The sequence below is a fragment of the Xenopus tropicalis genome, chromosome 5 (genome assembly GCF_000004195.4).
Source record: "Xenopus tropicalis strain Nigerian chromosome 5, UCB_Xtro_10.0, whole genome shotgun sequence".
Taxonomy (NCBI): domain Eukaryota; kingdom Metazoa; phylum Chordata; class Amphibia; order Anura; family Pipidae; genus Xenopus; species Xenopus tropicalis.
Window position 1 is genome coordinate 70,167,577 of NC_030681.2, and position 109,412 is coordinate 70,276,988.

The 109,412-nt window shown below is 38.4% G+C and overlaps 1 protein-coding gene across 1 annotated transcript; it reads right to left on the bottom strand.

The window, feature by feature from the left end:
* Window positions 1-63,442: 63,442 nt before the first annotated feature.
* moxd1 (monooxygenase, DBH-like 1) lies at window positions 63,443-103,726 on the bottom strand. Its single transcript, XM_002936315.4, has 12 exons — window positions 103,336-103,726; window positions 85,359-85,505; window positions 84,340-84,507; window positions 81,871-81,954; window positions 73,432-73,611; window positions 71,395-71,497; window positions 70,987-71,153; window positions 69,550-69,741; window positions 69,152-69,211; window positions 68,472-68,614; window positions 64,364-64,532; window positions 63,443-63,710 (listed from the first exon to the last, which is right to left on the bottom strand). Exons 1-12 carry the CDS (start codon window positions 103,588-103,590, stop codon window positions 63,546-63,548), a joined length of 1,833 nt encoding a protein of 610 aa, XP_002936361.2. The 5' UTR covers window positions 103,591-103,726; the 3' UTR covers window positions 63,443-63,545.
* Window positions 103,727-109,412: the final 5,686 nt, after the last annotated feature.

Below are 109,412 nucleotides of genomic sequence, written 5' to 3' on the forward strand. Positions count from 1 at the left end.
GGAGACTTTCCTTGGGCCAGGTTGGAGCTGCAGAGTGCCATTGAGTCCTATGGGAGACTTTCCTTGGGCCAGGTTGGAGCTGCAGAGTGCCATTGAGCCCTATGGGAGACTTTCCTTGGGCCAGGTTGGAGCTGCAGAGTGCCATTGAGCCCTATGGGAGACTTTCCTTGGGCCAGGTTGGAGCTGCAGAGTGCCATTGAGCCCTATGGGAGACTTTCCTTGGGCCAGGTTGGAGCTGCAGAGTGCCATTGAGTCCTATGGGAGACTTTCCTTGGGCCGGGTTGGAGCTGCAGAGTGCCATTGAGCCCTATGGGAGACTTTCCTTGGGCCGGGTTAGAGCTGCAGAGTGCCATTGAGTCCTATGGGAGACTTTCCTTGGGCCAGGTTGGAGCTGCAGAGTGCCATTGAGCCCTATGGGAGACTTTCCTTGGGCCAGGTTGGAGCTGCAGAGTGCCATTGAGTCCTATGGGAGACTTTCCTTGGGCCGGGTTGGAGCTGCAGAGTGCCATTGAGCCCTATGGGAGACTTTCCTTGGGCCGGGTTGGAGCTGCAGAGTGCCATTGAGCCCTATGGGAGACTTTCCTTGGGCCAGGTTGGAGCTGCAGAGTGCCATTGATTCATATGGGAGGCTTTTAAAATCATGCACAGAAGGTTCAAAGTCAGAAAAGTTTTCGCACCATTTACGTTCATTCAGATACGAAATCGGATCGTATCGGATCGCCATTCGCAAAGGATTGTTTCAATACGAAAATTTCGGAACTTTTGGATTGCAAATACAAAATTTTCGTATTCAAACGAAAACAATTTTCGTGACATTTGCGATCATCAGAAATGATCGGATTTCATGATTTGGATTCGTACCTTAGTGAATCGGCCCCATAGTCTACAGAGCCCATTTACTAAGGTTTTCTGAGAAAGTTTTAATCTTTTTTATGTTTAGTTTCTTTTCGAGATTTACAAATGTGTTTTGTGGCAGTACAGGTATAGGACCCGTTATCCAGAATGCTCAGGACCAAGGGTATTCCGGATAAGGGGTCTTTTCATAATTTGGATCTTCATACGTTAAGTCTACTAAAAATCAATAAAACATTAATTAAACCCAATAGGATTGTTTTTCATCCAGTAAGGATTATTTATATCTTGGTTGGGATCAATTACAAGGTACTGTTTTATTACTACAAAGAAAAAGGAAATCAGTTTAAAATTCTGAATTATTTGATTAAAATGGAGTCTATGGGAGACGGGCATTCCGTAATTCGGAGCTTTCTGGATAACGGGTTTCCGGATAAGGGATCCCATACCTGTATATGATTGTTTTGTTTTTTTCTTAAAATATGAGATAATTCTGAGTATTTTCTCAAAAAAATCGAGAAACGTAAGAGATTTAGAAAACTCTATCTAACTTGGTTTATTTAGATGAAGCAGGGTTTTGCATATGAGCTGGTTTATGCAATATATTTTGTTAGAGACCTACATTGTTTGGTTTTCTTGTTGTAAATTGTAAGCCCAAAATTTTTTCCATAATGCCACTCTTTGTGGATAATACTACTCTGGAGATATTCTTCCCTCCACTACTTTTTGTACATCCTTTTCAGACAGTCTTCAGATTCTTGCACTGTTGGTTAAATACATGATTTAATACAGTTTGATGTATCCCCCTGTCCAATTGTCAACCACCTGGAGAAGTCTAAAACATTCCTAAATGGCCTAATGTCTCATCTCATCACTGTTAATTTCTTTAAATTTACCAGAAAAAGGGAACATAATGGCTAAAAATGCTGAAATTCCAAGATGCATTCAAATTTGTCTAATGTATATATTACTCACAAATACCAAACACCAGACGCTGTCTCAATGTTAATGTTAAATGCCAGTTGGCAGAGTTAATCATGTTTCAGCATTTTTTTCATTCCTTAAACAAAGCATACAGCTAGTGAAATCCATAAGTTCAGCAGCATACAACTCACATGTTTCCTAGTTGGGTACTCAAGATAATAGTAGGTGTTATACACAAAGTATAATTGTGGATTCTCGGCCATTCAGTTCCATCCGCCCAATCTTTAGTGGTATCTGCATTCTAGTATACAGTATATGCCTTATACAAAAGACCAAATGTATGTAAAGGTATGAGATTAGTTATCAGGAAACCTGTTACCCAGAAAGCTCTCAATTAGGGGAATGCCATCTCCCATTTTAAGCAATTCAACCTAATTTATAAAAATCATTACCTTTATCTCTGTATTAATAAAACAATTAATTACAATTGTACTTGATCCTAAAATATAATTCACATTTATTGGAGGCAAAACAAATCCTATTGGGTTTATAATGTTATTATTTAATGTTAAAACAAGCTTACCTCTGTGATTCCCAAACCTCTTCACTTAATTATTCAGGATTCATTTAAATCTGGCATGGTGCTAAGAGACTGGTGAATTGCTAATGCGGTGCTATTTAAAAAGGGATCCTATAAGATACTTAATTACCTGTACATTACAAATCATAATACTATGATTTTGTGCCATCATGGTTTTATGCATAACCGTCTTTTATGAGGAGGTGAGCAGGAACCTCAACTCTGGGATGGTAGTGGATGTCATCTACATAAACTTTGCTAAAGCATTTGATACAGTAACACACAGACAGTTAATGACAAAATTAAGGAACATTGGCCTGGAACATAAAATTGGTACTTGGATAGAGAATTGGCTGAAGGATAGATTACAAAAAGTGGTGGTAAATGGAACATTTTCTAATTCGACAAGTGTTGTTAGTGGAGCACCTCCAGCTTTCGGCGGGTGGCCCTTGGGTGCCTAAATATATAATATTTCTTTTTTTAAAAACACAGCAACACCGGACAAGCTCCGGTGTGTGACATCACTGCTACAGCCTTGGGTCCATTGTTTTTTAACTTGTTTAGTAATGACCTGGAGGAGGTCATACAAAGTACTGTTTCTATTTTTGTTGATTATACTAAATTGTGCAAAATTATAAGTTCCATGCAGGATGCTGCCAGCTCGTCAAACAGTTTGACTAAATTGGAAAACTGGGCAGCAAAATATTGTAAGTAAAAAAGTACAAAATTATGCACTTTGGTAGAAATAATATAAATGCAAGTTATTTACTAATGGGAAAATATTAATATACTATATGCAATTTATTGGTTTCATTTCAGAAGTCTTTTTTTTTTCAACATTTGTGAATACTGGCTTCCACCCACTGTATGTGGCACACTACACTTAAGCTAAATTCAGCTGAAAATAAGTATGAAAATAATAAAATTTTTAACTTTTAGCAGTTTGGAGCATTTTCTATTAATACCTTAGAGATCCTAGTAAAAATATTTACAAATTCTTCTTACTTTTTATCCCTGGTTTCCAGAATATCCTAAGGGACAAAAATATAGATTTTCTGTACTGCAATCAGAATTTTAAGTTCATTTATACACTTTGGTCTGAACAGCCTCATTCTTCATGAAACTATATCATGTAACATCTAAATTACATATAAATATACACATCAAATGGATGATTTGGATTCCAAATAACTTAAATTTGGTGTACTCTGGTATATATATTTCACATGTGAAGTTCATGCACTTTGCCTCTAAAAATAGTTAAATACTGGAAAAAAGATAATTGCTCCCTCTGTTTACTGTACTTTTTTTATTTTAACACTGGTACAGGACATGACTTTTCAAAAGTAATTCCTTGCTATTAGAACATTCTCCTGCACAGCATCTCTTTTATATAATGAAGCAGTCTCTCAAACTGTAAAGTCATATTCACAGTACCCTTTCAGTACATCTGTTCTGATACTGCAGTTAGCTAAGTTTCGGAATGTAATTTTTGTTTTCTCCTGACAGGAGTTCCAAGTTTGGAGGCAAGTCTTCCTTTCTTAGTTCAAGAATGTAGGAACATAATGTAATTAAATAGGGGTATTGAATCTGTTATCCAGAATGCTCAGAATGCATTTTTTGGGGGGGGGAAAGGGGTCTTTCTGTGATTTGGATCTCCATATCTTAAGGCTACTAAAAAACATTTAAACATTAAGTAAACCCAATAGGTTTTTTTTTGCCTCCAATAAGAATTAATTATATTTTATTTAGGATCAAGTACAAGGTACAAGGTATGGGATCCGTTATCTGAACGCCTGTTACCTAGAAAACTCTGAATTACAGAAAGCCCGTCTCCCATAGACTCTGTACTGTTTTAATATTACAGAGAAAGGGAAATCATTTCTTAAAATTTGAATTATTAGGTTAAAATAGAGTCTAGGGGAGATGGTCCTCTTGTAATTCAGAGCTTTCTGCATAAAAGGTTTCCTTATAACAGATCTGGCACCTGTACATATATTCCCACAATAGTGTTCACTATAAGTTCTATTTTTGGTGTTTGTTATCTATAACTTTTCCTCTGAAAGTGAATTGTGACAAGGAAACCATGACACCCAGTTCATCAGGATTTCCACGGAATTCTCTGACTTCTTTGCCAACAAGATTGGAAGAATAGCAAAAGTCAAGAGGAATAAAAAAATATTTGGAATAGATAAGACCTGGATGTAATGGAAAGTCACGTATTATGTAAACCTTGTAAAATATTTAGTATGAGTAGTTGCCTTTGGTATGTGTAGTCAAAAGTAAAAGGCTCAGGATATTAATGAATACAGTATAAAGTGGTACAACATTTATAAAAGTTTAAGCCGTTTTAATATAAAATTGCCTAAAAGGTGAATTTGTGGAACACATTGCACATCACTTTCTGCTGACTGGTGATGACATTATTTGATTAATGCATACATTGTATCTAAACTGGTCTTTGCCATACCATTAGGTGGAGGTTTCTAAAGTGGGAATGGTTTTTACAAAATGGTTGAATTTAATTAGGGAATTTGGTCCAAGAAGTCTAAAAAAACCCACTTTTGTAGGGGTTGTACTGAATACTGTATATGCATATAATTTTTTTAGAGACTGCTTTTAATGTAGCAAGTAGCAACTTGTGACATTACAATAATAAGCACCTTTTGTATTTGTAAAGGAAGTATCTGAAAAGGCTATATAGACACATGGGCCAATGGGAATGTCAAAGACTGGTCATAGTGGCTTCCTGTGATTCCTTTTACAATGAATAGCTGGCTGATCATATTTTTAATTTGTTTAATGTAAAATATTTACCTCCCTTTGTAAATCCACTCCAAATACATTTGGACAAGGCAAGGCTTTGCTGAACTGAAAAATGATTTCGTTCCTAAACTGCAACAAAATGCAAATGGCACTCAGAGCTGCAAAAAAGGGAACAAGCCCTTTAAAAACCTTTATTGCAGAGGTGCAAAGTTTCGGGGCAAAGTGACCCCTTTATCAAGCATGGGGGGTCACTTTGCCCCCAAACGTTGCATTTCCACAATAAAGGTTTATAAAGGGCTTGTTCCCTTTTTTGCAGCTCTGAGTGCCATTTGCATTTTGTTGCTACTTTGGTTTTGGGAGGGTGCCCATCCCTCCAGCAGTGTGCACCGGGCGCTTAATTATTTTGGAGAGCCAAAGGGTGTGCGGTATAGGTCTCTGTTTTGCATTCGTTCCTAAACTGACCATATCAAGAGGGATTTGCTTAGGGGTTAACCCAAGTCCAAACTAGTCATTCAATCTTCACAAATAGCCACTGTCTCATTTTGACGTTACTTTACTTTGACATTACCTTTTATTTAGTAACATACTGTATGTGTAGTAAAGCTCCTTGCGATATGCATATCGTTTAACAAATGGGAAAGTAAAGTGATGTTACATCAACAAATTTCTCTGTAAGTGTAAGCAAAGTAAAAAAGTAGTCACAACAGATCAAATGACAAAAGGTATTAAAAAACTCAGACTGTTTGAATAACAATTAGTAACAGTTAGTATCTTTAAGCTAGTTTGTATTTTTGAAGGTAATGCTCCAAAATGTCTTTTGTACCTTATAAATAATTTATAATTGTGAGTGAAGTGTATTACTTGCTACTCCAATTGAAGTCTGGTTCCCAAGCCACACAGTGTTAACTTCATTCACTGAAGCCCTTAGATTTCTCCTATTTTGGACTGTTGAACAGACACTGTAAGCATTTTGTTTTTCATTAAGCCATTGATTCTAATTGACTGTGACTCCCCTTTCAGCTGACCTAGTTTCCCAACTCTCTTTCAGTTAAAAAAAAACAAAAAAACCTTGACAACAATGTTTTTTTCCTTTCAGAAATTATAATTTTTTTTTTTCTTTAACGGATATGAGCATTTCCCGGCAAATGATGTGTTCAAGTGTTATTCTTGAAAGTCAACCATTTTTCAGTGCCATAAATTACATTCAAATCGACAAATTCAAACACTTAGTGGAACCTCTCTTTTAGCAAATAAACCTGGAATGCTTTTATTTGAACCTTAACAAATCATTGTATTTGAACAATCCAGAATAAGTTAATTCATGCTGGAGCGTGAAAGTACAAAAGGGGCCTTAAAATAAAATAGTCGTCTCACTGCCTGCCACTTCACAAATACAAATGTCAGCTCTCTTGTTTTGTTAACTTAACAATACTTGAAGAGAAGCCTGTAAAGATGTAAAATAACTCAAATGTTGGTTATTTTGGTAAAATGTATTACTGCACTTTCTAATTCACGCCAGAATATACAAACAAAGCTTGGAGACAGCTTGTTCTCTGACCCTAAATTCATTCTATGTTGCTATAGCATTACCCCTGAGAAAAAGGGACTGTTTCTCTTTTCAAGCTTATACCAACTCAATAGGCCATTGTCAGCTGTTGAATTATAGCATTATAATTTAAATACTGGGGGTTTAATAGTGGATTATTATGACACCTCTCTACATTTCTCCAGTTTCCATTGGCAACAAACTTGAGAAATACTTTTTTAAAATTATTAAGGCACTCTTTTATTTAAAGCCACAGTTTCAGAATAGAACTGGAGGCACTTAAATCCGTTATTAATAAAGATTTTTTTTTTTTATTTTTGGTGATATTAGCAGACATACTTGAAGACAGAATAAAGTTATCATTATTTAAAATTTTCATGTTTTTGGGTTGTTGCTACATTTCCTATTATGGAATATGGACCCTTAGAGCTCTTTTAGCACTTATTCTTTTAATTTATTGAAGCAATGAAATCTACTGCACATTTCATAAATCACTGAAAATCGTAAGTTTTAGAAAGCCTTTTGTGACAGGTATTTCAAAACTTCTTCAATGGAAATATATCTAAGGTTTCTACTAAAACATGACTGCACATGATTTAGTAAAGATTTTCTTGTGGTACAGTAAATTACAAACACTTGGATGTTGCAATCTAGGCAACGAGCAACTTAAATCCTAGGCTTTAATGATCAGCCTGGCCCAGGTATTGCTAACACTGCATATTTCAAATGTCCCATTACTTTGTGTAATAAATAGAGTTAGGAATTTACTGTTGGTAGGCTTAACAGTCAGGGTTTTTTAGTTGAAAAAGAGAGACAAAGACCACCCAAAATGTTTACACAGCAAATCTCTTCCATTAATATATATATATAAAGGGGGTTTGCAAATTCATGTATCTATCAGCACTTTTTCCCATCCCTAAGTAAGCTCAAAGCTAAACCCAACTTTTTAAATTAAACAAAATACAATATAAAATCACTACAGATAATTTTAATGCAAATTGTGCCAGTTTTGTGCTGAATGGTGCAGGTACTACAGGAATTGCATGTCAGAATAGAAATGGAGCAAAAGGCATTGGGCTAGGGGTCAGGTAATCTGGCTCTGATGCTTATTTTTAAGCTAAAGACAATGTTCAATTCCCTGTGGCAAATTCTTGTTACCTGGATTAGTCACTAAATTTCCTGCTTTCTAGAATACTCAGTGTGCCTAGGGCTGTCTTGATTGTTGATAACCTTAGTTTCCTTTTGAGAAAAGTACCAGCTAAATAATTCCTTTTGCCCCTAAGAGAAGCTTAGAAGCTTAAGTATTATTCCAATATATACACAGTTAGTGGCGTCATGTGCTTACTGCACAGATGTGAAGGTAAGAGCACACCCAAGCCATATTGAATCGGTTACGAAGATCAAAACACAAATACGTCATAGATGCATTGTGCTTATTGCTGAAATGGGGAATTGTCCATGCAACAGATTACTGGTTGAAGAAATCTAAAAACACTGATGGAGGATAACTACTTTTAATTCAGAGGTGGTATGAGGCTAATGACTGTAATTGCTAACAACTGAAGAATTGCAGCAGTCTGGCTTTAATAAGTGCTTATTTAATGTAAAGACTTTGACATGGAATTAGTTCCGATAATCTTACCAAAAAATACTGGATAAATATTAAGTCTAGACCTTAGAATGATGGTATGTTTCGAAATATATATAAAATCACAAATCCTCTTATTTTGCCATACAGGTTTGTTCAAGGTCATTTGATTTTCTTTAAAAAGTGAAAAAACGGTCCTAAAAAACTCCTAGCTTTGTCCCCTATCCTGATGAGAAAAGGTTGATGTGAGTTAAGAGCCCCACTATCACACTATTAAGCTTTAACAGTAATTTAATAATTAATTTCATCATTAACAGTGGGGATGTGAATGTGCAAATCCTGTTTTATTTTAAAAGCAGGGATTTATGCCATCACTGGACAACTGGACCAGTGTTGTTAGTTTTGTACCGCAGGTGTCAGTCCTTGCTCCTTTTTAACTTGTTTATTAATGACCTGGGCATAGAGAGTACTGTTTATATTTATGCTGACGACACGAAATTGTGCAAAACTATAAGTTCCATGCAGGATGCTGCCACTTTGCAGAGCGATTTGGCTAAATTGGAAAACTGGGCAGCAAACTGGAAAATGAGGTTCAATGTGGACAAGTGCAAAGTTATGCACTTTGGTAGAAATAATATAAATGCGAACTATCTACTGAATGGTAGTTGGGGGGGATCCTTAATGGAGAAAGATCTAGGGGTTTTTGTAGATAACAAGTTGTCTAATTCCAGGCAGTGTCATTTTGTGTCTACTAAAGCAAATTAAGTGCTGTCTTGTATAAAAAAGGGCATTGACTCAAGGGATGAAAACATATTTTTGCCTCTTTATAGGTCCCTGGTAAGGCCTCACCTTGAGTATGCAGTGCAGTTTTGGGCTCCAGTCCTTAATAAGGATATTAATGAGCTGGAGAGAGTGCAGAGACGTGCAACTAAATATTGGTAAAGCAGATGGAAGCTTTAAGCTATGTGGTTGGACTGTCGAGGTTGGGGTTGTTTTCTCTGGAAAAGAGGCGCTTGCGAGGGGACATGATTACTCAGTACAAGTACATTAGAGGGGAATATGGGCAGATGTTTTGTTTTCCCATAAAAGCGATCAATGCACCAGGGGCCACCTCTTTAGATTAGAGGAACAGAGCTTCCATTTGATGCAGCGTAGGTTGTTTTTCACGGTGAGGGCAGTGAGGTTGTGAAATTCCCTTTATATTGATGTTGTAATGGCAGATTCTGTTAATGCCTTTAAGAGGGGCCTGAATGAGTTCTTGAACAAGCATAGTATCCAAGGCTATTGTGATACTAATATCTACAGTTAGTATTAGTGGTTGTACAGTATATATAGTTTATGTATGTGATAGTATAGATTGGTAAGTATAGGTTGTGTGTGCTGGGTTTACTTGGAAGGGTTGAACTTGATGGACTTTTTTCAACCCTATGTAACTATGTATGTAACTATGTAATGTATCAAAATTGTCTACAGTTTTAGTTGCACTTTAATTAGCGTATATCAATACGCTAATTAAAGTGCAACTAAAACTGTAGACAATTTTGTTTTATGAATTAATAAAGCATATGGCTGCTGTAACAATTCCTAAGCACAGTATCCCTGCGTTTCTATTAATTCCCACCTTCCTACCAGCTACTTACTTACTGGGAGTCTGCTCATTTTGATATCACACATATTTCTATACTGGCATACCAGTTGTGCATATGATTTAAGGGCTATTATCTCACAGCTTTTGTTGCACTTTAACAAAGTTATTCAATAATTTCAACATTAGCAGGTCCATAAGAACACGTGGATGACTGGCCATGACATTTTAAGAGTAATCGTAGGAATGTGTCACCTGAAATATACCTAATGCAGGTAATATGCTGTGTACTGCCCATATAGGATAAGATAATTCTAAGGCATATTTGCATAGGTGCAAGGGCTTTGGTTAGATAAAAAGGAACTTTGGTTTTTCAGTAAGGATTGAACACAACAGCCTTGACCCTCAGCTTGATGCAAGGTTTGGTAGATCAAAAACAAAAATGCAAATTTCGTTGTGGATATCATTTGTTTTAACTGGTAATGATGATATATTTTTACAAAGCACACTGAAGAGTAAACATTATTTCATAATTTATGTGTAAAATCCTGTTGTTACAATATGCAATTATGTGGGTAGGGAGTTGAGTACATTTCATATATCAGATCCTAGTTGGTATGTACATGTTTCTTGCAACTGTCCTTGTCTATACTGTAGATTTAACTAGTTATAAAGACCAGTTAGTCCATAATAGTGTGCATCTCAACTATAGAAAATAAAACATACAAAACAAGCTAGAGCACGGAATTTTTCTTGAATAACTATTTAATTCACATAATACAGATGAATTTCCTTTGAGAAGAAAATACGTACCCTTGTGATAGGTCACTGGAATTCTTCTGAGCTTATTTTATTCTAAACAAAAGGCTCTATTCAGATGTTTTCCAATGCACCTGTTTTCCAGTAACTCATTATTGCTTTTGACATGGTATATAGAAAACAATGCACAAAACAGGTGCATGAGATTTCAATGAAGTGAATCCAAACGTTGTTTATTATGTGAACTGTATTTTATCCAACGTACTTGGAACAACTGCTTGTAAAATAGCCGCAGGTTATGATTTTGTGAAAGATTACAACTATAAGCAGCTTAAAGGCGCAACAAGATGGAACTGTGTGTGTGTGGGGGGGGGGGGAGGGGATAAACAACTTGGGCTGTGTAAAATAAATAAATGACAAAAGTTCATCAGGTTAACATCACTGCAAAATCAATATGGGAAATGTCAAATGTTACAGGTAAGCAAGTAATTATTGTATTCCAAAGTGTCTTGTCTTACACTGGTATCCCTAAGCAATTGTTTATTTGTTATTATTTTTTTTATATCTGTTCAGTGTATACACCCATTTATTGGGTGCCGAATATATTGGTACTTAATAAATCCATGTTGATAATAAGGGATATGGTATTATTAATAATTGTTCCTAGAAAGAAGAAAGAGACACAAGATTTCCATTAAATGTGTTGTTACCATGTGTCTATGTTCCATGTATCTTAAGCACAGACAATAAGGGGCATAACAACAGAGGAAGCAGACCTTGAGATTGCAGGGGGGCCGAGAAGAGTAAGGGGGCCTAATTAATAACAACTAGCCAATGTTTTGGGGCCCTAAAATGAGTTTGCTGTGGGGCCCAGGAACATCTAATTATGCCATTGCAGAATACACAATACTATGCCTGCAAGTGCTCCCTGTAAAGGTCTTAAGTGGTGATATTTAGTACCACTCAGTGCTTCAACACTTGTGACCTAGCCTTGGTAAAAATGTTGACACTTAAAGGGGATGTTCACCTTTTAAACCATTTAAACAATATTTACAAGCTGGTTTCATTAAAACAAATATTTTCAAAATATCTACCTGCAATGGTAACACTTTGGATCTCTTTGCTCTGCTAGCCAGGGGGGGCTCCAACATAATCACAACATGGAGGTGCAGGCAACGCTTGCTACTGCACATGTCCCTTTTTTTGTAGTCTGATACTATTGACTAAATGACATTAGATCATGGGAATGTAGATGAATGGAGCAAGCACATTAGCGATCAATACCTGCGATTCCTCTGCTCTGCTTGTTACGCCATTCTCACATTGATAAGACCTTTAACACCCAGGTTGACTTCAATCCCCTGACTTGGGCAGACAAAAGAGACTTAAAGATTTTTGCAGTTCTACCTTTTTCTAGGTAGATGTTCATTTCATTACAAAATGTGCATAACTGATTCTGTAAAAGAGTTTATGTTTGTGTAAGGCCCCTTTTGTTACATGAAGGCATGTTATTATTTTACTGTGTGTCTTTCTGTCTGGGTAAGGCCTCCAATTGTTATGTTTAATGGTTTATCAGTAGGGGAAGCACACATGGCAACTATAACTTGTAGAGATGTAGCGAACCTCACAAAAAAAGTTCGCGAATCCATTCGCGAACTTCCGCCAAAAAGTGCGAACTTTTGCGAACTTTGCGAACCCCATAGACTTCAATGGGAAGGCGAACTTTAAAACCTAGAAAAGCCATTTCTGGCCAGAAAACTGATTTTAAAGTTGTTTAAAGGGTGCCACGACCTGGACAGTGACATGCAGGAGGGGGATCAAGGGCAAAAACTTCTCTGAAAAATACGTTGTTGACACAGCGTTGTGTTTTGTGCTGTAAAGGGCAGAAATCATACTACATTCCTAAACTTGTGTAATAAACTGCTTTAAAACGTCCAGCGTCTACATGCCAATCAAGTCGTGTAAAGGTTACGGCCGGTTCACACACAAAGACAAAACGCCGCAGTAGTGGATACGAAATATATTATTGTTGGTGGAAAAACATTGCTCAGGTGATTTTATTGCAATGCAATGTCACTACTATGTGTAACGTGTTTGGTGCACTACTATGAATAACAGCAAACAGCACTGGACACGTTAAAGAACAGTAACTTAAATTAAAAAAAAAAAAAAATTAATAATAAAAAAAAGTGATCTCTGGTTGGTGCTGGGGGTGAACTACTAGGAGCAGCACACCAGTCCCCCACAGCTAGACTAATAGCACTCGGCTCTATAAATTACAGTAGCTGTCCACAGCAGCTACATACAGAGCAGTAGAAAGTAGATTACTAGTCAGCAAAGCTACCTAAACTGTCCCTCAAACCCCTGCACAGCTCTCTCCCTATGCTAACTCATCAAGCACACACAGGCAGAATGTAAAATGGCTGCTGGGCTTCGGTTTATATATGGAAGGGAGTGGGCCGGGGGTGGTCCAGGAGGGATAGCTGCCTGATTGGCTGCCATGTTTCTGCTGGCTCTGGGGTGAGAGGTCAAAATTTGGCTCCAGCTAAGGCGAACCCAAAATTGCGAACTTCGCTAAAAGTTTGCGAACTTGCGAACACCCGATTTTCGTGCAAATTAGTTCTCCGGCGAACAGTTCGCTACATCTCTAATAACTTGTGCCATGGCATCAACATGCCTAAGCCAATGTCTGCTACACTGAGGGGCACATTTACTAATCCACGAACGCTCCGAATGCAATTTTTTCACAATGATCGGTATTTTTTGCCACTTTTTTTTGTCGCCGTCGCAACTTTTTCGTATCTTGCACGTATCTCGCGAAAAAATCGTATTGTTGCGCCAAGTACGCAAGTTTTGGATTCATTCAAGCTTCGGTATCGTGACTTTCCTTGGGCCAGGTTGAAGCTGCAGAGTGCCATTTATTCCTATGGGAGGCTTCCAAAATCATGCAAAGTCGGAAAGGTTTTCCCGCCATTTACAATCGTTCAATATGATAAAGTAGCGACGGCCACGAAAAAGTCAGGAAAAATACGAAGCGTTGCAATGGCAACGAAAAAGTCGCGATATTTCGGTTTTGGTAAATCTGCCCCTAAATATATCAAGACCACATCAGTTCTGCCCCTTCAGTCTTGAATGCTGTATATGCATTTTTCAACCCTTTACCAGACATGTCTGTAAAAGAGATTAAATGGTGTGATGTCACATAGCTACTTTGCTAAGTCTGCATTCTGTGGCTATTCTGGTAAGGAAATAGGCCTATATATACAGTATGTGGCCTGAGGAACCCTAAGGCAAATCACATTTTTATTTGTAAGGCACTGGCTATGATCATATTTAGTTTATTGCTTTAAGTTTGAGCAGCTGCCATTATAAATGACTGATCTTTTAGTCTATCACCCCGTATAGCAACAATAACCCTGACTTTACTCTAAAAAATATAAAGAGATACAAGGATTCCTATAAATTTTAAGTTTAATCAACATTTATTATTACTATAGGTATGGGACCTATTATCCAGAATGATCCGGACCTGTAGTTTTCCAGATAAGGGATCTTTTCATAATTTCATACCATAGGTTTACTAAAAAAATAGTTTTAGTAAAACCCAATAGTTTTTAGTAATTGCTTTGCTTTCAATAAGGATTAATTATATCTTAGTTGGGATCAAGTACAAGGTACTGTTTTTTTATTACAGAGGAAAAGGAATACATTTTTAGAAATGTGAATTATTTGCTTATTATGGAGTCTATGGGAGATGGCCTTCCCGTTATTGAGAGCTTTCTGGATAACATGTTTCCGGATAGTTGATCCCATACCTGTATATTGTTTTCCAAGTTGCTTTTAATGATACCCTAAAAACATTGAATGTTCCCATTTTATCCTGTTATTAATTTTATTATTAATTTTATTAATTATTATTGTAATTCGTTTTCTCTTTTGTTTTGTATGTGTGTTTTAACAAAGGCAATTCTCAGTATTTTCTATGGCAGGGTATTTTCTGGCCTTTAGTAGCCGTGACAAATAGCTAACGCGATAATAATTTAGCAAATCGCAAATTTTTTTCACGTCAATTTTAGCGCAAAAAATCATGCAATATCCGTTATTGCACTTTAGTGAATCAACCCTAAAGTGTCTAGAATATCTAAGCCAGCAAATAAGTGTTCATTTCACATTCCACACTAAGTGGCATTCAAGTTTTTCTTTCAGGCTTATCAACAATACCTAACAAATAGGTATTCTCTCTACATCTTACCCTAACTGGCTCTCAAGTTGTGCCCTCCCAGCCACTGTTCTGTGCAAGCATAAGGAGGTATGTACCAAAGTATGAGAAATACTGTCCTAGACTAATATTTTCTACCTAATCTACTTTACCTTGCATTTGGACCTAATTTAAAGACATCACTTCAAAAATCAGCAAGCTAAACAACTCTAGTACTTCTACAGCTAATGCCAGATGCACGGTAACAATCACTCTTCTCTCAGGCTTATGTAGCAAAAATATTATGCAGCTGGCCTTGTCAATCACTTTTATAAAAGATGTAAAAGACTGCATCTTGAAATATAATCTAAGCCATGAATAATAAATGAACAATCATATAGGTCAACCAGACACCACTTAAAACCTATCCACTTCAGAATCCAAATATACAGAGATTAATAAATACAATATTGTGGGTGTGGTGTACCCATTTCTAGTTTTAAGAATATTGATGCAGCTTCAAAGCAATCTTAGCAAGAAATCTGTATTCAAAACATCTGGGTTTATTTTCCTTTATTTAACAATCATGAAAATTTGATCATATGAGAGATTCTTAAAACAGGCCAAAGACATACTCACTTTATTACATTTAAGTCATGAATCTAAATATCATTTTGGAACAATGCCTACATTTATTCACCAGCTTACAATATATTCTTTATCGCTTAATTTATTTAATGGGTTTAATTTACTTGGCAATTGCATTAATCCTGATAAGGGATACAACATATTGAAAATGACAAATAAAGCAATTGTGATCTAGTTATCTAGCATGCCCAACCTTCTGGTTGGTAAAATAAATGGTGTACCATATGTGATATGTGAGCAACATTCATAAATCATGGAAATGCTACCTTTATGTAATTTTGAGAATGATCATGTAAGATGAAAAGCTCCAGAATCTAATGTTTTACCTGCACTATTATTTTAATCTAATTTTCAAACTTTTTTGTGTTTGGTATGATGTTAATAGAAAAAAAATTAATTTAAATTATATTGCTGTGCGTCAATGTGTATTCCAGAGAAGAAATGTAGTGATGTGTTGCGACAGAAATAATGTTTTTTATCATTATTAAGCAGTACTTCTAACTAGAAAGGGAAGTTTGAGAACAAACTTCATGTTGGGTTGAAAAACGTGAAGTCACTGAATTTTGCTGGAGGGGGGGTTGGACCGTACCATTTTGTTGGGGGGGGTTGGACCGTACCATTTTGTTTGAGGGTGGGTTGGACCATACCACTTTAGGGGGACGAGGGGGGGGGTGATAATGATACAGTTTCATCACCTCCTGTAACTAAAGATTGGACCATACCATTCACTTTACTTTTCCCTCCAGACTCACCCTGGCATCAAACCAATAAAATTCTATAGGTTAAATATGATTGGCTGTTGGTAGCTCTGCTCCCTTCTCAAAATTAAAACTGCAGTCCCCTATTGACCAACTGTGAAAAGTTTGGGGACCTGGTATTAATACTGTGAGAATGGCAGCAGGTTGAATTTTCCCATTGAAAGTCAATAGGTGAAATCTGATTGGCTGTTGGTGGCTCCACCCACTTTTTCTAACCTTGAACCACAGGTACCTGGTGCCTAACTCTGCAAAGTTTGGGGACCCTGGTGTTATTACTGTGAGAATGGCAGGAGGCTAAATTTCCACCAAGTCAATAGGTAAAATCTGATTGGCTGTTCACAGCTCCGCCCATTTTTGGGCATCCAACAATCATCATATTTTCATTCAAGCTGACCCCATGACCATGTGATTCAAGTTTGGTGAGTGTAGCCTCAAAGCTGTAAGATTGGCAGCAGTTTCAATTTCCCCATAAAAGTCAAGGGGTGAAATTTGATTGGCTGTTGTTGGCTGTTGTTGGGAGGCACTTTGGGGTCATCCAACAAATGTCTCTGTTGCATTTGGGGAGACCCCTTTATTATGTTATTCAAGTTTGGGGGATGTAGCTTCAAAGCTGTAAGTGTGGCAGCAGTTTAAAACGCTTCCCTGTCAAAGTCAATGGAACAATTGGGGTGTTTGGAGCGGCGCCACAAAAAGACAGGGGACGGGATCACTTAGAAAAGAACAAGCAACCTGCTCCGCTATAGGGTGAAGAAGTGTGGAGAGCTTGGGTATTGTACCCCTAAAACTGTAGGAGGAGTAGCGTTTAGAAAATGGGGGGAGCTAAGAATAAGAAGCGGAAGAAGAAGAAGATTAAGCTGAAGTCGAAGAACAGTATATTGGGTTTTTCAAACAAATACATAATGCTGCAGTAATGTGATCTACTTTGACTTTTTGCTAAATTGTATGTACTCTAGACTAGTAGATTTGTCCATGGCCACAATAATCATGTTTTAGGTCATTGAGTAATTTATGTTTTAACAGTGAACTTTGAGATCCTCTGCAGTATATTAACTAGGAAAGACATTTCCTAGGGCTAAACACAGAAGGAAATTGATTTGATATTTAAAACTTTGTTTGCATTCCTCTTGTAAGCATGTAAAGACTTAGCACATAAACTCATTTTGGTTTGATAGCTAGGTTAGCATTGAGGGTGGTAAGAAAAACATGCATTTAAAGGCATAGTTTGCTCCCTTTTTTAAGAAAATGAAACTAGTTTCACTTTATCACTTTCTGCATAGCAGATGAGAAAGTAAAAGGATAATCCTTCTGATAAGGGTAGATATGGCGCTCTATGGCAGATAAAGATCTCTAAACAAATTGCCCTGTTTATAAAGGTAGGGGGAAAGTAAGCTGTGTGAAAAAAACAACACATTTGTCATTTAGAATGGCAAAAAATTGGGAAAATAAAGATTTTTAACTACAACCTAAAAGAATATGCAGAATGCATTTTCAACATGTCATTTTTGTGCTGATTTTTAGCAAGGTGTTTTTAGGAGTATACTGTGCCTGTACGGCATTTGAGTTAGCTGGGATAGCTTAAACTTTTATTAGGTACAAGGTGCTTGATAAAACATGCAGACAAGCTAAAATAGTGAATGAAAGGGCATTGCAGCAAGGTGTAAAATAAATTCACAACTATTTTTTAAATATGTAAATAGTAAAAAAAATGCAGCAGCCCTTAGCATTAGAGGGTGGTAAATTGGCAGATTGTGAACAATAATTTGTCTGAGAAACCACTGAATGAAGGTTTCTTTTTAATTAGACCAAATTCTAATAATGTAACTATTGATGGCTCAGAGGGAATTTTAAGGCTATAGACTAGAAAATATGAAATGAAATCATTTGACATTTTAGAGTTAAGAAAGACCTAATAAATTTTATAATTCTAGTAAAAATACACAAACATATCTTGTACTAAACTCTAGAAACATTAACTACTGTATACCGTATGCTTGTAATTTTACCAGCATTAAAGGAGAAGGAAAAGCTAAGTCACTTGGGGGTGCCAAAATGTTAGGCACCCCCAAGTGTCTTGAATCGCTTACCTCGTACCCCGGGCTGGTGCCCCTGTACAGAGAGAACAGCACCAGCCCGGGGTACCTGCATCGCTTCCTCCTTCCTGCTTTGCACGCCTGCGCAGTAGAGTGAAAAGCCAAACTTTTAGCCTGACTCACAGTCAAGGCTTAACGAAGAAGGAAGGAGGAAGCGCTCACTACAGGTACCCGGGCTGGTGCGGTTTTCTCCTAACAGGGGCACCAGCCCGGGGTACAAGGTAAGCGATTAAAGTCACTTGGGGGTGCTTAACATTTTTACACCCCCAAGTGACTTAGCCTTTCCTTCCCCTTTAATATCAACACATTTTTGTGCAAGTTCATAACAGTGGAATTAAAGTGGAATTTTCCCCACTATACACATTTTATTGTCAGCTTTTGGAATACTTTTTGTTTGCTTGGGAGACAAACTTTGCAAAATAATTTAAAATAGCCTGTTTACTGTATCAGGTGTGTGTGGACTTTTTTCATAGTTACTGTATTTGTTCAATAACCACAATTCTAGCCAATAAAGCCACATATACCTAAGAATACCATTTTTCTGTAGTTCAGACTTTGCCTACAAAATAAATTACAGTACCAGTAAGAACGTTCTGTTATTTTTACAGGAAGACTAGGAAAACCGCTAACTAATTTTGTCAGGACTGAGTGAATGAGTTTATGGAATGTACAATACTGAGGTAAACAATTCATTCAATTTGTTTTAATACATTTTATTTTGCAAAACAAATAGTAACAGTTCATTGGGGGCATTTAGTGAGCAACATTTTACTGACCGTTAACTGAATAAACTGAAAAACAAAGAACTAAATACAAAAGGCATCAACTCAGTGAAGGATCTGAATGTTGTGAGCCCAGACAAATGTAACTCATTATGGTATACTTAGGGTTTAGGTGCTCAGGCCTTTAGCTAAGGTAGCAGAATTTAGTCAGAAGCAATTCCTCTGCCACAAATCAACATAGTGAACTGAAGATTCAGTCTCTAAATGATTTTGTTAAATATGCTAATTTAATTAAAATCAAAATAAATGATCAAAATATGAACAGTAGATATTTTATGGCAATAACCTGCTTAAAATTGTTATGTATAAAAAAAAGTGGGTGAATTTTTCTGTGGTGAACTAATTTCACGCTTTAAAAAAAAATCAAATTTTCTACTGATATTCGAACTGTATATTTGGTTTAGGTTTTAGAGGAACATTTTTATACACAGTTTAGACTGCACTGTTTTAAAATGTAGGTTACTTAAGGCCTTAATACATCAGGATACCTAATGGTTTCTTCCGCTCTGTGATTTGCCTTGTTTTGTCAAATACAACAGAAGATTGCAGTTTTTCTGTCCTGGCTACTTTGGCCATGTAAAAAGATTCAATCTCATCCATACACCTCTACACAATTTATTCTTGCACTATGTCTACTATGGCACCCCTTAGTGGGCTTTTACATGTTCTGTTGGTTACTGCACTTAAAGATTCCACAGGCAGATAACCCTTACAAAATTTGTCATTTAATGCATTCATGTATTTTCTGTGGCTAAAGTAAGACTACTCACCAGTGTTGCTGCATTAGAGCAATTTGAAGTTAATTTAGAGCAATTTAAGTTAAAAAACCTAAATCATATCTTTAAAGGAACAGTAACACCAAAAAACAAAAGTGTATAAAAGTAGTTATAATATAATAATCTATAATATATGATGTACTGTTCCCCTACACTGGTAAAAGTTGTGAGTTTGCCTCAGAAAGACTACTATAGTTTATATAAATAAGTTGCAGTGTAGCCATGGGAGAAAGGCTCAGGAGAAAGGGCACAGGTTACATAGGAGATAACAGATAAAACACCATTTTATTCTACAGAGTTTATCTGTTATCTGCTATGTAACTATGAAAGGCTGTCCCCATGGCTACACAGCAGCTTATTATTATAAACTATATAAACTATAGCAGTCTTTCTATAGCAAACACACAACCCTTACCAGTGCAGGGCAACAGTACATTATATTTTAATTACTTTAAATCTCTTTTATTTTTTGGTGTTTCTTTTCCTTTAAACAACAGTGTCTCTACTACCTATATTGCGTCAGCCAGGGAATTACCACAATGCCACTCTTCTGCAGCTCTCCAGCAGTTTTTTAGTCTACTTTGTGTTATATGTACAGTGGTGTGAAAAACTATTTGCCCCCTTCCTGATTTCTTATTCTTTTGCATGTTTGTCACACTTAAATGTTTCTGCTCATCAAAAACCGTTAACTATTAGTCAAAGATAACATAATTGAACACAAAATGCAGTTTTTAAATGAAGGTTTACGTTATTAAGGGAGAAAAAAAACTCCAAATCTACATGGCCCTGTGTGAAAAAGTGATTGCCCCCCTTGTTAAAAAATAACTTAACTGTGGTTTATCAATTTCAATTTTCAATTTCAATATCAATTTCTGTAGTCACCCCCAGGCCTGATTACTGCCACACCTGTTTAAATCAAGAAATCACTTAAATAGGAGCTACCTGACACAGAGAAGTAGACCAGAAGCACCTCAAAAGCTAGACATCATGCCAAGATCCAAAGAAATTCAGGAACAAATGAGAACAAAAGTAATTGAGATCTATCAGTCTGGTAAAGGTTATAAAGCCATTTCTAAAGCTTTGGGACTCCAGCGAACCACAGTGAGAGCCATTATCCACAAATGGCAAAAACATGGAACAGTGGTGAACCTTCCCAGGAGTGGCCGGCCGACCAAAAATTACCCCAAGAGCGCAGAGGCAACTCATCCGAGAGGCCACAAAAGACTCCAGAACAACATCTAAAGAACTGCAGGCCTCACTTGCCTCAATTAAGGTCAGTGTTCACGGCTCCACCATAAGAAAGAGACTGGGCAAAAACGGCCTGCAAGGCGCAAACCACTTTTAAGCAAAAAGAACATTATGGCTCGTCTCAATTTTGCTAAAAAACATCTCAATGATTGCCAAGACTTTTGGGAAAATACCTTGTGGACCGACGAGACAAAAGTTGAACTTTTTGGAAGGTGCGTGTCCCGTTACATCTGGCGTAAAAGTAACACAGCATTTCAGAAAAAGAACATCATACCAACAGTAAAATATGGTGGTGGTAGTGTGATGGTCTGGGGTTGTTTTGCTGCTTCAGGACCTGGAAGGCTTGCTGTGATAGATGGAACCATGAATTCTACTGTCTACCAAAAAATCCTGAAGGAGAATGTCCGGCCATCTGTTCGTCAACTCAAGCTGAAGCGATCTTGGGTGCTGCAGCAGGACAATGACCCAAAACACACCAGCAAATCCACCTCTGAATGGCTGAAGAAAAACAAAATGAAGACTTTGGAGTGGCCTAGTCAAAGTCCTGACCTGAATCCTATTGAGATGTTGTGGCATGAACTTAAAAAGGCGGTTCAAGCTAGAAAACCCTCAAATAAAGCTGAATTACAACAATTCTGCAAAGATGAGTGGGCCAAAATTCCTCCAGAGCGCTGTAAAAGACTCGTTGCAAGTTATTGCAAACGCTTGATTGCAGTTATTGCTGCTAAGGGTGGCCCAACCAGTTATTAGGTTCAGGGGGCAATTACTTTTTCACACAGGGCCATGTAGGTTTGGATTTTTTTCTCCCTAAATAATAAAAACCCTCATTTAAAAACTGCATTTTGTGTTTACTTGTGTTATCTTTGACTAATAGTTAAATGTGTTTGATGATCAGAAACATTTTGTGTGACAAACATGCAAAAGAATAAGAAATCAGGAAGGGGGCAAATAGTTTTTCACACCACTGTATATATATACATCATATATTTATATATATATATATATATATATATATATATATATATATATATATATATCACCAAAAGTACTGCGCACTCCATTAATGTCCACTTGCATTATAAAAATACATCACATTGACGGTTTGTTCCTGGTCTGGGACCTTAATCAAGATGTTACACACAATAAAATACACATATAAGGAACTCCACCCTTTATAGGTAACAAAAGCCCCTCCCACACAGGTGAGCACCAGTGAACATGCCCCATCAGGCTAAACCAAAAAATACACCCACTATAGACCTGTGGCCAAAGTACTAACAAGTACTAACATTAAAGACACATGCTCTGAGTTGACGCTCCTGAAACAGCGAGTAGTGGACTTAGATTTACATGGCTTGTTTCTATTGTACTATTATAGATCTAAAAAGATTCCACGTGGGTTCCACATACGTAATATTCCCACGATAGGGCACCTGAATTTTGTAAGAAAAGGACAGGTGTCCTTAATCGATGTTCGTTAGATCTAATGGTGCTGGTGATTGAGGAGGTTGCAGCTGAGCTCAGTAAAGCCCAGAAGAATCTTCTAGCATTTGAGCAGGAACATCCGGTGGCTGAGTGGCGAGAAGTCATATTTCAACAATGCACCTAGACGGCGATTACGCTATCGGCGTACCTTTTACAAAACCCTTAATATGGTCGATACGAGCTCTGCCGATTCCGATCCAGATGAAGGGTCTGTGGCACCGACGGCTGAGGTTGTGGTGGGAGGTAATATGGAGATGGATGCGACGGGACAGACTGGTTTTTAAATTGAAATGTTCAAAAATTTGATTGAGAGAAATGCCAATGATATGGGTACCCGTGAGAATAATCTGAGAAATGATCTAACACTAGCTAAGAGGCTAGCGATAGACACATTGCGTAATGACACATCGCTGGTTATCCGCCCAGCTGACAAGGACGGAGGTATAGTTTTATTAAATTATACAGATTACAAGCGGGAGATCCTGGGTCAACTTATGGATAGTAAGGTATACAAAGCTTTAGATGGGGATCCAGTATGGATGCTTGAAGCTAAGATTGATGAGTTGTTAAAATTGGCATTTAACAATAGTTGGATTTCTTTGACCCTTTTTGAATATTTGCAACAGGAACATCCGCACTGCCCAGTACTGTATACATTACCAAAAGTGCATAAAAGCTTGATTGCACCACCAGGTAGACCAATAGTGTCGGCACGGGATGGATTGTTGCATCCCTTGGGTGTTTATTTGGATCAAATTCTACAACCTGTGGTGCAATCTACCTTTTCATATTTGCGTGATACCCCACATTTTTTAAATGTGTGACCTTACTCTCCCTACTGATTCTAGCGACGATTGATGTGGTAAGCTTATACACCAGTATTCCTCATTTGGAGGGAATAGCAGCTGTGCAAAAATCTTTGGAGGCTTTTGAGGGGTACAGTGGACCCCCAATCCAGTTTGTTCTGGAGTTGTTAGAGCTATGCCTTAAACTCAACTATTTTCGGTTTGAAAAAAACTAATTTTTACCAACAGCTGACAGGAACGGCTATGGGGGCACCGATGGCGCCCGCATATGCTAACCTCTTCATGCACCAGTATGAAAGCAGATACATTTTACCTAAATATGGACATAAGATGTTATTGTACAAGAGATTTAACGATGATATCTGCGTCATATGGATGGTTGAAAAGGTTGAGTTGCTGACGATGGTGGATGAACTGAACCTGTGCACTGATGAGATTAAATTAACAGCGACTTGTTACAGCGAGGTACAGTTTCTTGATTTGCAGCTAAAAATTATGGATTCGAAGGTAGCGTATTCACTATATAGAAAATCTACAGATCGCAATTCATTGCTTCATGCTACTAGCGCACATGCACTGGCTCTTAAGAGGTCACTCCCTGTGTCACAATTTTGTAGAGTTTTCAGAAACAATTCTGATTTGTATATACATGAGTTATCTGATACAGTATGAAACGGAGGTTTTTGCAGCGCGGATACAGTGAGAAGGAGCTAGGATTAGCTCCAGAAAGAGCCAAGAAAATTAATGATAGTGAAAAGAAAAATAATGATAATAAGAGTTTGGTCTTTTCTACAGAGTATAATAGAGTATCCCAAGTTTAGAGTCATTCTATACGGTCCAATTGGGCCATCATTAAAGCTGATGATACGTTGGGGAGATTATGCCCTAACCCCCCAGTTATGGGATATCGCAGAGGCAGGAGTCTAAGAGATCTGTTAGTAGTGAGTGATCTGGTTAAATGTTATATATCTGCATCTGTGGTTAAAACATGGCTACCGTCTAATAAACCGGGATGTTTTAGATGCCCAACCTGTACATTGTGTCTATACATGATACCGGGTACCAGTTTCACCCATCCGAGGACTGGACAGATATATAAGATTGGGCATCATATAATGTACTGCTACACATGTGATATACTTGATTACCTGCTTGTGCAGATTGTCATACGTAGGCAAGACTAACTTGATCTTGAGGTTACGAATGGATGCGCACAGATCAGCCATCAATACTGCTTTCCGGGACAATAAGTCCTCTAAACCGGTGGCTAAGCACTTTTGGAAGTGGGAAGTATTTTTATAATGCAATAAATTGAAGTGGACATTAATGGAGTGTGCAGTACTTTTGGTGAGAGATATCTAATCCAACTATATGCAGCACCCAACCATGTGAGTGAGAGTTTTGATGTTTAAAGGCAGTGCGGACAATTTGATATACTTATATATGTGTGTGTGAAACCACACTAAAGGTCAGAGATAGGTTTTCACAACACAGATCTACCATTAATACTGGCAATAAAATTCTCCCGGTCTCTAGACATTGTTTGGAGATGGGACATACTTCTGATGACTTGAAATTTTGCGTCATACAACATATTGCTCCATTAAAAAGAGGAGGTGATCGTGTCCTATGCCTGAAGTTGAATGGATTCATTGTCTCAAAGCTTTGACCCCAAATGGGCTTAATAGGGATTTTGATTTACATCTGTTTTTATAATATATGGACATATATCAAGGTATTTTGTAGTTTTACATTTAGCACAGTGTTTCAATAATGTGAGCGATATGTGCCTTTAACTATTACTCTGAGTTACCTTGCTATATTGGATCTTTTCTTGCTATATGGAAATGATGTTTGTATATTTATGTGACTATGGTCCAATGCAAAACATTATCGTTATAACATAATGCGGATTTGGTGTGTTCGCTTCCGTGTAGGTGAAACGCACTGGCTGTGCGTTTCATCTCCAGGGGACTGATGACGTCATCTCCGCATACGTATTTTATGCATGGAATCTGTAACGGAAATGCACTATACAATGTGAAGTGATCATGGTAATACGCTTGAGAAAGGGATATGGTATTCCCGAAACGTCGCGTTCTGACTGCTATTCTGATGGACAAGCATTTACATTGAAGTTGACTGTACATTGATGGTTTTACTGCAAGCTTCAATAAAAGCTACGTTTTATCAACGAGGAGTGCGGCTCGGTTGGAATACATATATATATATATATATATATATACATTCACTCTAATTCTGCTATGGCTAGTCTAGTTTGCTAGGGATTCTCCTAGCTTCTGTTTTTCTCCCTATCATTGCCAAACACGGGAAGGCAAAGACACTAATATGTTCTAATCCTTAAATTTTCATATATTATTGGGAGCAATTCTATACTTAATATATATTGGAAGTAAGTATATTCTCGGCTAGTTTACTAGACCTGGATCTAACCTTGAGTCTGCTATGAAATTATTTTTCCTTAAGTATCCAAGCAAAAGTAGAAATGGGATTTTTTTGGCTTCAGTTTGTTAACAATCTAAAATGTCTGGTATCATGGGGAGTCCTGAATTACAGCATTGCTGTATGAGTTTCATAGCCTAGCATTCAATAAATAATTCTTGTTTTTTGTATAATGGTTTTGGTTGTTAAAGCAAATATGTAATTGATTCTGTTTATATTGAGGGGAAACATTTGGGATATTATTAAAATGATATTTTAGTACCTCTGCTGGGCGTATGCTCTGTTTCATAGCTTCATTTTTCCATTGTGACTCTATAAAATTCCATAGAAAAATTGTTTGGTATGCTAAACTGCTGAACAAGTGGAACATCATTGCACATAACCCCAATATATAGTAAATGAGTGTTCGGTTCAATCGTTTGTGCTTATACTACAGAGCCAAATTTAACGCCCTTGGATTTAGTCCTTTAAAAAGCAAAAATGTTTCACTTCCAGGAATCATAACCTACTTTTTCATCTGGAAAGTGTAGTGGTTGCAGTCTTAGGAGCCTAGAAATTCAGGAAAAAACTGGGATAATGGTGAAAAACTTTAAACTTAAAGCATTCCGCAACCTAGTTTCTATGTACATCTTGTACCAAAATACTTTAATCCTCTTTTATTACTTCTTCCCTTGGTCACCTCTATGACATCTCCATAAGCGTCCCAGCTGTAGCATACCCTCCCTAGCACCCATGGATGCAGATTTACTGAATCTCAAATTTCTCTGACTTGTGGGGGAAAAAGTCACGGAAAAGTCAAAGTAACTGCAACTTTTCCAACTTGTCGCATGATAACTGTGACTTTTTGTATTGTTATAGAAAAGCCAGCATCAAAAATCCAAAAACCGCTAAAGATTGGAAACAAAGAAAGATCTTCCCAGGAAGGTACATCTGCTATTGACTTCTACATGATCTCGACAGGTTTTAGATGGAGTATTTTTGGATTTAGAATTGTAACAGTTTTGTCACACAATCCTGGAAAAGCCCTGACTTTTTTCCGGTAAAATTTTTGAGTTCAAAAATCCAAATCACGAAAAAAAAAATCTAAACTCTGCTAAGACTCTGCTCCTTTTTATTTGTCTTCACACCTTCATCTAAAAAACAATAGAAAGCACAATGGCTAAGTGAGTAGTCTCAATCACATTTCACTTATGATGTGCAAATGCCCAATATTAGATATACTGTATGATTAGATGAATGACTCAGTATACAGAAATGTGACATTTGCTTTTTGGCATGGAAAGGAACAGCATAATAACTGAGGCTTGTAATTTTGGTATCAAATATTTTAATAAATATAATGATGAAATGTAATCTGAATTTTGATGAAACCAATTTACAGACTTTACAGCTAGTATCATCACCCCAATCTTTTCTTTCTATTGTGGAAATGAATTATGTTGTAACTCATATCTATGGCATGCATACACGAGCCGCTAAACCACAAAGGCTATGACATGGTTTTTATGTAACCATTTGGCACTAGCCAAATAGGATATAGAGAAACTCTTTATGGTCGGTTCTATCCGTTCTGACTTTATTTTAATATTGTGGTAACAGCTGGGCTTATGATAGTATATTTTCTTAAATATAGAAGATTTATAATTATTTTACCACAACGTAAACTAATAATTAGGTTTAATGATGGGAATGTGTAATGACACAAATACTGTAATTTGGTCATTTTTAAGGTTTTGCTAATGGAACAAACTTGTAACATTATACAGCTAAATATCATGAATATGTGTTTCCAGCACAGATGCTGTTGTAACGTAAATAAATGAAAGGCATCACTGAACAGCACTGTGCATACTTATGACTGGCAAACTAATGTCGATTGGATAACATTATCTATTTATATTATTAATGTAAAGTCAATAAATTAACAGAGATTTTATGTAATGCAGTATTTAAAATAATGTGACCTAAATATTAAGTCAAATGAAGAATAGGGTGGGAGTGTAGCAAGTTTTTTTCTCACTGTTACAGGCACTTTGCTACAGCGAGACAGTATTTTCTTACAAATTTGCTAGAAATGTACATAGAATTTCAAATTTATAGTGCTGCTTTAGTGTGGATGCCTGTGTATTAAAATGAAAAATAGGACAAAATGAAATATTTTTCTGTATGGTGGTAGACAGTTTGTTATAAGGCCTGGGGAATATCTTATTATATACAGTTAACATGGGAAGGAATTTAGAACCATGGGGGAACCACAGTGGTTTTTAAAATTGCATATCCCCAAAAGGAACACTCACCTCTGCGTTCCAGATACCTCTAGAAGCAATATCACCACAAGCGGTGCATAGACATTTTATGGTGAGCAGCCATGCACAAGCCTATTGTAACCATGCACAAGGCCAAGCAAGACTAGCGTAAAAGTTGCTGTCTTTGGAGCTGTGAAAGTGTATTTTTTGCAGAGATAATTCACTCTTCAAAATCTGGCATTCTGACAAATGAGTTTGGGCTTGATGGATGCCAGGAAATGCTGAATGACTGAATGCTTAATGTCATCTGTAAACTTTGAAGATGGAGGAAAAATGGGCTGGGGATTTTTTCATAGTTAGCTAGAGCCCCTGGTTTCAGTGAAAGCAATGCCTTAAAGGAGAATGCAAGTCAAAATTTAAAAAGCATACTGCCCAATAGTCCTCCTATTGTTTAGTAAAAACGCCACACATTTGGCTCACCTAATCAAACATTTACTCAGTCACACTTACTTCACATTTTCTACAACAGGCAGCCATCTCTAAAAAGGTATTCTCCTTTCCTTTCCCTCCTTGCTTCATACTGCACATGTGTTTCATCCCCCCCCCCTCCTCTCTGCCAGATCCACTTCTGATTGGCTGGTGGGCATGTGTAGCTCAGAACAGCAGGCAGGATCAAGTTATACACATGCTCAGAGAATAGGAAGGCTGCCGCTGGCACCTACAGAAGGACAGAGAGATTTCAGTGATGTCACTGTAGTCTTCACACTGCTGTAGGCTGCCAGCACCATATCTCAGAGAAGCAAGCAGGGATCTGGGAATTTAGATATGCAGTAAGTACTCAAAAATAATGCCTTTAGACTTACTTTTAATTTATATTAACCTTCCATTGTCCTTTAAAGCTATAATGACATCCTTGAAAATTACATGCTTGCTACATTGTAGTAACAGTTTGGAAAAGGCTAAAAAAAAACTCTGACTGCGAGCCAGGCCTGATCCATAACATCAGTGCCCATCCTAACTAATGCTCTTCAGGTTAAATGTACTGTATCCAAATCCCTCCAACAGTGTTTTTGTAACATGTAGTGGATTTCATAGAGGAGTGGAAAGAGCAGCAAAGTTAGCACTAGACATGAGCGAATCTGGTCCGTTTTGCTTTTTTTTTTTGAAGAGTGACTATTTTTTTCTCCAATACTCCAAAGAAAATAATTCTAATTTTTAAAAACGATTTCCTTTTTCCCTGTAATAATAAAACAGTACCATGTACTTGATCCCAACTAAGATATAATGAATCCTTATTGGAGGCAAAACACGCCTATTGGGTTTATTCAATATTTAAATGATTTTTAGCAGACTTACGTTATGGAGATCCAAATTACGGAAAGATCCCTTATCCGGAAAACCCCAGGTCCCGAGCATTCTGGATAACAGGTCCTATACCTGTATTCTAATTCTTAATAAATGCATGATAATTTGCATGAGACAATGTTTATCTACTGAGTAAATGAGCATCTGGCTGAAGTTTTCCTTTAAAAAGCCCAAAACATATGCACCCAGGCCCTCAGCTGTTGCCATGCCCAGGGAAGGTTAAAATTGTACTATTCTTTATATTTTATATATAGTAGAACTTAAAAGTTCTACTTAAGTAACCTAGAAGAATGAGTTAGATGACTTTCAAACAGTACAGTAAATGCTAATTTACTAATTTGTCCGAAATATGTAATTACACACCAATAAATTAATTGCAGCAAAGATCTGCAGTGTAAGGTGTCCTTCAAATATAGTGCGTAAGAAATAGAAAGTGTAGGGGATTTAAAGCCATAGGGACAATTAACCCCTTGGTTCCCTACACTAGAATTAGACGTTAAAGTTAGCTTTAATGAGTATGACTTTCTTGCACAATATATTTTGCTAACTGGGGTTTTTCAAAAGTCATTTTTTTTCATGGGCATTGTTTTCTGGACATCAAGTGTGCTCTCTTTCTTATTTCAATCCTGGCACAGATTTGCTGTCATTTACAAATGCTGTAATAATAAAGGGGATGGCTTGACCATTGCACTCAGTTAAGGTTACCAGACAACTTAAAATCTTAGAGACATTTTAATAAATGCAAGCTTATAGGCTTAAGTGTTTGCAAACTGATTGTATGTACATTAAATGCAATCAGTGTAGCATCTCTAGATGAACTTCCTTCAAGTGGCCCCAGTTCTTCACATGGTGCTGCAACTTTACACCCAGTTGCTTCATCACTGTTGAACGAACATAGTGCAACCATCCAAGATTAGGTTAAGGTTATTTGGTTTTCTAGCTGTACAAGTAAATAGTAAACTCAGTGAGCACAGGAAGTAATCAGTTGTACATTTGTAAACATAGGTTATCATCTCCCTCTAGTGTTCAATTAAGTGTATATATGTTATATGTTTTTTTCATACATTTAGCATACTATCCAAGTCATTAATAAAGGTTCCAGCCTAACATATAGCTAAACCATTAATATAAATAACACTAATGCTGGTAAATTGTTATTGAACAAACCCTCCAATTTCTTTTCAAAATATTGGTAACTTACTCTGAAACTGCCTCAATCCACATGCTTATGGCCCAATCTGAAAAAAGAGAACACTGAAAGAATATAGAATATGCCAAAGATCTCTTCTTCTTAAGTACTAAGTAAATAACATGAATACTGGCATGTTGTTATATGCATAGTTGCTATACACACATCATATTCATGTATTATTTAACTAGCGTGGCAGTGCTATATTTATGAGGGGTGTAAGGTTAGCACATAGGGGTGTCAGTATAGTGCACAGGCATCTCCTTTCCCACTCACTAACTTACACATCATACAGTTGTGTATGTTAGAGAGCGGCAGCAGATTGCCTTACTCCTGACAACACTGCACTCTGGACATCATGAAAATTCCCACTTTTGTCTGGAGTTTATGAAGTTTATGCTGCCTACTTAATTCACAGCCAATTAGGTGAGCAGCGTTGAAGGAGAATGTAAATAAAGAACTTCACAACATTTATTATTTGTTGCAAAAAAACAAAGGCAGAAAGAAATGTGCTTTGCATAAATCAGTTTCTTGCTCGAGATTAGAATGTATCCTTGCAATCACATTATATACATATTACTGTTACAGACATAAATAATCCCTTGGCATCAGTGCACTACTTTATTCATATTCTCTTTTGCAACAGCTATGTTACAGTCTGTTTACTTGATGGTGAAACAGTTCATGCTGTAGCTCATTTTCATTTATTGAGAACAAAAGGAAAAGTGTGTTTGACCTGTAATACTTGTGAACTGTACCCCCTATATATTCACAACTACTGTATGTGGAATTCCAAGTTGTAATATTTGTAATATGCTGCAAATTTATTTTCAAATACAAATGAACTGTCTGGTAGGGGATAGAACAGCAAGGGGGAACAAAAATATCTTACAAATTCCCTTTTTAAAGCCTAACTTGCAGCTGTGCGCAAAGTGCAAAAATCAGTCGGTCAGTAGTTTATAAAATCAGTCAGTCAGTAGTTTATTTTATTGAGAATTTCTTACAAAAGAGATAAATTAATTTCCCTTTTTTTTCTTTTTACCCGTTCTTGAAGTTTTCTTAGATATCCATAGATTCCAACGGCTCAGGCGCTAAGGCCGGACATTTGCCATGCTGCTATCACCGTGCCTAGCTCAGAGGGCCCAGCTCAGAAGGTAAGGTCAACCTACCACTTTGTGATGCTACTATCACCATAGCTGTTAAGGAAACACGATTCATCAGTTCATATCTTGCATGGAAACCACCACACTGTGACCATCCACCTCAGGGTTAGAACACCATACAGCAGCTTCCCTCCCTGAGGTTAATAAATGTACCTGCTACCATCACTGGTGTTAAGCATTGATATTATGGGCACTATAGTGACAACTTGCCCCAAAACAAAATGAGTGTATCATAACTGGGCTGAGGGCTGTTTCTCGATTGCGTGTACTCTTACTCCTCATTTGCCCCCACCCCAAATGTAACCCAAGCTTTCCAAGTAAACTATTAACTAAAAATCTAGGGATTGAATAGCCAGACTAGCAGTAATTGAAAGCATCCATGTTAGATGATAACCATAACAGGTTATCAACTATGCATTAGCTTTACCTTAGATGTAGTCTCTGAATCTGTTAGCTGCCATACTAAATTGCTTAATTCTATTATGGGTAACATAATTTATGAAGGATCCATAATATGTAGGTTCCACAAAACATACAGATAACAGACCCATTCCTTTGCATAACATGCCAATATACTGTCATAAAATACTGAAATACATATATTCCTACCAATAGCATAAAAGGTAATAAGTGGCAAGTGACAAGCAGTACCTGGCGAAAAGACTAGCTTAAATGATTTAAGCAATTCTAATCTAAATAAATAAATAAATTAGCAGACCAAAAATATAACACTGAGAAGGTACAGAAGGTGTAATCTAATCTTATGAGTTGCTAAACTCTGCACTTGTGACTCTATATAATTACAGGTATCAGACCCCTTATCCGGAAACCCATTATCCAGAAAGTTCAGAATTACGGAAAGGCCATCTCCAATAGACTCCATTTTAATCAAATAATTCACATTTGTAAAAATGGTTTCCTTTTTCTCTGAAATAATAAAACAGTACCTTGTAGTCCATCCCAATGAAGATATAATTAATCATTATTAGAGCCAAACCCATCATATTGGGTTTAATTACTGTTTAAATATTTTTTTAGTAGACTTATGGTAGGAGATCCAAATTACAGAAAAACCCCTTATCCGGAAAACCCCAGGTCCCGAGCATTCTGGACAATGGGTCCCATACCTGTATATATAATTATATATTACATCACCAAAATTGTTTTATATAGAGTAGCAAGTGCAGAGTCTACAGTGGGTCATCACGCGCATGCACAAAATAGCAGCGGAAGCCAAAGACTTCTACCCACGCATGTGCAAATGCATTCAATGACATCACCAAACACTTACTACTTATTTGTACATTAAAACTTTCCCCGGGTGCGACCTAGTACTTGCGGTTGCGGACTAGACCTACTCCCACTGAGGGACTTTCCGCTATTTCCATCAGGTCAGCGTGTTATAAATCCAAAATGGCTGATGCTGCTGAACTACCCCAAGCTGCACCGGAGGTTCTGGACAGCACCATCTCTACACCTAGCCCTACACCTCCACAACGCTGTGTGACTAGGAACATTTGGCCTAAAGTGTGAGGAAGGAAGGGAAGACTGTGTAGTGCCCTACTGTGGATGCTGTGGCCAAGAAGTAGGCCAGGCACTACAAAATGTGCAGGCCAGATGCCCTGGTTGCACAAATACATGCTGGACTGGGCCTATAGTGCAGGTGGAGACCCCTACAAGCTAAAGGGATGGAATCTACCAATGCCAGTCCACAGAGACCTGCTACACCAGCTCCCTCCACAGACCCGGTTAGGTCTGAATCCCCACCGCTGGCAGAGTCTTCAGGTGATATTCCTCTGTTACCATCCAACAGCTCTGAGTACTTACATGCTGCTCCATTAAAGGCTGTGTCAGAGGCTATATGGCCCTATAACAGGGACACAGAAGGGGCTGTTGGGGGCACTGTTGAGAGTGAAGTAGCTAAGACCCAGAGAAAATTACAGCTTCTGGGACTGTCTACCTGCAAAGGAAGGGCCCGATCAGCTACGCCAGAAGGGGCCAGTGTAACATCTTCCCCAGGACCTGCCATTCCGTCAGAGTATCCTGGACATCGTCGACACCCAAGGCCAAATTGGGATGCCATGGAGTTTGGCCGGCCTATTGAGGATGCTCCCCCGAGAGAGGATGTGATTGCACCACTGCGGGCACCTCTGAGCCTGCCTGAACTTCCCATTGTGTTGCCGAATACTCCACCTTCATCTTACACCTTTAGCAAAGATGAGACTTGCTGGGTGGCTCCAGGTCACGCTGACCCTGAAAAGTACAGATTGGTTTCAAGGGTCCAGAGGCTGATTAACAACCGAGTATACAAACTGTGGCAATTCTATATGCCATATGCCCCAGAGTGGGTATTCAATGAGGTGGAGAAACACCTTGATGAGTGGCTGTATGGTGAATTAATCCGCAGGGAGAAACTTGGTTTCGGAGGCCTGCTTACTTCTAACTCCCAGAGACGCCGCCAGGATGTGGACTATCTAGCCAACGTTGCCCGGGAGTGGTGGTTCAGCCGGACCGTCCTTAAACACCGGGTGAGGTCCTGTGGAAAATTTCATGAAGACCGGGACTTTGCTTTGTTATCCGACCTTCCAAGTGGAGGCAAAATTGACAAACCACACCCGGCATAATATGTTCTTACGAGGTCACCAAGGCCAGGTTTGACCACAACATGCACTAGAGAAAAACCCCATGCCGAAAATAATGCATAAATATATTGCATGCTTTAAAATAATGCTTAAAAATATGTCATTGCCAGATAAATAACGACAATAACATCGCTCGCTTCTTAATTCTGGCAAGTGTCCTTTTAGTGAATCGATCGTTAATTCTCAAAATATAAGAAGTGATAATATTTTTAATGCATGCTATAAATATCACTAGTTTTTTCGGCCTTCAGTGAATCGGCCCCATGGAGTGGATTTTGGTGCCAAAATCTGCTACATGTGTAGCTACAAGGTCAAGCCATGAAAAGTTGAAAAAGGAGTTTTCATCTGTAACCAAACTCTGTGCTCCCTGTATCTGAAACTTCCCATTATGGAGCACATTTATTAAAAACTGGATAGTAGTTTTAATCTAATTCCACATGATCACAATAATCTCAATTGCGACTCTTGCAATTGCAACCACAAATTTCCGCAAATCTAAAGTTACAAAAATTCACAAGAGGTTAAAACCGGATTGCATAAAATAATCACAACCATTTTTTGTGAATTGCTGCTGTCTGTGCAATTTTAATTCGTGTGATGAATCAGTAGATGTCACTGACCATTCTGTGTCATATTATAAATCTCAAAAATCATGGTCTCTGGAATCACTAAAGCTTGAATTGAGATTGGCTTGCAGTTGCCTGTGTAATATCCGATCTAAAAAAAGTGCAACTGATTTGTATTTGTATAATAAGCCATGATATACAATTGCTCTTTATTCCCCTAATCATTCTCTTTGCTTCTTTACTTCTTATATGTGAAAGCTAATTGATTTATATTATAACAACACAAATCCATGTAATAATTACCTATGAAATATATGCCCAATATCACAGTGCATTGTGTAAAATAGAGCTTGCTTTATCTCATGTTTTGGTTAAACCTAAGATCTTTTACAGTTAACCTTAGTCTGCTCACAATATACGTAGAGCCATCAGATTTTCATCACAAAGGGCTGAGGTAGTTTGCGTGCAATGTTTATATATATGTGGAGCTTATTTTTGTTCGGGGAGGTTTGCCTTAAACTCTTCTCATCGCATAGCAGCTATGATGTGTGCCAGAAATTTGAGATCACAAACATGCTTTATGGATTAAGAGCTCTAGTTTTTCTGTAAAATAAAAATGGTTTGCAATGGAGTTATGATTTCCACCCATTTTAGTTGTTTTAGCCTTTAATGCACATGCCAAACTACATACGTGTAATGCTCATTAGCTTTTGTAATTCATTATGCTATGTTACAACTTGTTGAGACTTTCTCAGGCTACTTTACCCTAGCTGGAATTAATGTGTGGGGGTAAATTTTATGAAGTGTGGACACAAAACTCTCTCAACTTGCAGCCCTTTTATAATAGCTCATTAAAACAATATTGTGATTTCAGATCTCTCCATATATTTTATCAGCTACTTCTGCCTTACTTTACCTCTCTGCCTTATGTTTTCCCCTTCTGATGTCATATTTATTATGTAAATGCTTCTCCTATCATCACTTATATATACCCTTCTGCAGTAATTTTCTATATTTATATACTAAACTCACAAGCTCTTATGTCTTCCTCTTTTGATGTCATATGCCACACCACACATCTGAGGTTAGAATTCCATAACAATTTTGGGGTCGTACTAAACTTTACGGAGCTCCTAAACATACTAAGCACAAAAAATGTCTTGGAGAACTGCACCTAGGTATATTTGCCTCAATTTCCATTACTATACCTGCCTGACAGCTTTTGTCATAGACAGTAAATTTCCCATTTTGGGTAATAGGAAACTGTTGCCAGTAGGGATATAGATTTTGATTTCTAGCAGTTTGCCTGGGAAGAATGGTAGTGTAACCCCTGGTTGTAAAATAGACAAAATCCAGGCTAGTATCGTTTAGAGTAGTGATGAGCGAATCTGTCCCGTTTCACTAGGCCATAAAATTTGCGAAATGGCAAAAATTTGTGAAACGCATTTGTTGTACGATTTTTTGTTGCCGCCTGCGTCTTTCTTGTCGCCCCCGTCTATTTTTGTCCCCCGCGTCTATTTGAGCAACAAATTTTTCCACGGCAAATTTTTACAGAAGTTTCGCAAAACAATCCGCCAATGGTAAAATGCGGAAATTTGCTGCGAATCCATGCCTGGTGAAAAATTTCGCTCGTCACTAGTTTAGAGCATAGGGTACATGCAACTCAACTCAACTTAGACAGGATGGGCCTTCGCTAAATGGAAGAGACCATGCGGAGCAAGGGAGTAGTGGAACTACAACTCACTGTAGCTGTGTGCAGTGCAATTTAGCAAAGATGGATGCCAGAAGGTTCTTGCAGTTGAACTATAGACAGATTTATTGTCAAAGACAAATGGAAATGCAGGGTTATACTCACACAGATGGTACAGATGTTAAATGATAATACACTCTGAGGGCAGCAAAGAGAGGATGCACACAGGTTTATCCCACCTCTTTTGGGAGTCTGGGCAGGGTAAATGCACCTGGTCAGCTTGGCACCCCTTTGGAAGCAATCAGGATAGATACCTCAGTCCTCAGGTTGATAACCCCTAGCTTGAGAGTCCTACAGCTGACTGTGGAACAGGGTTGAGATACTTCCTGTCTCCTATGTCTTAAAACGTGGCCCTATGCTGAGGCAAAATTGCCTGTATGGAAGGATACTGCCTCTTGCTTCCTACCCTCTCTATCTCACTCTCCTAGAGAGTGCTCTTACAAGAGTAACTATCTAACTGGTCCTCGTTGTCAGACTTCTCTAGAGTATAGGATAGGTACTCTAGGGCAATAAGGCTTTACTGGGGCCTTTTCTGATCCCAGGCTCAGTAGACCTTCACCTGAGACACAGAGGCAGCCAAAGAGGAAGCCACACCCTCCTGCTAAACACTATATTGGATTGCAAGGGGTGTGATCAACCAGATAAACCAATAAGGTATAAGTAAAGAAATGAACTAGATACATGGGTCTTTGCCCAGTAACAGTGGAAATGAGAAAGTAGTAGGGTTTAAAGCCATAGGGGCACATTAGCCCTATGGGTCCCTACAGTAGCAAGTAAAATAAAAACACCCATGTGCCATACAACCCATATATAACTTCTGTCAAACAATTTATGGAGACCATGTCCTCTATGGTAAAGAAGCATTTTAGTTTCATTATATGGATCGTATTATTTTTGCAACAAGGTACTTGAGATTGTAACAGAGAATTATTAGGTTTGGGAGTTGTAGAAAATGAGTTGTAGAAAATGAATAAAGTATCCCAATGTAGAAAAGGGGAGGAGTATTTTGGTGTAAAGAGAAAGGAAATCCTACTCCATTATTTAATTTTATTCTGAGATTTACAATTCTTTAGATATGTTAGTAAATTTACTTTTTTTATTGTATATAAATAACAATAAAAATGAGCACTGTTTCCACTGCATAGTCTTCCTACTATACTTAACTGAAATAAATTTTACAATTTTAATTAGGGTTGAACTAGCCTATCGGGAAAGAAACAAGCAGAGGAACATAAATGGCCATTATTTTGCACTTTGCACACTGTGCCGAGACCTTTAATACAGCTATGTATTGGTAAAGAGCGGGAGAGGGTGGAATGTCGACTTCTCCCCACCGAACTCCTAAATTGCGTGTCATTCAGACATGTTAAGGAGTGGCTAAGAGTGCAAGCTACAACCTAATAGGGTGTCAGGTTTTAAAACAATTAAACAGTCAGAACTGTTAACCCCCCCCAATTTCTTCAGAAGTTACCTGTTTTTGAAGGCTCTCCCCCGTTCACCCATCCACCAGCAGTATTCTCCTGAAGTCTCACAAAGTCCTGTGGTGAATTTGGGGTGCGCATGTGCAGTAAGCATTTGATGATGTCATTTAATGCATTTGTGTTTGCGCAGGTAGAATATTACGATTTCAGCAGTGATTTTGTGCATGCGCATGACGTCACTTCCGGAAGCATGTGTGATGTCTGTGACGTCACTTCAGGGTTTCAGTGGAAAATTTTGGTGGCACGCTGGCATACGCCAGGCACCATAGCTGTCAAGTTGACAGCTATGAACAGTGCATAACAGAAAGAAATTAAATCACATAACTAGCCTGTACTCCTTAAATCCATGAGTAAAAAAGCATTACTAATCAAGTGATTTGTGGTGACAGAATTGACCTGCTGCAGGAATGTAATATATACTGTACACATTAGACACAAGTTCCCTGAACCTTATTTTGTGCATGAATTGTATACAAAACTTTTGCTTACAATCAACATCATAAATCAGAATACTATAGGCCCTCTGCCTCTCTGATTATCACCAGACTGATATGGTTCATTCTGAAGCTAGACAAATCAAGGGTGCAACTCTCATACCCCGGAGTGTTTTACTGTAGTGTATAGTATATTGCAGGGGCCAAAAAAGATCTGTAAAGTGACCGTAGCAGGGCGTAGGGAGGCAGGGGCATGACAGCGACGGGGGGCTGCAAGCCACTCCCAGCTAGTTTGGGGATTGGTGGATTTGAATGGCTGTGGGTAAGGGTTATAAAAGGGGGGTCTGTGCTTTCCCACTCTCAGTTCCACTTTAGGCAGTACAGGAGAACGCCCACCCTCCCTCCCCAAAACAGGTGAGTTGGTTCTATAGTTGGCTGGCGGGGTAGTTGAGTCCGGGAACCAATGGTGGCATGGTTATGGGTGGTTGGCACGCCTGGCACCTCAGGGGTAAGGTGGTCCCGGGCTAGGATGGCAGCTGGCAGCGCTAGTGGCGTTGTGCAGTTATTGTTTTGTTGCGGTTGTTTGTTATACAAATGTTTAAGTTATCATATGTTCATGATATGTTTATTATATCTTCATATTATGTTTGATATGTTTATATATGTTTATGTTATGCTATTTGTTTATCGTATGTTTTAAATTAAACTTCAGTTGTTAATAAATGTTCTGCGGCCCTTTTCATCCAAAATCTGGTGTCAGTGTATTTCTTCTGGGATTGGAGGGAGAGAAGGGATGGTGTTAGATTGGCAAGGGGTGGAGCAAGTCCCAACGATGCGTCTGTCAAATAAATTCCGCTTTTGTGTCTAATTCTTTACTATTGCAACATCTATAAAAAAAGATAAAGAAAGTAACTTTCTTTTATAATATATTTTATATCCTTTTCATAACAAAGCAGAAAAAGATACATTAATCTCCCACGGCAGCACAGCGGAACCTAGGGTTAATACCATCTTCCTTCTAGGAGGCAGGATGGGCAAAGTTTGCTGCAGATGTAGGTACTAATGCTGTTCTTTCACTTCTGTCTAATTGCACCCAGCCCCACATTGTGTGCCCTGTCTTATCTCCTGAATTGCACACAGTGCACCTATTGATGCAGGGGAACCCTGAAGCTACTGCTACTTTGAAGGTGTTAGATTCCCACAGCTGCCTGCATTAACTGAGGCAGTGAACTTGCACCTCAAAAATCTGGCGCAGATGTTATTTTGACGATAACCTCCAGAAACAACATATTTTCAGTGCAATTGCAATTTGTAACAAAGTAGAAGTGCAAATGCATGCATCTTGATGGGCAGGCTGCAATTGCATCAGGCACATCACCACCTTGTGGCTGCAACTGCAATGGAATTGTAGAAGAAAAATAAAGAACACAACCATTCCTGTGTTATAACCTTATCACAAAAAAGAGGGTTTGTTTTATTCACTGTTAAATCCCTTTTTCATAATCCCGTCACTGCAGCATAGGTTACCCACTGCAGCATAGGTTACCATCTTCTGTCTAGGAGGCAGGGTGAACTTGAAGTGTAAGTAGTGTAAGTGTAACCCCTCCCCTGACAGTTCTCACTAGCACAGCATTTCAGAGAGGCACGTAGATGATATAGAACAAGAGGGTGAGAACTCCCTGTGCTGTGGTTATTGGACTACGAGAAAGGGATTTAATGGTGAGTAAACCAAATCCTCTTTTTTCATTACGTCCCTAGGCAGCACAGGGTATCCTAGGGTTAGTCCCATAGCTGGTAAAGGGGGAGGGGGTGGGAGTGAAGAGAGAGGATAATGATTGAAAGAAGTAGTGTAACTTAGTAGGGTCTACTAGCGCTAACATGGCAAAGAGACCCTTAACTACTGAACAACCGCTTGGAGAACTTTTCGTCCAAAGGCTGCATCAGCTAATGCGAAAACACTGAACTGGTAGAATTTTGTAAAGGTGTGTAATGAGGACAAAGTGGCTGCTTTGCATATCTGTTCTGCTGAGGTATGGTTATGACATGCCCATGAAGAGCTGAGCGTCCTTGTGGAGTGTGTGGACACCCTGGAGGGTACCTCTAGGTTATTGTGTTGGTAGGCAAACACAATCAAGTCTTTTAACCATCTGGCAATAGGGGCCTTCGTGGCCTGTTTGCCTTTTCCTGGGTTTCCGTAAAGGACAAAGAGAGGGTCTGACCTTCGGGTGTCTGCAGTTCTGTGAATGTAGAATTTAATGGCTCTGACCTCATCCAGGTTGTGTAAGAGCCATTCTTTTGTGTTGAATGGTCTGGGACATAGAGAATGGAGAGTAATGTCTTAGTCAAGATGGAATTTGGAAGACACCTTGGGATTAGTTTCCTATTTTTCCTTGTACAATTGGTTGAAGGGGTATAAGGTGTCCAAATGCTTTTCTTTTATACAGTGAGGAATATAAGTATTTGAACACCCTGCAATTTTACAAGTTCTTCCACTTAGAAATCATGGAGGGGTCTGAAATACACATTGTAGGTGCATTCCCACTGTGAGAATGCAAAAATGAACCTTCACCTGCACTCCCTCCGCTCTCCAAAATCCACTCACCACTCGGTGCACAGTGCTTAGAGGGATCGGCACCCTCCCCACAACTTCCAAATAGATAGCAATGGCACTCAGGAGCTTAATACGGGACTCAGCCCTTCAAAAGTTTTATTGCGGAAAATGCATTTTCCGCAATTAAACTTTTGAAGGGCTGAGTCCCGTATTAAGCTCCTGAGTGCCATTGATATCTATTCCCACTGTGAGACACAGCATTTAAAAAAAAAATTCAGGAAATCACATTGTATGATTTTTAAAGAATGTATTTGTATAGCACTGTTGCACATAAATATTTGAACACCTGATCATCAAGAATTCTCACTCTCAAAGACCTGTTACTCTGCCTTTAAATAGTCCACCTCTACTCCACTCATTAATCTAAATTAGTAGCACCTGTCTGAGCTCTTTAAAGACACCTGTCCACCCCACAGTCAGTCAGACTCCTATTACTACCATGGGCAAGACCAAAGAGCTGTCAAAAGACACCAGAGACAAAATTGTGGACCTCTACAAGGCTGGAAAGGGCTTCGGGGCAATTGCCAAGCAGCTTGGTGAAAACTGTTGGAGCAATTGTTAGAAAATGTAAGTGGCTAAAGACGACTGTCAGTCTCCCTAGGACTGGGGCTCCATGCAAGATCTCGTGGGGTATCACTGATGATAAGAAAGGTGAGGAATCAGACCAGAACTACAAGGGAGGAGCTGGTCAATGACATGAAGAGAGCTGGGACCAGTTTAAAAGGTCACTGTCGGTAGAACAATACGCCATCATGGTTTCAAATCATGCATTGCACGGAAGGTTCCCCTGCTCAAGTCATCACATGTCCAGGCCCATCTGAAGTTTGCCAATGACCATCTGGATGGTCCAGGGGAGGCATGGGAGAAAGTCATGTGGTCAGATGAGACCAAAGTAGAAATTCACTCGCCGTGTTTGGAGGAAAAATAAGGATGAGTTGCATCCCAAGAACACCATGCCTACTGTGAAGTATGGGGGTGGTAACATCATGCTTTGGGGGTGCTTTTCTGCGAAGGGGACAGGATGACTGCACTGTATTAAGGAGAGGATGAATGGGGCCATGTATTGTGAGATTTTGAGCAACAACCGCCTTCCCTCAGTCAGAGCATTGAAGGGATCGTGGCTGGATCTTCCAACATGACAATGACCCGAAGCACACAGCCAGGATAACCAAGGAGTGGCTCCGTAAGAGGCATATCAAGGTTCTCCAGACCTAAATCCAATAGAAAATCTTTGGAGGGAGCTGAAACCCTGAAGCTGTATAGGAAACAGCTAGCAACTGAACTATACATATATTGCTTTGTAGAACTTAATATTTGCAGGTCCTGCCAAAATAATTTGATTGTGTAATGCATTTTGTGACAGGGATCTATGACTTTAATCAGTTTTCCACAGGGCTTTATTGCCACTAATTTCCAGGGATAGATCCCAAGTCTCCCCTATGTGGGAGATTTGCAGGGTTTGGATAAGTTATGTGCCTCCATCCAGGGCTAAACCGCGTACTAGTGGGCAACAACTCCATGGGAACTGCAACAGCAGTGATTACTATACGAAATGTAGTGGACAATAAACCACACAATATGTAGATATGAATCAAATTGTAGTGTGTCAGCAAGATAATATAGATGCAAGGAAATGAGAACACCAAAATAACAGTTTCAACACAACATCCCCTTTGCATAAAAATGGGCAATGTCAAGAACATTGAGTGTACACACTATGGGGCACATTTACTAACCCACGAATCCGAATTGGAAAAATTCCGTTTGGAAAACGAACATTTTGCGACTTTTTCGTATTCTTTGCGATTTTTTCGTAGCCGTTACGACTTTTCGTAAATTGTTGCAACTTTTTCGTAACCATTACGACTTGCGCGAAAAGTTGCGACTTTTTCATGCCCGTTACAATTTGCTCGTATCTTGTCGCGACTTTTTCGTATTGAGTGCTCGTAAGCGGCGGGCGAAACTTTCAGACATAGCATGATTTTGGAAGCCTCCCATAGGACTCAATGGCACTCTGCAGCTCCAACCTGGCCCAAGAAAAGTCACCATACTGAAGCTTGAATGAATCCGAAACTTTCGTACTCGGCGCGAAAGCTGCGAAAAAGTTGCAAGTCGTAGCGCTACGAAAAAGTCGCGAAATTTTGCGACACATTCGAAATGGCTACGAAAAAATCGCGACAATTTTCCGAAAAAACGCAAAATACCGATCATTACGAAAAAACGCATTCGGACGCATTCGGCCAGTTCGTGCATTAGTAAATGTGCCCCTATGGGTCTGTGCAGATAAACTACTTGTATGAAGGTAGTGCAACCAGAGTTATGGGTTGCAACACCAGATTGTATCACTTTGGGGAGGGTAAATGCAAGATCTCACCAACTCCCAGTGACAGCGAGAGGAGAAAATCCTGTGAAACAGAGCAAATGCTGGGAAGCAGTCAGGCAGCTTTAATCCACATTGAGCTTGAGATGATAGGGTAGAGAAAAGCTTCCCGGTATCCTGAGGGGATCTACAGCAGGTGTCACAGAGACTGCTGGGTAATCCCAAATCCAGATCCAGTGTACATGCTGGCAACTACCCTAGCAGTAGCTCAGGCCAGCTGCACTAGTCCCATTCACTATGATGGCTGAATGGGAAGGGTTAACTAACTTCCTGTGTTCTGACTATGGGGTTCCCTATATGGTAAAGGTCCTACCAGTGCAATCCCTAGCTCCCTACTTGTACAAATCAGAAGAGGAAAACCCCAGGTTCCAAACATTCCAGATAACAGATTCAATACCTAGGCACATAAAAATGACAAGCACAAGGCTACAGGAATATCATCCATAGACTTGTGTTTGCATTCCTCGCCCCTCTGTTGTACCTAGTAACCTGTTTTGTCTATGGGAATGATCTTATGATCCTTTTCATGCAGAATTACAATGGGAACATGATAGTAATCCTGCAGAACAAAATTCAATCTGTCACAGTCTTGCTATGAAATGGCAAAGAAATTGCATCCAAACAGATGTCCTCTCAGTCAGTCAGTGGCATGTTAGAAATTATATAGCACTATTTAGCTTTATATAACAGTTTACTATATTTAACAGTATAACCTTAAGGTTTAAATATAACACTGGATGAATGGGAAGTGCCAGAAGGAAACTAAATGAGAAGCTGTAATCTGCATCTTAACATCTCAATATATTGAGGTTAATATGCCAGTTGATAGGAGAAACCCTTTCTGGAATATTCTAGCTTTCTGGAATATTCTATGATGTCAGTGGCATCATACTTTTTTGTATCTTTTATCTATGCTAAGTAGGCCATTTACTACCTTGGATTCTTTTTTCCTATTCAGATTTGTAGTGCTAAAAGTCACAAAAAAGTCTCAACTTTTTGAGATTTACTATGAGACAAAACAGCTAAAAATCCAAATTCAATATTTTGCCAGCTAAAACTTGACAAGATGAAGGCAAGTCAATGCCAGATGTCCCTTCCCTTCAGATTCTGAGTTTTGTGACTTTTTGCATCTTTTTCCTGCGTGGACTTTTTCAATTTAGACTTTTAAGTAAATGTCAGACATTTGTGGAAATGAGTTTATTCAAATTTTTAAAAAATAAAAAAATGAGAAATATGAGAGTTTTAGTAAATGTGCTCCTAAGTGTCTTTCCATGAGTGTTAATGGGTCCTAACTGTAACTGTGCACTGCTAGCTAGACTTTGTAATTGTTGCTTGCCAAGACTTACTGTAATTGGGTTTTATTAATTTAATCTAAATCTTAGAATATTTGCTATGTATCATGCTATTCTGTATTTGGCAAGAACTTTTAGGAATGCCCTTAGTAACTGATTGATGAGTGGTAGGTACAGCATGTTTACCATGGCTGCTTTAAAATACTTGTCTGATGATTGTCAGCTGGACTAACACTACTATCTAAGCCTTATTTCCAGTAACATATTCTCTGAACACTTGTATTCTATTAATCGTACACTTGTAGCTTGGGAATTCCTCTCTTGGCCATTGAAGATTAACTTGTAATGCTATACAGGGCAAAGCTTACCCTTGACAATTACAATAATGATTGAAGGGATCATGTTTTATTTGTGCAGCAAAAGAATTATTTGATGACCTTGCAAAGTCTGAGGTGTGGTGCACTCAAAGTCTTTTTTTTTTCCCTTTAAACTTCTGCAAAAATGTGTAGCATAATTAATGCCATATTGTGCTCTGTACCTTTCCATCCCACTAAGAAGAACATGAAAATATACATTTTGGCATATAAGTAAAAAAGCAGAAATGATTTATTCAGGCAGTGTTGTGCAGTCAAAAATATGAAAAAAATCAACCTACTGTCTTAAAACAGAATGGATAAGGGCATTTTTGTGTGTTGTTTTTTTCAGCATTAAAGTAAAATCCATCTAAAGGTTTACAGTATGATGCAAGCGAAGTCCAAATTCTTGTTGCTTGCTTACTAATATATTATGCAATATGCTTGTCCTTTTATCTATGTACAGAGTCATCAGAGTCCAGCCGGAGAGTGTTAAAAAAATTACGGCCCTATGGATGTAGCAAATCTTGTCATGCATTAAAAATCCTTGAACCTAACAGCAATGTCCATGGGTTGAACATGTATCCAACCAAAATACATCTGAGATGTCAGCAAAAAAATGCACTAAATGATTTACAGTACTTTTTTATGGGCTTATGAGGAAGCATTGATAATGGAGCTTGCTTCTAAAAGGAGCCTTTGAAATCAGCTCTGATATCCAGGCTAAACTTCAGTCTGTAGTATTCACAGGCAATTGACTTAGTTGATTCTTTCTTATAAGGCTACAGTCAAAGGCGATACTTTTACAGCACAAAAAAACCCCATTAACAATTATTACTTACAATGTCTATGTAACCCATCTCTAGCAATTGTATTTATTTTTTAATTGGCATATTTTCTTTCTAGTTAAGGGACTTCAGCCTCTCCAGTTACTTGCCTGGGCCTCAGCACCCATGACGCATTGGGACATATGCAAAGCTGTAGCCTCATCTCTGCATACTGATTATCCATTAAAATGCCAAGTTAATCTGTTTCTACGTAGATGGTTGAAAGCAGTATTTTCAGGCAAATGCATGTTGTGCAAACCTGCGTTCAGTGGTTCGGTGTGGTTCATTGCGGTTCAATGGCCCTACCTCTGTATAAAAGAGCAATATCCACATTAATTAATGCAATGTTTTTCTACTTGAAATGAGGAATAATACCTGTGTGCCTGAATGACTGCATCTCCTCATTTATACCTTTTACCTGAAATGCTTTCAATTCAACTGCCAATAGCGTAAACATGTTTTCAAAAACCATGCTCCGTACTTTCGATTTCTTTTTTTTATTTTTAATTTTTATCAGCATTACCTGAACAAAGTTACTACTGTTCACTCAAACCTCATGTGCTCTGTAACGAAACTGAAGCATGCATTGGAGACCTTTAGAAAAACAAGCTGTTTCTGAACCAAAGCCACTATCAATAATGTGATGAATAATTTACTCTTCCTTGCAAATCGTGTTGTTCGTTTATAATCTCAGGAATGCATTAAGGGAAAAGCAGGAAAAGCTACAATTTTCTCAAAAGGAAATAGGTTTTAGCAGTTGCCCATAATGTTCCATGTCCCAAATTTACCAACAAAACCAGGGTGTTTATACTTTAATAGCTGTGTGTTTGCAAATTCCGTGCTATAGTCCAGCTGCAAGTGATGCATTTCATCCATATTCATAGACTGTACAGGCTTACTATTCACAGCTATTACCGCTGTATAAATGTTGGTGGGTTTGATGGAATTCTTTTGAGTGGTTTACCGTAATCTTTAACCTGAGGGGCTTGCTCCAAATAAAAGTTTACATTCCTAAATCGGCTAACTTCAAATGTAAAGGAATGAAGTAGGCGTGCCCTTTAAATAACCATCTGCATTTACATGTTCCAGTAAAATAGGTACACTAAGTTGCTTTAAAGGAATGTTCAGCACTATTTCCTATAATAAAATATTCAACTTTCATTTGCAGCCAAAATAAACTTTGCATTAACTCTTCCAGGGCCAGTGTACATTGTTGTATTATATAACATATCATTAAGGACTTTTCTGTTTCAGAGGAATTTGTTTACCATAGCAAGTCATTAAGCTATCATTAAGTTATCCTGTTTTTACAAAGACTGGATTATGAATAGTGCCTGCTGCATGCAGAATAGAATGGTAGAACGGTACCCAGATTCTGCAGCTTTAGGTGCACTACACCTCTCAGATTGGCTGAATATCTTAGTTTAAATACAACTAAGGAACCCAAGCCTGCCCATAAACAAAAATGTAGGTGTAGACTGTGGGTTTGTAGCTGCCAGTTGTCAAATTTAGCTCCAGGCATCACCTTAAAGAGATACTAACACCAGAAATTAATACTTTTTGCATGCTATTTTAAATTTTGGCTTAAAAGTATTTGCCTGATGCTTTTATATTATCTATCTGAACCCCCGTGTTCCGTTATTATGGGGCTGCCATATTTGTGCAGTAAGAGTCCTTTAGCATTAGAAGCTATAACTGACAGGCTGAAAAGGGAAAGTCAGGTTGGCAAAACTTCAAGTAACAGTTACTTACAAAAGGAGCGCTGTCAGCGAAAAAACAGTCTACATGACCTATAGGTAATTTTTAATGTACATTCATATATGTAAAGTAGTTTTTAGTGTCAGTATCACTTTAAGGTAATGGTGAAGGTTTTACTTGGATTAGGAAGCAGATTTTAATATAGACATGATGAACAGAAAAAATGCTAATGGCATAATTTTAATGACTGTTGTTGATATTTACATCTTACAATGTAAGCGGCGTCAGGCAGATGCCTACTTTTTCCAGCATCCTTTTACAGTTAAGGGCTCATTCTCATGCACTATGCGGTGTGCAAAGGGCACTTTGCCCACTGCATGGAGCATTGTGCAAATAGCTGCAGGCTCCATTTCAGAGTGCAGAGACCTGTGGACTATGTATTAGGCAGCTCTCCATTCAAATAATGTGAGCTGCGGGAGGCACATAGGAACCCCTCCCACCTCATACACAAGGTACAGAGTGGCAGGAGGAACTGGCCACATTGGGGCCCTGTTATTACTGCCTGCTATTAGGTAGGAGGTGTAAGGAAAGAGCCGGGGTGCACCTCCATCGTTCCACTAATGGCCCATTAAGTTAGACTCTTGATCTGTCCGATACAAATTGACAGCCAGCTCACCTTGACCTATCTAGGCCCCACCACAAGCTGCCTAGTCACAGCCCCTTCACAGAACAGCCAGTATTATGTATAGGAAAATTTATATGTTATTTATTCGTGGCGTATTAAGTAAAACTAAGCATATTTATGATTTATATCCCATATTTCTATTTGGGAATGAAAATTCCAGCCGTCACAAAAACTTTTAAATACCTGCTCATTTCCCAACTGATCCTTTCAAAATGCATGTTTGTTTCTGATAGGACCCTCAATTAAGGTTAAAACCTATACTCCAATACTACTATGGTTAAAATGAGATGAAATGCACCTGTAACAAAAACAGATCTACCAGAAAAAGCAATTTTGCAGTTCTAAAAAAACTTTTGAAAAATGATTTTTTGCATTTAAACTAATTGTTTACCAATAATCAGTTTTAAAAACATTACTACACACAGCATAAAAACAGGAGGAGTTGGGGAAGGTGGCTTCATACTGTGCTGCATATAATTTATGCTATGCAAGTTAGTGAGGAAGGAACAAGGGGCATGTGCAGAAACATTTTAAACTGCCTTACTCTGCTTTACTCTCTGCCTAACTTTCTGCTGTCCTACTCTGAATCAGTAATAATACAAAATATCAGAGTGCACACCTTACCAGAACCTCAATCAAGAGAGAGGTGCAGTACACTGGAGAAAACCCATTCAGCAACTCCAGAAATAATCATAGAAGCAAAAAAGTGTATGCACACTGCAAATTCTGTCTCTTGTAATGAACATTTTTGCATTTCTAAATTAAGTTGCAAAATGCTTATTTTGAAAAGTAATGGAAGGACTTTATAGAAAGTGAACCTTCCCTTTAATTTGTTTAGCATATCTACAGTAAGGTCTTGAAACATACCTTCTTTATGATGTACGGTTTTTAGCATGAGAAAGAAAAAGTAACACAACAGGCTTGTGTCAAAATTCAGGAAAGCACTGTATTTAATTTCAACCACAGGCATGTTGTTGAATTAAAAAAGGAGCTGTGAGGAAATCCATAATGATTGCCAGCTGACAGCAATTTCCCATTTTTTATTTGATGAATAAAAAATTCCCAAACTTAATTTCCCATTAAAGAATGTGCTTTAGAATTTGGGCCCTCGCTGCATTTTTAATCTGTAACTAAAAACTGCAAAATATACTTACATGTTTTATAGAGACCTCACCAAATCCATCTCTTCAGGGAGGTGGCAATCTACTTACACTGGCCAGATGTGGCCTAATGCAGTTATTTTGTTGTTAAGAAGAATTTTTGGATGTGTTATGCAGAAACGTAACATTGCAAGAATAAGATCCACTGGCATAAATACTTGCCAGCCCTGACTTCAGTAAACTGAGACTGTGTTTTTGCCATCCCCATAATGTTTAATTATGAAAAGTAATTAGGAGTCATGTGTGTAGCTGGTGCTGACATCCTATACACAAACAATAAACATAAATTGTATTTGTTTTGTAAGATCATTATTATTATATCATGAGACATGTTCTCTCGTGTGCTCATGTTGCACATAATACATCGCAGTGTCATTTTTGAAAGTTCCATTCTACTGTATGTGCTATCATCATAAATCATAACACTATTGGCAGATTTCTTACAATTCAAAATAGGGATTTGTGACATTAATGATGTGACACATTTATTATAGCATGTATGCTTTGACCAATTTGCCACTTTGCTAGAAATAATTTGTCTGTAAGACATGAATGTGTTTACCTGGATGGTAAGTCTTCAAGATAAATGAAGTGTATGAGTTAAATCCAGTGAAAAATAGTCAAATGTATCTAATCTATATAGTTTATCTATGACACCATTTATTCAAAGGCATGTTAAGTTTTCTAGTTTGTTGATCCCATTGCAGTCCCAGTGCATTTGCAATGGTACATGGCTACATTTATTAGCTAGAGAAGACTGTAAATGGTTTTATGTGTAACAGATCTTGCCAGACTAATTTAGTCGCCTTTTATGAGGAGGTGAGTAGGAACCTCGATGCTGGAATGGCAGTTGATGTCATCTACTTGGACTTTGCTAAAGCGTTTGATACAGTACCTCACAGAAGGTTAATAATCAAATTAAGGAATATTGGCCTAGAACATAATATTTGTAATTGGATAGAGAACTGGCTGAAGGATAGATTACAAAGAGTGGTGGTAAATGGAACATTTTCTAATTGGACCAGTGTGGTTAGTGGAGTACCGCAGGGGTCAGTCCTTGGTCCTTTGCTTTTTAACTTGTTTATTAATGACCTGGAGGTGGGCATAGAAAGTAATGTTTCTATTTTTGCTGATGATACTTAATTGTGCAAAACTATAAGTTCCATGCAGGATGCTGCCGCTTTGCAGAGCGATTTGACAAAATTGGAAAACTGGGCAGCAAACTGGAAAATGAGGTTCAATGTTGATAAGTGCAAAGTTATGCATTTTGGTAGAAATAATATAAACGCGAACTATCTACTGAATGGTAGTGTGTTGGGGGTTTCCTTAATGGAGAAGGATCTAGGGGTTTTTGTAGATAACAAGTTGTCTAATTCCAGGCAGTGTCATTCTGTGGCTACTAAAGCAAATAAAGTGCTGTCTTGTATAAAAAAGGGCATTGACTCAAGGGATGAGAACATAATTTTGCCTCTTTATAGGTCCCTGGTAAGGCCTCACCTTGAGTATGCCGTGCAGTTTTGGGCTCCAGTCCTTAAGAAGGATATTAATGAGCTGGAGAGAGTGCAGAGACGTGCAACTAAACTGGTTAAGGGGATGGAATATTTAAAGTACGAGGTTAGACTGTCGAGGTTGGGGTTGTTTTCTCTGGAAAAGAGGCGCTTGCGAGGGGACATGATCACTCTGTACAAGTACATTAGAGGGGATTATAGGCAGATGGGGGATGTTCTTTTTTCCCATAAAAACAATCAACGCACCAGAGGTCACCCCTTTAGATTAGAGGAACGGAGCTTCCATTTGAAGCAGCGTAGGGGGTTTTTCACGGTGAGGGCAGTGAGGATATGGAATGCCCTTCCTAGAGATGTGGTAATGGCAGATTCGGTTAATGCCTTTAAGAGGGGCCTGGATGAGTTCTTGAACAATCAGAATATCCAAAGCTATTGTGATACTAATATCTACAGTTAGTAGTAGTGGTTGTATATATAGTTTATGTATGTGAGTGTATAGATTGGTAGGTGTGGGTTGTGTGTGCTGGGTTTACTTGGATGGGTTGAACTTGATGGACTCTGGTCTTTTTTCAACCCTATGTAACTATGTAACTATGTAATGGAAGCAGTACAATTTAAACACTAAAAAGGTTTAGGAAAGTGAAGACTCTGCTGAACCTAAATAGATTTGCACTTCGTTGAAGAGTTACAATTGATATATTTTACTATGTTTGCAGAAGCAAGCATGCACAGATGTAAACAATGGATTTTCTACACAGTGCACAATAGAAATACACACACATCTCCAGTCACACATTCCTGACTTTCACAAATGGAGCAGCCTCAAATGAATCATTTTCCACGCAGCACCCCACCCTTTTCCCATAGAGGTTAATAAAGTGATGCAGTACTGTCTGGCTTTGTGTTAATATTTGTGTTTTTTTAAAGAGATTTACTTATCATATTAAATAGTAAGAAATCATTTGTGGCCTGCATGATGCTGTAAGAAAAATAATCAGTACCGCACAAGTGAGGGATGAGGAAAAAGGTGTAATCTCTTTGTTATAGAATAAGTCTTCAGCTTCCAGTCTTATATGACCTTGGCAAATATTATTTGAAATGTAACTTTAAATGCAATGCGGTGCCTGCTGTGTGGTTCAGAGACAAATTAACAGAGCAACTATGTTTGCACTGTCGCAAGACTTTTAAATTGATTGGTAATTAGGGTTGACACATGGCTGTTTTTTTCCGGCCTGGTCAGTAAAAATTATCCTTCATGCCAATGTTATTAATAGGGAAAAAAGTTACAAATATAGGCACGCTGGTATTTTAAGATGTGGCAACCATAATTGTGATTCAGGGAATAACTTGCAGTGCTGGAATGGCCTGCCATAGTATTGGGATGTTTCACAGTTGGCCCTGGCCTGAGTGGGCCCTTTGACCTTTCTGGAGCACAAAGCAGTAAGAAAGATAGGAACGAGTTAAAACATAAGTCTTACATATGGTCAGGGAAAATAGCCACATTTATTGCCAGACGCAGGAGAATTCAGGATGACATGAAATTATATGGAGCTGCTTTCTGTCTGTATCCACTGCATTGAGGTGAGGTCACACAAAGCTTCCATGCTTTTCAGGCCGACCTCTGGTCCATTCCACGCCCACACTCAGGCAGATACCGAAGTCTTTAAGGCAGGTACTCAGAGGAGCATAGGGAAGCAGATCCATTTCTCTCAGCCTGGCCAACAAACGCGGGGCTGAGAAAAGCAGATATGTGTGACCTCTCCTTAAGGGCATGTACTCACAGACATTAACCCTAGCATTTCCTTGCGGTGGAATGCACCTCTGTTTCACTGCCGAGAAGCATAGGACAAAATGCAAATGCAATTGCTACACAATTATAGACACGTGAGTAGAGAGGGGAGATGTGAGGAGTGCAGTGCCATCTAGGATTTAGGAAATTGAAAGTAATTGCTATGCCTGAGGCATAGAGGCAGATATATGATTGACAGCTGAGATTTTTCAGGTATGGTTTTATCACAGGTATGGTTGTTTTAGAAAGTTAGATTTAGACAATGAATCTAAACTGTGCTTTCTCGACAATATCAAGTTCTGTAGTGGGCCCTTGGTGCTCCAGTCTGAAACTATGCAGGCTTGTTCTGCAGAATTGCTTATGCCTCAGATCTTCCTATAATAGACACATCTCCCAAGACTCGCTGTTAATTTTATTGCTGTGGACTAAATCTCTCGCTCTTTTTGTGACTATTTTAGTTGTGTATGATTGATTTTACGACTGTAAAATGCACATACACTGGCCATCTTTTTTAAACCTGGTCATCATATATAAACCCCTTGTGCTCTTTTACTCTTTATGATACTCCGACCACTTAGACAAGTCAGCTAAAAGTCAAGTCAGCTAAAAGAATACTTAAGAATAAGAATTGTGACCCACCATAAACAAAGCATCCCAATTTCAAAGACAGCAAAGAGGGATAATGCAGTATAACGGTTATATGGCAAATAGGTATAATTTGAAATAAGTCAATTTTTGTGTTGTATATAAAAAACTGAAGTGTGTGTACTCTGAATAATAATGTGTGGAAATGATCATTTTTGCTAAATACAGTAAATATATGGGACCTGTTATCAAGAATGTTAGGGACCCGGGTTTTCCGGATAAGGGGTCTTTCCGTAATTGGATCTCCATAACTTAAAGTCTGCTAAAAATAATTTAAATATTGAATAAACCCAATAGGCTTGTTTTGCCTCCAATAAGGATTAATTATATCTTAGTTGGGATCAAGTTACAAGGTAATGTTTTATTATCACAGAGAAAAAGGAAATCTTTTTTAAAAATTAGAATTATTTGCTTATAATGTCTATGGGAGATGGCCTTTCCATAATTCGGAACTTTCTGGATAAAGCGTTTTCAGATAAGGGATCCCATACCTGTATACAGTACATATTACTCTGTTACTACACTACTACTCTACTACCCATCTATCCTTTTTTGTCTGGGGTTAATATGCTCATTATCCATTTTTGCAGTGATCTTACAGGCATATCTGGGTATTTATGGCTAAAGGGAGTTTCACAGGGCCTAAATGATGTTAGCACTACCACATATTTTATTGAGGCAGCCCTGTGCATCTATGTAACGGGAGAGGGGGCAACTAAAGCTGTGAGAGGTTGTGGTGGCTGGTGTGCTTATGTGTTTGCTGGGAGTCTCTGTGGTAAAGTTCTCTGGTGAGGCACAGATACTCCTGTCTGACTTTGATAACTTGCATATGGTATAGGGTGTATGGTTAAGGTTGTTATTAGTGCACTGAACCTTCCTTAAGTACCGTCTTTATGGATGATTAGCGGCCGGCTAAATAAACTCTGATTAATGTCATTAGACCTTTGGTTTAAGAGGAGCAAGCAGCAAAGAAAATGTTTGGAAATACTTTGTGTATAATTTTATTTGCTGATGTCATATTTAGTCTGATTTCTTGATAGCATACAATATGGGCTGCTGGTTTACTGGCTGCACTCAGACTGTATAAATTAGCAGTTAGACATTCAAATATAAAAGGTTTATTTACAAATGCAGAGCAGCGTGCAAAATTCAGACACTATTCGCCATGTTATATATTCACTTTTGAAGTGTTATTTAACACTGCATGCTGGAAGTGACACCATTCAAAGACAAATGCAAACATTTCAGGGTAATTGTAACTGTACACTCAGGGGTATATTTATCATGCTGTGTAAAAAGTGGAGTAAAACACTACTGGTGATGTTGCTCATAGCAGCCAATCAGATGTTTTGTTTTGCTTTTCTAACTGTTGAAATCTAATTGCTGATTGGTTGCCCTTGGCAACATCACTGGTAATGCTTCACTCCACTTTTTACACAGCATGATAAATATACCCCTAAGGGGCATATTTATTACAGTGTGTAAGCCACATCACTGGTGATGTTGCCAATAGCAACCAATTAGCAATAAGATTTAAACAGTCACCTACAAATTAGAAAACAAGGCAGAGATCTGAATGGTTACTATGGACAACCACTGATGTTAGCTTACACACTACAATAAATATGCCCCTAAGCTGCATACCCCCATAAATACTCTGAAATGGTAGCATTTGTCTTTGAATGGTGTCACTTCCGGTATGCAGTGTTAATAATGTCTGATTCACTTTACTTATTTGTACCCTTTTAAATAGCATCAATGTGCGCATAATATTGTGTCCATTGTTCACTTGCACTTGTTCTTGCTTTCATAAATATCTGTATAACCATTTTAGTAAATTCTAGAACATTCTAATTCTTATGAGATAAGATCTTTGAACTCATGCTTTGAGCTAATATAGAATGAGAATGTATGGTATAACCTTTTCCAGGATATAACTAAATATCTAGATAACTATATCTAAACCAGAACAGTACAAAATATTGATTTACAAAGAATGTTTACATACTGTAATCTTTATGGCATATAATCATCTTCTCTTGACCTTTAAAGGGTTGGGTTGTCATAGGCCTTTGATGAAAAGTAAAGTAAATCTGGGTATTCCTCCTACCTTGTGAGTATTTGACGCTTCGACGCGTAGGTCTCGGGTTCTTATAATGAATAGAATCACCTCATGTATCATTACTCTAAATATAAGCACACCTCAAGGATGCTACCTAAGCCTCATACTAGATGACAATGACTACTTGTTCAGACAAATGATAGAAAATAATATTATGGTAAGGATAATGACCTTATGTTAAAGGGGTTGTTTACCATTAAGTTAACTTTTAGTATGCTATAAGATGTCTCATTCCTTCTCATAGTTTTTTTAATTATTCACCTTTTTCTTCTCTTTACAGCTGGGGGTCACTGACCCAAGCAGCCAAAAGACTATTGCTCAGTGAGGATACAATTTGACTGCTGTTGTTACTTTTTATTCCGTAACTTCCTGTTTAGGTCCTCTCATATTCATCTTCCAGTTTCTCATTAACACAACTGCCTGATTGCTAGGGTAAACTGCAGTAGGGTAAACTGTAACCATAAAATGAAAACCAATTGCAAATAGTCATAGAATAGAAGAGAACAAGAGTGTGCTGGCAACAAAATTGCATCAGAGGCTTTTTGAGAAGGCTGTGATGTTACATGTAAAGTTAAGTGGCAGCCAGTGACAGAGCCTCTGTAAGCCCATTAGAGAAACTCACATTTAGGGCCTAGCCCACAATAGTTGTAACAAGGCTAAGGGTTAGTGTTGGAAATAAGATGGGATATAAGCCTTGTATGTGGATTCAGGCTTAGACAGAGTAGGAAATGATCTGGTACTTTTGCAGGCCAGTTCAACCATGGTGGTAACCCTAATTTTATGCATGAAATTGATTTAAGCACTGCTTTTATGTTCTTTAGAAAAACACTATAGTTTAAACCATGGATATTTATCACACAAAAGGGCCTATATTAGAAATAAATAGACCAAGATGGAAAAACACCCTTGCATGCCTAGTAAATCAGAATTTCATGTTGCAGGCCTGTGGTCTAGTAAACACTATCTTAGCTCCAAAAGCTAATAAATACATATATTTCCCAAGCTTTATTTTCTTTACATAGATCTTTATGTTTTTTCAGATTCCATTCCAGATGCCTATCCCTCAGTGGAATGTACGGACTGTGAATTTTTAGACTAAGCCCAGCCATGATATTTTTTCCATACCATATGGAAACAGGTATTCCCCCAATTTTCCCAGATCAGATTTAATGTATCTGCCCTTCTGTTGTTACTTAGCACAATGAACAAGGCTAGACAAGGTTTTCCAGCAGTCTTTTCCCATGGTATTGAACATAAGTGGTAGCGACTAGCATAAACAGTGGAAAATATTCAACTTAAAAGTAAAGTAAAAATGCAGTACAAGAGCCAGCATTCCAGAATTAAGAAAAATGTTCCTTCAAAATGTTGCTGGAAACTAGCAGAATTCTTTTCCAGTCTACTCATTACAAGAAATAAAAGAAAAGGAAAAAATTGGCCCCTCTCCGGTGTTGTTCATTTTATGCTTCCCGGTAATCTCATCAGCCTCTGAACTTAAATGAGTATTCTATTCTCAATAAACTGGCATATGTACACTTGGCCACTAGTTCCTAACTCTTTGTGTCATTAAAGGGGAAGTGCATGTTGCTAATAACTTTTAGTATGATGCAGACAATAATATTGTGAGACATTAGGTTTTCTTTTTCTCTTTATGATTAATTATTTGCCTTTCTATTTTACTTTATTCTATCTGGTTGCCGGGGTCAGCAATGTTAGGCAATCAATAAGAAAATAATTTTAAAGTTAGATTTTTATAGTTTTTAATATGTTATTACATATATTTCTTAATATCTGTAGTACATGACTGCTGAGCTGTACTGCCAGGACCTGTAGGCAGGCAGCTGAGCAAAGGGGTCACTCACATACTATTAAAATCCAGAATTCTAATTAGTGGGGAAAACAGTACACAATAAACAACTACAAGAAAGGACTCTCCCCTTAGCGTGATACTTCTACATCCTTGGCTTTTTCTCTCGCTAAACTCAAGATGGCACAGAATTTGTTGGGTTTTTTTTCCCAACAGTGGTGGTAGGGTGGCAGTGTGGACACAGTCACCATATGCATAAGCTAAAGTAGAGTATAATGAGCTATGTGACCACATGATTTTATATAGTCATGGGGCTCCTTGACGACTTCTAAGGAGGTACATTACCCACTACATAATAAATTAACTTGCCCCAGATTTGCATGGTTGTTTGTACTGAATAATTATAAAGACAAGCTATTAAAATAGCTTCTGCCTATAGGTACAGATGGTCACCTTTGACAATTCAGTATTAAATGTATGAAATCAAAAGCTGGGGAAGAAATACAGCTTTCATCATCATCTACAGTAGTATTTTACATCCTTTAAAAAAGATCCATTATTATACTACCACCTCGTGGTAGAATTGTAAAATGCAGACTTAACCTTCATATCTGTAGATATGCACACCTACCTGGTTTCAGAAATGTGTGAAAGGATTTAAAGAATGATATATGCGGCAGTAATGGGTGCTGTGTCTTTAAACAGTTTATACCACAGCAGGAACTGAATGCCGGTGTTTTTGGATGTGTTATTTAGTGATGAGGATAGATAACGTGGAGAAGACAATAACTTAATTCAAACCCAGTTAGTGTATGAAACGTAACATTTCTTTGCAACCTGTGATTTCAATATAAGCACGTGGTGAATGTGGCTATAGTATGCCGCTGCAACTTCTGAGGTTTATGTTTACATTCTGGCCTTAAAGTACTTAGCCTTTCCAACTAAGGGGAGATTTGGGGAGAATGCTTAGTTGCTCTTCTAGAAACATCTATTCGTATCCTTTATATTTCATTGTTTGACCTGAGTCCCAACTCATTTTTTGATGAGGGCCCTTGTTCTCCAGCTCTGAAAAATGTGGAACCTATTCACTGTATAATTTCTTTTGTGTATCACAAGTGTAACCCCTATTTGGCAATAAAATAGTCAAAACCCAGGCTAGTGTTAGGTTTAGAGCATGGGGTGCATGCGACTCTCTTAGACAGGGTGGGCCTTTGCGATATGGAAGAGACCTGCGTAGCTGGGGTGTAGTGAAACTACAACTGCTAGAATTGCTACAACTGTAGTTGTGTGCAGTGCAATTTAGCAAAGATGGACGCCAGAAGGTTCTTGCAGTTGAACTATAGACAGATTAGGTCCTTGAGAAAGGTCCTAATAAGGACCGAAACGTTGGTTTTAACAATATATCTACAATAAAAAAATTTTGATGAAACATTGAAGGGTGTGCTGGCCACAGATGATTATCTACACATACATAATTTTGGCTAAGCACCCCGCAGAATATTGAGCCTTGGAGTGTGGACACCATTTGGATATATATATATATATATATATATATATATATATATATATATATATATATATATATATATATATATATATATATATATATATATATAAAATTAATTATCTATGGGCACTTAGCACAACCCGGTCCCAGATTGGATTCGCTCAATGCTTCATTCGATGAGGGAGTGGGAGTTGCAGTTCAGCCATAGCAGGTGGTGACTTTGTTTCTTTTGTTTTTCTGTTATTCTTTCCACTGAATCTTTATTATTTTATATATGATCTAATCTGCTCTGTCTACTTCTCTTCTGGATTGCTTTTTATGTTTCTTTTGCACATAGTGGGTGGGGAATCACTGATTGCACTGTCTATGACGTCATCAGCTGGATTTTGGCGCCAGTTTGGGTTTATGAGTGGGTTTGCTGTAATGTTTGTTCACTTTGAGAAAGGCTGTGGAGTCAGCCAAAACGTTAGTTTGACACAATAAATTTTTCTTTATTTTTCATTAAGACCTGTGAGTGCGGCATCTATTTATTTTTTTTACTATACTATTTTATATACTGCACCCAGGCATCTGTGACCTTTTGTGACGTGAGTGCCTGCTTCTCCTCTTCTTGATATATATATATATATATATATATATATATTTTTTTTTTTTTATATTTTTTGTGTGTTCTAGTGATGAGCCAATATGTCCCATTTTGCTTCACCATAAAATTCACAAAACGGCAAGAAGATTCATGAAATGGCGAAAAATGCGCGAAACGCATTTGTCGCACAATTTTTTTTTGTCAACCACGGCTTTTTTGACGCTCATGTCGATTTTTTTTTGGTGGCCTGAGCTTTTTTGACACGACCGCGCCCAATTTTTATGCGACCGGGCCTTTTTTTTACACAACAGCGCCCATTTTCGACGCGACCATGCCCAATTTGACGAGACAGCACCCAATTTGACACGCAACAAAAAAAATCTGCGCGCCAATGGCGAAATGTGGAAATTCGCTGCAAATCCATGCCTGGCGAAAAAATTTGCTCATCACTAGTGTGTTCCTTAACCTTACATTTCTTTACAGATTCCAGTAATCGCTAATGACAAACAGTATTGGGTTCAGTTGTTTTTGGTAGCAAAAAAAATGTTAGGTTGCTGATTACACTTAACAATTTATATCTCAATTATATAATGCACTAAGTACAGGCCTCCACTAAAAATTGTGCTCTGCTCTTTTGCACTGGATTTTTAGTTCAGTTCCATTTGTTTTTAATGGAATGCAATCCTAAATGGCAGGAATGGGGAGCAAATACAGTAAATTGACTGAGGGAATGGCATTTAGCCTCAATCCATGACAATACTATATGGTCAGTTTCAAATTTATACTGGTTGCTTCAAAGAGAATCAAGGTTATGAGAGCACATATTCCTATTACCACAACCTCTCCCACCCTTTTCATGTTATTTACTTATAATCAGTATCAAATGAGACTGAGAAAGAGTTTAATGTGTCTGAACTCCAAGAGTACCAAGTGTCATTTGTCTGAATCATTTATAGAATTATAGCATTTTCTTAAAACCTTTCTATGTCCTAAATTATTAAAGCTCTACCTATTCAACTAGTAAAAGGAAGTTTCTTAAATTACTGTAAGTAATTTCTTACTTTAATCAAATGTATAAACTGAGTCAGGGTAAACACAGACAGACTTAATGATTACCATTCTTACTCAAGCATCTGTTGCAGGGGAACCTTTATGTTTAGGTTGGCAAAAAGAACTGACTGAAACCGAGGAAGCAAGAGGTGAATATCACAAGACATTTTCTATACTTCAAAATAACATTTTCATTTTTACATCTATATTTGCCAAATGTATTAGCAGCGTAATGAGCTTCACCCGTAACACTGGAGCTAGGCGCCATTTTTTCTGCTGTGTGACTGCTTTTAACTTTTATAAACAAGCCCTTAGGTTATCTTCTGTTACTACAGGAGGCAGGCAGTAATTACAGGACCCTTTGCTGGTCTACAGAAACAAAAAAAAAGACACAACCACTGAAGCAGATACAGATTTAATTATACTGGAGCATGCAATTAGAGAAAAAAAGTAGACTTTAGAACAGTGGTTGTCTGCTTTTTTCTTCAAGCCACCCTTGCAGGTTCAACCTTGGTGAAGGTCCTCTTAGCTCATAACATGGTATGAGATATGTGAATACACTGATCAATCAGCCATTCAGTAGTTCCAACAATATATAGAACAGTATACATTAGTTAAAAAATATGCAGCCTTTTTATGATTTGGAATGTAAAAATATGGTTTCGAACAGTTACCTAAGCCTACCCAACTGTTCTCCTGCTGATCTGGTTGACTACTTTAAGGGACATATTTATTATAGTATGTAAGCCAACACAACCAGTGATGTTGCCTATAGCAACCAGTCACTGCTGATGTTGTCATACACACTATAATAAATATGCCCCTAAGACTCACATGATGTCAGTAGGGAATAAGAAACATCACAGTGCAATGTATTGTGGTTTATGTAGCTCCTGCATGCTGTCTGTAATCTGTGGAGACATTGTTACAATTTGTCACATCAATGTTTTAGTCCCTCCTCCCCGGCCAGGCAGGGATGCTCCTGCCATGAACCTTGCCTCAGGTGGTAGAGAGTGGGTAGTTACCAGGAGCGGCAAAAAGAGGCAAGCAAAAAGCGGGTAAGGCGGGGCATCATTGGGGGCAGCAGCCCTGGAAACATCTCTGCTGCCAGGATTTCAAATGATGCAGAAAGAGAAGTCTTGCAGCTGGATTTCAGCATATAAATATTGTATTTATTCATACTTTTTAAGGAATAAATTACAGTGATAGGTTAGGGGTTTCTGTGTTGTGTGGGGCCCTAAAAAATTTGGTTCTGAAGCCAGAGTTCCCCTTTAAAGTTTACTCATCTTTTTGTCAGTTCTGGTTCTATATAAAAGGAGATTGAGAAAGAAACCACATTTTGTTGTTTTCAGGTTGTTTCTCTGGTGAAATTTGCAGTCACTGGTGTAACGGTAACTGTCTCTATAAAGTCGCTAAGGTCTGCATATCCTTTAGATGCAATGGCTGCAGCTAAACACTTCCTTTATCTGTTGTCCAGGGTCAGAGGCCTCCTCTGGCCAGAACTGTTTTAAATCAGTAAGTTTTGCAGGTTATGGAGCATGAAATGCTTTTAGCAGCAGGCAAGACTCCTGCCCAGGTGCATTAACCCTTTGCTTTTGTAACGCTATTTTGGGCTGGATTGGACCAAAACCAGGCTAGTAGTAGAGCATTGGTTACATGCAACTCTCATACATCAGGATGGGAAAACTACTGGAGGATGTTGTTAAACTATACCTCCCACTGCCACTGTGTAGTGTATTAGATGGTAATGCAGATTTAAGAATAGATAATGGACGCCAGGAGCTCTTGCAAACCAAAGGAACTGTTTCGTTGTCCAAGACCAGATTGTAAATGCAGGGATTTCAATACTCACTCAGATGAGGTAACAGGTATTCAATAGCACAAATGATGTTAGAGCAGATTAAGCAGATGAAGTATGGTGCCTTCCGGTTTATCCCTTCTCATAAAGAGGTATGGGCAGGGTAAGACAGCCAACAGAGTTGATAGAAGGCAGCTCACCGGTTAATCCCTTCTCTTGGTAGAGGTAAGGGCAGGGTTAATTGCTGGCCTATGTCCCTAGCACTTCTGTGTCCATAATCTAAGGCAAGTAAGCCTGTTAGGAGACTACTCCTTTACTCTCTCTCCTGGATGGAGCAAATGAGCTGCTCTTTCTATATAAATCCTGACTGTGTAACTCTCCTAGAGAGTCCTATAATATAAATGAACCTCGTTCACGGGGCCCTGTCCCCGACTTTAGTTTGGATGAAATGGCTACTGGGCCGGTTCTGCACCCAGGCTCAATGGAGTGGTGCATCAGGTAGCAGACTAGCAGCCAAAGAGGAAGTCACACCCTCCTGCCAGACACTTATTAGTCTGCAGGGGGTGTGTACAACCAGGCTAAACCTATAAGGGATAGCTTTACAATTGTAACTGAAGTACAAGGGCTTCTGCCCAATAATGAGAAAGATGTGAAGAGGCAGGGGATAAAGCCATAGGGCGCTTAACCCTATGGGTCCCTACACTTTTAAACAGGTGACCAGGAAATGCTACCTGGTTGCTATAGATTTCTGCATCTGAACAAAAGTTATTACATAAGCCCCTTTGTGTTTTGTAAGTCAGGGGCAAACTCTTGAGCTCAATTCAGATTTGCAGATTATATGGCATGTAGACTATTCATTCAAAAATTATTACCATATTTATAAACAGTTAACAGGTAAACTTTGAGTTCCAGTTATTTGATAATATATAAAAAAAAAAGATTGATTTAATAAAATTATTTTATTTTTGTAAAAAAAAAAATCAAATAATATAAAAGTGCAAACATATCTGTAATTCCATATAATGCTTAAAAATGAGTCAGTTTTATGAAAGGAAGATGAGCTGTTTTATGCACAGTATATTACATATAATTACAGCTAAGCACACAAAGCCACTGGCGTTCAGACAAGATGACAGCGAGAGACAGACAAATTCTTCCGACTGATATATCTCTTTCACTTGAGGCGGTGATACAATCATGCCTTGAACCTAAAACAAAATGGCAAACTCTGACATACACTATAGCAGTTTAGTTCTACACATGTCATAAATGTCTTAAAAGTCTAAAAATCTATTTTTCATGGCAGGGGGCTTCTAGGGGTCTAGATTGCTAGTACAGATTACAGTAAATAATACATCAATACATCATATTAAAGTATTTGCAGTAGTATTTGCCTACACATACTTCTTCATAGCCCTGTAAAATGCCTGAGTGTGTAAGGGTATTAGCCTAAGAGGACTGTGCTGCCACATACTCTCTTTCTAGAGTTCTCTGTCTGGGTTGTAGACATGTAGTAGAGTAAATATTATAAAACTACCCATGCACATGATCCAGGACCAGGGTCAGACTGTGGGTGTGGGGGCCCACCGGGTCTGCCACCCCAGAGACCCAACGCACCCCCCAACGCTCGCACATGCCCCCCCCCCCCCACTGCAAGGAACCCCCCCCAAATTTGACTTTGCACAAAATATAACTTTTGTGAACATGCAAACTTCCAACAGTGGACGAAGGATTTCAAATTTTATAGTCATAAATCTGCCCAATATATTTTAATGTTTTGAAACCTGTTAAATTGTATTTGTAACAGAAACAACTCAAATTAAGCAGGAAAAAACGATTTCTAGAATTGTACATTACTTACCATCCATTCGTTGCTTTCATGTTTAGAACATCTAACATTGATTGGAATCTGAAGGGCCTGTTGATTAAAGGAGTTTCCTTTTTTTTTGGACCACTGATATGCGTTCATGGCTTCCGTAAAGGAGAGGTTGTTGTATTTCTTTGGGCTCTTGATTATAAATGGCCAAGAACTTAGAGACAAAAAAGCAACACCAGCATGCAGGTGTTAACAGCCAGAATTCAATGAATGTGCAAATTAGCAGTTGAAATTAAAAAAAATCATAGCATAAAACAAAACAATTATTTTAGTCAGTTATAATCTTCAGTACATATTTATGAAATGCAGCCAGCCCAGGTAAGTATTTGCAGTGTTGACACTGGTGCCAAAGTGCTTGTAATCACATTTACCCATTGGCCTTTATCGATGCTGCCTGAAAGCACTTTTCAGGTGATTTTTATTTGGGAATGAAAAGTTTATTATTTCTGGCAACATTCCCCTGAGAGCCTTTGCATATAGTGATAAGGGAATTTTTTTCCCTGGCATGAATTTGCTGCAAATCTTTGCATTTCACCATTTTTTTTGCATTGCAAAACTGCAGCAAACTGGTTTTTTATTTTTGCAGAAACCTGTGAAAATTTGCTTGAAAAAGATGCAAAATCCCACTGCGAAAAAAATGCATTTGGAATAAGAAAAAACTAAAGGAAAAACGCCCATTGAATTTTGGAGGGAAATGTAATAAAAGGCACTAAGTTTTCCCAGGAGCAATAACCCATAGCAACCAATCAGCAGGTAGAAATTACTGGTCACCTGTTTAAAAGTAAACATCTTATTGGTTGCTATGGGTAACTGCTCCTGGGCAAACATAGTGCCTTTTTTTTTCTACCTATGAGGGGTATTCCCTTGTGGGAAAATTATATGAGGAAATGTTGACCCAGGTGTTTTTTGGTAATGCCTGGTAAAAAAATAATAAAGGCGAGAGCCTCACGATAACAACTCTAGATAAGTGCACAAGCCAATATGGCAGCTAATGTTAGCTACTGTTTTCCTGCGGAGCCCACGTGGCAAGCCACGAGTAGGATGGATATTGTTGAATATGAGATAAAGTAATTGTGTATGTTTTCTGTTGAATCTGCTGATGCTGTTCTAGGACTAGAGTCTTATATATAAGGCTTCATGTTTTCTCTGCTACTTTATTCTTACTGTGTTATGGAGTTAGCTTCCTGTTAAGCATTACAGAAATTACTCCAGCAGCTACTTGTCTGTGTGTGTTACTCTATATTCCATGGACACAACAGATTGGCTTCGTGGATGGGATTTTTAGGAAGATCTGGTGAATGTAAAACACCAAAAGCTGCAGATTAAAAAATTTAAAAAAAAGACACAGAACAGTGGTAAGTCCCCACAGAGTGTTGTTTGCTGGAAACATGGCTTGACATATTGGGAAAATGGAAGCATTTGACAGCACAGTAGAGGATGGGGCCACATATATAGAAAGACTGGAACAGTATCTGGAATTAAATGACATACCCCCAGAGAAACATGTGGCAGCATTACATACAGCCTTGTGCGCAACTTAACAGCACCAGAAAAGCCATCTTCTAAAAGCTTTAAAGAAATAGTGCAAATTGTTCAGGAACACATGTCACCTAAGCCCCTGGTCATAGCTAGTGATGGGCGAAATATTTCGCCAGGCATGGATTCGCGGCCATTGGCGGATTGTTTCGCGAAACGGATGCAAAAATTCGCCGCAGAAAAATTCGCCGCACGTCAAAAAATTGTCGCGGGCGTCAAAAAAGAATAGTCGCGGGCTTCAAAATAATAGCCGCAGGCGACAAAACAATAGCCGCGCGACAAAATAATAGGCGCGTGACGAAACAATAGCCGCGCGACAAAATAATAGGCGCGTGACGAAACAATAGCCGCGCGACAAAACAATAGCCACGGGCGACGAAACAATAGCCGCGCAACAAAACAATAGCCGCAGGCGACAAAACAATAGCCGCGCGACAAAACAATAGCCGCGGGCGACGAAACAATAGCTGCGCGACAAAACAATAGCCGCGCGACGAAATAATAGCCGCGGGCAACAAAACAATAGCCGCGCGACAAAATAATAGCCGCGGGCGACAAATTTTTTTTGTCGCACAACATTTTCGCCGTTTCGCAAATTTTTCGCCGCTTCGCGGATCTTTTGAGGGATTCGCAAATTTTCCGGCGAAACGGAACAGATTCGCTCATCACTAGTCATAGCACAAAGATTCAGATATCACAAACGGAACCAGCAGGAGGGTGAGACAGTGTCTGAGTTTGCAGCACAATTAAGGAAACTGGCAGAACACTGTGAGTTTAAGGATGGCCTGAATGATGCACTAAGGGACAGATTTGTATGTGGGTTATGCAGTGAAAACACACAGAAAAGGCTGCAAACAGATGATAATATTACTTTTAAATGAACTATAGAAATTGCTGTAGCAATGGAGACTGCTGCTAAGGACACATTAGAACTGCAGAACAGAAGCAAAGCAGAAACACTAGAGAAAGCAGGAACTGAAGTGCATAGAGTGGGGGCAGGGCAAAATAAAGGATATTCTACCCATAATTCAGGATCCTGCTACAGGTGTGGGAAAGGATTCCATAATCCTGCAACCTGCAAATCCAATAGTGCTTATTGCAGAAAATGTAATAAAAAGGGCCATATGTAGTGGAGACAGGTGGTCCTGCATTATGAGGCCGGGAGTGGTTACACAAAATACCCATTGACTGGAAATCCATTAAAATTCTACATTCAGTGTCTGCTGAGAACTCCAAGCCAGTGGAACAATTAAAGGCCATTTTAGCTCAGGCCTCAGAAGTATTTAAAGAAGGCATGGGTACATTAAGGCTAATATATGCCTTGACGAAAATGCACAGCCCAAATTTCACAAAGCTGATCCAGTGTCTTATAGTATTCATCCAAAAGTGGAAGCAGAATTGGATCGTCTAGAACAAGATGGAGTCATTTCAAAAGTCTCTTGGAGTGAGTGGGCCACACCTATTGTGCCTATTATAGAGAGGGATGGTTCAGTTAGAATATGTGGAGATTTTAAAGTTTCCATTAACCCAGTTCTACAGTCTGATAAGTATCCCTTACTTTTGATTGAGGACATCTTTGCCTCTCTACTTACAAATGGAAGTAGAAGAAAATGCCAAACACTACCTTACAATCAACACGCCAAAAGGACTATACCGATACAACAGATTAGTATTTGGCATAGCCTCTGCGCCTGCCATATGGCAAAGGGCCATGGATCAAGTCCTACAAGGCATTTCACATACTAAATGTTATCTGGATGACACAACACAACAGATATCTAAATAGTTTTAAGTAGTTTTGTCTCCCCCAAGGAACTAGCACCCCAGTGACACTTCCACAGTCAGTGACACTGTGACAGGGTAAGGGTTATTAAGGTCCTTATAAAATGTGTACCTAATTGTTGGTTGAACACCACTGTGGCCAAAAAGTCCCCTGGTGAAAGAAGCAGGATATTGAGATGCATGAAGGTACTAACTACTCTGACATCTTGTAAGTATAATATTGAGCCTCGGTGAACAACAGGAAGAGACATTGAATCTGTTGATGAAGTGACTCTCAATAAAAAAAAAAAAATAATCAATTTTAAAAATTAATTATTAAATCTGTTTTTCTGGGGTTTTTTTGTTGTACAGTTTATGTCAGTGACGTTTCTGGTAGTTTTATATATTCAAGTGTTAATAAAGACTGCAATTAGCACCAGTGCAGACTGTAGTGTACCCAGTTGAAATGCCACATTTTGTGCAGAATTGCTATCTTTTCGAATGACACATGTGGAGGCAACGTGTACTTTAAGCAGTCCTTATATTTCAAAGATACTTTTCTTTAGCACTTCAAATTTTTATAAACAAGCGTTCCTGGCAGCAGTTCACAAAAATATAGCAAACAGAACACTGAAATAATGCTGTTTTAGGTAGGCTCAAAAGTCCTCAGGAAATAACCGGATTTAACAGTAAATATTTTGGATAATCACTACAAGGTCGCAATTGTATGTCATGCTCAGGCAACATGTTTTTAAGCAATTTTCTAATATCCACAGAGTCCTGTGTAATTACTCACGTGACAGGCCGGTATATCTCCTTCACCCCAATAAACTCTAGCTGCTGTTTAATCTCAGGAATGCTTTCACATCGGGCAAGGTTAATTTTGGGGTAATAAAGCAAGAATGATAGACACATTTCATCTCTGGTGCTCAGCCCACCCTGTTAGATACAATTAGATTGAAATCACTTTTTGACTGAGAAGTTATTAGAGGTTTAACTCTAAAAGTATTTATTAACTCCTGAATTATGTACAGACACATGGAAGCATTTTACATACCTAGGTTTTCCATTTACTCCACAATAATAAATGTCATGTCTGATTATGGATCACTGAGGTCAGCTCCATTTGTAAAACTATCAGTGGAAATGTTTTGCACAGCAAAATTAATATTTTTTGCATTTAAATTGTGCATACCCGGTAGTTTAGAAAAAAGGGCAAATTCAGCAATGGAAACTTGCACAATTTATCTAACAGTCATAACTGGGGTAATTTACAGTGTCGCAATCAGGCACTTTTTTTGCACATTGCATGGAGCATTTGAAAAATGGCCTCTGCACTGGAATCAGCCAGCATTAGGGAGGGGCATCCCCCCCCCCCCACCTGCCCCCTAATTTGCACATCATTCAGATGCATTGGAGCCTCATTAAGCATCTTATTTTGAATTATGTGCATGGTACATGTTGTCTGTCTCTTACCCAAGTCATCGTTGTCCGGCCTTTTGTGTTGTATTGACACTGAGTAACTATATTGTCACCCTAAGAAGAAAAAAAATGATCAGTGAAAATAATATGTATTAACCTTAAAGAACATGACACTGAAAGTAGTATAATCACAATATTTGTCTATTTAGACTGATACTAGTTTAGGCTGTGGCTTACTTTTAGCATTTGAATGCAGAATCTAGTAATACATATGTGGCCGAGTTAAAGTATAATCAGTAAAAAGAAATATAATATAAATAAATAGTGTCCCTTAAATATGACACAATTGATAATTATTCTTGTTTTGCTTTGCTAACTGTAGCACAAAGATTAGCAGGGCATCATGCCTTACTTATAAGGACACAACAGGAGAATATAGCTTAGAATCCTACTGGTAAAATGGTCCTTTCCTCTTCTAAGTATTTGAACTCTTGAAAGTTGAAATCATATTCTGTGTCATAAGCAAGCGGCTTCTGTTCTTCCCCTTTCCTATAATGTCTGGCCCAGATGGCTTTGCCAGCCAAGTGTGAATGTAGAAGAACAGCAAAGACATGAATCCCTTCTGGGTTTTCTGCACTAAGAGCCTGTGGAGGTGAAAATACCAATGTGTTATGCTGCAGATTTTATCATCATCATCATCATCATCCTGCTCTACAGTCATAACTGAAAGCTTAACATTTCATTTTCATCAGTTAATTGCACTTGCTTCCTCCCTTCACCTAGCACTCCCAGCATGCACAGTAACCCCAAACGCCTTATGTTTTTAACACCTGCCAAACACTTAATTCACATGCAACGGTTGGATCACATGCAACACTGGCTGTGTAGTCTGTAACTTCTCAAGGTTCAAAACCCATCCTTTTTATAAAAATGAATTATGTGTTTGTTTTATATAGCAGGTTATACCTGGTTATTATTTTTGAAATATAAATGACAAGGTTGTACCACTGTGTAAGACCACCTAGGTATAGCACTGCTACATGGAGGTAAAGTGTCTTCTAGTAGAACCATAATTAATATTCACACTAGATTTATTGAAGGACAGTAACTAGAGGAGAGTACCGTATATACGCAAACCAATCTGAACATAAGCCGAGGCACCTAATTTTACCTAAGAAAACTGGAAAAACGTATTGACTTGAGTATAAGCCTAGGGTTGGAAATGCAGCAGCTACTGCTAAGTTTCAATAATCAAAATAAATACCAATAAATTTACATTAAATGAGTGGGGTGGGGTATATGTTTTTAAATACTTATTTCAAAGAAAAACAGTAAACTAGCTCTGTAAGTGGAGAAGAGGGTCCACAAAAACAATATGGTATCAACAATGATAACTTAATAGTATTACCCCTTAGCTCAATCAGCAACCAAGTTAAAACACAAAGAGTTAAAATCCTTCAAAACTATATTAGTATATTATAAACTATAGTTTTTATAGAATATAAAATGCAATGTCTAGTGCAGGATGGGACAGGTGAGGAAGGTAGATAAAGATTAATTTGGGAGCGGGCCAGGGCACTGGAGGGTCTGGTTGCGGGTGGCCTAATTTGCACACAAAGGAGAGAGGGTGCTAGTCTGGAGGGACCCATGGCACCCGACTCGAGTATAAGCCTGGGTGACATGGTACATGTCATTTTATACTTTTCAATTTACACTTTATATATGTCATTTATGTCACACAAAGTTTTATACATTTTTGGTGTAAAATATGTTTCAGTCCCTTGGTAAATATTGGCCTTAGAGCACATTTTGCAATTTGACTGAGAATAAAATGAAAAACAATTTTGTGTGTGATTTGTATTCTGTTAGATGGCAAATGATTGACACACCTCTTCCAAGCATTCCATAGTGCAGTGTCCTTCTGAGATGAATTGGGCCATACGTGGTGGTATCATGTGATACAGACTGACCCAAATGCCAGTCTCTAAAACACCAGCATCATATTTTCTTACATGATGAGTGTAGTATAGACGAATGCCAGAATTGTCTGTTAATCCTGAAAAAGAAGAAAATTTATATAAATGTAGCAGTTACATTGTATTGACCGGATATCCTAATCTCTTCTAAGCTTTTTTAGTCCAGTGATTAATTTGACGATACAATTAAACATAATTTTAGATCTAGCATAAGATTTAGCATATTACAGATATTTGCCGAAGATCTCAGCACTATATGGCATTTTTGAGAATTAAAGAGTTTCTTTGTCACTGATACCATACCCTGTAAAGATTACAAACCTTCTTGTTGTGATGGATTATCATAATGTATTTCCATAAGAACATATTTAGGATCTGTTGGCATACCAAGTGATAAGCCAGCATGTGATGGAAACGTGAAGCCCTGTAACACAAAAGCATTACTTTTATTAGACACACTTCTTGCCTAAGTGAGTTGCATCTGCATATGTGTGTTGATGAACAGGTATGCAGACAGTTACACCTGAAGAAGCTGTTGGAGTCAATGCCTGTTGTGAATCATTATCACTCCAATGATGTTCTTGATATCAGTGTATATGCAGACATTGAGCACTGATATTAATCAATGTATTTAAACAATATCTACCTTTGTTTGGTGTTTGGTCTGTAAAGGCAATCAACCAATAAAAATATGATTCATCAATTTAATATGAGGATCAATTTAACTTGTGTATCAACGGTTGAAACAGCTCTCTATTTAACATAAAAAGTCCTACAAAAAATAATCTTATTGAATATAAACAACATATGTATATTTAGGAAAAATCACCTCAAGTAGGAATATCAAACTACAAAATCTCAATCTTTTATAAACTCCAACTGGCAACCCTAACTTGTGTGTCAAGAGTGCTCAAGTTACGAGTTCTCCACTTCATCAAGATGGCTGCACCCATGGCCGCAGTGTCATGTCGGTGCTGTGTGATGCCACTGCGTTGCCCTCTGGAGCAAACATTCAAAATAAATAGAAGCGGATGACCTGGGTTCAATGACTTTATGGGCAAGTTCTGGAGGCCCTACTCTCTCATCTTCCAGCCGCTGCTCCAGTTCCCACTACTCCAACATTGCACCAACTACTGTGAACACTACCAAGGAATCCTGTATACAGTACCTCCACCCCCACACTACAGCAGGGATCCACAGGTTTGCAGGGGGTTTGTGAACCAGTGCCTCATACAATTTGAACTGCAACCCAGACACTATGCTTCCAAATGAGCTAAGGTAAAATATGACATCTCCATTCAATTTTATAAAAGCTTTCTCCTTGGTCCAAACTTTAATCTGGTAAGGGCCATCAACACTTTACACTGAGAAGGCTTCACATTTTTTGTTCATCATTTGCTAACTACAGTATAGAGGCAGTGTGCCCACTTGTTTAACATGAGTTGAATGAGGGCTTGTGTTGAACAAGCTTTTTGCCTATTGCTTTAATCTAAAAAATCTATGTCCTTTGTTATTTCTTGAGCTAAACAAGGCAGTGAGGTTGAAGATACTGCATGTTTGGTCTTTGCAAGGTAGATAATTATTGCACAGATAATTCCCTGCACAACCTGGAGTATCTTTACTTCCCCTGTTTGCCATGGTTAGCTCAAAGCCATAGCCATAGGTTTATTGTGATTAAAGCAAGTTTTGCAGTTGTGCCATGTTGTGCAGCAAAAAATCTGTAGAGTTCAAAGGCTGCTATTTTGGGGCAAATGTACAATAATAAGAGCACACTCATAGTGTAAAATTGTATGATAAATAATTTCTTTACTTAAATTAGATAAAAGCCACTCACAAAAACAAAGGCTATTACTTCTCATTGATATGCGCACACACCAAAGGCCACTGCTACTGCTGATATCTTCACAGCTTTCCCTTCTGCAACAGGACTGTTTGTAAAGATCTTGAATGCTTACACGTAGCAAGTAACAGTTCTGTTCCAATGTTCATCTGGTCCAATTACCTTTGGTGAAGATTGATTCTTATTCCTTAGCAGCTTAGGTAGTTAATGGTCCTTAGTATAGAGAGTCTGTAGATCTCAGCTGTGTTCAGTCCAGTAACATCCGTTGGATGCAAAAAAAGGGTGTAGATGATCCCTACGTGTTTTGAGTGCCCACCTCCCATCTTTAGGGGAATATGTACAGTGTACAATAACTATGTACAAAAAACTATGCAATGCATCATAGGGCAGCTACAGTATGATCAAAATGAGAAGCAGGACAATGCGAGGAGCAACGGACACAAAATCCTAGGTTCTTTCACCCAAATAAATTTATGCTGAGTAGCAATAATAATAATAATAAATATCATGGCACCTACCTCTCCACCAATGGCCCAGGCAAAGACAACTGTTTCACAGGTATGGAAGACATCAGGCATGTTAGGGTGGTAGCATTCATGGCCATAATCCAACACACTGTCATTTACATTTCTGTCACATTCATATAGTAAAATATGGTGGACCAAGTTTTCATTACCACTCTGAATCAATGGTTCAATCTATAAAAAATAATTCCATCTATTAGCACAGTTAAAAATGCACCCGATGTTTAAAGTATTTCACTACAGAAACAAATGGTTAAGGTTCATAATGGCCTGCAATGCCTTATCATCTTCTGTTTTGAATAAGCAATTTGTTTTACATGAAAACTTTCACAAAAGCATATCAGAAACAGATTGATGATAGAATGAACTCATTTAGTCCACACAAGGTTATTTGTACCATATTAATTTAATTTTGTGCTTTTTTTTGTCCAATTTAAAATAAGAAACATTTTTTAAAAAGATTTCTTCCTTGTGGCTATTACATTTCTATGAAATTTTACATAAATGTACACATTCCAGATTTGATTTGGTTCCTTCCAGCAGTAAATGCGCAGAATGAACCAAACATTTCCTGTTTACCAGACTAAACTGATTATTAGCAGCAGCGCTGGATACAGAGAGATTTCTGAAAGTTGGTACAGTAGGTTGTCCACATGGTGGCAGGCAAGAACTAGACAATAATATTCAACAGATGTACAAACATACAGTAGACTTGGGGGGGGGAAATGACAAAGATTTTTCCATCTGCAGAAAAAAAAGTTTTAAACATTTCTCAGAAGGTCCAGTCAGGACTCATGAATATATGATGAGAATCAGCAGCTGCATAGCCGTGACCAACAATTTTTGGCAGCTTGTAGCCCCAGTGATATGCCAGACTGCTTCTTGGTTTCCTCTAGGGGTGTTAACACAGCAGCCATGAAAATATTTGAGAAAGGAATGGTGAGGGAAAAGGAAAAACAATGGCAGTTTTAGGAGAAAAGTTTTAGGGAACAATGACATTTTATTGCATCACACAATCTAGAAGAAAGCTCTATACTCAAATTATTAAAGTGTAAGGACAGATATTATGCAGCCGTATCCTAATACTTCCATCAAGCAAATAATATGTGCTTGTATTTGATTGGTATGCACTATACAATATAGATTTTTTTTAAGCGTTACTAATGCTCCTACACAGCCCAACATCAGGGTTAAGGGAGTACAACTATGTAATTGTAGCTTGCCAAAACCTTTAGACCAGGTAGTCCTCAATTTGCTCCCCTCATGCTCTGTCAAAAATGTAATAATCATTAGCTAAATGTAGTATTACAGAGACAGGACACTGCAGGGTTAAACTACAAAAGTCTGATTTATCACACTTTATCAGTTTAACGCTGCAGAGTTCTGTCTCCCTACTACTACATTTAGCGAATGGTTAAGGGAGTACTATCAGTTTTTCATTTAAATGCTGTAATTTCAGTTAACATATTAAAAAAAATGTAAATATATATATATATTTATTTATTTACAAGTATATTCTGTTTTTAAAAGTTGTATTTTTCTTGCTTCTTAAGTACATTTTCTTTCCAAATGAATGTTTTTATAACAGAGCCACTTGCCCCCCCTAAACCTTTCACAACAAACATATTACTGCAGGCAGCTTCAGTCATCTCATTCATCTTGGGCCTCAAGGCCATCAGACAAAACCACACTTGCTATCAGTCTCCTTTGGGCATCCAAGGGCTTAAAGGACAAGGAAAGTCTAAGTCACTTGGGGTGCCAAAATTTTAGGCACCCCCAAGTGACTTAAATCGCTTGCCTTGTACCCCGGGCTGGTGCCCCTGTTAGGAGAAAACAGCACCAGCAGGAGACGACATTGGTGGTAGCCATTTACTGGTGTTTAAGTTATACCCCACAGGCACCCACCACTTTTAAGAACCCTGTATGTTGTTTTAGCCAGACTAGGTATAGGGTTCATCTAGAAGAGAGACCTCTGGTTGGTGTAAGCGAGACCAACCATAGAGTTCATGTAGAAGAGAAACCTGTGGTTGAAGAAGGCTTATTAAGAGAAGAAGAATTAAAACAGCGTCTTGCACAGAGAAGTCTGAGAATATTTATCGCCACATGGAAAATGAATGGACAAAAAGATCTTCCTGACAGACTGGATGATTTCCTATTTCCATGCGGTGCTGAATCTGCACAGGACCTTTATGTCAGTGGAGTGCAAGAAGGCTGCCCAAACAGGCGAAAATATGAGAACCGACTGCAGCGGACACATGGACATGGTTAGGTCCTGCTCCACTCAGCAGCTCACTGAGACCTGTACTTGTCACTGTTTATGAGACGAGATCTTGTGCGGTTCTGCTCAGAGGCTGAATCTGCAAAAGTGACAACAAGGTTCTTCCCAATGATTAAGACCAAAGGGGCTTTGGCTGTTTCATTTAAATTTTTTGGAACATCATTCCTTTTCATCAGCTCCCACTTTGCGGCAGGAGATTCCAAAGTGAAGAAAAGGATTGAGAATTATGAGAAAATTATCAAAGACCTGCAGCTCCCTAAAAAAGTTCCTGACACAAACCCGAATTATTCTCATCCTGATGATGTGACAAGTCGGTTTGATGAGGTTTTCTGGTTCGGGGACTTCAATTTCCGGTTGCGCAAGAGTCGAACGGAAATTAATTCTATACTAGAGAACATTCCTTACAATGATGTGAGTTCCCTTCTACAGTATGACCAGTTGTCAGAAGAGATGAATAAAGGGTCTCTATTCAGAGGATTCAAGGAAGTGGACATCCGTTTCTTTCCCACATAAATTTGACATCGGTTCCGATGTTTATGACACCAGTGGGAAACAGAGGACACCTTCCTATACAGACCGAGTGATGTACAAGAGCCGCCATGAGGATGACATCCTTGTTCTGAAATATGGTTCTTGTGCACGTATGAAGCAATCAGACCACAAACCTGTTTTTGGTGTTTATAAAGTATGGATACAGAAGCACCATTCCCCTGGCTGAAGGACTGTGTGCCAGTGACTAAAAATCAGAAAGGAGTAAAAACGACAGTGAAGTTAAGAAAACCAACACTTTCTATTGGCATGGGTAGGGATGGAGGGGCCAATTCAAAGTGTGTTAAAGACTTTTTGTGTGCAGCAGAAAAAAACACACTTGTCGTTATCATCCTTAAGGAACGAAGTGAAATTCGCCAGTGCTGGCGTTTTAACCCGTCATATTGCCAGCAATGAGAGGGATGGAAGAAGGTGATTTTACAAGTCACTGCACAAGCTAGATAAACTTGCTACTTGCACCACCACAACTGTCCCGTTATGCCTTTAAAAATGGGTGTTGGTCTTCAAGACATCTTCCCTATAAGATCTACAGTGAGGGATGATGAGACTGTGAGAATAATATTTTGATCAAGAGAAGTTTTTTCCAAGAAATGGAACCAAAGAAATTGTCAGGTGACTGACCCTTAACAAGCCCTGGTGACTAACAGAGAAGGAATGCATTTCAAAACATTGGATATGTTTAACATAACTCAATTGGTACTGGTTTTAATAAATGTCATGGGCTTATATGCTATTCCTACTAAACTTTTTTTTATAGTATGACTTTATTTCATGTGGGTGATTCAGTACCATGTGTTACAGAAAATAAAGGGTTAAAATAGTCACTAGTAGATTGGCTAGTAATCTTGACACTCTGTCTGCTGAATTTAACACCTTTCAAAGGGCGAAGACACACAGGGCGATTAGTTGCCGCAACTTTTTAAAAAGTCACAGTGACTGATCTGTGCAGGCAAAATGCGCGAGCAATTAGTAACAGACAGCCAGTAGACTCTATGGGAGAAAAGTCGCCACGATACATAGTTGAAAAAAGATCAGAGTCCATCAAGTTCAACCCATCCAAGTAAACCCAGCACACAAAACCCACACCTACCAATCTATACACTCACATACATAAATTATATGTACAACCACTAATACTAACTGTAGATATTAGTATCACAATAGCCTTGGGTATTCTGATTGTTTAAGAACTCATCCAGGCCCCTCTTAAAGGCATTAACAGAATCTGCCATTACCACATCTCTAGGAAGGGCTTTCCACAACCTCACTGCCCTCACCGTGAAAAACCACCTACGCTGCTTCAAATGGAAGCTCCGTTCCTCTAATCTAAAGGGGTGACCTCTGGTGCGCTGATTGTTTTTATGGGAAAAAAGAACATCCCCCATCTGCCTATAATTCCCTCTAATGTACTTGTACAGAGTAATCATGTCCCCTCGCAAGCGCCTCTTTTCCAGAGAAAACAATCCCAACCTCGACAGTCTCACCTCATAGTTTAAATCTTCCATCCCCTTTACCAGTTTAGTTGCACATCTCTGCACTCTCTCCAGCTCATTAATATCCTTCTTAAGGACTGGAGCCCAAAACTGCACTGCATACTCAAGGTGAGGCCTTACCAGGGACCTATAAAGGGGCAAAATTATGTTTTCATCCCTTGATTCAATGCCCTTTTTTATACAAGACAGCACTTTATTTGCTTTAGTAGCCACATAATGACACTGCCTGGAATTAGACAACTTGTTATCAACAAAAACCCCTAGATCCTTCTCCATTAAGGATACCCCAACAAACTACCATTTAGTAGATAGTTTGCGTTTATATTAAGTGCATAACTTTGCACTTGTCAATAATGAACCTCATTTTCCAGTTTGCTGCCCAGTTTTCCAATTTTTTCAAATTGCTCTGCAAAGCAGCAGCATCCCCAGAGGTACAGTATATATATTATATATTAATATTACCCTGTTAATGAAGGTATTGCTATGTAGATTGTTGTTGGTATTAATAAACAGCCACAGCCTCTATTTCATATATATATGTGTGTGTGTATATATACATATATATATATGTATGTTACCAGTTATCCGGAAACCCGTTATCCAGAAAGTTCCAAATTATGGAAAGGCCATCTCCCGTAGACTTTTTTTTACAGAAATAATTCACAAATGTAAAAAATATTTCTCCTTTTCTCTGTAATAATAAAACAGTACTGTACTTGATCCTACCTACGATATAATTAAACTTTATTGGTGGAAAAACAATCCTATTGGCTTTATTTCATGTTAGCAGACTTAAGGTATGGAGATCCAAATTACAGGAAGATCCCTTATCCGGAAAACCCCAAATTTACTTTTGAACTGCAACTGCTTGTTTAAAGAAATACATCAGAGCTAAACAGAACCAACAGCTCATCATATAGTTATTTATACTGAAGTAACAACAACCTATTCCAGAAATGACACAAAGTAAATTCAATAAACCAACATAAATATCCTGCTATAATTTCATAACAAATACATCTCTCTAGGGGGCCGATTCACTAAAGGCCGATAAAACGAGTGATATTTATAGCATGCGTTAAAAATATTATCACTTCTTATTTTTTCTGACTTAACGATCGATTCACTAAAATGACACTTGTCATAATTAAGAAGCGATGTTAGCACATTAATATTAGTTGTCTTGGCAACACAATGCATGTTGTTTTTTTTGTTGATCAATTCCCATAATAATTAGTATCAAGATCCTATAAATATGGAACATAGGCATTATTGTCACCAAAAGAAATAAAAAATTCACAAGCTAGGGACAGGCCTTTGAATACTGCCATGTCAGGAATGAACTGACATGCCTATAAAGGTTAGTGAGCATGTTCTACCATTCAACTGAATAGGAGTTTTTCAGCCCTATGTGCCCTCAAGGCTGCTGTATATTTTAATGGCTATGTAAGAAAGCTCTCGGCACAAGGACCATCATCCCTGGCCTAATCCTTTGACAGGCTTCAGTTGCCTATTAAATGCAATATCTGTGTGCAGCTACTCTTTGCTATACAAACTGTAAAGGTTAGCAGTGTTAGAAGAAGTCCTAATAAGAGTCCTAAAGATTCTAATATTTTCAGAGAGGATGGCAGTAATTATTTGTCTGTTTATTGAGGGGGGCTATGTAAATATGCCTAAAGATGAAAGAACCAATCACTTGGTTGCGACTTTTTCGCCGCCGTCGTGACAAAAATCGTACTGTCGCGCCGAGTACGAAAGTTTCGGATTCATTCAAGCTTCAATATCGTGACTTTCCTTGGGCCAGGTTGGAGCTGCAGAGTGCCATTGAGTCCTATGGGAGGCTTCCAAAATCATGCGGAAAAAAAATCAAGTTGGAAAGGTTTGCCCGCCGTTTACGAGCACTCAATACGACAATTTGCGCAAGTCGTAACGGCTACGGAAAAGTCGCGACAATTCACGACGAAAAAAATCGCAAAAAATACGAAAAAGTCGCAAAATGTTCGTTTCCAATCCGATTTTTTTCCATTCGGGATTCAGATTCAAGGATTAGTAAATCAGCCCCTAAGTGTGCTCAGTAGCCAACAGCCAAGTCAGGGCCAAGTGGGTTAGAGGAGGGTAAAATCCTAAATGATTAAGGGGATGCTTACTAAGTACATCCTTACTATTAACCTTTGAACAGCCAGAATGACAGGTGTTTAAAGATTTTAATGAGGCTGTTCACTAATTAAATTTTTGTGTGTGTGGTTTACTTGTTCTTTAATGACATCATAACAGGGGTGCACGATTATCTGATTACAAAAAAGGATTCACCAAGTGGGGACATTCAGGGGCAGGTGAATTATGCAGTGTAAAAAATAGCAACACAATTTGCCACAGATTGCCAGGCTTTGCTGTGGAAAAAACTGCATTTTTTTCACGTTTTTTCTTCCGCCGGAACTTATGTAAAATAATGGAGTAAATCTGGCGTTCGGACAGGGAACTTCTCCATTTATTTTACACAGATTTTTACACAGTTTTTTCTGCGAATTTTATTTTACACAGCATAATAAATAGGCCCCTCAGTGTCAGAGACTAAAATCAAAGGTTGCCACATTTGAATGGTTACATTGAGCTCCTTGAATTTATGTGCACATGTTTTTTTTCTTAAACATGAGAGACTTTGGCAGCATTGATGCATTCTTGCTCTACAAATGCTCGTCTCCCTAAGAAACAACATTTTGGACAACATGATAACGTTCTTACTCTACAGAACACTGTACTTGTGCCTCAATAACCCTAGTGCTGTTGTACTCTTTTTTGCTTTGCTCAATTTTTCATAGTTTAATACTTTTTCAATGACGACATAAAATGCACACATAATGGATAACAGCTGAAAACAAAGAAGACATTGTTTCTGGTCAAGCAAGAACTATAGTTTTAAGCAGGAAGTAGTATAGCTTAAAATATTAATACAGCATTTCCAGACAGTTATATACACATTGCTATTTCTGTTTTCCTCCCACACTCCAAAATACAGGCAGGTTAACTGACTTCTGATGAAACTGACCCTTGTCCGAGTGTAATAGAGACCACAAACAATAAACTACACTGGGCAGGGATTGGGGTGAGTAATGTATAATCTTTGTAAATATTGGTGCTATATAAAGCATAATAATAATAATAGATTTCTATCTGTGTTTCCTTCTTATTACTGGTTTAGACTGGTTATCATTTAGTCACCTTGCTGTTTTTGAAGCAAACCAGAGCTACAATATATTAAAGGAGAAGGAAAGGCTAAATCACTGGGGGGTGCCAAATGTTAGGCACTCCCCAGTGATTGTAATCACTTACCTGAAAACCCTGGCTGGTGCCCCTGTAGGAGAAAACTGCACCAGACGGGTTAATCAGGCGAGTGATCCTCTTCCTCCCTTTTTCTTCTGACAAGATCCCAGGGCCCACACATGCGCAGTTGAGCTAAAAGTCAGCTTTTTTTTTTTTTAATAAAGTTCAGCTTTTCACTCCATTGCATACGCAGTCTTTAATAGTGAACATTTTTTACTGTACTTGATTTATCTTAACATGAAGGCAACCCATGAAGTTGAAAACATGTATTGTGGTGCATAACTGAACAGTAAAAGTTACTATGCTGTATACACTGTAGCTGTCAATGAATACAGTTTGAGGTAGAAAAACATCTTTTATACTTCCTAATTGGCCAGAGATACATTTACATTCTCAGTCCATGAAGTTGAAGAACTCTTAGCTTCTAAGCAGTGGAAGATTACTATAAAATTCTCTTTGTATAAGTGGGTAAAGAGCATAATGATGAATTGAGTGCAAGTGGCCCAGCTTTTGTAGTCCAGCTTTTATAAGTACAGACAGTGATGTAACTAGATTTTACTGGGCCCCACAGCAAATTTAATTTAGGGCCACAAAATATTGAAATTGCTCATTAATGAGCAATGAGGCCCTAGCCTCATTGGACCCTTTACACTCTTGGTAGTGCAGGGTCTCCTTCCTCTGTAGGTACCCTCCTGAGTACAGATCATATTAACCTGTAAAATGACGAATTTATTTGCAGAGCAGAAAATACTAATAATAATTAAAGAGATAATAAAATATTCATATCCTTACCTTAACAACATGATGTTTTTTGTTCAGTGCTGGCATCTTAAACATTTGGCACCAGTAGGTTGTGTCTTTATATGGAATAGGCACCTGTCTTAAGGTAATATCAAATTTATAATAATTAGTATGTTTTTGATGCATTACAGGTATAGGATTTGTTATCTGGAATGCTTGGGAGCTTTGGTTTTTCTATTTTCATAATCTGGTGATCTGGTAATCTGATGATCATAATCATCATACCTAAAATTTGCTAAAATTATTTAAACATTTAATAAATCCAATAGGATTGATTTGCCACCAGTGTTTATTGTTAAAAAAAATAAAGGAAATCATTTTTAAAAACGAAATTTATAGTAAATTTGGAGTCTATATGATATAGATATATAATATATCATTCCCATATTTCTGAAATATCTGGAAATATCAGGTTCCAGATAAGGGATCCCATACCTGTGCTAAAAAAAAAAAATAAGGCTACATAATGCATAAAAGTATACTGAAAGCAAAAAAGGAAGATTAATACTTTCATATTTAGGGTATAAATATATGGTCTTTTAAGCTTTTTTGTTATAAGTCTTCATCATTGCTTGTGCCCCATCCTTATATATTATTATAGTGTTAAAACTTATTAAACCTGGTTCTATCAGTCAAAAAGCAAATCTTTTTGAATTTAAAGTTTTAACATGTCCATTAATTTTTAATGTGCATGCTATTATGTGCATGCTATTTTCAGTGCTCAGGGATTACTGAAGATAGACAGGGTTCCCAGATCTGCACAACCCCAGAACACTGCTGTGAAGGCATTTTGTAAAGTAGAGTGGTATCGCCACAATAAAACAAAAAATCTAGATGGTTTTATTATTGGCACAACTGCATATTTTTTCTTATTTATACAGACTGCCAATAAATGTTCAAAATGAATGGTTCTCAAACTTTTTAATGTGTTTGCTACTAATAGAGAAATATACTGAGGCAGTTTGAAAGCATTGCTTGTATTGGGAAGATACCTGAGTTTTTTTGGCAACTGAGCAGCAAGCTTCTGTTTGCACAAAAATAATTGGCTACATTTTGATTGCAACTATCATAGTATCAAACAAATGCCAAGGCCAACAGCGAGATATAAAAATGAAAAACTGCCTTTGCTTAGCTTGGACAGCCTGGCAGCAAAAACAGCAAAGAAATATACAGGTATGGGACCTGTTATTCGGAACCTCGTCATCCAGAAAATTCCAAATTACGGGAGGGTCATCTCCGATTGACTCCATTTTAATTAAGTAATTCAAGTATAAAAATGGCTTTCTTTTTCTTGGTAATAATTATTTATCTGTAATAATAAACAGTACCTTGTATATGATACCAACTAAAATATACTTAATTCTTATTGGTGGTTAAACAATCCTATTGAGTTTAATTAGTGGTTAAATTATTTTAAGTAGACTTTGGAGATCCAAACTATGGAAATATCCCTTATCTTGAAAGCCCCGAATCCTGAGCATTCTGGATAAAAGGTGCCGTACCTGTACCATATGTGCAAACAGAATTTTCAGCACAAAATTAATTTCAGAGCACAAAGCTCACTTCTGTTGTATCAAAACATATATCCAGGTGGGCATTCAGACAGAGCATCAGAAGCTTAGAGAGGTTATTCACCTCAGAGTTAAGTTTTAGTATGAGAGTAGGGAGTAATATTCATTATTCATTTTTTATTATTTGTGTTTCTTATACTTCACTTTTTGTTCATCAACTGACCAGTTGAATTTCAGCAGTTATCTGGTTGCTAGGGTTCAAATTATCTTAGCCACCAGGGAGGAGCTTGAATGAGAGACTGGTGTATAATTAGGAAAGAAACAGAATAGAAAAATAAGTAATAAAGAGTAACAATAATAATAGTAACAAAGTAACAATACAATTGTAGTCTCACAGATCAATAGTTGTTTTGGCTGCTTGGGTCAGTAAACCCCATTTGAAAGTTAAAAAGAGTCAAAAGAAGAAGGCAAATAGTTAAAAGACTATAAAAAAAATTAAGAGCAACTAAAAAGTTGCTTAGAATTGATGATTCTATAACATCATAAAAGTGAACTTAAAGGTGAACCACCCCTTTAAGTTAATAAGGCAGGAGACTGTGCTTAACACTTCTTGCTTAGTTCTATTGCTGAAATGATTTGAGCAATAGAATTGAATAGAGAAGCATTATATAATACTTCCTGCATAAGTCAATAATTACGTTTCTGATACTCTGTCAATTGTACATTCTGGGGATTTAAGCATGCAAAAATAATCATACACTTCAACTGAAAATGTATATTTTATAGGAAATGTGTTCTGTCATGTTTATATTTAACTTCCATTATCAATTTCCACTGGTCACTATACGTCCATCACTGCAAAAGAAGCAACAATATGCTTACTGTCCTGTACAGGGGAAAACATATACATATAGATTTGTAAATATATATATATATATTTAAAACTTACGTTCTTATTTGTGAAATTAAAACTGGGAGTGTCCACAGATTTTATATATGTTTTCTCAGGATTAAGTAAACGTAAGCTTTTCCGACCTCGATTTAGTCCATGATATGTGGGGCCAACGTGTCCAATATCATCATTGTGGTATGCCCAAATAACTCTGATTGTGCTTTCCTAAAACACAGAAATTATACTGTTACAAGTAATAGTGGAATTAGCAATCTGTGAAGCGCATAAAATGCTTAAAGGGAAATCTAAAGTTTTAAATTAATTAATTAATTTTAAATTCATTTGGTGCCTTTAGCATTCAAATATAACTTTTAATTTCATTAAGTTAAAAAGAGACAATCAATCTCTTGATAAAAAACAGGACCCACCAAAAATCAGGAAAATCAATGATTGATTAAAAACAATTCATTTAAATGAGTGTGGATACCCTCAGTTTTGTGTTCACATAATTCATCCCCTTTCACCAGAGGTTTTTTATCTTTTATTTTAAAAAAGAGCATTCATTAATTTTCACACAGACCGAGACCGCTACTCAGGAGCGCCAGTGCTTAATTCATTAGTCTATTTACACCAGTTCAGAGTTAGAGAGATATTAAATAATTTTAAAGCTATTTACAACCACAAATTTATAGTTGAGGCACAAGTGGGAGGTAACTTCCCTAAGAGTGGAAATTATCATTGGGTCAGGGCAGATACCTTCTAGTTAATACCTACACCATTACACAGCCTGGTTCATATCCCCAACAGCTTTATCCCCACCCCCAGGCTGTGTACCCAAGCCAGAGAAAGAGAGAAAGGGTCCGGATTAACAAGTGTACTGAAAGGCTAGCGTATGCCAGAACAGAGATCATTCAATGTGCACTCCCGGGTCTTTAGCCCCACCACCACCAGGGGCCTGCAAAAGGTGGTTATGGATGTGTTTTCACGCATAATCACAGGTTACCCCTGATTTTTCAGGTGGCATGGGTCAAGAGCCCTGAAATCAAGCCCCTATCTTGCACTATAATGGTACTTACTGTTATTGTTTTATCATTGGGGTCACACGTATGGAGGTCTCTGCTAAATTTGAGAATTGTGTGTGTGCTATTTTCCATGGCATATTCAAGCAGGTAGTTTTGATGTGGGTCTCTATGAAGAATTCTATTACCATCTGAATAGAAGTCCTATAAAGAGAACGAACAGAAGAGAGATGGTGAATAAGAAAGCAATATAACTAATAATAGTAACAGTGACAATAGTTTTTTTACTTTATGTAAAGTGTTTTGCTTCCCCTTTATAGTTTTTCTGATTTAATCCAAGTTCTTTTTTGTATTAAAGTGGTGGTTCACCTTTATATTAACGTTCAGTATGTTATAGAATGTCCTTTGCCTAGCAACTTTGCAATTGGCCTTCATTATTTATTTTTCATTGTTTTCAAACTATTTGCCTTCCACTTCTACATTTTTCCAGCTTTCAAGAAACTGACCCTGATACCCAAAAACGATTGCTCTTTGCGCTTACAAAATTATTAATATTGTTACTTTGTATTACTTACCTTATATTCAGCCCCACTTCTATTCATATTCCAGTCTTTAGTTTAACCACTGCCTGGTTGCTAAGGTTAACAAGACCCTAGCAAACAGATACTACCGAAATTCCAAACTAAAGACCTGCTAAACAAAATGTTAACTGAAGAACCATAAAAAAAAAAAAATGAAAACCAATTGCAAATCTGAATGTCAATGTTTACATCATAGTAGTAATAGTTAATTTTAAGGTGAACTACCCTTTTAAGAGCTTTTACAATATATAATATTGTCCAGATATTGGAAAGCTGATCTCTTGATCTGCATCTCTGTTTGGTGCACAAGTCCAATATGATCTGTCAAATGTAGAGACGACAATTCCAGTTCTGCTGCTTTTCTAGATATTCTCTATGGTAATATCAGCTGATGCAGACATTGTCTGTATTTCAGAAGCTCCTGGACATAATGTATGTGTGGTTATCCAAGCGACAGATACATTAGCAGGGTGCTTAAATAAATAGGAGACAACTTGGCAGCTCAGCCCAATGCTTTATTTGCACACAGTGCCAATGCACAAGCCTGCTTGAATGAACTGCATGCACTTACAAATAAGGTTAAAAAGTCCAAAGTGCACAGATGCAAGGGAACACTAAAAATAACACCTGCCTTGAGGAGTTTTTGCCACACATGCAACTGACTTGCATCCAGTGAACTGTAGGCTGTAGGCTAAGGCACTACTGATGCTGTGTGCTGGAAGTAATGACATTTGTGCACAAAAGAACTTGAAAAACTGGCATTACAGTTTGTACACAATGTATTAACAAAGATGCTTATTTGCACCTGCACTAGTAAATCATGAGCAAGTTTCCGAGTATCCTATCCATCGGCACCTACTATTATTGTGGGAAAATGCTGCACAGTGGGTTAAAAATGTAGTGACTTGAACTTGGACTTTGCAGTGCCTTAGTACATGAGTTATAGCAGCGTTTTTCAACCGCAGATGTTGCCTGGTGTGCCGTAGGCAGGGCCGCAATTTTTACTTTCCCCTTTAATAAAATCCGGGCCCTGTCATTGGTTGCGCCCCGTGTGTACGGGTGACGTCAGTACGCACGGGGCGCAACGTTATAAAAGGGCCTGTGTGCGGTCGCGTGTAGGCAGAAGTGCAGAGGCGGCACGCGTGAGGGGAAGATGCTGCTGAAGCCGCCGAAGAGCAGAAGTAAAATGCTGCTGGGCACCAATGTATTAGGGGGGGCCACGGGGCACACTGACTTATGGGGGCACTGCTGCTGGGCACCAATGTACTAGGGGGGCTGGCTCTTGGCACCAATGTACTGGGGGGCACTGCTGCTGGGCACCAATGTACTAGGGGGCACTGCTCTTGGCACCAATGTACTAGGGGGGCACTGCTCTTGGCACCAATGTACTAGGGGGGCACTGCTGCTGGGCACCAATGTACTAGGGGGGCACTGCTGCTGGGCACCAATGTACTAGGGGGGCACTGCTCTTGGCACCAATGTACTAGGGGGGCACTGCTGCTGGGCACCAGTGTACTAGGGGGGCACTGCTGCTGGGCACAGAGTTACATTTTTTAACATTTTCTAATGGTGGTGTGCCTCGTGATTTTTTTCATGAAACAAGTGTGCCTTTGCCCAAAAAAGGTTGAAAAACACTGAGTTATAGTACTGCTACTCTAAAGAATAAAACCTCCGCAAGGCAGATTCCTTCTCTGGAACAGTTTCCTCCAATAACATCTCAAACATGTAACTTAGGGCAGGCATATTTTAGAGAAGTCAGTTTTATTACACACCTACGTTACCTTTTAGAAAAATGCGGTCAACATTTCCTAACATCTTCACCAGTCAGATATTAGATTTTATTATTCTCACTGTACTAGGCCAGTTAAGGGAAAGGGCCAGTGCATAATTTGTCACTGATTGCAATGCAATCAAAATTAAACAAAACCAATGTAAGGTATAAGTTTAGGATTTTCTATATTCCTCCATGTTATCACGTGTAATAAAATTCATAAACAAAATTCTACTTTGCCTTCAAACTTTAATGCAGTGTATCAGTGATGCAATTTCTTAGTTTATCACAAATTCACATAATTAGGATTATGCATTTTCACAGTTTCCCCTATCCAGTTAACTCGCTCCCTATAGGGTTATATCCTTTCACTTCTAAAACAGCTGCCTTAGCATTTTTAACTCAAACACATCTCTATGTGAATTTACTTTCAAGTTGGCCCTTGTTTCCTTTTATCTCAAATATCTTAGGGAAAGTGACTATGAACACAAATAGTAATTCTTGTTATCCCAGTCCAAGCTCCTGTTGCTCTCTTTTCCTAGACTAGCAGAAAGCATTTTGATGTTTTTAGCCACCGGAATGCCAAGAGGTTGGTTTAAAGGTTTGTAGTCTATGGCTCATTCTGTAAAAATAAAGTTCTTACTTCTCTTTCTTTCAAACATTTGAATAAATCTAGCCACTTGCATTTGGTTTCATATTTTCCTATGTAAATGAGCCCCTGGTTTAAATCAAGCACCTTCTAAACCTGTAAAAGTGCTACTGTAAAAGAAAACTTTCTCCAAAAACAATATCTAATAGATTTAGAAGACATGATATTTGTACCTTTGGGATACGAAAGCCACATTTTTTACATAATATTCAGCAAAGTGCATTTTGCCAATAAGTGCAAGTATACAGGAGCGTGTATTGACACAAGTACCTTTGTAAATGGTGTTTAAAGGAAAGTGCAAAAAATGAATTGATGCAGGGTACTTCTCACAACACTTTTGCAATTTAAATTCATTTTCTGTTTTTTTTTGTTTTTTTTGTGTTTTTTCTGAAATATTTGCATTTTAATGCAAAATGAAAGCTACGCAGGCATTTTATTGCCAATAGGTTAGTCACAATAGTGCAATCTAGAATGCTTTGCCATTTCTGAGCAAACAGCCCTAGAAGCTCTCTCTGTTTGTTTAAGATAGCAGCAGCCATTTTAGCTTGGTCTGACGTCACTTCCAGACAGCACAGGGCAGGCAAGGAACAGCTCTCAGTTCAAATTACAGCAGAGAGGGGAGGGAGAAGAAGGGAGAATGCCCTGAACATTTTTTCTGAGAGAAGGAAGTCATTTTTGGGGTTTAGATTCCTTTCAAGCACATGCAACTTTAAGGTTTGTGCTTACATTCATTACTAAACCCTGTAGTCTTTAATCACATTTTCTAGGCTCATGTTGCTGGCTCACTTTTAACATATGCTTCTATCATCATTGTCAATTCACTAATACTTACATTACCATAAACAGAATTTTACGGCAAATGCCTTAGCTAGTTTAGCCATAAAGCCAAATACTATTTATTCTTTTACCTGTGTTTGGATTCACTTTTTTAACCGAAAACATGCAATAACACCCATAATTATTGTGACCTATATCTCCCAAGAGTGTAAGCCAGACATTGTTAATGCATTGAGTTGACTATAAAAATTCAATTGGAATATCATTACACTTATTTAATTACAAAACGTGCTTTTCATGCATAATTTCATAGAAATTTATATTTGGGCCACCCTTCAAGAGCTGAAATGAGATGCCTTCTTCATGAATTCCCCTAAAACATATTTATAACATAAATATATTATAATCACAGTGGATAAAAATCAGATGTATAACAAAAGACCATATCAAAATAACAAAACTCAGTGCCATGGCAGTATTCGTCTTGATTAAACAGATTTCATGGCAGGTTATTAGAGGATCGTGGCTGTGTATGTTTCAACGTGGAAATATGAATGGAAATGGTTAGTCATTTATCTGAACACAACACATTGGAACGATCACAGACACCACAGAAGATCTTTGATTCCATAGAATTCAATCTGTGTTCTGTTCATATTTCTTCTATTTGGAGAAGAAGCATCTGTCTTCATGTGTCTAAAACAAAAATTCTATATGTACAAGTCTCATATGGAAACCATTTCATTTTCAACCCTCAAATTGAATTTACATTTCTCATCTAATCTCTTTAAATAAGACACCAACTTTTATAAACTTTATTTAATAAAACACGCTGAGTTTCTCTGTGATCAGATGATGACTGATTCTGTAATTTGACGTACAATGTTCTTTTCAAACTAGAGCCCATATTATCCCCACTTAGTGGGCATAATAAGGACTATAATCCATTGTACAATGAACACTAAAATATTCTTTTTGAATTGTGCTTAGTACAGAAATCCAGTCCTAATAAAGATTGTTGGTCTCAGCTCCCCACTGTACAGGTTATGAGCATATCTATGCTGGGCATTAATGAGTGGATCTTTGCCAGATTTGGCCAAACTGGGCCCCATGCAGATTTAGAGGGTTATTCCAGCTGCAGCTATTTCTAAGGAAAATCAATAATGACTGTTTCTATTGGCCAACCCACAATGACATAAGTTTTGGTCATCCCTAAGTTCTAAACCATTTGGCCTATATAAAATATATGGAAAAACAATCTCTGTTTTGTTTTTAGGGGGGGCATTTATAGTAGCTTAATGCACAAAATGGCTTACCCCCATATTTAATAAAAGACACTAAGTTTGCCCAGGTGTAGTAACCAATAGCAACAAGTCAGCAGATAGCAATTACTGATCACCTGTTTAAAAGCAAACATTTTATTTCTGCCGGTTACCACCAGCAATAATATGAATCCCCATTGGGAAGGCATACACAGCATTTTACTTTCTGAAGTAGCCCGAAGCCATGATTCACTTTATTGTTGTGGGAAGGCATTTCAGGGAGATGCGGGAGCCTGTGGTAGAGGAGGGTGTCCTGGTCATTATAAAGTGATGACATTTTGATGGTTATGGTGTGTGGGCTCTGTTTCTTGACACCAGCTCCCAAAGGCAGCATCCCTATAAGAATGAGTTAAAGCCACTTCAAGCCCCTCATACACTTTTCCAGCACTGTTCCAGTATTGGTGGACATACATGATATCATACAGCCCTAGAGTTGCCATGCTTACAAATTGCTCTACATAAATAATTGCTTTTAATTTTGGGAGAAATATCCCATACAAAGTCACAATGACTCTTTAAGGCTAATGGTAGAAGGGGCATAAGAACTGCAGCTGTACTTAAAGGGGTTGCCCAACATTGAGTTAACTTTTAGGGGCTGATTTACTTACCCACGAACGGGTCGAATGGAGTCCGATTGCGTTTTTTTCGTAATGATCGGTATTTTGCGATTTTTTCGTATGTTTTGCGATTTTTTCGTTACCAATAAGATTTTTGCGTAAAAACGCGAGTTTTCCTATCCATTACGAAAGTTGCGTAAAAAGTTGCACATTTTGCGTAGCGTTAAAACTTACGCGAAAAATGCGCAACTTTTCGCGTAAGTTTTAACGCTACGAAAAATGCGCAACTTTTTACGCAACTTTCGTAATGGATACGAAAAACTCGCGTTTTTACGCAAAAATCGTATTGGTAACGAAAAATTCGTACAGAATCCGAAAAAATCGCAAAACATACGAAAAAGTCGCAAAATGTTCGTTTTCAAGTCGGAACTTTTCCAATTCGGGTCGGATTCGTGGGTTAGTAAATCAGCCCCTTAGTATGATGTAGAATATTCTGAGACAATTTGCAATGGGTTTTCATGTTTTATTGTTTGTAGTATTTTAATTATTTCTGTTTTTCGTTTGGCAGCTTTCCAGCTTGGAGTTTCAGCAGCTATTTGGTTGCTAGGATCCAAATGACATTAGCATCCATGGTGTTGTTTGAATGAAAGACTGATACATGAATAGGAGAGGATCTGAATAGAAAAATAAGTAATATAAACAATAACAATTAAAATGACTCTGTCGTGATTTTTTTGGTATACTTTTTATTTAGAATTTACATTGTTTACATAACAAATAATTCACTCTGCCATTAAAAATTTTATTCTTGAACCAACAATTATTTTTTTTTAGATGTAATATTGGTGTGCAGGTAGCCCTCTTAGTGCATTATGCCCGAGTCTGAGCTTTCAGAGCAGCCAGCGCTACACATTAGAACTGCTTTCAGGTAACCTATTGTCCCAAGCCAGACTTGGATTTCTTACTATTGAGTGCTATTCTGATATCTACTGGGAGCCGCTATATTGCTACCTTCCCATTGTTCTGCTGATCGGATGCTGGGGGGAAAGGGAGGGGGGGGTGATATCACTCTAACTTGCAGCTCAGCAGTAAAAAGAGACTGAAGTTTATCAGAACACAGGTCACATGGCTGTGGCACCTTGGGAAATGAAGAATATGGCTAGGCCCATGTGAAATTTCAAAATTAAATATAAAAAAATATGTTTGCGCAGGATTCTGCTGGAGAGCTCTATTAACTGATGTGTTTTGAAAAAACATGTTTTTCCACAACAGTATTCTGTATACTGTAGCTTCACAGAGCAATAGTTTTTTTTCACACAAAAACACTCACAGAAACACCAAGAAGCATGCTTACCCAATGTCTGAAGTGCTCACCAAAAGCTAATGTCAGAACATGCTTAAAAGCTGACAATACAATGGTGTTGTTTTTGGCTGTTAGATAACTTTCTATGATGCATGGTGGAAGGGGGGTTCCTAAGTTCACCACCTTTTTTGGGAAAAAATACCGGCCTTCCTATATGATAAATCTAATTTCTCTATTAATGACATTGGTAGAAAGCATAATTTTTACCAGCCAATTTGGCAACCCTACAGGGGACGGAGCGTCCATAGAGCATAACTTGATCATTTTGGCTCAGCAGCTTAAAGGGGTGGTTCACCTTTAATTTCACTTGTATGTTATAGAGTGGCCAGTCCTAACCAACTTTTCAATTAGCCTTCATTTTTTTTATAGTTTTTGAATTATTTGCCTTCTTCTTCTGAATATTTCCAAAAAATATTTTGATGCACTCAGGATTTTTTGTATCAAAATTGTAATTGTAACAACATTCTCTTTATCATGTCAACGTTTCGACACCACACTCCTTTTTGCTGTCGAAATGTTGACATAATAAAGAAAATGTTTTTACAATTTTGATACAAAAAATCCTGAGTGCATCAATTTATTTTTTAGACTGATTTGCACCTGATGAAAAGCTTTGGACAAATAGTACAGGCCTGATCTTCAAAAGTGCAGCTATAGACTATAGTTTATTATTACGTTCTCCTGTTTATCTTCCAGTCTCTCCTTCAAACCACTGCCTGGTTGCTAGGGTAAACTTGACCCTACCAACCATATAACTGGTGAAATACCTACTGCAACTTGTTTCAGAATATCACTGATTACTCAGCATGTCCAGTTGCTCTAGATTTACTCCTACTGGATAGGCGATACTCTTGACCCAATTGCACTGTGCCTACCACAGTCCAATTCGCCAAAATGGCTCACTGTGTGTGCTGATGTAAGTCAGGCTAAGTTGCTGTGTTCAGCATGTAAATCATGTGCACCCTATTCCTTTGGTGCAAATGTGATTCGCCTAGTGATACAGGGCGCTGATGGAACCCTGGAGCTACGTCCTGGTCAGGAAGTAGCGGTAGCTTCAGGGGTTACCATGCGTCAATAGGCACAGCAATGCCAAATTCAGAATGGTTGGGGCAGGACTGAGTGGTGCCAAGTGCAACTATACATACATAAGTGCAAGAGCATATTTTAATGAAAACAAAAAAACGCACAGGTTGCCCAGTGTACTTGTAGGCTTAAATGAACCCTTATCAAAGGATCTTAAGTCATTAAATTATTATGTTGAGTTGAAAACCCAACCTACTGTTCTTCGACTTCAGCCTATTCTTCCGCTTTTTCTTCTTCTTCTTAGCGCCTCCCATTTCCTAAACACTACTCCTCCTACAGTTTTAGGGGTATAACACCCAAACTCTCCACACTTCCCCGCCCTATAGAGGAGAAGGTTGCTTGTGCTTTTCTAAGCGTTCCCGCCCCCCCTGTCTTTTTGTGGCGCCGCTCCGAACACCCCAATTTTCCCATTGGCTTTGACAGGGAAGATCTTCAAATGCTGCCACACTTAGAGCTTTGAAGCTACACCCCCCAAACTTGAATAACATATTCGTGGGGTCACCCCAAATGAAACCGCGACATTTGTTGGATGACCCCAAAGTGGGAGGGGCCAACAACAGCCAATCAAATTTCACCCATTGACTTTTATGCACTTTTATACACTTACAGCTTTGAAGCTACACCCGCCAAACTTGAATCACATAGTCATGGGGTCATGGGGTCATCTCCGCCCAAAAGTGGGTGGAGCTGTGAACAGCTAATCAGATTTTACCTATTGACTTGGTGGAAATTAAACCTGCTGCCATTCTCACAGTAATAACATCAGGGTCCCCAAACTTTGCAGAGTTAGGCACCAGGTAACTGCGATTCAAGTTTGAAAAAGTGGGTGAAGCCATCAACAGCCAATCAGATTTTACCTATTAACCTTTAATGGGGAAATTCAACCTGCTGCCATTCTCACAGTATTAACCCCAGGATCCACAAACTTTTCACAGTTGGTCAACAGGGAACTGACCTGCCCTCCAGCAAAATGGTATGGTCCAAACCCCCCTCCAACAAAATGGTACGGTCTGACACCCCCCTCCAATAATATGGTACGGCCCAACCCCCCCCCAACAAAATAGTATGGTCCGACGTCCCCAACCATCCAGCAAAATGTTACAGTCCGATCTTTAGTTACAGGGGGTGTCATGAAACTGTATCATTACTAGGGATGTAGCGAACCTGAAAAAAAAAATTTGCGGACCCGTTCGCGAACTTACTCCAAAACTCGCGAATATTCGCGGACTTTGCGCACCCCATAGACTTCAATGGGAAGGCGAACTTTAAAAACTAGAAAAGCCATTTCTGGCCAGAAATTTGTTTAAAGGGTGCCACGACCTAGACAGGGGCATGCAGGAGGGGGATCAAGGGCAAAAACTTCTCTAAAAAATACTATGTTGGCACAGCGTTGCGCAAAAAAAAAAACGCAAGATATTCTAGCGAAAATACGGGGCTTTTTTTCTTTCGCGCTAAACACCATGAAAACGGGATTTGCGGAAAAACGCCATGTGTGATTTGTGCGATATTTTTTGCGCCGATAAAAAACCGCAGAAAACGCCGCGCGAACTTAAACTGCGAACATACGCTGAAAGTTCGCGAACATACGCGTTCGCGAACACCCGATGTTCGTGCGAATTTGTTCACCGGCGAACAGTTCGCTACATCTCTAATCATTACACCTGCCTTACACCCGCCTTTCTAAAGAGCATAAGACCCCACTTCCAACTAAATGGTACGGCCTGACCCCCCCCCTCCAATAAAATGGTATGGTCCACCCCCCCGCTCGACAAACGGTACGGTCTGATCTTTAGTTACAGGGGTTGTTATGAAACGATATCATGGAAAAACCCAACCTACTGTTCTTCGACTTTAGCTTATTGTTCCGCTTTTTCTTCTTCTTCTTCTTAGCGCCTCTCATTTCCTAAACGCTACTCCTCCTACATTTTTAGGGGTACGACACCCAAACTCTCCATACTTCTTCGCCCTATAGCGGAGCAGGTTGCTTGTGCTTTTCTAAGCGATCCCGCCCCCGTCTTTTTGTGGCGCCACTCTGAACACCCACATTTTCCCATTGACTTTGACAGGGAAGATCTTCAAATACTGCCACACTTACAGCTTTGAAGCTACACCCCCCAAACTTGAATAACATGTTCATGGGGTCACCCTGAATTAAACAGCGACATTTGTTAGATGACCCCAAAGTGGGAGGAGCCAACAACAGCCAATCAAATTTCACCCATTTACTTTTATGCGGAAAATTTAAACTGCTGCCAGTCTTACACCTTTGAGGCCACACTTCCCAAACTTGAATCACAAGGGGTCATCGGGTCAGCTCCACCCAAAATTGGGCGGAGCTGTAAACAGCCAATCATATTTTACCTAACTTCCCGAAACTTTGCAGAGTTAGGCACCAGGTAACTGCGGTTCAAGGTTAGAAAAAGTGGGTGGAGCCACCAACAGATTTTACCTATTGACTTTCAACGGGGAAATTTAAACTGCTGCCATTCTTTAAATATTAATACTAAGGTCCCCGAACTTTGCAAAGGAGAGCCACCAACAGCCAATCCATTTCCACCCATTAAATTTCATTGGTTTATATTTAAACTGATGCCATTATTTAAGTATTAATTCCAGGGTTGTTAAACTTTCCAGAGTTAGTCACTGGGTATTTGCCGTTCAAAGTTAGAAAACAGTGGGCGGAGCTACCAATAGCCAATCCCATTTCACCTATTTACTTTCAATGATGAAGTGAAAAATGCTGAGTCCCCAAAACTTTGCAAAGTTGGTCACTGGGGGACTCCAGTTCAAAAATAGGAAAAGTGGGTTGGGCCACTAACAGCCAATCAGATTTCATCCATTGAATTTTATTGGTTTAAATTTAAAATGTTGCCATTCTCACACTATTTATGCCAGGATGCCCACTGTTTGTCACTGGGTGACTTCGACTCGAGGTTAGAAAAAGTGGGCACACCCACCAATCACAATTTACCTATTGACTTTTATTGGTTTAAATTTAAACTGCTGCTGTTCTTTAACTATTAATTCTAGGGTCCCTAAACGTTGCTGAGTTAGTCACTGGGTAACTGCAGTTCCAGGTTAGAAAAAGTGGGTGGGCCACCAACCACCAATCAGATGTTATTTGTTGACTTTCAGTGGGGAAATTTAAATTGCTGCCATTCAGATACTATTAAAACCAGGATCCCTAAACTTTGCACAGTGGTTTTTACTATATAACTGTGGTCCAAGGTTAGAAAAAGTGGGCAGAGCCACAAGAGATCAGATTTCCATCAGTGACTTCACGTTTTTCAACCGAACATGAAGTTTGTTCTCTTCCCTTTCTAGTTACTTGGCTATCGTTGAGAAGTACTGAAATGTCTTCTGTAAAAACGTGCACCATTTTTTGCTCTGTTTTTTAGATCTCTGCTATCGCAGGTGACTAACTGCTCAAAAATGGCTTTCCTTTTCGGAGCAGTTAGTCGCTATGATAGCAGAGATCTATCACGGACGACTGAACCTCTGTAGGTCCTTAGCCTTATGTTATAGTTAACCTCCACTGTTTAAGGTTTATGGCTTTATTGCTATTGTAAATGCTATATAACCACTAAATGCAGTCATTTTTTACATTACATACTAAACAAGCACCACCTTTCACCTTGAGCACAGTTTTATGTTTTTTAAATTTCAGACTGCTTGTTAACTCTTAAAGATGGTAATTACACTAATGTAACACATTTTAAAAACAGAGGTCTTTAAAATGTAACATGATAAAATGTCTGAAGAAGAAAAAGAAAGTTCAAAGAACTCCCAATGAAGGGGTCATAAACTGAAAAAAATACCTAATAAAATAGATAATAAACTTAATTAACACTTCATCCTAACCTGGACTACAAGACTTCTCTCTGACTTTTGCCTGTCTCTCTCTGGAACTCTCAAGCTATCAGACTCTCTCTCTCTCTTTTCAAATGCTCCATAAAGACCCCCTGTTAAAGAATAAGTAGGCCTTTTTATTTTAAAAGCCCTAGTCAAACAGCTGTCTACTGAACATGCCTGATTGATTTCCATGGAGCAGTAGGCAGCAAGCATACGCAGTAGACACCTCTTTGACCGACTTCCTATTCAAAGGAGAAAGAAGGCTCAGTATTCTAGCCTTACGCTAGATAAGGAAATGACTGGTTTCTGCAGCATGTTTCATGATCTGTCTTAGAAGAGACATCAGACTCAATGTAGGGAGAGAGATATGTCATTTTGGGGGCTGTTTAGATTCCTTTTAGGTATTTTTAAATAAGGTTTAATTATTCTTTAAAGGAAACATATTCAGTGTATCTTGAGTGATCAGACAACAATTTATCATAGATCACCAACTGTATTCATAATGCTTGATTTTTAAATGTACCCTAACCCTTTAGAAATATTTAGTGGTTTTAATGTGTGGGATCCATTGTTCCCTCTAAGGTGCGCGGTTGTGTACGCACACAAATTTTGTGGCAGTGCACATTGTGGTGTGCACACAGAATTTTGTGTATTTTTTTTATTCTATTCTGATCTGAGCACTGTTTTAAAAAAATGTGCACACAAGTTTACAAAAGAATTTATTTTTTTTTGTGCACATTGTCAAGGAGGGAACATTGGTAGAAAGGGAAAACCCATTAAATGGATTCTGTCACAGGAAAACATGTTTTTTTACAAAATGCACTGGTTAATAGCACTTCCTCCACCAGAATCCTGCACTGAAATCCATTTTTCAAACAGCAAACAGATTTTTTTATATTTAATTTTGAAATTTGACATGGGACTATAAACATTCCCAGGCGCCCTCAGCCATGTGACTTGTGCTCTGATAAACTTCAGTCTTTCTTTACTGCTATGCTGTTGGAGTAATGTCACTCCCCACCCTTTCCCCTCAGCAGCCGTTAAGCAGAACAATTAGCTGCTCCCTGACACCTCTGCTGAAGGATTCAGCTACCTGAACTGAGAGCACCAGGTTTCTCTTTGCTCTGCTTTGGCTAAAAGCACTGCTGGTAGAGAAGCCATCTCATAGTGAAATATGGCAAATTACTTATACTGTCTCCTATTTACTTGGGTGATAGCAAATGGGGAGACAACAAATCTCTTGAAAATTCAAACTCAAAAAAGTGACATTGGTGGCTTCATGTGTTTCTGTAGAATTAACAGTCTCAATGACACTCAAAAATATGGCCTAAGAAAATACACTGTTATTGTTCCTTTAAGAAGCCATAAGTCATCAAGATGAAAATGGAGTTTGCTACTCATAAAAGCTGATGCTACAGGGCTCATTATTAACTTTTGATGCAGAATACATTGGTTCCTGAGTCGCCATTTAATGATAAACTGCATTAGTTATTTATCAGCCTTGTAAAGTGACATTTATATTCTATATATACAGTAAATCAGTCCCTAAACTCAGTAACTGACACTAACAGAGCATGTACTGTACATCAGCAGGAAAGAAGATGAAGATGGAGAGCTACTGGGGCATCATCAGAGGTACAGACCTTTCTTGTTAAAGGGCTGTGGTAGCTTTGGGAACACAACCCCCCCAAAAATGTAGAAGTCTAGCTTGCTTCTTTGTTAAGGCTGATGCCACACTGCAGAGAATCTGCCACTACCCATAAAAAATCTACTTCTACTTGCACCCATAAGCAATGAATCCGGGCGCAGGCACACACAGCCGATTTCTACAAAAAATGTTTCCAGGTACAGGCACAAATAGAAGATTTTATAAGCGTAGCAGCGGATTCTTAGCAAGCATTTTTCCACTTGCCAAGAATTTGCCATGTGTTGCATCAGCCTAAGCTTTAGCTTATTTTAACCAAGGAATAGTGTTGTATTGAATGGGCAAAGAATTCTGAAATTAATGAATAAAAAGCTAATAAAAATGTTTTTTTAAGCCAGTGCATGGTTGTGAGTTCAAGCATTGCGTCAGCATTACAGCAAATATATTTCTCTGTTTTCTGCAATCTTGACGTACAGTATTCACACAGTTTGGTTAATGTAAACTCTTTCCTTAACAACTGAACTTTAGTTTAGATCATTATGGAAATTAGTTTTGATGTTCAGATGTAAAGGCAATCATCAACTGAAGGTTCCAGCATGCCACCCCTGAAGAATGTTAAATCGGCTATTTTTGGTAGGCAATTAGAAACTCTAAAATGTACTGCCTTTCTTTTCCCTCAACCACTTCCTTTTCTAGAAAGTTCCTTGTTTAAAAGATGGACAAGGCAGTATTTATTTTAAGGCACCCGAGGGCCTGTGTCTAGGGAAGCAGGCTTTTGGGGGGGGGGGGCCTCGGGTGCCTATATATTTACTTTTTAGGGCACTGGACCTAAGTACAGCCCTGAAGATGGATATTCATGACACTGTAAAATCTGTAATACAGACTTACCAGTGTTTGCTAAGTAGGAGGCTTTTGTATTATTTTTTTTCTAGTTGGTGTAGCTCTTGTATACAAAAGTATGAATTGTAACTAAATTCCTTTGAACTGTAATATCTGTCTAATAAACCCGTTTCACAAAAAGTTATTATTACTGTGTTTGTATTAGTAAAGGCTCAACAAAACATCACTAAAGAGCTTGAAAAAGCAAGCTTTATGTTTTTTTTTTTATAAATGTCTGAGTTATACAGGTATGAGATCTATTATGCAGAATGCAAATCGAATAGGAGTATTTTCCACCAATATAAATTCTTGCAGCTTAGCTACCATCGAGTACAAGGTGAAGTTTTATTATTACAGAAAAAAGGAAATCATTCTTTAAAAAATTATAATTATTTGTTTAAAAATCGACTCTATGGGAGATGGCCTTGCTGCAATTTCAAGCTTTCTGGATAAGCGGTTTCTGGATAAGGGATTCTATACCTGTACAACAAAGGTGCCCTAAATTATAATTGTTAACACATATTTATAAATATATTCCACAGCGCTGTTCAATAAATGGGTGTATATACTGTACATTCAAAAACAACCAACAACTAATCGCTAAAGAGCTTACAATCTAAAATATAATTTTTAATTTTGTTTAGTGCGGACATATTCTGCAGCATTTTGCTGTCACAATATGTCATATTGGTTGTTGGCTGTATTCACAGCTGCTGGTAAAATCATCATCATTAATCTATATAGCACCAACAAATTGTGCAGCGCTTTACATTAATTTATAACAAACATGGATCTTACAATAATCTAACAAATAAGGGTTTATAGAATAAGATTAGGATCAGAGGGCCATAGTCGTAAGCACTTACAATCTAAAGTATTACTCTTGCATTTTGGTATTTACATACTTTTCAGTTTCAAAGTGGGACCAGAAGGTTGGTCTTTTGGTTTCTGCCTCTTTCTTGGTGCTGCTGGAGGTATCTGATGGTAGGAGAGATTTTTCAGGTCTCATGTACTAGCAGAATTAAAGGACAACAAAAGCAAAAATCACTGGGGAGCCAATATGTTGGGCACTCCCCAGTCACTAAATTTGCTGATCTTCTACCCCAGGCTGGTTTGCACCTTCTTCAAAAAATGTGCCAGGCTGGGTCACTTTGCGCAGAAAGCTGTGCTGTCATGTTTAGTATTCTTCAACATAATCTTTGACCATTTTCCAGTGTTATTTTCTTGTTCTGAGCCAACTGGCTGAATTGTGTCAGTTAGCCATAAGATCAATAATAAGCAAATGAAGCCAGAAAAGAAGCAAGGGGCATGGCTACTAAAACTTCTTTTTCATTATTTAGCAGTGGGCAGACTTTGATGGCAAATCTCTGGGGGGAAAGGGGGGGGGTTATCTTGCAGAGACTTGATTGTAAAAATTAGATTTTTCATGAAACAGGCTCTTTATTTACAGGCAGTTGTCCAAAGGGGATTTTTTTAGGTCATGGAACAACAAATACTTTTATAGATTTTAGTATGGGGTATGTATGAAGTAATATAATGTTTACATTTGCACATTTAGGAATTTTGCACCTGAAACCATTCCTCTGCCAATATTCACTAATGTCTGCCATTACCATTACCAATGCTATGGGTGAAGGTATTACTGACCTGCCAAGAGACATCTCATAATATACTGTGAGGTCTTAGCATAAATGAAGGGGTGGGCAGCTAAAATATACACCATGATTTTGCTGCTGCCATCAAATCAGTGAGAATACTATACTGTCTGGTTATACTCTTTGCTGATATCTACAAAACGATTTCAATTCCCATGATGCAGTGTGAAGAAAGTCAGCTATTAGGGCTAGAAAAGCAGCTTTTACGGGGGCTGTTTTATCAAGTAACATGATGTGCTTCCAGTTTATTGTGTTTTGGAACTGGTAGCAAGAGAAGAGAGTTGAACCAACATTTCTGTAATAGTATACTTGGCATCAGAACTAGCTGCAGCACATTACAACAGCTCTGTTTTCTTTTTGTTTTTGGCTCTGTTAAAAAACAAAAAACAAGCAAAGACAAACAAGCAAAGACAAACAAGCAGAGACTATGGGATATTGATATCCAATGAAATTGAACTAAAAAAATTTAATTTTAAGCTTTATGAAATATTGTAATAAATATGTTTATACTTGTAGTGTAGTTGCCAATAGCAACCAACCAGGCCTTTGCTTTCATTCTCTAAATTGTTGTAGACTGTGCAAAATTAGTTTTTGTGCTTGTGCAATTCACCACCAGTGTTTGTAAATAAGGGGCACATTTACTAACCCACGAACGGGTCGAAATGAGTCAGATTGCGTTTTTTTCGTAATGATCGGTATTTTGCGATTTTTTCGTATTTTTTGCGATTTTTTCGGCGTCTTTACGAATTTTTCTTTACCAATACGATTTTTGCGTAAAAATGCGAGTTTTTCGTAGCCATTACGAAAGTTGCGTAAAATCTGGCGATTTTTTGTAGCGTTAAAACTTGCGCAAAAAGTTGCGTTTTTTTCGTAGCGTTAAAACTTACGCGAAACTTCGCACCTTTTAAGTTTTAACGCTACGAAAAAGGCGCAACTTTTCGCGTAAGTTTTAACACTACGGAAAAATCGGGCGATTTTACGCAACTTTCGTAATGGCTACGAAAAACTCGCGTTTTTACGCAAAAATCGTATTGGTAACGAAAAATTCGTAAAGACGCCGAAAAAATCGCAAAAAATACGAAAAAGTCGCAAAATGTTCGTTTTCAAGTTGGAACTTTTCCAATTCGGGTCGGATTCGTGGGTTAGTAAATCAGCCCCTAAGTGTTCTAATGCCACAGGTGTCCCAAAATCTTCCTCGATTGCAGTATTAAACACAGAATAAGAGATATTTTTGCTTCTTAAGTAAAATGTATAAATACAGTATTAACATTAGATGTCCCCTGTTCCTCTGATGTCACCCCCCCATCTTTCCTGTCCCTTGCCACTGTTGTGCTTCCAAGTAATCTGGGTTTAATTCACAAACAGTGTCAGCATGTACTGTGAATGTCTTCTAGTGGGAAAGCGCTGCATGAGTCAATCACTGAAGATCTGTATTCAGCCAGCCTTTCATCACACACAGCTGGGAGTCTATTGCACATTAGTATTTCTAATATTAATTATAATATATTTTAATAGACATAAAAGCACATACAATGTGGTACAAAGCAGCAAGCAGTCAACGTTTTCCATCTAGCAGCATAAATAAAACAAGCTGCAATATATTTTTCACTAATAATATCTACTAAGCATGAAGAATTTTAACATTTCTTTTATACTCCCACACAGTAACTCAGTGCTCAGTTAAGCTCAGTGCTTAAGAGAATAGAAAAACATGAAAACATATTGAACCAAAATACACTGAAATGCCTTACTTCTGTACTGATCCCAAAGCCAATAAACCAAATATTGCATCTACAGCAGTTAAGGATAAGCACTGGGGTATATATGCTGCAGTGAGATTTCTGGTCTTTGTGCAAAGTCCCATAGGAGGTAATTACTGGGTGCAGATAAAGATCCCTACCTGCAAGTAGGGCTTGCCTTCTTCCACTCCTCCAATAACAATGTCTGAAGAAGCCATGTCCCCATTGGGAGAGAACCCAAAACCAACATAGCCTAACGTCTCCACCTGTAGCAGGAAGGTGATTGACTTGCCATGGTGCCTCCAGTGCAACATGTATTTTCCCTGCCCATCCAGAACTGCACTATGGCTGTAAGGTTGTAGGTCCACATTCAGGGCTGTGGCAAAGAATGGAAATAGAAAGAGAAATGCAAACATCCTTATCCAATGTTTCCTCTGTAATGGACAGATAACAGATGTGGGATATCTTTCCACTCAGCCCTCTCCCTCCCACACACTCCTAGACACTCGCCACCCCTAGCTTATAGTAGGAACTTTGAAGATCAGAGGAGGGGGAGATGCAGCGTGCACAGTGTGGCTGTGGGGTTTATATGAGACCATAAGAAATAGACATGACTCGAGCCCTGAGCCAGCTCCACAACAGTGCCCTGAGGCAGTAAGTGCATAGAACATGCTGCTACAAGTGGCTATTCTTTGTTTTCAGAGATGTTCCCTTTGTAATCCAGTAAGCTAGATTTAAAGAGCTCAGATCTCTGGAGCAGCACAAACAATATGCTTTTTCTGCTCTATTTTTTTACAGCTTTGTCAAAAACCCATTGTGATCTAAGTAAGAAGAAGTCAGCCAATATACGACAAATTATATTTATTTATTTATTTGTTTGTTAGATTAAAGTCAGCTCTTTTCAAAACATTGTGCTTTTTCAAATGTATTTTATGTATATTCTGAATATATATGTTATGCTGTGATAACCTCCAGCAACAGTATTAAATAGAACTTTTTTATATTACAGACTAAGTATAACCCAGATACTTTATGGATTATATGGTAACAACGCCTGGTCTGACATTTGCCTTAATAGTAGTGCCTGTTCCTACAGTGTATTGCTGAACTGATTTTTTCTGCAGTGTACCTTCCACTGCATACTGCATTAAAATATTTGACTGTTTGGATACAGACTACTGTAAACCAAAAGCTGCATGAAATGTAGTTCTATTTACACACCTTTCTCATGAAATGCACAGTGTATGATTTTGATTTCACAGTAGATTTTGGTAGGATCCAGTGGCAGGTGATGACAGATATGGAAATTGTAAGAAATAGCTCTCTTCATTGGGGATAAGAAGGGCTAGCCATTTCACACAGAAGAGAGGGGGGTCGATCAATGCAAATTCCCCTGTCCCCTGTTTTATAAGTCAATAAGTATCTATACAAGTGCATGTATTTTAAAAACCAGGGGTTTTACTTATGATCATAAAATTCACAAGCCACCTTACCATGTCCTGTAGAATAACTCTGCTAAAGTACAGAAAAACACAAAGCAGGAGCACTTCAATGCTAAGTAAAAATATAGAATTACAATGGAAGTCCAAATGACTTGGTCAGTTTATCTACAAACATACAAATGAGAGGGGGCTGATAAATGCACATTCCCCGGTCCCCTGATTATCTATGCAAGTACATCTATTTACAAAAACATGGGTTTTTAGCTAAGTTATGATAAGAAAATTGACAAGCCACCATACTACATCAAGGTAAATTCCCTTCTACAAAGCTCCCCTAAAAATTGTGCAGTTTATCTCTGACAATACCACTGACATATATACTCTTTCTATAGTAAATAACTTTCTAAAGCAAAGAAATCCAAAACATTATAAAGAATATTTAGGGATGCAAAGTCTGAGCCAAGAATGTGCAGAACAGAAGCAGAAATTCCCTCACTTAAGAAGACCCATGTGACAATGCAAATATATTTTGCAGTAGAAATTTTTTTGAAGGGTTTGATGATGAAGTACGACAACAATTTTCAGGGACCATTCCCTCTTTTACAAAGATGTCAAGAAGTATTTTTAAATAAAAAAATGCAATAATCCTGGATATCTTGTGCCCAAGACAGCTGTATTATTTTATGTAACTACATAGTCATTTGCAATTTCAGGTACCGTCTTCACCTTTGGGAAGAGGACAACAATAACTTTTTGTTCACAAAACATTACATAGTTACATAGTGTTGAAAAAAAGACCAGAGTCCATCAAGTTCAACCCTTCCAAGTAAACCCAGCACATACAACCTATACTTACCAATCTATACTATATATTACATTCATAAACTATAAATAGAAACATTAATACTAACAAGTACCCTATCTTGTACTGTATTACCCCTTTTAAAAGCTTTCCTACTTTTGATGTCAGACTAACAGGCCTATAGTTTGAACGGGATCCCTTTTTAAATAATGGCACCACATTAGCAATTCGCCAGTCTCTCGGCACCATGCCAGACCTCAATGAATCCTGAAAAATTAAGTGAAGAGGTGTGGCAATCATAGAGCTAAGCTTGTTTAATACCCTGGGTTGAATCCCATCCTGTCCTGGACCTTTGTTTACCTTTACATGTTCAAGTCTCTTTTGAATTTCCTCCTGAGTGACCTATGCGTCAGTAGCTATATTACTAGAACTGGGAATATTAAAATGGAAGCCTTCATTAGCTGGCTCCTCAGATGTATAGACAGATGAAAAATAAGGGTTCAAAATTTCTGCTTTTTCCCTGTTCTTCTCAACCAATTTACCCCCCCCCCCCCCCAGGATAATAAGGTTCCCACCCTTTCTTGCTTAATTTTTTTACTATTTAGATACCGTATATACTCGAGTATAAGCCGAGTTTTTCAGCACCAAAAATGTGCTTAAAAAGTCGCCCTTGGCTTATACTCGGGTATATGGATGTGAAGTCTGTCAGCCGTTGGTTGCCGCTCGACCGCCCGGCCATCCGACGGGCGGGCGCGTGACGTCACCGATCGCATCTAGGAAGTACCTGCAACTCGCGCCTGGCACCGCTGATCGGTAAGCGGTGCTGGGGGGTCCCTTACCGATTGCCTCTTACTGGAGGGCCCTTGCCGATTGCTGGATTGATGCGCAACTAGGACGTAACTGCAACCCGTGTTGGCGCCTGGTACTGCTGATCGTTACGTCGCGCTGGGGGGGCCCTTACCGATTGCCCCTTACTGGAGGGCCATTGCCGATTGCTGGATCAATGCGCAACTAGGAAGTAACTGCAACCCGTGTTGGTGCCTGAAACTTCTGATCGGTAAGTGGCGCTGGGGGGTCCCTTGCTGATTGCCCCTTACTGGAGGGCCCTTGCCGATTGCCCCTTACTGGAGGGCCCTTACCGATTGTCCCTTACCTGCACCGACTTCATTCCTCAGAAAAAGCCTTCCATTAGCATTCTCTCAGACCTGTGAAATATGAGTCTAGATTGGGCGTGTGTAGGTTACATTTATATTGGAAGGGGTTTGTTTATCCTGGCGCTCCTCCATCTCCAGAGCTCCTTCACCTTCCTCTCTCCGACACTTGTTTGTTTTATTCTGGGTGAGACAGTTGTCATATGTAGAGTTCTCCTGTCTAAACATTGTGCCATCTCCCCGTCCTACTGACCGGCCAGGATACACATCCAAATTAATTACTGATTCATGAAATCAGTGCCACTGACAGCCACTAAAATCTCACCAATTTGGCACATGATGCAAATGGATAAACTTGCCACAGATCAACTTTCTTATGTAATATGTCATATACCAATTTTCTAAATTCCTTTGTGAGTTCATTAACTAGGACTTGCCTTATACTCGAGTATATGGATTTGAAGATGTAAGTGTCTGGCATCCGTTGCGCATGCAACCCTAGGCTTATACTCGAGTCAATACATTTTTCCAGTTTTCTTAGGTAAAATTAGGTACCTCGGCTTATATTCGGATCGGCTTATACTCGAGTATATACGGTAATTAAAACATAATTTTGGTGTCTTTTTACTCCTAGCTGCAATACCCCCTTCCATCTCTATTTTAGCTTGCCTTTTTTTCCATGCTTTATTTGCTTCCTTGTACCTCATGGAAGTTTCTGCTGTCCCAGCTAACTTGAATGCTTTAAAAGCACGTTTTTGCTTACCAACCTCGACACTAACACTTTTATTCAGCCATAAAGGTTTTGCTTTGCGATGCCTCTCCTTGCTTACAAGGGGAATATACTGTTGTGTATGCCTGCAAAGCAATGTTTTAAAGATGTTCCATTTTCCTTCTGTGTCTAACCCTATGAAAAGCCTTTCCCAGTTGACACATTGCAGAAATACCCTTATACTGGCAAAGTCTGCACGTCTAAAATTTAGCGTTTTAGTTAGTCCCTTATTATCTACATTAGCTAACAGAGTTAGAGCTAATAGGTGAATATTAGTCTGTTTCCTTTGTAACAATGGAAGCTCCTTATCTGATAAACTATCTGACCCTTTGCTAATCCAACTGCCCTGTCTACACTAGCTTTCCCATAAAACTCTAGCTCACCCCAACCTCCCCATGTCTAGTTTAAACACTCCTTCAGTCCTCTTAAACATTCTCTCCCCTAGCACAGCGGACCCCCTTTCATTGAGGTGCAATCAATAACGGCTATATAGATAGTACCCCAAAGAAAAATCAGCCCACTGCTCTAGAAACCAAAACCCTTCCTTCCTACACCAAGACTTTAGCCACGCATTTAGCTCCCTAATCTCCCACTGTCTCCCTAAACTTGCACGTGGCACCGGCAAAACTTCTGAAAAAATAACATTGGAGGACCTTTCCTTAATCTTAGAGCCTAGATCCCTGAACTCACTCTTTAAGGTCCTCCACCTACCATTCATTTTGCCATTAGTACCAATATGTACCAAGACAGCCGGGTCATGCCCAACCCCTCACAATAATTTGTCAACCCGATGAACCACATGCCAAACCCTGACACCAGGAAGAAAAACAGATAACTGTTCGGTTGAAGTGATCCGATTGACAGATTACCCTGTCCACTTTCCTAATGATTGAATCCCCTATAACCACCATCTGTTTAGGCCTAGTTCTGCTCTCCTCTCCACCACTACTAGAGAAACTGGTCTCCCGGCTGTTAGAGATTGGCCTCATCTAGAACCGCTAGTCCAGAGTTCACGCTCTGGCAAATCAGAGTTAACAAAACCTGGCAAATCTGTTGGGATGCACAAACCCTGGCGCAGCCTCCCGCTTCCTTTTACCCACACTAGATTTTCTGTCACCAATCTTACAGCCTTATCATCCTTTCGCTGCTCCCCTCCCCAAAAACTATCTGACCCGCTAGCTCCTGCTTAGTGAGCAAGTGACTTCTCTCAAGATTGTTAATCGAAAGCAGTGTTGCAACTTGTTCCTCTAGGACTCTAACGTGAGCCTCTAAAGTGGCAATTCGCTCACATCCACAACAGAGGTATGCACTTTGGAACTGATGTTCCACAACCGCATACATGTGGCAGGCTGTGCACTGTGTCAGACCTTCAATGTTGCTGCCACTCATTCTCCCTGTTACAGAAACAAGTAAACAAAACCGGGGAAAAAGATTTGGAATAAATACAAACTTTGTACCTTGTCTGAAACTCCTTTAGTTTATATCTCCTGAGGTTTACAGTATAACTCCACTTACAGAGCCCTCACTTAAAGAACAATCAATTAAAGAGCAAGCTCCACTGGAGTCCCAGTGGTTTTATTTATACTGTCTGTTCAGTGCAACTAATCAAACCCCACCCACCTCAAAATGAGAGTAACTACAAAGAAATGCAACTTCTGGCAAACCTGCTGTAAGCCTTATAGTTCACCAAACTTTGTAATTTAGCACCAAAAACAGCAAATACTTTTGAAAAAAATTAACCCAACAGTTAAACAACACAATGATTCTGAATAAAGTTAATAAAATACACTTATCCCTTTTTTTGTTGAATTGAAAAAGTAAATTGTTTCAACAGGCCACCAGCCAGTTAGTAAGCCTGTTTGTGGTCCCCTTCTCAATCTTTGGGACAAAACTGAAATTGTTATATTTTGTGTTCATTCATTTTTTCTCATTCTCAGTAAGAATGGTACATGGATTGGTGGTTTTAAAGTAAACTGCCTAATTGATATAAAAAGACCTACAAGTCTACAGATGGAGTTTGTATACAAATGCAAGGCCATTCTTTTTAATATCAGCCCACAGACAACTAAAAATA

Excerpts from the sequence above, each read along its gene's own strand:
- moxd1 (XM_002936315.4), bottom strand. The coding sequence starts at position 103,590 with ATGTTTGCATTTCTCTTTCTATTTCCATTCTTTGCCACAGCCCTGAAT. Across the intron at positions 69,742-70,986 it reads CTATGGAATGCTTGGAAGAG|GCTCTTAGTGCAGAAAACCC; the intron begins GTGTGTCAATCA and ends TCACCTCCACAG. Across the intron at positions 63,711-64,363 it reads ATGAAAGCAACGAATGGATG|GTTCAAGGCATGATTGTATC; the intron begins GTAAGTAATGTA and ends ATTTTGTTTTAG.